Genomic DNA, 121,896 nt, shown 5'->3' with positions numbered 1-121,896 from the left:
AATTGCTGCTGGTTAGTCTGAAGGAGTTTGGGGAGGAGAGTCGCAGGGAAAGGCTGCTCTGTGAGCTGGAAGCTTGAAAACTGTTTCAACAGATAAGAGCAGCGTATTCTGGAAATTGTTTCCTAAGATGAACCAGATGATTTGAAAATGTTCGTGACGTCTGTCTGAAGCGTACCACGTTGGGATGCAGTGTGCTAACTGTTTAAAGGTGTAGTAAAGCAAGATTTTTCTCCTAAAACAAATTGCTCTTACATTAGTCTGGCATTCAGCGATTAAAAAAAAAAAATCTTGTTCATTTTAATGACTTTAAGCAGGAAAATATCAGCCTCTTTTAATGTCAGACGGTGAAGAAGCCCAGAGTTATTAATTCCCCTGACAGATTTAGGTTTAAATAATCTTTTAATTTTACCAAGAAATGTCTTCTCTGACTGGAAGTAATATGAATGTTTGACAGCTACCAGCTTTGATCTGGTAGAATCTCTAATCCAGATGACCTGAATTTGTCCACAATTTGCGCAATTTTATGGCCAATGGAAACGCAGACGGTGACAGGCAGAGTAACAATCACAGAACATGGAGGTTAAATACTGAGGCTGGGGAGGGAAAGGACAAATGAACAAGATGAGCTAATTGCAGGGAAACAGGGAGCAAATCAACACGAGAGCCGATTTACTTAAAAGGAACAACTAACCGAGGGAAAACAAACCTGAATGTTCAACGAACTGAACGCAAGAAACTAAAGACAGTGGAACAAACTAATATGGAAACACCTTACTGACAATAATAAACAAATCTAAGTATGGTAAGAGCTATCAAACCATAAATCTGAGATTAATACAAAAGCATTGTGTTGGAGCCATTTCGTCTTTATTTCTTTAACCATTTGAATTTTGTTAAGTTTATTCTTCAATGTTTCAATATTTTTGTATTAGTCACAGAGTTTATATGTAGGCCAGCAATTGTTGATTTTACTTCTTTTTTTTGTTTGATTATTTTTCGTATTTATTTGCTAAGTAAGACGGGAAGCAACATGGGTCGGTCCACCTTCTATAAGTGTAGGGGGGCCTGGTAAAGGACCAGCAGGCATTTGGGTTTGGGGGCCTAAGGTTTTTTTTTTCTTTTCTTTTTTTTTAACAGAGCAAGAGAGGCAGCAGACAGAACAAAGGAAAGTTTGAACGTTGTAATTGCTTGCTGAAATGGGAAAATAAATCATCCAGAACAAACCACAAGTTTGGACATTGGACCTTCTTTTGCCTGCGTACAGAAACTTGACCCCACGTTTCTGGGGGTCAGTGCCTCAGCTGTGGCTTGATGGAACTTTTGCAGGATGTTTGTCTTAGCAAACAAACACCAGTACACATTGTAAAATTATATGTTTAGGACTTGATGAACAACTGTTGATAAACTATACCAGACAGCAGCAGACAATGAAGAGCTAATAGTTAAGTGTTGGTTTCTGCTCAGTTTGTTCTAAGCCACATATGGTGTATCCTCACACTAAATACCATCTCAAAGTTAGGAGATAGTGTCACTTGTGTCATGTATACTTTAACGTAGCATAAGCACAGTTATTTTAGCTGGACAGGCACCACAAGTGCAGTAAAAAAAAAAATAAAAATAGCTCACTGTGAATTCAGGGAAGATGTTTTCACAGAAAACTGTGTCTGTATTACAAAAGAGAATATACAGCATGACAGAGGCCAGGCCGGATTCAGGACGGCGTGGTCTAACTTTGTATTTACAACGTGTATATGTAAGGTTGGCGTGCCGCTGCTTCACTGCAAATGTGTATACATACCTGCGTTCTTCGCGAGGTCAAAGCAGCGTCATCCATCGTCGTGTTGGTTCTCTGAGCATCTGAGACTTTTCTGTCGCTTCCCCAGACTTAAGGCTGTGTGTGTGTGTGTGTGTGTGTGTGAGGTTTTTCCAGTTCCAGCTGAATGAGAGCCAGGGATGTTCGCCGTCGCTTGAACGAAGTGTACTCTCAAAATCAAGAGCAATCTGAGGAAGAATGTAAATGATTTTGATAGCCATTGTTCTGCTGCTGGGATCTGTTACAAATGAACTCTGGTCAGGCTCACAGTTGTGCGTTAAAGCCTTGAGACTGACTGACGTGTTTTTTTATTAGCATATTTATTTTTCTTGAATTTTCATTTGTTTCCTTTTGGTTTTCAATTATTTTTGGCTTGCTAATGTCATGTCATTTCCACTTTGGGGACCGGCGAACTTACTGATGATGTGTGAAGTGTCATTTGCTCAGTCAGTTTATTAAGGTAGCCATAAGTAAACGCTTATTTATTATTATTATTATTATTATTATTATTATTAGAATATTTTAAGAATTACAGGACCAGAATTTCAGCGCTTTATCTGAGCCCATAGGTGATCAGTTTATCCATCCATCCATCCATTTTCTTACACCCTTCTTCCCTAATGGGGTCGGGAGGGTTGCTGGTGTCTATCTCCAGCTGCGTTCCGGGTGAGAGGCGGGGTACACCCTGGACAGGTCGCCAGTCTGTCGCAGTGATCAGTTTATCATGAGCAGAAATAATCAGAAAGAAACCATCAGTAAAAGTTCCAGTTTCAAGCATTAGGAATGCTGAGGTGAGTGAACCCTCATTAGTGCAGACAGCATAGTGTAACATGAAAATTGCTGTTGTTCTTGGATGTTGCGCCTCTCTTTGAGCGGAAGCAGTTTGCATGGGCAGCATTTCTGATGTGTGAGAGCTTTAGTGTTTATTATGTTTAAAAAAATCCTCTGGAGTCTGGTCTGTACGTAATCAAACTGTTACATTGTAGCTAGAGATGCTCCGATCAGAGGTTTTGCCGCCGATACCGATACCGATCACCCATGAAGCCGATCTCCGCCGATCGCCTGGATTGACTGTTCATTTTTTGCTTTAGGTAGAAATGATACTACTTGATTCTGGCTAAATTCAAAAGTTATCTGGCAATAAATTAATCTAATTTAGACATAAACATGTAAAATACTTGCAGGCACAGTACAGCAGCTACTCAATCAAAAGGAGAACTGAAAAACCTGCAATCAGTAAAATAATATTTAACAGTAAGGCTCTCAGTTCCATAACTTATTAGTCAAATAAATCTGCCTATATCAAATAATGTGAAGTAAATAAAGGAAGACATTCATTCAAAGTCAAATGCAGGTTGCATTAAAATAAACAGTCCTCTGTTACTAAATCATAACTTCCTGATAGCGCGGCTAGCTGATGAATGCTGATTCTGATTGGCTGTTTCTGACTGAGCTGAGTAATTCTGCAGAACAAAGGGAGGAGGCAGAGGAGATTGATTATTTTTCAGAGATTATCTGTCTTATGTCAGGACAGCGAAAGTTTTACTGCGTATCTATGTTGCAGCTTTAAGCAGACATTCGGTGTGAGAGTTCACTGCTGGGTGGAGGTGGAGCGGTTCTCCGTCTGTAGCGAGTAGCGGCGGTCCAAGAGCGAGATCAGAACCAGCGTCTCACACCGCCAGCTCGAAGACTTGAATTATTTTTCGGGCTATTTGTTTAGCTTTTGTGCCGATCGATCGGCACACCTATAACTGTAACATTGTTTCAGCATCACTTTGGCCTTAAAATTTTGCAAATTGGAATTACAAAAATGTAATAAATTTCCTTAAAGGAAACACTCCGATTTTTTGATTAAAAAAAAGAAAAATATTTTTAACTTTTAATGAGGTACTGCGTGAACTTAATTATTACCATGAGATTTCAACTGCATTTCTTACTTCATGGAAACACGGCAATAGCTAAACTGTGTTCTTTCGACATACTCAGAATACTGAAAAAGTTTTGCATGCACGTGTAATGCAAACACAACTAGTGTGACGGGTATGAAGGTGGTAGAAAATAAGATAATTCAGTCATCCTTAAAGCTTTTCACCACAACTGCAGTGCAAAGAGAAGTGCACTGTAAATAGTAACATTGCAACAAGCAGTCAAAGGTCAAAGGACGCAGACATTTTGTTGAGGTAAATAAAAGTTTTACCTTTCATAAAAATACTTTTGATTTGCCAGCATGATCGCAGGTTGGCCAGTTTTATATGGGCAGGTTCTCAACAGTTTTACACAACAACATGAAAAAGAAAGTAAACCTTGAGAAAATAAATGGAAAACTTTAAAAAGAAATGAATCCAACCTCAGTTAAACTGTCTCTCTGAGGTTCAGCGCTTTCTCATTGCGTATATATTTTATTGCTTAAAGCCCTGTACACATGGAAAGCCTCATCTTTTCCTGAATGTAGACAGGAGTAAGATCCTACACCCTAAACATTTTAAGTAATAAGCTGCAGACCGACATCTGAAAACAATTTTCTCTAGCCACTTTCAGACTTTAGTTATTCAATTCAAAACATGTTAGTTTATCAAATCAAAACTTCTTGCAACAGTTTTCCTCTTTGGCTCCCCCTACTGCAAAGTTACAGAACACCAATGTTGTACAACCTTTGCTCCATGTTGCATGTGAACTGCCACCTCTTAAATGGATTAAAAATAATATATAGAACAATATATAGAACAGCCATTAGCCACTGCGGGAAAATAAACCCAGAGGATTGGAGGTTAGTAAGTCTCTTCCTCCACCTCCACCTGTTTACAGCCTTTAACCTGAGGCTATGGTACAGTAATTATATCAAATAGTATAATGTCAAATGGCCAATTAAATTGCACCATTCAACCAAACATGCAGCCTCAGTATTCAAGAACTTTTTTCTCAATTGCATGACACAACAAAGTGACAAAGTCCAGGTCCTTCTGCTCTAAGGTTATTAATGTGTTGTTGTATAACTCAGGTCTTGTTTGAAGCGTTTTAATTAAATGCAAATTCAACAATATAATTTAGAACCAATAAACTTTCATTTAATTTAAGATGATTAAACGCTGGAACTGGAAGACATTTTAAACAGTCAAAATAAAACGCAATGACCAAAAACAATAAAACAGAAATAAAATTAAAAATCACACACACCCACACACAACTGAAACCATGAATAGAATGGATTATGATGACGCTGTAAACAAAATTGTCCTTCAAAAAATACTAATAACCTGAATGGAAGTGCCATGGGAGACAAAAAAGAAAAAAAATCAGCGTATTGTCTCGTGGGAACAACTTGTTTAATTTGTGGCTACAACTTAATTATAAAAACCCGTGACCACAAGCTTATCCCCCCCCCCCCCCTTTCTGTGTCACTGGGTGAGCTCTAAACATTATTTTAAGTTATTAAGCAATTAATTGATTAATATCTTATTCCAACAGGCTTAGGCAGCATTACCTGTAACATTTTGGGTTTCCTTCCACATGCTTTCACATGAAACAAATAATAACAATGAATTTCCGTGTGAAGAATCAAACTGTATCCATAAATCATCCGTGTGGAACATCAGCCGACACAACAATGAATCCTGACTTAACTGCATTTCAGCTCTCTGACACTTGAAGGCACTCCTGTTCCACGGCTGACAACACGGGGAACACGCTTACCGATGCACACAGCAGGTTGCTTTATGATGTAATGTTTCCTCCGTCCCTCCGTGCCAGATGAAATTACCTGACTCAAACTTCATCCTTGGAAGTGGAGAGGCTTCTTCTCCCTCTGTCTGCCCGGTGCTCGGACGGAGAGCTACAGCAGGCTTGGAGGGCGACAAACAGTCACAAGCGCTCATCGTCATCATCACCACCACTACCGCTAAATTTGGCAGCGAGTAATTTTATCTTTTTTTCCCTCTCCGTTCAATGCCTTTAGGGATGTAGCTATATTGCTTTAATATGAAATAAACCCGTCTGAGTGCGTTTGCTTTGACTCATACACGCAGGCACGGAGCACGCAGCAGCAGCAGCCTGACCTCATTATAAAAAAGGTTTCCCAGAGCCTTCAACCTACACACTCACTGCTTAGCTTTTTTTTTTTTCCCACCCCCTCCTAGCTGGGACTCATGAGGTCAGGCTACGTTGGTCTCCAGGGCGAGCCGCGGGATGAACAGCTCATATTGTTGATGGTGGCAAAGCCAAGAAGACTTAAGACGAGTTCTTGAAAGACTGAGGACACAATTCTGTCAAGTGAGTGTCCATAAAAGATTCTGACAGAACACTAGAAAGTGGAGGAAAGCTCTGCTGTTGCATTACATACCATGAATAAGAAATGGGGAAGAGATTTGTGCTATTCAGTTCACTTATTACGCTATTTGAATGCTTTTACGAGTTACTTTATTCATTCAGCTGAAATAATAAATCCTTTCAGTTAGTTATAAAGTAATTAAAAAAAATAATACTCTTAGTATTTTTTGGTGCGTTGTACATGAGATTAAGTTGCAAACACAAATGAAATATAAACATTTACTATAGCCATTCCACTTTTATTTTATTCTTTTTTATGCTAACATGGTCAAAACCTAAAGCCCTTTGCTCTACTCTTCACTTCGTGACTCTGGGCTGTTGAGAAAGGATTGCTTACTGGAGACGTGAACTCTGTTGAAGTTGTAAATTTTACCCTGTAGCTAACGTTTAGCTGTGACATTTGTCGCTATGAGGCTTACCAGAAATTGACTTCGCTCTAGCTGAACGAGGCTTCTGTTAATCTTAATTTAACATTTGGGAGTGTGGTCAACACGACTGATCGGCTTAGTTCTCAGACTACAATTCTTAAACAGCGCAGAAAATCAACGTCATTGTTCACAACTTCTGTTCACTGATTCTGATGAAATCGTACCAGAGGAATCCAGCTCAACAGGAAAAAGTCTAGACTGTAGGGAGATGAGAGTCGAGCGGAATACCATAGGAAGGTTTACTCTTTTATTTTTAGCCCAATTCTGATCCTCAACAACACATTTATTATTGAAATATGTACAATAATTGTGCTTTAGGGTTTGCACCTCTATTTGGTATCAATATTTTTATTTTCTATATCTGATGTTTTGAAAGCTACAAGACGACGTTTTTGAAGACAGAATCATCACAACCGCCAAATGTGATGGATGGAACAGCTTTTCTTTAGTCAGATGGCCTTGGCCTTATCCTTGCAACTAATGTTTCTGAACTAACTGATGCTTTCAAATAATTCCAGTGTCGAAGGAAGCGGCTTTGCAGCAGCATTCATTTCTTTCCATCTTCACGAAGCTAGTGGTTCTTTACTAACTTCGTCACCACAACACTTTCCCTGATACTGCGGTTGCTGTCATTCATGGGTCTTGTAAACACTGATTGTTCTTCAGCCAAACGGCAACAAAACATGGCAACGCTACTTAGCATGTAAGGCTTGTAATGCCTTTCCAGATGCTTATTCCTCACTACCACAGCTTGGCCACAAACGTCACATTGATGGCAAAGATAATAATAGCTCTTCCAGTTCTCAAATTAAGGCTTTCTGCATCTACGTTTCTTTTACACCAGTCGATGTGACTGAAACTATAACTGCGTGAGGCCTTACTAGCCATGTGGTCATAGAGAAAATATACACTGCTGTCAATAATCACAGAAACATAACCGATTGTAATCATTTTTGACATGCTAGCTAGTGGCTAGCTAATAATTTACGCAACGGTTACCTCCATTGGATAAATGTTTTTCACCAGATACATCATGTTCCAGTTTTCATTAGTCTTTTTAGCTTTTAGTCTTAACCTCCACGAAAGAAAATCTACTACTAATTTAGGAAAGTAAATATCTGGAGATATTTAAGACATTTCTATCTGCCACGCTGGCAAGGAGCTAATAGTGTATCCAACAGTTAGGACTGAAATATTTTCTTTTCCAAAGGACTTGGTGTCCAGAAGATCATTTCTTTGCATTTTATTCTCTTTTTCTAGCCTGGTTTTGAACCCCAATAATTCGTGTACTTTTAAATATGGTTGAACTAAGACATAAAATACCCTAACATCTTCTATAACATTTCTAGTTAATGCATTAGCAGGCAGCTAGCTCCTAACAAACACAACAATCAGTTATAGCACTGTAATTACTGATTACTAATGTTGTCAACCTCAAGTTAGTTGGAATCCTCAGTCTTCCTTTAAAGCAGGCTTGATCCCTAACAATAATTATATGCTTTAATTATGTTTTAAAAAAATAATTCAAATACCTGAACCTAAAAAAATATTTCTAGCTAAACTTTTAGCATTAACCCTCTTGTACGTATGCAGATAAAAGTTGAATATTATTGTCATTATCATTTGAAAAGACAATAAAAAGTAGAAACATTCTCTTTAAAGGCGTACGCTTCATTGAAACCTATTTCTCTCAAGCATCATTAGCTGCGTTTCCACCACAAATGTGCGCAAAACTTTGTCAGTATTCCGCCAATATTGAATACAATAAAAATCACTGGTGAATAAACTTGTTCACGCCATCGTCCTGCAACTGCTTCCTTTTGTCTTCTTCTTTGTGGTTTGTGCCAGTGGCGAGTGACTTGTGTGACGCGAAAAAAAAAAAGAGTGTTTCCATTGCGGTTTCAACCAATATCAATAAAGCCATAAAAATTCACCTGTTGGATAGGTGATTGACAGCATTAAGACCCGCCTCCTGGCTGTGACATGGCTACCACTGGGAGAAGGAGAAGGAGCTTTGTTTTCACAGATTTTATGCCATACAGTCATGACAATGTTTTCAATAAAAGTTACCTGCTGCAGCTTTGACATGTAAACATACAGATGATTTGCACCTTGAACCTTTGAAACACAAAAATAATTGAGTCAAATGATTTAATTTCATCCTCGACATTCTTTTACGCTCTCATTAATGAAGTATTGATTTGATTCAGGTGTGTTGGAACAGAGATTCTTCCAAAAGTTTCAGGACAGTTGCCCCTGACGACTGCGGCTGGAGACCGTTGCTCTTTTTTTATGTGTGTGTGTGTGTGTGTGTGTGTGTGTGTGTGCGTGTGTGTGTGTGTGTGTCTTCCCAACAAACCTTTGCTTTGGAGGTCGTTTCCATTTAGATCTCTGCATTTTGACAGAGTAAAAGAAGTTTCTTGGCTGCTGACAGGCTTGTGTCTTGGTGACAGTTCAAGTTTTGTGTAAAGAAAACATTTTCTTGACAAATCTAAACCAAGAGCCAGAGGGACACTGGCCCCTTCTGACATCTGAGACATCTGACTGGTCCCCGAAGTGCTGGTGTCCAGTCACTGATCCTTGTGCTGCTGCTCTGCCCACATCTCTTTGTTTCAAGCGTTATTATTTCAGGACTACCAAACCAAACCAGTTCTGGGACACTTTCACTATCACACCATCGCTCCAGTCGTCAGATTTAGAAAAAAAACAGGATTTTCATGCCAACAGGCTGTTTTTTGTTTGTTTCATGACTGAGAAACGGGGTCACACATTTCACTGAACCTGCAGAGGAATCTCAGACTACAGCAGCACATCCGACTGGAAACATGCATCAGGGTCATGAATGACGAGGAATGTTGACTTTGATCTAAAAATTTTATTTCTAGCTTAACCTATAGCAGTAAAATTTTTTAACTGGATCGTGCAATTAAACATTAAGAATATATGATGGAGGGCGTGCTGTGGTGGCGTAGGGGACAGCGTGGACCACGTTTGGAGGCCCTGAGTCCTCGGCGTGGCCGTCGAGGGTTCGATTCCCGGACCCGTCGACATTTGCCGCATGTCTTCCCCTCTCTCGTTCCCCCTTTCCTGTCAGCCTTCTTTCAAATAAGGGACACTAGACCCCACAAAAGACCCTCTGGAGGGGAGGAAAAAAATATACATGATGGATACATTAGATGTGGAAAATATTTCATTCAGAAATATCAATGGGCTAAACTAAACCCCATGTGAATCTTTTTTTTTTATTTCAATATGAGACGTCTCCGTTGACTGTATAATTGCGCAACTTGAAATTTCCAGAATAAATATACTTTAAAAATTCTGTTTTTGCTACTAGAATGAAGTGTTTTGTTTTGTTTTGTTTTTTTGTCCGTGTTAAAATCAGTTTATTTGGCAAAACTGCAATGGAAACATTTTTTCGCATCACATGATCAACAACCAGATGTTGCCACTGGCACAACAGGAGGCGACGACAGGAAGTAGTTGGAGTTTTTTTAATAACATGTTGAGTGAACAAAGTTATTCATATTGATTGTAATCTTATTAAATGGAAACACCGCAATTACAAAATTGTGTTTTTTCGATATTAGTAGAATATTGACTAAGTTTTTCGCCACAGCTACTGTTTTTTTTATTTTTTTTGTTATTAGTTTGTACTCTGCCACTCGTTGTTGTGCATTTATGCTCGTAATGCTGTATTGTTCACTGTCCAGCAGGACAATGATCCTGAACAAAGCTCAAAGATAAAAAGCAAAGCTGTGAATTAGACTGGCCTAGTCAAAGTTCAGATGCAGTTCTAAATCCAGGTGGTTCAACAGATAATTGTCCTAGGGGAACTGAATGGAAACACACACCACAGTTTTCAGATATTTTCTTGGCTCCGTCCCACCAAATAATACGGACGTTTAGCAGCGTCAATCTGTCGACACCGAGAGAAATTCACGAGCTTCGAGCGCTTTAACGAAAGACAGTTCAATGAAAAACCTCAGTCGTGCTCTCAAATGCCTCTAATAACTCTCCTCACTTCACTTCATAAGCAGGAAGTCAATCAGCTCTTGCTCTGGCTCCCTTTCCTTCGGTCTCCTGTGGGCAACATCAGGCGCTTAAGCTGTAAAACGCTCCACCTTCCTCCTAAGCTCTCACTGTGGATGTTGGCTTGTTGTCGGTGTCAACACACAGCCAGCGTACTGTGGGCTTCGGTGGAGTTTGGAAAAGCTTCGCAGTGGCTGAAAACGTGTCAAAAATAGAACCAAAAGCTTAAAAAAAAAAAAAAAAAAAAAAGGGGAAGGCTGTGGGGAAACGAGTTCAGAAATGGGCTGAAAAACGTCATCCGTGTGTTCTTGTTTATGAGACTCTTCCTTCTCACTGGAAGTTCATTCCGGTTCTTGATGCTTTATTGCGGCTTTTGATCTTATCATCAGTTGCTCAGAGTTGCAGCGAAAGAGGTCACTGGATTTCTGGTACTAATTGGGAAATGGCCTCGAGGGAGCTCGCTTTCTTCACAATAGAAGCTGAAAAGCAAGATGCTGCAGCCAGAACAGGATGAGGAGTCGCTCTCCTAAATATCTTTTTTTTTTTTTTTTTTTTTTCAGCTGGAAGAATGGGACTGGGATCCAGCAGTGCAGGAGACTCTATTTAAAAAAAATAAAAATAATCTCAATGAGAAATACGGGACACAAAAAAAACGTTCTGACATGGTTTACTGAAGCAGCGGATATCGCGATGTCACAGCCGCCGCTTACCTGAACACTTGTCAAGTGGAATACTATATGAATAGAGGCCAAAAGCCTCGGGTTTTCTAGTTGAAGGACATTAATAATAGATGTCAGAAAAGCTCTCGATATGAAATATTTCACCATCTGCATGAATAATATTCAGAAAGGCAGTAAGACTAGCAAGTCAATGACGTGAAGGAACGGCTTGGATCAAACTGGTGATTCCGCTGGGTGAGCACATCATCCCATACGTGTGTGTGTGTGTGTGTGTGTTCAGCAACATAAAGGTTCAATACATTAAAAAATGAGTTTGACAGAATCTGTGTTTAGTTGAGAACAATCCAGTGTTCAGGTGCTTCACATCTTAGTGTTTTAGATCGTTAACCAGAGATGATGACTCTCCACTTTCTTTAAAACACAAGAGCTGAAATTACACTGACCATAGAATTGCGGAAAATTGGAAGGACAAATATATATGTATAAAATAATATAAAAGCTCTCAATGTGAAATATTCACCATCTGCGTGAGACCCTAGAAATTTACTTTCACAAACGGAGCATTGCAGCCTTCACCATGATGCTCCACTCTCCACTTCATTACAAATTGCTTAGTTTTTTTTTTTTTTTTTTTTTTTTTTTTTTTTTTGCCAAATGTAATAAAGATGGGGAAAAAGGTCCAAAGGGAAAGAAGAGGAAGGAGGCGGGAGAAAAAGAAGCACAGAGAGAACATAAGTCAGCATCCTCTTTGTCTGCCTCCACACCTGCAGAAAGAGAAAAAAAGGAAACAAAACTGAGAAACCTACAGAGCCGATCTCTGACTACAATGTGCCAAAACGCCTCAACCGTAGACAAGTACAAGGAGCTTGCAGCTCCAATGAATGAACAAGCTGCCAATGTCTCCTCTGATGATGAGTGCTAGTGGCTGAAATATGAAGATATTCATGAGGGTGTTTAAATTCGCCGCTGCCACAGTTCTTAATGACTGGTAACATGAACAAACGTATTCAACTGTGATTTTAATTGCATTTTGCTATTTGTCGGAAACACTGCAATTGGGGAATTGGGATTTTATTATTTTTTTTACATTAGCAGAATATCCACAACGTTTTGTGCACATTAGTGATGGAAACGTGGACAGTGACATAGCAGTTTAGCTTAGCGCTGTGTTGGGTGCTTCAAATCAGACACCAACTTCAACTCCATCATCCAGCTGAAATTCAAAAATCGCAATTTTTATCACATCTGGCGCAACGCAGGAACCCCCCCACTCCTAACTGAGTGGAGCAGCAAATAATAAATACAAAATAACCTTTTAGTTATGTTTTAGTTAGATTTTTTTAATTTGCGGCCCTCTGGTATACACTGTAAAAAACGAATTTAGGGGGTTATCAGATTAACAATTTAAACTTTTTTTATTTTTTTTATTTATCCATAATAAATCAAATATAAAATATTTATTATGGAGTATTTTATTATTCCTATAATAAAATATTATGGATCGCATCCATAATATTGGATATTATATTATGTGATTATTTAATAAAATTAATTGATTAATAAAATTAACAATTAATTAACAATTAAGTAATCAGGTGGAAAACATTTCCATGATTTTTTTATGCTCATCCAAAGAGTTATTTTTTTCAGTGTATTTATTCTTGCACTTTGACCATAGCCATAATTTTCTGTTTTAATCTAATCAACTTTCGATTAACTCATTAATTAATAACTTGCTTCCCTACACTGTAAAAAACAAACTTAGCGGGTTATCAGATTAACAAAAGAATATCATGTACTTTTAACTAAATAATTTCATGTTTCAAACAAAATTGTGATACAATCATGTTGGATAAACAAGAAATTCAACAACTTCACGTTTATGAAATTTAATCATGTTGAGATAACATGATTCATTCTAGTCAGACTGATATAGTGCTGAAGACGAGTGAGATCACGGGAGACAATCGTTTTTGTCTCAACTTGAATAACGTATTCAAGTTGAGATCAATTTAGTCAGATTCATTTCCCTCCAAAGAGGGTCTAGAGAGATCAGGGGATCACAAGAGATTATGAGACATCACTGTTTTGTGCCTGGGAAAACTTCAAAGAGGTTTTAGTTACACATTAAACTATAGATATTTGTTTTTCTCTGCAGGGCACTATTGGCATTTAAGAACTGCACTGAAACAGTTCTTAAATTTCTTTCAGCATTTAAGAACTGTAAAAAAGGTCTTTTTTAAAAAAAAGTCTTTGAATTAATGTAATTAAATCATGGAAAGGATTTTTACACGATTAAATAGCTTTCTTTCAGCATGAAGCATGTTTGTTTTAGCACACTGCACGTTTGGACGTTGCTGTCCTGGTGACCTTTGCCATGTTCTCACCCCGTTTGCCTACTGTCTCAAAAAAATACGAGCCACTAGCTCTCTTCAGAGAAAAAAAAAATGGTCTCAACTAAATTGCCGTTAATCTTGGTCAAGTAAATTATTTGGTCCAAAGCGTTGCACATTATTTTGGCTGGTTCTTTATAAATTACATTGGGTGCAACTATAGTAAATGAGTTGATATTTGAGCCAACAAAGTTCAGCCAAAACTTAATAGAATAACCGTAATAAAATAAGTTGAGCCAACACAATTGCTTTACATTGGAATAACTTTAATATATTAAGTTGATCTAACACATTTGCTTTAAATAGGTGTAACAGAATTACATGGTGCTGAAATAAAGCAAAGTAATCAGGTGGAAAACCTTTCCATGATTTTTTTATGTTCATCCAAAGAGGTATTTTTGTCAGTGTAGGACTGGGCCCTGAGTGGCACGTTGTCTTGCTCATGTCGAAAAACTGCCACTGGCATCAACATATTTGCATTTCTTTATTAAACAAAGGGAACCTTGACAAGGTTCACTTTTTACCTGGTTCGACCGTAGACAAACCAGCTTCACAAGACGCCTCGGTTTTTACTAATGAGCTGTTAAATAAAAAAAATCAATAAAAAAAAAGTTTACATAACTGAGCAACATCTCCCAGTCTCCGTCCTTCGTTACCCGATTCGTCTCCGTCCCGTTTGATTGTGTCTCCTCTCCGTCTCGGCTCATGAAAAACAATTGTCTCTATTATTTCCTGTCGTCCCCGTCCTCTTCCTGCGGGGACTCACTCTGCTGGCGCTCAAGGCTGCTGAGGGATGCGAGAGCAGAAAATTAGCAAACACACCAAAGCTTGTAATTGTTAAATTGCAGCAAACAGAACCCATGTGGACCGGACCCAAATAAACTCAGAAATCAGCTAAAGCCATGCCCAGAACTTCCTCCTCCTCCCCCCGGTTTATCTAAATTTCAATAGTATGCTCAGTAATGGGAAAAACACTGTAGAAATGTCATTTCAAATAGACCCCAATGTAATCCCCCTCAGCCCACTGGGGTCCATTTAATCAATGCTACAGACATGAGCATGGAGGAGGAACAGTCTGCAAATGGAAGCGGAGTTCTGAGTCAGCTCACAGGAGATTAAAAAGTAGAGGTGGATGAATAATGGAAGAGGAGAATGGTGGGAAAATTGCAGAATGTGGCGAATCATCAATAACGCCTCCTGTGAATAATTCTGAAGGAAAAAAAAAAAGAAAAAAAAAGACTTCAGCTGGAAAAAAAAAGTGTCTGTGCCCGCTGAAAATGAAATTGTCTTAACTAGTTTTTGCTGTGTATTGCCTCACTTCATGGCTGAGCGCTCATTATTTCACGAGTATTTGTGCCTTCGATTACCCGCCATCCTGAACAGCTCCCCTCCACCTCCTTCCCCAACCCTCCATCCTGAGAGTCCTCCACAATAACTGACAGCTTTCCACTCATTAGCCGGGTGGTAGTCGGAGGAAGTGTGCAGGCGGCGCTCGGTGGAGCTCCGCGCCCTCACCTGGAGCTCCTCGCCGCCGGTGACAGCTTCGCGGAGTCGGTGACGCCGGGAGACAAACTCAAACCAACACCAAAATCATAATCAATCGGCGGAGCTCTGAACAGCGCGGTGACAGGCGTCTGCCAGAAGCCCGGCAGTGCCTTTGCCCTCCAGCAGTATCCAACAGGCAGCTTCTTTGTCTGAGCACAATCATGTAAGATTCCCTCTGCAATCAGCGAGGACTCTTTATTTTGGCCTTGTAGCAGCAGCAAACAGGAAACCCAGAAAGATTTTGACAGTTATGTAAATATATGTAAAATCATCCGAATAAATCCCTCTTGATTATTATTATTATTTTTTTCTCCCCTCATTATCCGTCAGTCTCACCCAGCACAAAGTTTACTTCCTGGTGTTTGTTGGCAGATCGTTTTTCTGCCGGAGAGCCTCACGGATAATTAGTTTAATTGGCTGCAGGTCAGTCACGTGACTCGGTTTGTTGAGAGAGCAGACCAAACAGGCGCCAGAAGTAACGATTAGTTTATAAATAACAGCTACGGTATGAGTTCGTCGCGGGGTTAGGTATTGTGTCGTGCAAATGTTTTCATAGCCACAAACCTTTTTCAGTATGAATCATGTTATAAACATAGACTTAAGTGTATTTTCTTAGGATTAGTACTTTGAAGTATCTTCCACCATTGGGAAATCAGGTAGTTAAGTATCATAAATAAATGGAGGAAGATGTTCTGGTCAGACATAAGTGTGTTTCCATCCAATTGTCTGCAAATTTTTTTGGGGGGGGGAAGGAAAATGCAAATAAATGTCTTTCCGTTTACTGGTTTGGAGCGAATCCCCCAGGTTACTCAAAGTAATTTTATCAGGTGTTGGCTTTAAACTTGATGTAGAGGTTGTAATCTAGCATGAACTTTGCCTGGGAGTTGCCTTCCCTTCCCAGGGACAAATTTCACACGATTCCCATCTCCTTTTAGGGATCCATCTGGATTTTCTCCCATTGAAATTAATTTCTCTGGTAGAATTTCAACCAGGATAAAAAGGCGAGTAGAAGGAGAAATTTTGAACAATGTCATTGATTTTTTTTCTTGTGCTGTTTTAGAATTGTAGTCTTCCTGTAGTTTTAGCCATGGCAGTGGAGGAAGTGAATGAATCTGTTCAGTCTGCGTTGGCCAAACTTCCAATCTTGATCAGCTCGCCACTTCCCTCTTCGCAGTGGGAGGTGCTTGTTTACGGCTCAGGCAATTTCTGGTAAGTTTCATAGCATCGGACTGTCGCATTTCAAACGTCACAGCTAAACGTTAGCTATAGGGTAAAATTTAAAACTTAAGCAAAGTCCACACCTCCTGGAAGCAACTGTTTCTCAAGAGTCAAGGGTCCAGATCCTTTGTACGAAGTGAAACGTAGAACCAGGGGGTGCTTTCGACCAGACTATCTTGGACCTCACATCTCAGAAAAAAGGGAGAGGGGATTTCAATAATGTGTTGCTATCTGCCAAGTTGTAATTATTTTGTCACATCAGCTGACACTGACGATGTTTCTTTATGAAAAAGCTAGTCAGTCATGCGACGCAGATGTTCACCACATCGTAACTTGTTCAGCAAGTTTGTTTCTATCTCTCCTTTAACGAGTAAAAAAAACACTAAAAGCTAGCATGAATTTTTTTTTTTTCCAAAATCAACTTAGTTATTTTGAATGTCATCAACCTTTTCTCATGCGATATTTCAAAATGCACCTTAAAACCATTGATGGAAACAGTAACATAACTTTATGGGCTGCGTGCAAAACCCTATATGTGGGTGGAAAGCTACCTGATCACCCTGAACACAACATGCCAGTATGAAGTATGAAGTTGGAACCATTATGCTGTGGGAATGCTGTTCTTCAGACATTGTGCTGGCGGTTCGTCTTCCAGCAGGTAAACGACGCAAACCAGACAAACAGCGGGATGGTTTAGATCAAGTCTTGGATTGGCCCAGTTAAAGTCCAGACCTAGATGCAAATAAAAATCTGTCAACCTCACATAAAATCCAGTCAAAACACATTAAAGTTTGTGGTTGAATTAAAAGTTTGGACTTAAAGCACCGGAGGCGTAATAAAGACGGAACTGGATGGTGTGAAATTCTTGAATGAGCTTTACAATCCTTCTGAAATGCATGTTGACATCTACAAGTACAGACTAAATGTTTCCAAAGCTTTTCATGGAACGAAGCCCATTTTGGGTTAAATTGGAAACTTTATGCACCAGATCCTCCAGGCTAAAGAGGATGTAAGATGGATTTTACTGTTGAACACAGATTATATTTCAGATCCATTTGTAATCCTCTTTTTAAAGGTTATTTTTAAAGACACGAAGCAACGAGAAACAAAAACAACTTATGTTGATGATATAAGAAATTATTTTATTTAGCAGAGAAACATTTTACTATAAAAATATCAGCAGCATCATCGGTCACCTATCTCTACGGTGTCTCTGTCTGTCACGTCAACCCTTGCCACATTCTGCTTCACCGCCGGATCCAACGAACTTCAGTTCTGTTCATGGCATTTCATATTCGTCTCCTCCTCCCGGTTATCCAACTCCACCATCAGTCCCTGCTGAAATAGAATAGAGATATGTTCTTCATTTGTCTTGTTTTTTATATATCCAAACTGTTTTAGTTGTGTTTGTGGATGTATCTGAACCAAAGTTCTGAAAAGAAACAACATGACACCTGTCACACCTGCAAAGCGTATCGTTTCTTGAACTGTTTTGTGCAGTGCCAGTGTACTGGGAGGAAGGGTGTAGCCTTCATAATGAAGGCTCTGACGTTACCATCTGCCAAATCCTATTGGAGTGACTCCAACTAACAGCAGCCTGACCTATTTTCTGATTGGTTCTTGACCACTTGTGGCTCTCAAAGCATGGACCCACATAACACGAGTTTTTAGAGTCTCGCAACATTGTTCGTGAAGAATAGTCAAAATATTATCATCTGATGAGGCACACGAAGAAGTGCTTTTCATGGTTTTTCAGTTTGACTCTTTCCACAAACTTATCAGGCTTTCCTAATTTTAACTGACTTAACGTTTGCAGGCCTGTCCAACGGGCAAATGGAATACAGCAAAAACAACAAAACTGAAGTTTCAGCATAATACAAGACGAGAGGCACTGAGTTGAATCTGATTCTCGACAGAGCAGCTCCACAAAAAGACCCCTGCCGACTTCCCAGGGCCGATTTAAAACATGACAGATTGTCTTTTTATGACAGCTTGACAAAATGGTGGGAGACTTTATTCTCAGCGCAACATGATATGAACTTTACCATCAGTTTCCATCAAGCGGAGGATAAAAAAAAAAAAAAAGGTCCTCAAAGCTCTGAAGAAAAATGAAATTGTGACTGCAAACTAAGTTTTACACGAGAGGAGATCAAAGGCTGCCTAACAGCTTGTACACGACGGTTTATTATCGTTCTGTGCTCAAGTTTAGCTTCGGTATTTCTTTGGATTTAAAGAGGAATAGACTCATATTAAACATGCATTCAGAGCACATTCTGTTAAGCCTGTGGCCTGAAAGAGAATCTTATAAAAAAATATTCTTTTGATTAACTTACAGAAAGCCCGACCCCCAACTGTGTTTTTCCCCAGCAGTGGCCTTTCAGTTTGTAATTATACTAAATTATGAATCTGTAGAATGAATATGGATTTTGCCCTTTAAAAAAAAATAATTCATTTTATATATGTATATATATTTAAGTGCTGCATGGGAGAAACACATAACATGCAAAGAACTTAAGCTCTCAGGATTAGGAGCTTGCTGAATTCATGTAATATTGATTTTTTTTTTAATGAAAAAAAGAAACAGCGGCATGTGTGTAGGATAAATCCGCGAGCGCTGCACGCGCCCGAGTCGAACCGGTCACACTTCAAAATACACACGCAGCTCGCTTTGTGGAGAAGTTCTGTTGTCCCCTTCTTGTCAACTTAACATTCCCTCCACCCGGGACTCCTGGGGACTTTTCTCCACGCTCCGTGAAATATGTATTTTCTTCCCCCTTCTCCCTCCGCTCGCCCCCCGCTGGAGCTTAGGAACTGGTTTCTCATCTGCTGCTGGACGGGAAGAGTCTCTGGATCGGCACTTCTTTATTCCACCTGTCAGAGCGGCAACAGAGGCGCGCGCCAGCCGGCCCGCTGGTAACGTCAGTGTAGCTTTGGGATGTACATTAGCTTACCTGTTGATCCTGTCTGAGCTGGGGAACTTTTTTTTTCCTGCTGATGTAACACCTGAACACAGAGCATGGATGAACTCTGGAATATTTCATATGCGTTTTTTTCCCCCCTTTTGCTGTCTAGACCCATTCATATGTCTTTACGTGAGTTTGGCATGCAGACCAACGTTATTATAGCTAGCCAAAACTAGCGAAATAGCAAGACCTTAAATTTCGTCAACTCAAATAAATAAAAACGGTAATTAATGGGGAAAAATAATAAGTGAGTGGAACTATACGCGGTTAAAAGACTAAACTATATTAAACTATATATGTTCCGTGTTTATTAATCTGTTTATTGGCTTATTGAACTGATGTGAAATTGATTTGTGTTTCCCTACACTAGAAAATTAAGACACTCCATAATCCTCTTTACTCTAGTCCCCAAAATGACGACAGAAAAATTTAGGAGAAAACACCAGTTAGCTGGCTGTCCAACAATAATTGAACACATTTTTTGAAAATGACATCTTCTGCTGAGTGTTCAATATCCAATCAATGTATACATAATCACAATACAATACTTGACCTTTTTGAATTCTGTTGCTACCACTAGATACTAGTAGCAACAACAAGTATCTAGCAGTAGTTACTAGTTACAGAATAACTAGTAACTACTACTAGTTAAAGTATAACTAGTGACTGTGAGTTTTATTTCATTGTGACTTTGTGTTTGTCTAATTCAGTCAATAATTTTTGAGTGTGTTTGCTAGTTTTTAAATTATGAATTAAAGGTTTGGTTTTCATTGGTTATGCTAAGTAGTACTACTAGTAGCACTAGTTACTGTAGTGCTGGTAAATAATACTAGTAGTATACTATAACTGAAAACTAAACTAAACAATATTTAATTTATAACCTTTAAAAACTTAGAAACACACTAAAATTATTAAAACCGAGTTAGACAAAGTCTCAACTAAATAAAAGTAAATTATAATGAAAAACCCAGAGACTTTATAACTCTGGTACAGATGCAAAGAAATGTATTGACACCCCTGGTGATAAAACAAACAAACAAACAAACAAAAAGCATAACTGAGCTGAAGAGGAGAGAGCAGAAGAGATGAATGATGATTATGCATCATCATTCTGTAGAGGAGGAGTTTTACAAAGTATTGACAGCAGAGGTCAGGGTTGCATTTAAAAGCCTGAGCGCCTCTGGATCAGAGACAGCTTTGGTTACTCCACTCCCACAAATTCCTTTATGCATGCCAATTACATAAGTGGTAGCTATGTACACATAAATGTTAAAGCTCTCTAGTCCTTGACCACACAAGGACACATTTTTTTCCCTTCCACTCATTAACACTGGGAGAGGCAACGTATGCGCCACTGTAGGGAAATTGTAGTCGTCTATTATAAATTCAATGCGTTCAAATGACACACAACCTTTCACGAACTGTGTGATGTTTGTGAGCCAGAAAAAAAGCAAACAAAACAAAAGCAAACCGTCACCCTCCTAACACTTCCTGTCGTCTTCGAACCCAGGACCTTCTTGCTGAAAGGCAACAGTGTTACCGACTGGGCCACCGTGCAGCCCTGATGAAAACATGATCTTCTAAATTAGAATAGAACAGACCAATAAAAAAAAACACTATTTTTCAAAACAGAAGAAGAAAAGAGTATGTTTAATAGCTGCTAAAAGGTTACTTTCTAAACAAACCTCTCGTTGTCATCCCACTGTTGCTAACTTAATGACTTTGTCACTATATTTATAAGTAAGCTGTGGGTTATTGGACAAAACAGTATTTTTTTAAAAATGGTATCGTTCCCTCACTAGACAAAGTTCTAAAGTTAAAAATTTGATCCTTTTCTAAATTTCTCCATTTGCGATTACGCTCCTGCAAATCTCCATATCTCTACCACTGCTGCACTGCTCCCCTCATCTTTACAGGAATAAATCAAATGGAAGTTTATTAAGAGTGAGAAACACGCACAACAAAAGGGGTTGAGATTGGATTTGTATCGGCTTTTTGAGCCATTAATTAGAAACATTCCACACGCCGTGTTTTTTTCCGAGATACCAGGGGGATTGAAAGATGAATTCAAAAGTAGATTTGTACAAAAAAAAAAAAAAAAAAAAATGTCCGATTCGCAGTGGGTCTCCAAGGAGCTTCTTAGAAAACACACACAAACAAGCAATCAGCAGTCAGTGGGGGATATTAAAAAAGACTAATTAGAAAGAACTGTGCAGCAGCAGACAGCGTTTAAAATCACCTGGTCATGATGACTGTACGGATGCCGGCGTGACAGCTGTTTTCTTCTTCTTCTCCACCTCTTTTTTCCCCCCCTCTTTTCTGCTGGTTAAAAAGAGCTGTCCGTCAGTGGTTTCAGTGGCGCGGGCTGACCCCGTCCTGCTGGGAGCTGAACTGCAGTTAATTAGAACACAAAGCCTGAGAGACAAAGGAAGTTAGGGAGGTGAGGACGGCGGGATGGGGAGGGGGGAACTGCTTGGAAGTGTGTATCTGAAGCTTGGGGAGTGGGAGGGGGGGCGTCATAAGCTGTTTTTTTTTTTTCCCTTTTGGGAAGAGGTTGGACTGTGTGTGTGTGTGTTCCTGTGTGGAGACCCAGTGGGAACAGAGGCTCACAGACAGATGAATTGGAAGTGTGAAGGGGAGCACTGTCCCTGGGCTGAGAGCTATACTACCAGCTCACACACACACACACACACACACACACACACACACACACACACACACACACACACACACACACACACACACTCCTCTGGAGCCCAACAAGGGACAAAAGATCACGGTTTGTGATCTGATGTAAAAGGGAGAGAATGTGAGACAGAGAACGCGAAAGGTCAAAGTATGACAAGAACTAATGAGGGAAGTGTCTGTCAGGGTTCCACCACCACTGGTAGACTGGTCAACTGGATCCTGTTTCATAAACTGCTCAAAGACAAATATGATCCTCTCCAGGCAAGAGTGTCTGTGGTGGCACAGAGTTGTAGGCAGGGGCTGGTATGAGTCTCAACTGGATGATAAGTCAGAGTAAAAATGCCAGACTGTCACTGTAGACAGTTCTTTTTTTTTTCCCCTCCAGGGGGTCTTTTGTGGGCTCTAGTGTCCCTTATATGACAGTAGGCTGACAGGAAAGGGGGAAGGTGAGAGGGGAAGACAGGCGGCAAATGTCAGTTGAGTCCGGGAATCGAACCCGCGACGGCCGCGTCGAGGACTCAAGGCCTCTAAATGTGGGTTGTGCTATCCCCTACGCCACCACAGCACGCCCAGACAGCTCTAAATACAATGTGACGTTATGTAATTTCTTTGATTTGGCACGGAAAAGCAGCGATGATGCCTCCTGCCCTTAAAAGGAATTCATAAAATCACACTGCAATATCTCAATAACAATAGCTCAGCAGCATATAAGGATCTATGGCATTTATTTAATTTTCAATAAAAACATACTAAAATGATTAGTTTGAAATAATCATGGTTAATGTGTCGAATAGCATACTACAACTCTATGTAGAGTAACACAATCCATTTGATCAAGTAACTGTTACCTTAAGTCATAAAAAAAATGCTATAAATAAAATACAACTTAATAGAAATTTGACTTCATAATTTAACGCCTTAAAATTGGGTCTCTGTTTCTTTAAGAAACTCTGTCTCTGAAACTCCACCGTCAGGAAGTCATCACAACGTGGTTCTTCTGTTAACCGTTTAACATTTTTACCAGCGTTGCACTGAGAAGTAGCTCCTATAATGAGCTCAGCAGATTCACAGGTCCACCAGGTTTTTGCTAATTGCTGCTGGCTAGTCTGAAGGAGCTGATGGGGGAGTCTCAGGAAAGGGTTGCTCTGTAAAGTCACAGCTCCGGAAGCTTGGAAACGGCAGCTCTGAGGAGGAGCTAAGTCCTCAAAGAGACGCTAGGTCCACCCAGGAGTTTTTGCACAGCTGATTGGTTGCCACTAGAGACTCAAGGATTTCTCAAACATGCATGAAAACAGTCAAGGCAACGGTCCAGGTGTGTTTCTGATGAGGGAATAACATCATAACATGACGTAAAGCTAAAAAAAAAAGTTGGATTTACATAATACTGCCCCTTTAAGAAACTGATATAGGGTGGTTATTTGTATCAGGTAGCTCTGGTAGCTTTCCTAATACAGCATTACATGAATAATGGTCCTTTTTTGCTGAGCTCTACTCAGTTATAAGAGCTTCTCCCTGATAATGGTAATGTGGTACCAGACCATTTTTCAGAACCTAAAATGCTGGAGTACTGACCTTGGAAACCCAGGTTGAACATGTGACCTTAGGTCTCCACCAAACAAACTGGACTTTCTAGGCAGATGAACTAGAGTTTGGATAAAGTGGGCTAGAGGTGGTATGAATGCACCTTAAGTGTCATCCTAACAGCCAGCTGACCTGCAGTGCACAGGTAAAGACGGACTTAAAACAGCATTATTTGAGAAAAATTGTTGGGTGAGGTTAGGTAGCCTTCTTTCAGCCAGTTGACCAACAGTGTGGAGCAACAGGTAAGAAAGGGTCATCACTGATTCACTTCATGCTTCAATGGAGAAAAGTCCAGTCATTTTCTCCGGAATCACTTTTAAATGATTTTAATCTAATAAACAGTATCATATAATTTGCAGTTTAAAACTGAAATCTTGACATGCCCTGATAGGCCTACCAGAAGCTCTTACTCAACCTTGCTAAAAGTTTACTGACTGCTGTAAAACGATTCAACCCATTCCTTCTTTATGTTATCCCTCCTAATATCCAATTACGTCCATAGCAACGGTTCATGCTGAGACTAAGTGAAATCTGCGGGTTTGCTTCTGTTAAATCCAGTGTGGCTGAGCTCAAATCAGATGGTTATTATGGAGTATCAGCCACCCTGGCCACTCAATAACCCGCGGGAAGCGCTGTCTGTTCACGGCTCTCGCTGACATTCTCCGCCGGTATGACCGCAGTCCATTTAATGCCACCATCGATCGGCGCTGCAGCGGCGCTGTGCGCAACCTTCAGGCCGGTGTTAAGCGCAGCGGCGGCCGCCTGGCAGGTACGAGTCTGCGGGCACACTAACAAGTCTCCTTCGCCGCCACCTCCTCTTCCTCCCACCTTAACACTCTTTTGTCCCGCACCCGCTTCCACGCGCGCACACGGCTGCGTCGAGCTCGGTTTAAAGAAGCTTGGACACGAACGGAAGTTTGGGGGGTTTTCGCTACAAAGTAAAAGCCTTATTTTCCAATCAGTGACGTCAGACTTTGTTAAGCCATAGCATCTTTGGTTATGATGAAGTAGCTTATATCTGATCCTGTGTGGGGAGTTTGTTTCTTCTTTTGCCTCAAAGCTAGAGTTTCACAGTAAAGAACTAGACAAACTTTGAAACCATTTTTTCCCCATAGGACATGCTAAGTAAAACAAAAATGTCATATTTCCACCATGTCATTAATACATTTATAAATGTCACATCTCTAAATTTTTAACTCGCAACCTAAATATTTAGCTTGAAATCTAGCAAGCTAACCTAGCTAGCCAACTAATCTAAATGTTTAGTTAGGTTAGCTTGCTAGCTAAATATTCAGGTCAGTGCTAAATACTTAGTTTGAAAAATAAATATATACTTAGGAAATTAAACATTTAGCTCAGACCTAAACCTTTAGCTTGGTATCTAAATACTGAATTCTCAAGTTAAATATTTAGATTGTAAACAAAATAATGAGTGTTAAATATTTAGCTTAGAATTGTAACAGTAAGAAAAATCAAGAACATGTTGACAGTATAGCACCCATTTTTTCTCTCACCACAGGCTAAATAAGTCCAAAATTTGCTGGTATTTAGAGAAAGTCCAAAGTATTTGAGGTTTTTAGTTGCTTTCTGATAGTTATGGTCTTTATAACACCATCAAATAACAGGGGCACACTGGGAGTTTGATGCCCAATTATAAATAAGCACCAATTTATCATTTGACGTTTGTATGTGCAGCACAGTCAAAGCAGTCTCTTTAAGTGATATATAGATAAAATATCATTGTAGGGAAGTTTTCACACAATATTACGTTTCTGACTGGGAAGAAAATATTTCTAAACAGCAGTTTACATTCTTTCCTTCAGCCAGCTGGCCAGCAGTATGCAGCAAAATTTGTGGGAAGGGGGACCTGCAGAGTAAGTTTGTTTCAGATAATGCATTAATTATTACTATATTTTGTTATTTGTGTGCTCTTATTTTGAAAGTCTTGGAAGGAAGCATGGGACTAAATATGTCAGGCTTGCTGCTGCTGAGTCCCCCCTCAGCCCCCCCGCCTTCCCTCCTTCCCTCCTTCACCCTCTTTCGGTCTCTGTTGCCATTCCGACGCACATCCCTCGCAGAGGAGCACCATCCTGACGGAGCTGGATAGGGTGCCGCTTCTCGGGTCCCTCTGCGCAGAACAGGACTTCACCCACCGGGATTCCGGTACCTCGCCTGCACCCCCCCTGCTCCCGCCCCCGGGCGAGCCCTCGGCGCGGAGATGCGCCCCTGGAGCGGAGCTCGCTGTCGGTAAAGTCACACAAAGAGAATGAGACTGTGAAGCGGCGCGACATTCATCACCTCGGAGGAGTAAAAACGGCACCAGCCTGCATGGTTTTATATTGAGGATTTGTGCGCCTGATCGGGGCTCTAAGACACCCCGTATCCCCTCCACTTCCCTCTCTCCTCGGCCCCCCCGATCCCAGCTGAAGACATGAGAAGAAAAAGCTCTGCTGCTGTTGCTGCTGCTGGTGCTGCGGCTCTCTGCGTTTGAGTCTCCAGTCCGTCCGAGGGGGTCCAGTCTGCACACCTTTCTTCATGTTGCAAGCGCCTGGTTTATGACAATGGATTACTTGCTTTGGGTGTGCAGCCTTGTTGTCCCTGTGGTCCTGGCTGTAGAAGGTATGATTCTTTTTTTGTTTTTTTAAATATCTGCTTTTTTTTCTTCCTGTTTGTTTGTTTGCTGCGTATAAACAATAGACTGTTTGATTTCTGGTAACATAACAGGAAAAAATTCAATAAAAAAAAAGAAAGAGAGCCACTGTAAGAACTGAACCAGAGCGGTCCACTCCATGTCTTCAGTTTGTTTATTGTCTCAGTGGGAGAAACCGGACCCGCTTTTGTTTTCCTTAATTAGACCCACTATCACAGCCCAGTTGGTGGGTTAGGGGTTATTCCGCGATGACACCCCGCCCCCGGTGTTTCCGATGCGGCTTTTGGGACTTGTCCCTGTTGCTATTGTCCTTGTTGTCACACCCGCTAGCGGAGCGAGGATGCCCCACCTGCCCCGCCTATCATCCCCACAGCTGAGGAGGTTCGGTTTCCCTCCACGGAAGGCAGCGAGGAGAGGTGGGAGTGGGGGGCAGAAGGGTGTGTGGGGGGGAGGCATCCCTCCGCCGTCACCGTGAGGACGCAGATGATGCGCTCCGGAGGAGGTTTGCGCGCGCGCTGCTCCGTAACCGACCGACCTGCGTCGGGCCGGTGGCTCCTTAAGCACGCACGCGCGCGCGCCCCGCCGGATCAATCCCGCACATGTGTAACATATTAGATGACAAGTGTGTATTAAAGGTCAATGGCTTAACAAGTGCGCTGCGGGCCCTCTCCATCAACAAGGGAGGGAGGGGAGCGTTGCCCCCCCCCCAGGGGAGAAGCCCACCCTCGCCCGCTTCTCTCCGCTTCACCTCACCTCACTCCCCTCTTCCTCTCCCCCCATCCAATCTGCCTCTGCTGGACCGTGGCCAGCTTGATCCCTCATCAGTTCTGGTGTCAGCGAGTAAATCAATGCAGCGGCGGCAGCACTGAGAGTCCCAGTGGGCTCCCCACACAGAGACGATCAGCACACTCCCCCCCCCCACTCCACACCCACTCTCTTCCCCAGGCCAGAGCCCGTTACTCAAAGCTCAGGGGTTAACTAATGTTTGTCCTCTGAGGATAAACATGAAGGGCAGATCATCAGATGGGTTTAAATGAGCTGGAAGACAGGCAGGCGGGCACAGCCATTTTTTTCCTTTTTCTCCTGCAGGTTGCTGTTGGCATGATTGTGGCATCCTGGTTTTTTTTGTTTTGTTTTATTTTTTTGCTTGAGTTTGTACAAAAGCTGGGAGTTTGAAGGGGAGGGATTATCACGGGCTCTACCAAGGAGTGAGAGACACAAAACGACAAAATAAAACACACACGCACACACTCACACACACACACACACACACAAAACAACAACAACAACAACAAAAAAAAGGCGAATGAAAAATACAATTTTACATTCTTGTAACCTTGCAGCTAAAAGCTCCAAAATATACGCAATCTATTGGATTTTGAAATATAAAGAAAGCAATTATTGATGATCTGGTTCATATGAAGCAGATTGCTTTTGGGGTATAGTTAAAGTCTATTACAAGTTGAGTCGTTTTCGTCACCTAATTTTGGTTTTGCTGATAAACCAACGGTGGGTGATATGGACTTTTTCCACAATATTTTCTTGTGCTACTGCAATAAAAGTGAAAATAAAATCCTTTTTCCCCTTTTTTTTAGGCTAAGACTGCATCACACAGCAATCACAAAGAGGTGGATTTATTTATTTAAAAAATGCCTTAGGTCACTGTGACCTATGTTTTACCCTCTTCCTTAGGTGACAGTCACCTAAGGAAGAGGGATTTGAATCATGCAGTAACTATATTTGATCATAGTTTCAAATGTATTGATTTTTGTCGAAGCGGTCATTGAACAAACAGTGGAGAAAAACAGTAAAACTAACAACATGAGCAGCTTTGTAAGGTTTTTGAGCATCAGAATTTATTGCGGCAACCATAAATCAAAATTCTTATTGCGATAAGAAATGTATCGTGATAAATGATAAACGATACGATAAATATCCACCGATGTGACGAATCTGTGGAATTTTTCTAATCTGTATGAAGTAATTTCACGTTAGTTGCTCATGAGGGCCCCCTGCAGGCGTGTTCCCGCCTAGGCAAGGCGGGAACCTGCCTTGGGCTGGTTCTGCTTCCTGTTTGCAGTGAGCTACATTGGTGCCTTACCTCCTGTTTGCACCACCAGACTGCAGTAAAGACCTCAGCGTCTTTGACATTTTTATGTTATAATTCTCTCATTTACAGTCAGCGTTTACTGTCCTCTCATTTTAAAAGCTAATAAACCAGATGGATGAGCTCTCGGAAAGAGACTTTATAAAGCAATCTGAAGGATCTACGTGTGTCTGTGTGTTTTGGCAGTTTTTTGTTTTTTTTTCTCCCTCCCCCCATATCAGCAGGAGCGATCAGATTCTTCTGCTCTCTCAGTACGTCTTCACATCGAGTCAAACCGTTATTTGCTGACCTGTAAAAGCAGATTCGAGCGGCCGCAGAGAAAGACTGAATTAGGTCAGCTCAACTTGTTCAAAGAGCTTCTCCTCAAGCATCAAGCTGAGGATCGGTATCAACTCTAACCACTGTGGTTCACTCCAGAGATACGCATTCCAGAGCAAAGCAAAGCGCGTAGGCAGGAGCCTGTGTGACGTTCTCATGTGATAATCTCGATTTAAAAAAGTACAATATTTTGACAACATCCTGGCATTTATTAAAAAAACAAAAATAATAAGTGATCTAATTTCTTTGACCTAAAACACAAATGTTCCAATTAATCCCAATTAATTGATTTATTGCGACAGGCCTGTGTAATAACATGCATTTTTTGCTCAAAATATACATTTTAGTGTTCTGCTCTTTATAGTTAAAGTCAAAAGTATAATAAGTGTATATTAGCTTATTAATTAGTTGAAGTGTCCAGTCAGTCAAACAGTGTTAGCTTAATAGCACTGATGGTTTGTACGCTCTACTTTTCACAACTGAAAGTAATTCCAAACTGGTCTTTCTTGCAAAGTGTATGGCAATCTAGAGGCGACGTCGCAACCTTTACTTTTGTTTCCTAAGAAACTTACACGACCATCCTCTGCACAATTGGTGCATGTGAAATTTCAAGTTTGTACGCGTCGAAGTTCACGCAGGCCAGTGACGCGACTCAATAAAGTTGCGTCACTGGCCTGCTATCGCGTCTGGTGTGTTGGGTTCACCCCGAGTGGCAGAAACGTTGCGTCTTTTGCTGTCGTTCGTTGCTTCTCCAAGTTTCGAGCCCATTGGGGTCGGAATGCAGTAGCGGTCCTTCAGCCATCTCAACAGCAGTGTGCAGCAAAAGCTGGATGAGGGGCAGATCTGCCCTACAGAAGCAGTTTCCTCACAGAAAATTGCAAAAAGAAAACCACTTGTACATCAATTGCACCCAGTTCAATGTGTCAGCTATAAAACTTGCTTAATCCATCTTAACTGTCACTGCTACTGGTGTATAAAAATCCCTAAGTAAAATAAATTAACAACGCTTAGCCTGTAGAGGGAGGGGAGGCAAGTAAAGTCGGAGATGGAAGTGGGCTTTCATCTCCGTGTTTAAAGCCCGCAAGGCTTCAAACACACTGAGAGAAATCCTGTATATGCTTCAAGCATTCTGCATTTAGAGGTGAGTGAAGCTTCTGGAATTAGCAACATTGATATTGAGCACTTATAGCTAACGGTATTTGTCCCAGCTGCATTGATACTAGAGCACATGTCCGGTTCACATGGCCTGTCTGGTGATCAAGATTTTCATGCTACAGTGCTAAATGTGTAGGAATGTGATGTGAGGGTTATTTTCCAACATCTCGTCTCTCAATTGATCACCAACTGTCTTCTATTGAAATTAAATGCTGTAGACGGCAGAGAGGTGATTGGGGTAGTAAATAAGAGTGATGGCTTGGAGTTTGAGCACCAAGAAATGTGTTCAAAAAGCAGAATTAGTTGTTCCTGTAAGCAAGAGAAAACATTACGGCCCTTTTTTCGAGGCATTGTGCAAAAACAGGTGGGGGTGGGGCAGATACTGTGCGACTTTATGCTCAATAGTTAGGGAAAAAAAACAAAAGTTCTTTCCCTGTCATCTCATTAAAGGACATTATAAAAAAACCTTGACCCAACACACGCCGACACCCCTACAAATGTCTAAAAGCTGGATTAATTTTTCCCCTTCATTGCCTGTTGATCATCACTGATCAATGGTGATGATGCTATTTTTTTTTTTTTTCTTCCCGTGAATATTTCATGTGTTTGCTGGCTGTCTCCAAGTGTCAGTGCGATACAAGGGATGCCTCCCCTTTCATCATACTCCCCCCCAGCCCCCTCTCTCACAAAGTGAATAAAACATCAGCATGCATGAGCTCCCCAAGCACTTGGAGAATACAGAGTTGTGTGGCATTTTGGCTCCAGCGGGCGATCAGCATAAAAAAAAAAAAAAAAAGAAAAAAAAAGCAGCATTAAATGCCACTAGTGGTGATGCTCTAAAGTTCCCACTACTGCATTGTTTTCTTACCCCAGGGGGTGAATGACTCCACCTCTGCTGCAGCTTTATGAGTGAGGTGGAGAGCAGTGAGGTGTTGGGGGGGCCAGAAATCTGGATTTGAGTTGTAGCAGTTCTGCCTCTCTCAGGGGTGTTGTAAATTTACCAGGAAGGGGGGTGGGGGGAACTGTGGAACAAATGGGATCTTTTTCAACCTTAACTGGTCTCTGGGAATTAGTGAGTCGACACGCTTTGGAGAGGAGAGTTACTGGCTGACGGAAACCCCTTTTTATGCTGCCATTTCAGTGTTTTACGGCGGCACATGAGCCGGGAGTCGGCTCTAAGCTCGAGGATAGGCATCATTATCCTCTCTCGCGTTGGCTGCGAGGTTTTAACGGCTTTTGTGACTCTGTAGGTCTGCGAAAATGGGCCACGTTGGGTACGTCTTCCTAAACGCCGTCAAATAAGTGCCGCATAAGAAGAAAGGACATTACATGGATAAATAGGGATGTGTTGAATAAATAAATGCACCTTGGAGAAAATAAGTGTGGAGAAATTATTTTGTAGCTGTAAACATTAAGAATCCCCTTTGATGTACGACAAAAATCAGGTCAACGCAAATTAGCTCAACAATAGCTGATATTTTAGAACCATAGGGCAAAGCATATTTTTAGGCACAGTACCAGATTATATTGTTCATTATAACAATAATATTAACAGTAATATTATTGACAGCTGTGGTAAAGGGGCAGTATTATGTATTCTGCAAACACGTTGGGCCAATTTATAGCACAATCAAGTAACCATGTTGTCTTCAGTTGCTTGATGTCCCTATGACTTAAAAGAAATTGTACTGTGTAGTTTATAGTTTATCGCCTTGAAATTGGGCCTCTGTCTCTTTAAGAGGCTCCTGCTCTTCCAGAAACTCCGCCTTCAGGAAGTCATCACAACATGGCTTCTCTCTTAAAACCTTAACAAAGTTTATTCCAGCGTTCAGCCGAAGCGTAATGAACTAAGGAGTTTCAACAGATGTTTGCTAATTACAGCTGGCTAGTCTGAAGGAGTTGAATGGGGGAATTGCAGTAGAGGGCTGCTCTGTGTGGCAGAAGCTTGAAAGCTGCAGCTCTGAGGAGGAGCTGCGTCTTGAAGGCGGGGCTAAGTCCAACCAGGCGTTTTGCATAGCTGAATGGTTGCCATGGAGATTAATTGATTTCCCAAACACGCACGAGTAACACTCCAGGAGTTTTTAATGAGGGAATAACATTACATGGTGTACAGCTCAAAAATATCTATTTTACATAATACTGTTTGTGGTTACACTGATGCCTATTTTGGCCTATTAGACAAAATACTGCGGAAAAGACAAAAACAGCAAACTACTAAATTACCTAAAAGTGAAAATGTCTCAGAAATAGATATGTCCTTTAGCATCTTCACTTTGAGGAAACTGAGGCTAGCTTGGAAGCTAACGCCTAGCTAATGGCTATTCAGTTTGAAACCAACAGACAATGGCAAACTGACTCGTTTTAGAAAAAGATTTATCTGGCACTGGAGGTCTTTACTAATCAGCAATTAGGGTTTGTAGGAAAAAGGGGAAAACATGAGGACTTTGAAGACTTCTTAAACCAACAGAGACTCCGAGTGCCGAGCAAACCTCTACTTTACTGTGTCATAGTAAAGTAGACACAGTAAAGTACAAAAGCATTCATGCATATGCTTATATAACTGGCTGGTACACGTGGCCAGAGTCACACGTCTTTAAAATGAACTGTCGACTACACTGTAAATAACTCTAATAGAAATGTGAGGGCGATTTACAGGTTTATAAAATAGCGTTTGCATTACTACTTGTTTTCAGGTGGAAGTGGGCTTTCATCTCCGTCCTGATTCTGACTCAGAGTTTGCTCAGAATCTAAACGACCGTTTCATTAAATTAAAGCCATTAAAATCAACTGCAGGCAGGATATTTACTGGTAAAAAACTCTTGCAGGCCACATCAGCCCTCTCTGTACCGTCTGCTGTGACTTACTCTTTTGGGGTCGTTTAGAAACTGTTTGCATTATTTTTTTCACTTTCCACTCATTTTCATATACAGGTTAATTTTTGTAGTTGATTTTTTTCATAGATGACCCGAAATGCTGGTTGAATTTATTCATGGGACAAACAATCCAAACCAACCTGATGCTATGTGGAAAAATAATTGACCCCTAAACCTAAAAAAATTGGTTGCTAAACCCTTGAAAGCAATAATTGCCATCAAGCATTTGTGATAACCAACGTTGTGTCTTTAACATTGACGAAGAGGAGTTTTGGCCCAGTCGTCTTTGCAGAATTGTTTTAGTTGAGTCACACTGAAGAGTTTTTAATCATCAATGGCCTGTTTGAGGTCAAACCTCTACGCCCTAATGGGATCTTTGATTAAACCACTCCAAAAGCTTCAATTTATTTTGCTTTTGGGCCATTCAAAAGCAAATGATCCGATTTGCTTTTGAATCCAGGTGCTTCAAATGACCATCCAGCTTAGGGCCCTGCAAAAAGTCATCCTGAAATGGCAAGCTTCAGTCCTGAACTTGAAACACTGAATGCTCTTTTACATTAGTGTCTGAATTGCCTGTTTTGAAGCAAAGACTTGTTGTCAAGATAGTTTGGTGTTTTGCCATTAGAAACAAGGAGAACCTGTGCTAAATAAGCACTAGCTAAAGTTTAGCGGTCGAATTAGTTTATTGTACAAAATCCCATATACAACTATACTGATTGAGATTTCTTAAATTTGCTGATAGATGATGAGTGTCCTTCTGAATGTATTTCATTTAACTGTTTCCGTCTGTCGCTGCCATGTTTCTGAATGACTTGTCAAGTGAACAAGCTTATTCATGTGTGACTTTAATTTCTTATTTAAGAGAAACTCCGCAATATCGGCAAAGATGTACCCCTACAGACATTTGCACACCTTGGCATCAAGTAAGTCTTTTCAGCAAGTCTAGCTCAGGCAGATTTTAACTCAGCGTCCCATTTTTCCCCGACTTCACCTAACTTTTTTTTTTTTTTTGCTAGCAGTGAAGCTTTAACCTACAACAGCCGCGTGGGCTCGATGCTGCCTCTGTTCACACGGGGTCTTTAACCCAGCTTTTACGGAGGCAGCGGCGTCGGCCTGCAGCGTGTGCGTGTTGCGAGACAGAGTCCGCTTAAAGCAGCAGCAGCAGCAGCTCAGACCTTCGGTTTGCTGAGGGTGACTGATTCTGCCTCTGTTGCCTCAGGGCACCTGGGAGAGATGAGGCAACGGGTGTGGGCCGACGCGCCATATCGCTCGCTTGAGGGGCGTGGGGGGGGGGACAAGTCGGCTCACGCGGCGTCCCCGTACGGGAGCGGCCGCTCGGCTGTTGCGCCGCAGAGGCCTGAGTGTGGCCAAGCAGAGACAACAGGCGCTGATTTCGCTGATTAGTTCCTCCTCCCTGGCTCAAGCCGTGCTAATCAGTAAAACAACCTTGTTCACAGGCATTTATTTGGGTTTAACAACTGAGGTTATTAGCTGCTGTCGTTCATTCCCTTCTGCAGACAAGCATGAAGGAACGAAAAAAAAGGCTTTTAAAGCGGAGCAACGGCACTTAATGTAAATTTAGGTTTGCTTTGTGCATAAATATTACTTATTAATCATCCTGCTGAGGAAAAAAGGGGAATTTCTATTTACAACAACAGTAGGGTTTGCTTAGTCTTTTAAAATGAGGAGGATTTTTTTTTTTTTTTTACTCTTCCAGCATATTCAAGAGCCTATTATGTTCAAAGAAAAATACAGTTCGACTTTAAATCACGCCCTTAATATATAATTCATACCCCTCAATATTATCTGCAATTACAGCTGACATAAGGTTATGTTATTATCGACTATTTTGTGTTTCATCTTTAGTGGTGGTTAGAAGCAATAATAGTAGTGTTATTCATTAAGTAGTATGTCATTTTCCTTAGCAACAAACAAAACAACAAAAAAAACAAAAATAAAGGTTTTCAGTTCCTGTCCTTATAGAAATATGAGGCAAACATCTTCATGTTGACTGCATGACCCGGCGATTATTGATGGCGGCTGAGGCATCACAAGGCATTAATTAGTCATATGAGTGACAAGAGCTGTTCAGAGTGGGGAACAGTGGGGATTCAGCGATACACAGCGCAGTAAATCATCATGAGTCATTAGAATCAGCTGAGATTTATCTCCTTCCCCGGCGCGGCGGTCCGCCGCGAGGAGCTGTTTGCCGAGGAATACCTTCACATTTTCTCAACTGTCTGTTTGCTTTTCATTTTAACACTGCCAGAGCTTTTAATCTCATTGTTTTGCCAACGTGGAATATAATATGCCGAAGGGGACGTGACTCAGAAATGGGGAACGATGCAACCTGTTTTACGTGTGCCACGGGCAGAGCTAACATGCTCGGTGTCGGTTTAACGTTAAAATCTCAAGAAAATGCGTGCAGAAGTAGAAAAAACTAAACATGGTATAATAGCACTACTATTAACCACCACTAAATGTGATACTTTGACTGTAAGTAACCTACTAAGCAAAGATGTTGGATGACGAAGCCTGACTTAAGACTCCACTTTACTTCATCCCTTTGCTGTTCTGTTTGGGTTTTTAGTAGCAACGCACAATATATTGACACTAACATCAGTATCGGCCGATATTCGTAATTTTTCAACATATCAGTATCTGTCTGATAAATAAAACTGTGCCTATATGAACAGCTGATACTTGTTTTTATCTTGCCGCAATGGTAGTGAAATATATCGCTAAATATCTGCAATATTTAGCGATATTAAAAAGCTTTTTCTGAAAAATAGATTTTTACATGCACCAGTTCCTGCATGTGTGTAAATACTTCGTCTTCCTTCTCCTTCACATATTTTTAATAAATACAAATATCTACACCACATCTTCTTTTTTTTTTTTTAATTGTATTTACGTTATCTGTTTCAGAAAAGTTTTCGCCCACACGCAGTAAACACAAATCTGCGTTGTGTTAAGCATGCCAAACCCATAGGGGGCAGTATCGCGCAAAGCTAAAATCTATGTCAATCAGATTTCTTCAAAATAATCAGGACTTCCTGTTAGGAATTAAACATGGCAGAAGGAGGCTCATTTGTGTGGACAAATATACAGATTGAACTACTTTTAACTAGAGTATTAGAATATAAAGTTGATGAAACATGACAGTATGTATTGGGAATCGTGTCAAAGCTAGTATCTGGACTATTTGGTGCATTATTTGTTGCAGACTTTAATCGGTGGGAACCTAAAACCTCTTTTCGCGTGACACTCACAAACATGGGCGTTACTCAAGTCTCCACTTTGGTATGAGCTTTATAGTGATTTGTAGTAATTTTTAGTAATATTGAACAGAGTTTCTGAGTGGAGGAAAGGCCAAAACACATAAAAATGTATTCATTTCCCCAGACACCTGGCTAGGTCTTAGTTTTGAAGCAGACACAGCTGGTTCCACTGTGCCCCCTAATGAGCAGAGGACAAAGTGGGGTGTGGGACTGATCTTATTGCCATTTGGCCATTTGGGCAGCATGTGTGTAGCTTGAGACCCGTTTCTTGGTTGTTTTGTGGGCAGCTGGTGTGCTGCAGGTGACTCAGGACTTGCCTTTTGTTTTGTTCCCATGTGGTAGGGTGAGAACACATGGGAACTTTCTACTAAAGGGTTTAAGGGTTTGTGGCTCTTCTTCTAGAGAACTGGTTGTTCATTTTGTTCCAGCTTGTGGCTGGACTGAGAAAGGACCAGTGTTCCCTTCACTAGCTAGTGCTGGTGGCTCATCTTTAGAAACCTGGGATTTTAGGATCGGATTAGTGAGGGTCTTTCCTTTGAATTCTAGATTACATTTGTTTTTTTCTTAAATAAATTTACTACATCCTAGTTTAGTCTCGTCTCTTCATTCCCTCATCATTTATTGCGATGGCCCCCCTAGACTGGCTTGGTGGAACGCAACACAACCCCACACCACCTGCTATAGCCTGCTAGCCAGTTAGCTAGCATGAGGTCTATCAAAGGGAATTGGAGGCAGAAATGCCTCTTTTCCATTGTCCTTACTTTTAGCTCCTGGCATGAATTTAAATTCAGAATCATATTGGGCCAATCCAAAATGTTAGTAACTTTGAGTCTAATGAAAACGTATATAAAAATTTGATTGGATGTAGATATGAGTAGGTACATGTAGACTTGTTAATGTGTGTACTTGTTTGGATTTATATATAACTAGTGTGGCTTAAACAGGACAACCGGTCATTTCATTGACTGCAGAACAAAATGGCAGAAACACAGTTAAATACATTCATGTTCTTCCTGTTTCTTTTTGGAAAATATATATGTATAGATACAGCCTGCAGCTACTTATATATATATATATAAACATACTGGATGTGCATTCAAAATAAAGTCTTCAATTGTATTCAATACAATTAAATTAATGAGGTCAGATTTACAGTGCTTATGTCACAATATCAGTTGAAAAACTAATTATACTCTTCCTATCTTTATATTTCAGTGCTTTTGTGTTTTTTCCTCTGGCTTTGGTGTTGTTCTTGTCAGATAATTCTCATTAGCAGATGTAAAAGTACAACAGCTTAAAATAGAAATGAGCTCACGAAGCTCTTCCCGTTGATTATTTAAAGCTTTATCTCTCCACTAAAATGTCTGATAACTGATAAAATACTAATTAAGAAAAACAAAAAAACAAATGGAGTAAATAAAATCCAAACATCAGTATTTCTGAACTTTAAACACACAGAAGAACAAGAAAACAACACACCTAATGCTGAAAGTCCACTTCCTGTTTGACCCAGAATAATCTAGTGAAAGAAAAAGTGATATATATACAATGGTAGTTTATAGCAATACGTAATGTGTGTGGGCCAAAAATCCGAGTTATGGTTTTCAGAGTATATGTTTTCATCTTTTTGATTTTTCCATTCATCGACTTGACAAACTTTATTCCAACATTATCCTCATTTCCATTGTTTTTGTATGCACATTTTGAAGTATCGCATTAGAAAAGGTTGATGGAAATGGCTAAATTTGAAATAACTTCCTCAATTTTACAAAAAAAACAAACAAAAAAAGGTTTTTAAGCTGGGTTGAGGTCGTTTTCGGCTTTTCAGAAAATAAGCCGCTACGCTAAAACGTGGAAACACGTTTTCCAAATAAGTCGTGACGTAACAAACTCTCCAATCCGCTGGTGGGTTTCTGCCTTACCAGAGGAATAAACTAAATCCACTTCTCCGTACTGGAGGGCAGGACTCCCTTTATTTTTATGAGATGTGTGGTCCATGCTACTTCCTGCTTACTGCAGCCATGCCAAGCGTCAACGCCTTGACCAAGTTATGCTTTGCGTAGTGTGGTTGATTCGCTCCAAACCAGTAGATGAAAACATGTCTATTTAGCATTTTTGGATTTTTTTCTTTTCGTTTTTTTTTTGCGTAATTTTAAAAGTTTGCTCAAATGCCACACGACAATTAGATGGAAACAAAGCTGATTCCTCCGCTGCTCTGCACAGAGCACGTTATTTATTTTAGCCCTCTCACTCCCTCCTCCCTCTTCACTGTTATCAACAACTTGTGAGCAAATGGTGCACAGCAGGCGCCGTGTCATTGAGTCTCCATGTAGAAAGTGTAATTGTTCCACTGATTACGCACCACCAACAACAGAACAATGGGAGTCGGTGACACTGCGGCTGTAAACGGGGTTAGTTCCTCCGAGGTGAGCCGAACCGACCGGACCGCCGCCCAGGCGGCCCCCGGTCACTGATTCTGATCCGGCGGTTGTCCAAGCCAGGCGAAGGAAGCGGTTTTCGCCTGATGTTTGCCTTTTTATTTACAATTTAAAATGACAATTCCACATATGTTTTTTTTTTAAACGGTTGTTGTTGTTGTTGTAGAGCTTCAACCTGAATGTGAGGCGAGTTTCAGATCCTCAAATGTAGAAACATTGTCCTCATGGAGGGGGCACCAGCATAAGCTCAGGCACGAGCTATTTAAAAGCCTAAATGCAATTTATGTTAGTAACTGTTGGCCTCCAACACCACCGACCGTTGGGGGGAAAAAAGTTTCCAAAGCTTATCAGACCTTTGTGAACCACAAAGTCAAACTCGCGCTGAAGGCATCCAGGAGGACGCTTTGTTCTGAGCTCCATAAATGAGTGAGGACAGAGGAGTGTGTGCCAGGCGTGAACACACACACACACACACACACACACACACACACACACACAGCTGCAACACAGAGGCTTAATTAGGCTGCATCACAGATCTGCTGTGATTGTCAGCGCTTTCAAAAAGTGAGCGCACGTGGGCGGAGGTTATGATGGAGAAGAGGAGCAGGCCTTACCTGCTTCCTTTGTCTTGTATGGGGAACTTGTGTGTCTTTAATGCTGTGCAGCCATTCTCCCCCCCCGCTCACACCTTTTAACTTGAGCTCCTGTTTCCTCCCTCCTGCTCTCCGTTTGCAGAAACCCTCATGGACAGTCGGTGGGCTACCACAGAGCTGGCGTGGACCACGTTTCCAGAGAGCGGGGTGAGTTAGTTAGTGTGCTTATGCATTGAATTTGCTTTGTGCATTGTGTTTCTTCTTCTTTTTTCTTTTTTTTCTTCTTTCTCCTCCAGCAGCATTTGTTCCATTTGCCTGTTAATAGAGCCCAATCTGCCTTGAACAGCGAGCCTCCCTGCTGTTTTATATCTTTGTTTTTGCAGGGAATGTTTACTTTCTTGGATGGTAAAAAGCACACGGTGACATTGTGTGAAATAAATGTGAGATTTCAGTGTGTGTACATCTTTCTGGAATCCTTAAAAAAAAGTGCAAGAGTTTGCATGTGTGGATTGTACTCGGTGCCGCGAAACGAGCAAATATCGAGGCTGGAAGCAAGTCCCCTTAATGTGAGGACTACATAGGTGGGCCGCGGCTTCCGTCTCCCACCAGGAAAGAGGGCCTGGCAACCTGGAAGCATGCGTCTTTTATAATACGGGCCCAAGAGCGCATTACAGGCAGAAATTAAGGGTTTTCAGTTGATACCCCCTGTAGGAATTGTGAGAAAATAAAACAACATGAATTTGACCCCGGGGCTAACAGCCTGACAGACCTCCCCCACACCCGGCCGGCGCAATTTGTCTTCGCTACGTGAGCGCAAAGTCAGTCAATGGAAATGCTGGGTTGCCATGGAAACCCTTTCCACCAGCTCCCTCTTTTTTTTTTCCCAATCCCTCCTTCTTTTACTCCGGCCCACTCCTGAATGTCCTGGCATCCATGAAGTCATATGTCAGGACTGGCGAGGCAGCTCCCCCCTTCCCCCCCTCCACCCTCCACCCCTGCCGCTCCCCTCAGGCCGCGGCAGGGCCCGTTCGTTCAGGGGCCGGCAATTATCATATTTGTCAGGTAGCGCGTCAACGTGTTGCCGGTGATTTACGACGTCTGAAGCCGACTCTTTGTGCTCATCGTTTGGGGATAAATTGCCCGGCAGCCCGGAGACGTGAGATGAGTTATGCATTATTTTCCCTCCAGTTGAAATAATCAATTTCTGGGGCAGTCATTTGTTATGGAAACGAAGCATTCAGTTGAACTGGGAACCGAAGGGGGAAAAAAAACTAGAAACATTGACGTCTCACAAGGTTATTTCCTAATGGACTGAATTTATTGACCAGTGGACAAAATATATTAGGGCTTCTTACATTAGTTTGCATATAAACATCGCTGTTAAATACAAATATAGTGCTTTGCTAAGGCATTCCCACACATTCAAATTAATAGCTATGAACCTATTAATTATTAAGAGTCTAAAAAATGTTGTACAGTACTTTGTAGGACCAACTTTCAGTTGCAAATCTTTATCACCCCTGCAGAACAAGATGCTTTGCCCATTCTTGTTAGCAAAGCAGCTCAAGCTCAGCTAAATTCAACAGAGAACACCTGTAAACATAAATGTTATGTGATCAGAGTTGGATTTAAGTCAGGACTTTGACTAGCCAGTAACTGGTCCAGTTCTAATTGGGCTCGTCTCCATCGACAGTGTGTTCCTCACTATGTGGACGTGCATATAGGCGGGCCGGTATCGCACTGCAGCTGCAGTCGATTGATGTCATGTGGAGCGTGTATCTTTGGGCGACCAGAAATCTCTCGCTGTAGATGTTTGCTGCCCCGTCCAGTTGATGCAAGGCAGTCAGTTAAAAAGGTTTGGACCTGAAGGTTTGACCATGGAGTTATTGATTGGTTCAACCTCACAAACTATTAAGTTTGAGTTTGAACCATCACTGAAAATGATGGTTGAGATGTTGTTGACAAAACTCTGTGGGCCAGTCAACGAATGCAGTCTGCTGCCAAACAAATCGCTTGAGTGCAATGGGCTGGTTTTTTGGGTTTAGCAGGTTTTCTTCCAACATGCTGTTGACGTCTTTTGCGTGTGTACCTCTGGGTGGCCAGTTTTTCCAAAATCTCTCTGAGTATCTGTTCATTGTGGGTTGCACCATCCAGTTGTCAATGGATTTTTCAATTAGCAGCTTCTATGGTCTCGTTGTGGATTGGTGGTTGAGATGTGGATATGGTTGACACAAATCTATGGGTCAACCAATGAATGCAGTCCAATTGCTTGAGCATCAATACCCGACTAGTTCCAGCTTGAACCACCCAAAAAACGCAGAACTGCAGTATCTGCAAACGGAGATGAATCTGGCAGGGGCTGCCTGAGGAAGAACCGGTTAAGTTACACCAATAGAGACGAGGCATGAAAAGTTTACTTCCAGTATGGTCCTCTGTTTGGATCTATCTGTGTTAGCTCTAGCCAGATCAGAAAACGCCTTCATCCACATGTTTGATCACGGCAAACTGACAAGCAAGACTTCTTATGGGTTCTTACAATACTGACTTTCTTTGTGCCATATTTCTAATAAGTTTAAGTCAAAGTGCACCAATAATGTCTCGTTGGCAGATTCTCACACCTGAGATTTGTATTTTGGCAGCTCCTCCACAGTTACCATGGGAAGCTAAGCTGTTTCTCTTGCACTGGATTGTATTCAGGGGTAACGGGGTAAAGAGAGTCAAGATTAGTCTTTTCAAAGATTTACTTCACAATGAAGCATAAACTGTGTTGGTCTGACATAAATTCCTATAAAATATATTAAGATTTGTGGCTGTAATGAGACAAAATGCAGAAGCTCAAGGGGCTTGGATACCTTTGCAAAGTGATGAGAAACTGTATTGTCATCACTGTTTATAAATGCAAACACAAAGTCAGAAGTTACTTTAATTTGATCATCTAAGATGTTAAATCAGCGTTTCCTGAGCTACAGCTCGGCTGAGCGTGGCAGCTTTATGAACTAATATATGTAAATACATGCACTCATGCTTCATGGGTATAAAGACACAGCGCGTGGCGATCACACCGCTGGACCCGATCACACCGACGGAGTTCCGTTCATTAAAGACACACGGGAACGTTTGAGTTTCAGCAGCGCCGTTTGTTTGAGAGACCCGAATCTCTGTCCTCAAGCTCAATCGACTGCTCCGGTTTACAGACAGGTCTTCCTCCACTCTAAGGTAGGACTTGATAAAGCTTTTAAATCGACACATTTAGCTGTGATCACAGCCGAAGAAGAGGGCCCGCCCCGCCCCCGTTTCTCTCCCGCAGACCTCCGGCACGCGCTCGGCATCGGAACTAGTCAAACAGATAGAATGCGTGAAATGTGTTTTAATGGGAAAATGTTATCTATTAATAGCCCATAATGATTGGAATTTTCTGAATGATTCATGCAATTAGAAGCGTTTTAGCTGCAAATTATTCCTCACAGGCCTCGTGTACACACAGCATGCTGCGGGAGTGTGTCTGCGTGTGTCTGCGTGCATGTGTGTGTGTGTGTCATTTCTTTTTTGTAATCCGTTCCAAGCGCCACAGGACTGTTTTGAACGTCTTCCATGCTTGAGCAGTTTGCATTAGGAAGCATTAGTTAACATCAACAAACAACATATTAGATCTTTTTGGGTTTTCTAAACGACTAAAGACCAGAATCTGTGTTAAACAATGACATATTAGGAGCATTGTAGTTAGAAAACCAGAAGAAGCCAAAAAATTGTTAGATTAATCTCAGAAATTTTCTAGAAAATACTTTGACATTTCTGAGAGTAAAAAGTTGAAAATTTGCTAGAAAAACTCCAAGATTTTGACATTAATGTCAGAAATTCCCAAGGGGAAAAAATGTTGTAATTTCTGAGTTTGAACAGAAGAAAACTTAGAAATGTTTTGAATGATCTCAAATGTTCTAAAAGAAAATAAAACCACTTGGAAATTTCAGAGTTTGAAAAATGAAAAAGTTTCAACTGCAAAGTTTTCTCTACAAAGTTTCTGAGATTAATCTAAACGTTTCTGCCAGTAAAATGAGTCTACTGGCAGAAATTTAATTGGCCCTTTTCTCCAATCTACAACCACAAACACTCGCTAGCTTTCCTATCAGGTTACTAGGATTTGTTTTGACCGAGTTCCTCTGCCTTTTATTTTTTTCCCCCCCGCAGTGGGAGGAAGTGAGCGGATACGATGACTCCATGAGCCCGATCAGAACCTACCAGGTGTGCAACGTCCGGCAGCCGAACCAGAACAACTGGCTGAGGACAGACTTCATCCCCCGCCGGGGAGTCCTTAGAGTCTACGTGGAACTCAAGTTCTCTGTTCGCGACTGCGCAAGCATCCCCAACATCCCAGGCTCCTGCAAGGAGACCTTCAATCTGTTTTACTACGAGTCAGAGGGGGACATGGCTACAGACAGCAGCCCCCTGTGGAGGGAGAACCCTTACGTGAAAGTGGATACTATTGCTCCGGACGAGAGCTTCTCTCTGCTGGAGGCCGGCAGGATCAACACCAAAGTGCGCAGCTTCGGCCCCCTGTCCAAGGCCGGCTTCTACCTGGCCTTCCAGGACCTGGGGGCCTGCATGTCGCTCATCTCAGTCAGGGTTTTCTTCAAGAAGTGCTCCACCACAATTGCCAATTTCGCCGTCTTCCCTGAAACCGCCACGGGTGCAGAAGCCACCTCCCTGGTGATCGCGCCGGGGGCCTGCGTGGCCAACGCCATGGAGGTGTCCGTCCCTCTCAAACTGTACTGCAACGGGGACGGAGAGTGGATGGTTCCGGTGGGCTCGTGCACCTGCGTCGCCGGTAACGAACCCTCTGCAGACAGCACACAGTGCCAGGGTAAGAGCACAGGGCTTTCACCACACACTGGCCTTTCACAGTTTAGAACTGCTTTGACTTGAAACCGACAAACAGTTGATCCTACTACCTAGAAATAGCTATAGACAAGATCAGAAGTGGGTTGACTTGGGTCAAATGTAGGTTTTCTACCACAAGCTTCTCACAACAGAGTAGAACTTTGACTCATTCCTCCTGACAGAACGGCTGGAACTGGGTCGGGTTTGTAGACCTCCTTGAACACACGCATTTTTTTTTTTTCCAGCTCTTCCCACAAACTTTTTAATGTCCAGAACTTGGACTCTGTTGTCCTTAAGTTACTTTGTAAGTAATCTAGTGTTAGCTGAGGGTCCAGAGCTTGAACTTCATGCCTGATGTCTTGAAATGTCGCTTCAATATTTCCACATAATGTTCTTGAATTATGTTGCCATTTACTTTATGAAGTGCACCAGGCCCTCCTGCAGCAAAACGCAAACACAGCATTATGCCATTCTTCACCTTTTGCAATCTTTACTCGTTTTTCCTCCAAAAGTAGCGATGGCCCTTAAAGCCAAACACTTACAGTTTAGTTGCATCAGACTGCAGCAGTTTCTTCCACCCTGGTGCTCTAGGCATGCTACCCTGCATGTTTTAGATGCTTCCCTGCTGCAGCACATTGATTTCAGTTGATGGGTCATTGACAAACTCTTGCTGTACTGCAGGGAAACATCTCCAACATGCAGGGCGGAGAGCCTTGAGAACCAAGGTTGGGGAACATCTAGACTGGAGGACGCGTCTCCAAAAATTAAGGATTTTGTTTCTGACGGCATTTGCCAACTTTACACTGGCTTTTTTTATTGTTTGTTTGTTTACCTGACTTTTGGAACGCCGTACATAATGACAGCCTCTTCTTTTGTTTTGCTCCCAAGTTAGAAAGTTCAGTGATCTTAGTGTCTTAAAGCTTCAGAGTTTCTTATTCTGGTATTTAGCAAATAGAAATAATTGTTGTGATCACAACTGATCTAAATAAAAAAATATTTATTTATTTCTGACATATGATGTGACCTTCAGGAACAAATGTAAACTTCTGATGTGTTTCTACTTCAATCCTTTTTCTTTAACGTTTTTACATAATATTTATAAATAAAATAGAATAAATGCCTACTGACTGTTATCAGTAGTGTTTAAGTGCTTATCACAAATAATACACCTTATGCTGTGTTACTATGTCAATAGCTTCATAATAGTGGTGAGTAGGTTTCTTTTAGATTAAAAATATCATTAACGATTTTTAAACCAGAAACATTTCCTTAGAGTCTCTGTTTCCCTTTCTTGCGAGGGAAAAAATTCAGTTTCCTTCTGTCTGCCTGCTGACTGGAAGTGAGCAGCAATATGTAGGGGAGGGAGCAGCGCTGCATTACACTCTGATCCATAGAGCAAATCCCACTTTCTTTGGTTGAAAGAGCTTTAGATTGAGGGAATGACGTGACGAAATACCAGTAACTTTTAGGCCCCGCTAAGAAAGAGACGATTTGCATGTGCTGTGGTGGCGCAGGGGTTAAGCACAACCCACATACGGAGGCCTTAGTCCTCGACGCCGCCGTCGCAGGTTTGATTCCCAGCCTGGCGACCTTTGCCACATGTCTTCCCCCTTCTCTCATTACCCACTTTCCTGTCAATTAACTATCAAATAAAGGCCACTAGAGCCAAAAAAAACCTTTTAAAAAAGAAAGAGACGATTTTAAGTGGGTCTGCAAATGTTCAGGCTGTTCATTCTGACGGTTCTGGAGTTTTACGAAACTAGAAACGGTCGTTTTTAAAACCAACGATAGAGTGACTACATTTCAAAATGACGCTTTCATGTTTCCATGTGGCCGTGCATTATTTATTTATTTATTTTAATCGATGATGTCGTAGCTCCATCTCCCTGGTACCATTCTCTGTGTTTCTGTCATTCTCTGCTACAGAGCTTTCTGCCGCCGCATCCCGTCCTGTGGACGCACATTTTTACAAAAAATAAATAAATACCGAGCTCCTCTCAATGAGCGCAGGACCACATACTGTCATTTTGAAAAATTGATACTTAATATCAATTTTTTAAAATAAAATACGTACATTTTAAGTACGTATGTAACGTACTTAAAATGTTTTTTTATTTTTTGCATATTTGTTGAAACTATCACTATGTTGTGACAGTTTGGTATGAGACAATCTGTAAAAAGCTGCTTTCTCCCAGCTCTAACTAGAAACAACCAATCAGAGATAGGAGGCGTGTCTTAGCGCTGTCAAACACCTTCTCGTGTGGCGCTGCTCCTCCCCCTCTACCCCTTTGCTCTCTGCTCTGCTGCGACTTCTTCCTGATCACAGAGCCTGTTGTGAATGCTCAGGCTAGAAAAAGAGAAATTTTATTTAGTTCAGTTACTTCTCTTAAATTCAAATCCCATTTTAAGCATTTTCCCTCAGCGTTTTCACTCTGCTCTTCAGTAAGTGGCGGTAATGTAAATTAAAACAGCCAGTAAAATCAAACGGGAAGAAGAGGCTAAGGCTAGTTAGCACAGCCGCAGATGAAGGCGGAGAAACGTTTTTTGTTTTTTTTAAACACGTCTCCCATTTTACACTGATAATTCAAAATCATTACGTTAATGCTACAATTACATACGGGTGAAATTGCTAATGAAGTTTAATGCATTTGTTTGGATAACATAGATAAATGATTGTTAAACCTTAAGATAGGTTTTAAAGTCATACTGTCCAGTCTGTGCCCAAAGAAAACTGTAATAATAGAGATAATCATTCAATCTACACGACTCAGCTCTATAAGAAATCTACCTGTTTGTTTTCTCTTGGTGAAAACCTCCTGATCCAATTCCTTAAGACTCTGTATGTCGATTCTCCTCCATTAGCCACGGTGTAAACATTTTTTCTAAAAGTTACATACTGCTGCTCTAAGTGGACCACGCCCTGAACAGTATTTAACTTCTATTTTCATTCGCTTTGACTTTTGTTCAACTACAGCTCCTTTGTATGCTCAATGCAAGTCACCTCAGCCTGTGCCCTCTTCTTCGCATTTATTGTGTGGCTCCTGAAAGGGGGGGGTGGTGGGGGGTGAAGGAGGAAGAGGGGAAGGAGGAGTATGAATTAATGAGGTGTTGCAGAGAAGAGCCGCATACAAATATTGTGCAAGCGGGACAGGAGGGAGAGAAAGATAGTCGGATGGCACAAAACCGAGAGCCAATACATTTTTGCGAGGCAAACGCAGATAATAGAAAGGGAAGATGAATCCCAGAGAAGAGAGATAGAGACAGGGGGGGGGGGGGGGACGGGGGCGAGGTGTGAATTGCCAAAGCGCGGACAGAAACAGCTGCTAAAAGGAGGGGAATGAAAATGGCAGCTGGCGGCAGGAAGTCGGAGACGGCGCACGCAGAACCTCCTCTCACCTGGGCGTGAGAAATGGTGTTGAACGCGCGCCGGAGAGCCTCATCCGTTGCCATTTGGCTGCTCAAGGTTAAAAGCTTGCCGCCGAAGCCTGATAAAAAGGCTCTCCAGGGCTTCAGCCAGCCGCTTGTTGATGAGGACGTGTAATTTCCTCGGCGGCCTACCCGTTAGTTAATCTACAGGCGGCCGCGCTCATTAACACCATTCAGGCCAACGCCAGCCAACGCCGCCACGCTGACATTAATCACTCAGACGTTTCATTTCTTTCCTCCGTCTGGCCGCTCCGAGCCAAACGCCGCATGAGATGGAGGGAGGAGGAGAGGGGAAAAGACAATAGAGGGAGATATGGAGGATCAAAAACAAGAAAATCACCGTGCCCTCCAAAGAGGTTAATGGATTAAAACAAGACAGAGAGAGAGAGGGGGGGGCGAGAGACTGACTCAGCAGACACTCGAAAGAAATAAGAGGAAAATAAACTAAAGGAAATAATGGTGGGCTTTGTTTCAGGCAGAAGAAAACATGGATGCTGAGCGTTTTTTGTTTTGGTCGTTTTCCAAAGTTTTGGGAACAACATGGACATTTCACGTGTCATGGATATACCAGTCCGTGTCCTTCCTCTGTCTCTTCTCTGCTGCAGCTTACGTAACCACAACATACAAGACTGGCGACGGTCACATATGAACAAAAACTGATGAACTGGTCAACGCTCAGAGAGGCGGGCAGACGGAGGAGACGAAAGCAGAACTCGCGCCACGAAACTTGCTTCACTTGATGTCACCCTAGATCCATTTGTAGGACTTGACACATTGGATTATTTTTGGCCTGTTTTATACTTAGTCAAATTTCTAACCCTAATGAAGTGCAATTACTTGACTGCTATACCTAAGTAAATTTTATTTGAGTATCCTTACTGGAGTATTTATCCTCTGGGGGAACTTATGATTCATTCCTTTAAGCTCAGCATAAACTTTTAGTCGGTTGTTGCTGTTTCTCTTCACTGGAACGCTGGTAAAAATGTTGTTAGGTTAAATAGAGGAGCCATGTTGGGATGACTTCCTGAAGGTAGGTTCAGAAAGAACAGAAGCTTCTTAAAGAGACAGAGACCCAATTTCCAGGTGTTAAATTACAAAGTCCATTTTCTGTTAAGTCATATTTAATGTAGCTACTTGACTGCTATAAAATGCCACTAGCTGCCTGGAAAATATATAACACTGCCCCTTAAAGCGGCGTTGACGTTTTGTAGCGGAGTGGTTCTACATGTCAACACGTTGTTTTGGCAACTTACAAGGTTTTGTAAAAGCACTCAGGAGAACGATACAGCAATGTACTGATAATTTGTACAAAACTAAGTACTTCAGTGCTTTACCTTGAGTGAACTTTTACTTGGATACTATAGTTGAGTACTTTGTCCACCACACTGCCTGGGCTCCTCTCAGGTGTTTCCTGGTAACTCTGAGGGGTTCTAGCTACAGTCTCCGTCATAGCGACCTGGGCGAGGCTGTGGTGAGGCTGCGTGCCGTGTGGATCCGTGTAGCCCTCTCTTTTGTTCCTGCCTCTGTGCCCAGGGCCGCTTGGCCGGGGCTGGTGGTGTGCAGAAGCCATTGGCGGTGTCACTGGCTGGCCTTTTGCTCTGTGGGGGGCGTCGGGCCAGCAGTGGGCTGTGAGGATTGCGCTGTGCTGTGCTGGGAGCCGCTCTTCCTCTTGGCCTCCCCTGGGCTGTCTCACCAGACGGGATGGCACTCTGCCCTTCCTCCCATGGCGCTTTAGCGCTCCAGCCGCTGCGGCGGGTTAATGGTTGGGGGCAGTTTCTCCTTGTCAGGGCTGACCGGTCTGACTGCTGTGTGGCTGCTGGGATGACCAGGTTGCAGTTTACTTTTACATATTTAACCAAGATGGTCAACCTATTGTGTTTGTCAGTTTCTTTATTATGTATTTTAAATTGGCTGTTCCACTAATTGTACTACCTGGACTAATTAAAGTTGTTTTTACATGTGAAGCTGTTGGTGTATTTAAGTGAGCTGTTCTGGTGCAGAGCTACAAAATTATTTTGTAATTCAGTACATTTATGTCTGTGGTTTTTTTTTTAAAAAAAAAAGAAACATTTGAAGTCAGTTCAGCAGCTTTTCTTTTTCACATCGATGTCAATCGATCCTAAACCTCAGATATTGGTATTGGATCGGTTCATCTCTGTCCAAAAACACAGCTGATAGCTTAACTCCTCTCTCTAAGCTGTGTGTGTGTGTGTGTGTGTGTGTGTGTGTGTGTGTGTTCGGTTGTCCTGTGTCTCTGTGTTGCCCTGCGATGGACTGGTGACCTGTCCAGGGTGAACCCAGTAACTGCCCCAATAACCGGTGGGGTCAGGCACCAGGTCCCCTCTGACCCAACAAGGAGGATTGAGTGAAAACAGGCAGATGGATAAAAACAGAAACCGAATCCTTTAGAATTGACTCTCAACTCTATTGGAGTTTTGTGCTTTCGGGGATCATAAATATTTCCAAACTTGGGAATTTGCTTGTGCTTCAAGTGAGAAAAAACAAGTGAAGTGGGAATTTTTTTAGCTAACTGATTTTCCGTGTGCAGCAACAGGTGGGGGCAACAAGGTGTTGCACAAAATTTAATCAAGTAATTTTGCCAATTGATTGTAAACTACATGCTTTTTTTTTTGTTTTACACCATTATCTATAGAAATATAATGTTCCACTGAAGAAAATATTCAGCTAAAAACATTTTTTTGTTCTTTAATTTAATTTGTGGTACTAATTTAAAAATATTTACAAGGAACTTTGCTATTTTTGCGCTTACATATGACATATGAAAAGTTATGGGGAGGGACCAGATTTGGCCCCCAGGTCTTGAGTTTGACACAAACCTTAGAGCCTGATATAAATAATAATAATTGTCTGATTCGAAAAAATTTAATTAGCAGTTTATTGAATGTTGATATTTCATCTGATTTTCTCCGATCAGATGAGAAAATACATCGCCATCATACTCGATGTATTCAGCTTTGCAGTCATGTAGTTTTCATAGCCAATTAAATTAGATATTATTTTACTTTTGCAGGTTCTGCAGTGGCTTAACTACAGAAAAACATCAACTGTTAATTAATAGTTACAATGAATCCTTTCTGGTAGAAAGGGACAAAATTGTAAGATGAACTAAACTGGAGCTGGAAGTGTTGGGATTGAAGTTGGCCTGTAGTTTCTTGACTAACTATAAAATTTCTCAAATTGGAATTACGAAAAAAAATTTGCTCAATGGAAACATGGCAATTTGGAAAAACCAAGTTTTTAGTGAAAATGTGTTTGCACTGGTATAAGGTGTTTTTTCAAAATTAATGTATTTCAGAACGCTGCAGTGGAAACCCTTTTTTTTTTTTTGAGTCACATGATCGACAGCCAGATGTTACTGCTGGAAGAAACGAAGAAGAAGACGACAGGAAGTGGCAGGAGGATGACGGTTTTTAACATCTTCTCGTGTGAACAAACTACTTCACATCTGATTTCAATCACGTTTTGTTATTTGACGGGAACGCCGCGATTGCAAACTTGCGTTTTATTTTTCAGCATTAGTTTTGCGCACATTCGCAGTGGAAGGGCGGTTACTGTTGCAAGTTTTATTGCGTAACGCCGCTGCGGGGCTGTTAGCTGTTGGCTTCTCTAATCACGCCGTTGTTTTGACTTTGGGTGGAGCTGAAACTGAAAGCCCACTTAGCCTAACTACTTAATCGCCCTCTCCTCTCTCTCTGGGTTTTATGAGCCGTCATGCTGACAGGACAGATGTTTGCCAGACTCCCCCACTTTTACACTACCGGTTAGGAATGTGGCGAACAGTAAAACCAGCGGCTCCCGAGGCAGATCTATCCAGACCTTTCGCTGCTAATCCCCTTTATCAAAATCCTTCTTTAGTCTGGGCTTACGCCGGTTTATCCTTAAGACTCCATATCAGCCAACTTTCAGCCCGACACTTAGGAATTTAAATTAATCTCTTGGACACATCGCCTCAGATTACCGCACTTTGTATACTCTCCTCATAACTCGGCTGAGCTAATTCATGTCTGTTCTGATGTCCCTTCATTTGGATTGATTTATGGGCTTATTATGGAGCGTCTTCTGCATGCACGCCAAGGCCCTCGTTTGTATTCAGCGGCGCGGTTTTGAGGATCCGGGAGACACTGATTGATGGCTCTGGGGTGGATCCCTTTTTCTTTTTTTTTCACACAAGCATTCTCCATCCTTGTTTTGTCTGACAACAGCAATCTCCTGTCAGTAGTCGGTCTTCATCTTTATCCCCCTTCTCCTCATCTTCAACATGAAACTTTGCTGTCATCGCGACTCCATGTTTGCGGAGATTAATGTCACCGAGCACAGAGGATGAAAATGAAAAAGCAAATGCAAGAAAAATCTTAAAAAAAAAAAAAAAAAAGCAAAGATAAGTCCCTCTGCTTAAGCGCACGCCGATGCGGATGCTTCTTTTGTAAATGTTGAGTTGTTGTTTTTTTGCAGGTGGATGCGTCTTGATGTGACAGCTGCTGGGCTTCCAGATAAGCGACGGCGGCGTTTTGTTTTCCCCGGTTCTTATCGTCCTTTCCCGATTTTCTCTCTCTCTCGTCCACCCAGCTTGCATCCCCGGGACTTTCAAATCCAAATTCGGCGAGGGGACGTGCGCTCCCTGCCCGGCCAACAGCCGCACCAGTTCGCGAGGAGCCAACGTGTGTCCCTGCCTGAACGGCTTCTACCGCGCCGACAGCGACCCGCCGGACTCCTCCTGCACCAGTGAGTAAACGCTCCGCGGCGCGGAAACGGGCCGCAGTCGATTCTGCGACAAAAGCCTCAGGAAGCAGCAGAACGAGATTGGATCGGAAACTTAAACGTTCACAACCTTCAGTTGATTTTCCTTCATACGGAGCTGCTTGTGTCTTTAGTAAAGGCGATGATGATGATGTAGGTTGTCATAGCTAACTTCAAGTATTCACCATATTGAGAAATAATAATAATAAAAAAAAAAATACAATAGTAGGGACGCACCGATTCACTTCTTTCACTCTTGATACCGATATCTGAAGCTAAGCATCGATCCAAAACCAAAAGACTTTTCTACTTCTGGCAGGATATTAACTGTTTACAACCGTTCAACAGAAAATCACCCATTAAGGTTTTCTCTGAAACTTTGCAGTAAAAGTAACCCCCCCTTACAAAAGGCCATTATACATTCAGCTCCTACAGCAGCAGCATAATATCAGGAGAATCCAACGTTTTCCTGACCGTATTGTCAGGCTCTATTGCCGCCCTTCACTCTTCTGTCTCTCTTCTTTCCTTTCCTTCATCACTCGCTCCCAGCGAGCTTCAGAATCTCAGCCTCTGAAATTATTAAACAAGTGTTGGCATCGACGGCAGAGCAGATCCAGCAGACAGGCCAAACATATTATTGGCATGCAGAATTTGCATACATGCCACTTGAGATATAATTTCCTACCAAACGTTGCGTCCAAGCAGTCCTTTGGAATGGGGATTTTGTACAAGTGGATAATGAGACAATCACCGTTTCGCATATAGTGCAGATCCAGTTTCAGACCCATAAAATATAAGCATTTTTTTTTTATTTTTTTTTAAATGTGCATTTTGCCCAGTTAATTCTCCTGAAGTATTAACTTGAAATCCGTGTTGTGACTTGGTTGTTGGGTCGTGTTAGCCAGTAGAGTAACGGTGCAGATAAATCACAGTTTGGTAACTTCGCTGGTTTTGAGGTCACTGGTCTGCGTGAGCGTTGCAGAGCAGCAAAAAGAAGCAAAAGCCAAATTTATTCATTGCATTTAAAAAAAGGGAAAAAAAAGCAGAAACCTTATGAAAATAAATAAAAACCAAGAAAGATAAAGAGTAGGAGGGAGATGGGACGCTTGTGAGCAGAGCAAGGCCGGATATTTTTCTTTTTATAAGTTTAATCGAAACTGAGCCCCACAGGCCTCGTATCGAATGAAAACATCTGCTAAGCCCTAGATTCAATCTTATAAAATAAGTTTTTCTTCAGTGAATTTGGCCTCATCTACTAAGTTTACCGACCAGGATAACTAATTAAATCAGTTAAGACCTAGTGATGTATTTATTAGATATCGGCCGCTGGTGCAAAGCAGACAAATCATGATCCTTGTTGCTTTCCGTATTTCTACCAAATGCGTGCCACAGCTGCCTTCGCTTCCTTGGAAACCAAAATGTTTTTTTTTTTTTTTTAAAAACCCATCTGAACAAGAAGCTCCAGCAAAACATCATATCTGCCTTTGTCACATTGCTTTGGTGTAAAAATGTTCTACTTATTGTTAGTTTCTTACATTTTATTTTTCTCAAAAAGTGTTTTTTTGTTTTTTTTAAAGACCCCCACCCCACCACGCCGCCTCAACATTTTCTGAATAGCAGTGATCACCAGTTACTGTGTGTATTGTTGATTGTACGTATTAATGTCTGTTTTTGTCCTCTACAAGCTAGCACAAATAAATCCATTGACTTTGTTAAACAAAAACAGGAAATCTCACCAAGTGTTTTTGGTCTAGTTTCTACTGCACACTGGAAATAAGAGAAAACTAACTTGGTTAGTTTTAGCCAGTAGAAGAGTGTAATGGTGTCTTTTCATGAAGACGTAGCAGCTTGTTTTAGTCAATATATCCCTAATATTCATGAAAGGTGCTGCTTCCACTGGCAGATTATTTCACTTAGAATGAATTTTCCATTTCCACTGGTGAAATAATCTGCCAGTGGAACTAGCACTTTTCATATAAAGGAATTTTTAACTTAAAGCAATCTGCTACATTGTGCTGAAAGGCTGATTGTATGTTAGCTTTGTTTATTTCAGAATCAAACAATAATGTTGTGTGTTTGCAGTTCCTTCTGAAACAATCCACTTTGGCTCCTGTGGTTTTTTGTTTTTGTTTTTTTTTCCTGAAATTTGAATTATTTATGAGTAGACAGATGTGTTACTTCATCTCATGTTTTGTTTATGCCATTTTTGTATTTGTCACATTTTTGCTGGAAGAAAAGAACCAACCAAAAAAAAACATTTGAAAACAACACGTGATATGTAGAACTCTGACACAAGAAGATACAGTAAATTCTCCAAAATGAATATTTTACACACAAACGTCTGCATTTTCAGCAAACTATTTGCATTTTTCAAGCTAAATGTGGTTTGTTACAGGCAAGATGATGACGGCTCATAATTGCGTAGTACACATATGTAGTAAAAAACAAAGGAGAGCAGAGCAGCTGCTCACCTGATGGTTTGAGGTGAGGTAGTCTGGAGGCAGCTGTAAGTACATTGGTTAAAAACAATGTGACTCACATAAAAGGTGAGAAAATATTGTCATCATTATTAACAATAATGTTAGAGTGGACCCTTTCAAAACAGTCCATACTTTAAATTCAGTTTGGCGACACAATGCTAAATCCAAACTGACTCCTTACTTCTAACTTGCTTCTAAATCAGGGAGTGTGTGCATCCTTAAAAAGTCTTAAATGGATGCATTTTAAAATTAAGGCCATAAAATGTCGTAAATTCAATGGAAAAAATGGAAGTTGGCCTTAAATATGTTTATCTCAGGTCTATGATTTTGTGGTGGCAGGACTATTTCATCATGGATGCTATGCAGTGCTTTTCCGTCAGGCAAACTTTTGAGTCATGTGCGGAGGTCTTCATTCTTGAGGCAGTCGATGCGGCTGCTAAGTAGCTTCTAACAAACATTGCTAGCTATCTTAGCATGAGCTAGCTAGTTATTCTAAGCTAAGTAGCTTAGAATAGCTAGCTACTAGAATAGCTAACTATTCTAAGCTATCCTTAGCTTAGAATAGTTAGCTAGCTAGCAAGGTTAAATTAATTTGTCTAAAGTTAAAATGCATTAGCTATTTATCTTAATTTTAGACACATTAGCTAGCTAACTTAATTTGAGCTAACTGACTGGCTCAAAGTAATGTATCTAGTATTAAAATACGTTAGCTTTTGAAGTCAATTTTAGATGCATCAGTTTTTGCCTTTATCATGGAAGTGTGAAATTGTCTGGAAGACGTTCGTCTTCACCACTGGCCCACTTCTGCTGCCCACCTAGAACGATGCTACATTCAGTCTGTGCAAATAAGCCTGGCACTACCACTACATCAAACATGCCATTTTCATTTGTACCTTTCTGTGGCGATACAGGTCTTAAATGTCACTCTTAATGGTCTTAAAAAGGTCTTAAATTTGAGTTGTTGAAATCTGCAGAAAGCCTGTAAATGTCAGCATTTGAATGTGAAGGACTTGTTTAGCGGTAAGCAGGCGGCTGCGCTGCTGGCAGCGGCGCAGCCTGCTTGTTCCACCAGTCCCTCCCTGGCCGAGCTGATTTAGAGAGACATGAGCTGCTAAAGTCGAGCCCCAGGGGCCTTTCGCCACGTTAAATGACACACACACACGGCCCGCAACTGTCTCCCCCAGATCCTCGTCACAGGAACACTGTGGACTGTGACACTGACCAGAGCACGCTGACAGGCGGGCAGGGACACAGCCACCACCTTCCACTAGACACACACACACAAGCCTCTGCGCTCTGTCAGAGCCGGTGCCAGGGCCGCCTGCGTTTTGTGTTTTTGAAGCTGCGCATTGCACAAGAGAAGGCAGTGGATGGCAGCTTGGACTCAGCGTGTGTTTTAGACGGGTGTCCAATTAGAGGAGCTTCCACTCTGAACTCCGTCTGCCTAATTAGAAAGGATGGGGCGAGAGAAATGGCCGCTCAGGGCATGGCAGCTGAGGAGGTGGACTCTGTGGAGAGAGCCGTTCGCTCTCTGGCAGACTGGACTCTCTGCTGCCGGGAGCCGAGAGGCAGAGCACCTTAATAAGATGAAAAGCCTGTTTGCACAAGTGATCTTTGTTGCTTTCCTGGGCGCTTATCGCACTTTATCCTGATTTCAAGCACTCTCGCTGAAAACGCTGCGCTGCTTATAGAAACACGATGGCCCTGGGTCACACTGACTCACAAACAGGAACTCTCTGTCATGAGCAGATTAGCTATTTCAAACTGACGGCTGGGTCAGACAAGCTATGCTTGAGCATGACAGCTTATATGCATCGCATCAAAAAAACAAGAGAAAAAAGTTGAACGCTGCTTTGTTTTCAAGCCATTTTTCTTATTGTAGGAGCCTGTTTAAAGCAGAGATGCACCAATCCCATTTGAACTCAGGGTTTTAAGGATTTCAGGTATTTAACACCCTAAACTGCCTAAACTGCAGACAACAACAACAAAAACAACAAGGACTTCGTGTAGATGAACCTAAATAATCATACTACCGGTAGTAGTTTTTTTTTTGCAAATATAATGTAAAATAAATAATAAAGCCTGATGTCGTTCAGAGCAAAACGCATAGAATTAGACTGCATAGATCTGCCCTCATGGATCAGGTTCATTGTCACAGATACCTGCTCTAGAATTTTTTTCAATATTGGGACCGATACAGATATTAATATCGGATCGGTGCATCTCTGGTTTGAAACTACCTGTAAGCGTGTTTGCGTAGTCTCCTCTGTGTTGGCATCTGTTGTAGGAAGTCTGCTCTGGTCATCGTCTCTGACTGGTGGCTCACTGCAGCCTCTGGGGCCAAATAGTCTGGATTTATGCTAAATAAAGATGCTGAAGGAAGTGGAATATGATCCCTTTTACCCTTTTTAAGACATTTCCGTACATGCTATGTGTGTGTTCTCACTAAAGAATGTCAATATTACACTCCACCTCTCTTATACTCCATTTTCTGCTCACATCCTACCTATTGTTCCCTTTTTATAAAGCTGTTAAAACAGTTTCTTTAACCACCAGGGAGGATAATGTCAGTGCTGCACCGGGAGGATGACTAAACCCTCACTTATGTGTTTTAGCACAGCCTGCCCACCATCTCCAGTGCCCACACGCGTGTGTTTGTGTGTGTGTTTCTGTGCAGCCATCCCCTCGGCCCCTCGTAACGTCATATCCAGCGTGAACGAGACATCCCTGTCCCTGGAGTGGGACGAACCCAAGGACACGGGCGGGCGGGGGGACCTCGTCTACAACGTGGTGTGCAAGAAGTGCCTGCGCGACCTCAGCCCGTGCACGCGCTGCGACGACAACGTGGACATCGCTCCGCGCCGCCTGGGCATGAGGCAGAGGAAGGTGGTGGTGAGGAACCTGCAGGCCCACACCCGCTACAGCTTCGAGGTCCAGGCCGTCAACGGCGTGTCCGGGAAGACCCCGTCCTCGCCCAACTACTCCACGGTCAACATCACCACCAACCAGGCCGGTTAGTAATAACCCCCGTCGCTGGCCCGATTCACGGCGGAGCGCCGATCAATACCACTTAGCATCGCTGTACTACAGGCTGGTTAAAGGATCCTGCTTTCAGTCAATGTCAATGAGCTTCCTAATGAGTGTTGGGTATCAACAGAGGTTCTAACACGGAGAGTAAACAGTGTGGAGGAAAGCTCATTGGGAGTGACAGCTGGACAAATGCCGGGCTGCAGCTCGGCGTTTCTGGGACAGTTCTCAGGACGAGGCAGATAAATTCTGCTTTATATCCCCACTGTCAGCACTCGGCAGACTAAGCAGGTTTCTTATCATACGTCTTGACAAATGTCACCTTCCAACATCGCCACTTAAATATATGCAACCATCATCATCAACCAAACTGTTTAGGGGGCCTCTCCCAGACGGCAATTACTCTCCCAGTTAACCTGCACTTAATCGCCTCACTGCAGCATATATGAATCCAGCTCAGTGACTATCAACTGAGTCAGGCGTCACAAATCAATAGGCTGCAGAACAGTAGAGGTGAATCATCTACTTCCTCTCCTCAGCTGTTCAGGACTCAGATGGAGAAAGTTTGAACATTCATCATCTTTCCGTTTCGGTTCGCTCCAAGTGCTTCGGGTACCAGGCGTTCCCGCTGAACAATAAACACGATTTCAACAGCCAAGGTTCACTTAGAATGTATTTAGTCGTGACTCAAAGTTATACCTACATACAAGCCTGATTTAGGCCTAATAGTCCACATGTGGCCGGATATCTGGGAAAAAAAATACCTTTTTAAGTGTTTCGGCCCTCTGTTTATTATCACTGAAAACAATTGTTTGTAAAATAGTGAAAATTTGAGAGAACTCTGTATTTGTGTGCATGTGTACATGGGAGAACATTTTAATAACTTTATATTCTAATAGACTATTTAAAAGTAGTTCAACATATATACATATATATATACATATATATATGTATATATATATGTATATATATGTATATATATATATATATATATATATATATATATATATATATATATATATATATATATATACATATATATATATATATATATATATACATATATATATATATATATATATAACTTAAAGCTTTTTGCTTAAGCATATCTTCTCTTGTGGCTTTTGTTGTAGCTAATACAGAAGTTATGCTAGAATTGACGTTACGTTACAATGTAATTTATGTTAAAATGTAAATTATGCTAAAGCAGAACTTTCGCTGTAATGGCAGCAGGGCTGGACCCAAGCCTCCATGGGGCCCTAGGTGAAATTTGCTTTTGGGGCCCTCTAGTTCTGCTAAACAATGTGGACTGGCTGCAATCAGCAGTCCGATCATTAGATCATCCACACACCTGCTATAAACTTATTGCATCTCTGGCAGTGTTGTTTGCATCATGTATGTGTATATAATGTATCAGCCAGTTGATTTCTGGGCACCAATTTCTTTAATTTTGGGGGATCGTGATCTGTTGTTACTGACATGTGAAGCCCATCTTATTCCCCTGATCTTATCTTTGTCAGCAAAGGTTTAAAAATCAGCCTCTGTCTTCTTCTGCTCTGCAGTGAGAGGTTTAACTGACAGACAGACCCACCAGGTCAGGTCTGAACGTTTAGAGTTAACAATATTCACCCCACTGTTGCCAACTCAGCAACTTTCTTGCTATATTTAGCAACATTTCAGACAAAAAAAATTCATATCAACCAAAATCAAAATGTGCTGGTCAGATTTTTTACAGATCGGTAACCAGGGATCGGCCAGAAAACTGCAATCGGTGCAGCTCTACACACATATTCATGACATTCGTTGATTAAATAAATTTCTCTTAAGCGTCACTCTAATAGCCAAAAATGTAATCAATAGCCCAAGAGCAATTTTTTTTTTCTTTTTACCCATAAAGTAATGATTTCTACATACATTATCAAATATATGTTATTGTAAAAACAAATGACTTCATAGTGAAATTGTGTGCTTTTGATATTATAATGAAATAGAAATTATTACAAAAAAAAAAAATCAGCTCCACTGAGGGGGCCCCTTAGTGGCCCTGGGGCCCTAAGCTACTGTTTAGTTTGCTTATGCCTTAGGCCGGCCCTGAATGGCAGTTATATTAAAACGTAAATTATGCTAAAACTGAAGTTATGCTAAAGCAGAAGGTAAAATGTTAAATATTTTTGCTAATATGCAAGTTAGCTTGGCAAAAAAGGAAATGTCAAAATAAAAGCTGGCTTTTATTTTTGAAAACAGGACGTGCGGAAACGGCCAAGATGGCGGAGTGAGTAGACGCCGTCTTCCGAGGTTTGCACAAAAAGGTCATGAAACGCAGTAAAACTTTGACTATACTATCACCGACACTGTTAAAAGGTAACAGTTTATGCTAAAACGAAAGCTATGCTGTCGTGTTGACCCTTTTGGGCCACCGTAGATTCCAGACCATGGCACCACTTCTAAGTTATTGCCCACTGGGCGTAATGCAGATGTCTAAAACTATTCATTTTCTTAACTATCATTTCAGAGGGAACATCGTTGAGACATCCGAGAACAAATTAGTGTGTTGTTTAAGAATAATCACTCTGGGTTTTATCACAACCACGACTTTATTCCAAACGGTTTTTAATGTGGCTTCAAATGTCTTTGCTGCTGTGACCCAATAACAATGACCTATAATGTTTCCTCATAGGTGTGCACTCATTAACGGGGCAGCATTCCCTGGAGAACCCCCTTAAAGAGAGTGCTAAAATAATGAGATGACTGGAAGTGTTGAAAAACCCGGCAAGAGCAGGAGCGACTTGACATTATGGATTTATTGGATTGTCTCAAGAATTTTCTGCATTTTTGTTTTTCTTTATTTTTTGTTGTCGTTTACGTTTCTGTTCTTCTCCGTTGATTTTGCGCTCGGCTTCCACGACATCAACTTCCCGTTTCCTAATTGCAGCTATGAATTCTCCACTCATTATCCTCTGCTGCGTATGTTTCCTTCAGCAGATTTTCAGTTGTCAGATGCCCATCCATCTTCTGCTGGGTGTTCCTAAGTCGATTAGTATTCCTCCTGGATTCCCAGCTATAAGTTCTTGCGCTACACTCTCACTGCACCAAGTCAAGTTTCAATCCCGTTCCATTTTAATCAGATAGAAACATTTTCTCTGCAGGGATTGTATTAATGAAACATGAAACATGGACATTGTGCTACAATTATGACCCAAAATGTTTTAAATGCTTCAAACCTGATTCACCAGAACACAGTTGTGACATTTTATTATCCCAATATGATAGATGTTCAGTCCAGAACAAGTTTCACTGAATGCAACAGGAAGAGAAATGAGTTTCGGTCCATGAAACTAGTAAAGATGAAACCCCAACCCTCTTTCTCATTCATTATTCTCCCTCACAGCTTGACCTGTAGTATTTACTTCATTTGAGGAAATACCGCTTTATTATATTGTGCCCATCAGAATTTCTGATTTCTGGTTCACATAAAGCTTTTATCCTCTGATTCAAATGTATTTTTTATTTTAAATTTTTTTTTTACACATTTGTTAAAACTGTCGCCACGTTGTAACAGCAGAATGAGGCAGATGATCTGTGAAAACATTGACCTCCTCCTCTTTGAGCTACTATTGCCGCCTGCAGAAAAGGCGCCGCTCCTAGTCGAAAACAACCAACCAATCAGAGCAGAGAGGAGGGTCTTGGCGCTGCCAATCACACTTGTGTACCTGCTACTACTAGTTTTCCGGGAAAACTGCGACCACCGTCGGTCGCCATGCTAACGGGCCTGAGCTGTATCGTAGCAGAGAGCAAGAGGGGGTGCGAGCAGCGCCACACGAGAATGTGATTGACAGCGCTAAGACCCTCTTCTTGGCTCTGGTTGTGCGTAGTTAGCAATGGTAGAAAACAGAAGAGATTGACTTTTTTATTTTTATGTTTTTTCCACAGATTTTCTGTCCCATACTGTGACAAAACAGTGACAGCTTCAAGCAAATACGGAAAAAAATATGTTTTATAAACATTGCAGCTTTTCATATTATGAGAAACATAAGGACATCATTTAAAAAATTTTTTGGTAACTTTCATGCCTTTAGTGATTATTTATTATTACTTGTAGTAACACCATGTAAAAAAAAAAAAAAGAAGAAGAAGAAGAAGTCTGGAACCGTTTAGGGTTGATTAAGCTGAAAATCGTCAGATTTCAGTCCACAGCCATTTTCTCACTGCATCTGTGTTCACAACTTTGAAAGAAGCTCTCAGCAGCTTTTAAGTTGCATCACAGTGATATACTGTCTGTCTCGGTGACTCCCTGCAGCGCCTTCAGCCGTGCCAACAGTCCATCTGATGCGCTCCACTGCAGACACCCTCAGCCTGTCATGGCTGCCGCCCGAGAAGCCCAACGGGGTCATCCTCGACTACGAGATCAAATACCAGGAGAGGGTAAAAGCCCCGACATTACCACATTACCACGTGTCACATTAAATGTTTGAATAAAATGTACTACAACCTAATTGTTTCGAACACTAACTGAGCATCGGAACGTGTTGCTAGGGGCCTGGGGACGAGGGCGCACGTTTTAATTGCAGCAGAATCAAAGTCAGCAGCTGGTAATGTGTGCCTGCTGCATCATTAGCATTAATCAATTCCCTAAGAACAGCCTGCAGGCATAATGCAGCCAATTTGTAACCTTTGATGGTCAAACCTTGGGCTTAGCGACTCCGTTGCTGCACTGAGACAAGCTAACGGTCAACTTTAGCCACGTTAGCAGCTCCTGTTCGATGATTTGCTCGGCCTTAAGGCCACAGAGCTACCGCTAACCCGGCAACAGAGAACATCACTGATAATACGACATCGATTTGACATAATCTCTTCATCTTTTAAACCTCTATTTCAGGAGCTGTGATGTAAATAGTAAAATGGCTCTTATCGTGTTCACAGGGTAATTTGCATTAGATTAGCTTCACCGGAGGATTTCACACAGCAGAGTGGCAGGTCCAGGCAGAGCGGCATTTTGAAATTAATTATGCTTCACATTTTTAAAAGACAAAACGAATGCGAGTATGAATAATTCACTTATGATGTCGGGAGGGAAGGGGGTCGGTGGTAATTGAATTTTCTCATCAGAAACTATTAATGAAAAACAGAGGTTATTGGGTTTCTGCTTTAAATACAAAAAACATACAATTTAATCAGAAATCGCTTTTCTTTTATTGTGGTCAATAACATGAGCAGAAATGTACATTTGTGATGAATTTATGATGAAACCATATAATATCTGATCAGTGATCATTTTGCACTTACAAAGTGGGTTATGCTTCATCCAATAGACTATATATATATATATATATATATATATATATATATATGTGTGTGTGTGTGTGTGTGTGTGTGTGTGTATACATATGTTATGAGATGAAATAATGTGAGATATTAGGTTCATGTGAACAAGATAAGATCACATTTTATCAATGTTTTCAAGGGAACCAAATAGAAAATCCCCTTTTATAAGCGAATAGAGGAAAGTAGGAGTGGGCGTTTATCGTATTGTTTATTTATTGTGAAAAACTTTTCATCATCCATTTTCTGTTCACTCTTGTCCCTGTGGGGTCAGGAGGGTTGCTGGTTCCTCTCCAGCTAACGTTCCGGGCGAGAGGCGGGTTCACCCTGGACAGGTCGCCAGTCTGTCGCAGGGCAACACAAAAACATACAACCATTCACACACTCACTCACACCCAGGGAGAATTTAGAGAAACCAATTAACCTGACAGTCATGTTTTTGGACTGTGGGAGGAAGCCGGAGAACCCGGAGAGAACCCACCATGCACAGAGAAAGACCCCTGGGCTGGGAATCAAACCCAGAACCTTTTTGCTGCAAGGCAACAGTGCTACCAACTGCGCCACTGTGCAGCCCAACTTTTTATCATGTGAAAAATTTTGATTTATCTTGGTCCCGAATTAATGATAAACCCAAAAAACAAAAACAATATCAGAAATGTTATTTTTACATTGTGGGACACTTCATGAGGGTGTCAATAAATAACAGCAGATTAGAAAATATGATAGAATGTGATTACTGTGTGCAGTTCAGTGACATAAACCTAACTTTTTGTGGCGCTACGATGACCGTACAGTTACCCAAAAAAGAACCAATAAATGATTTTTGTTTTAATTAGACATGTGCTGAGCCATTTTCTTCTGATACAAATACGATCCAATAAAGAAAATTAATTTATCTGCTGCCAATGGTAGTCATTAGCATTTATGACAGACTCTGTAAGACTCTGTAAGCTTCTGCGTAGCGGAAAGCGAGGGGAGTTTGAGGCAGAGTGGCATGAGCATGGCCATGATTGACTGCACCAAGCCCCGCCTCCTGGCTGTGATTGGTTGCGTCCAGGTAGCTCTGGGGGAAGGTAGAGGAGCTCAAGTTTTCTTCATACCATACAGTCACGACACAGTGACAGTTTCGACAAAAATGTAAAAAAAGCGTTTGACGTTCCTTTGTTGTTTTCCGTCAGGGCCAGGCGATGGCTCACACCGTCACGTCCCAGCACAGCTCGGCCAAGGTGGAGGGCCTGCGGGCGGCCACGCCCTACGTGGTGCAGGTCAGGGCCCGCACCGTGGCCGGGTACGGTCGCTACAGCAACCCCATGGACTTCAGCACCAACCTGCACAGTACGAACGCTTTCCTTCCTCCCTGTGCTGTCTGTCCTTGATGGTCTGCTGCCATAGCTTTTCCTAATGACGGTTCAGGCTTAATAGCTTTTATGACCGACTTAATTGGTATCCATTACACATCCAGCTCAAGCTGCTCTTTAATCCGTCTGCTGGTATTTATTCGTGTGCGTTTTACAATCCAGGTGACCCCCAGAAGTCGGTGCAGGACCAGCTGCCGCTCATCATCGGCTCGGCCTCGGCCGGTCTGGTGGTCGTCGTTGCCTTGGTGGTTATCGCTGTTGTCTGCCTTAAGTAAGCGTTTGATTTTTCTTTTTTTTTTTCCTTTTTCCATCCCCGACAACGCGAACTACATGTTTCGCCGTGTTAATTAGACTTTGAACAAAGAGGCTCATTAAATTTTCAGATGAATTCAAAGGGTGTGCGCTTCCATGCAACTCTTGCCTCTTAAGCTCCAAGGAAAAGAAAGCAGCGGCGCTCTTCCTCGGCCTGGCTCTCCCGGCTGATATCGGAGCGGCTTATTAGCTCGATTTCGCCGTACCCGGGAAAGAGCCGCGGCTGATTGTGTGAATGTGACTCTGCTCATGTGCTTGTTGTTTACAGGAAGCAGCGCAGCGGGTCGGAGCTGGAGTACACCGAGAAACTGCAGCAGTACAGTGAGTTTCTGTGTCCTGCTCCTCTCTGCTCCTGCAGTCATGCCAGTACAGTTAACCAACTGATTTGGTCAATTATCCAATCACCTGTTTGAGTCAAAGAAGACATGTTCCCGTTAGCTCGGAGGAAGTCAGACCTCGCAGATGACGCAGAGAGTTAGATGCATGTGCTGCCGCAGGGTTATTGATCATTGGGAGAATAAGAAATAAGCCAAAGAGTGAAATAATGGTTTTTATTGATCTGCATTATTTCTGAGGAGATTTTAGCATGCACACAGCCTCTGCATTTTCATTGTTGCCGTTTTTTGGTTTTGTTTTTTTTTTCCTTTTTTTGCCTTTATTGTTTGTCTGATTTTTCCTCAACTGTGACACATTGAACAAACTACCCCCTATTTGAGTTTTTATCAACTAAACACTATGATTTGTCCAGATTAATGTTCACAACCAAAACAAAAGATTCAAAATATGAGAATGACCAATACACTGCTAATTGTGATTTGAAAATTATGGAGTGCCGACTGTAAAGTTGTACAGTCGATAATGAACAGCAATAATTTGGCTTATTTAGCTGTCATAAGTGAAAAAAAATGGGGGTACAGAGTTATATTTTCACAATTTTATTCAAGCATTTTTTTTAATGTCACAGTTTTAAATATTTGATCCACAAGCTAAAGAGTTATTTAGCTTGTGGATCAAACTAAATAACTCTTTTGCTAACTGTTTTGTTCTTAGCTAGCTAAGATCAAAACAGTTAGCCTGCACACTAAATATTTATGAAGCTAAATATTAATAGAGTTAATATTTACACATTTAGCATGCTAACTGTATATTTAGTTTGACGTTGGGATGGTAACTGTATACTCAGTTTGAAGCTAGCATGCTAACTGAATATTTAGTTTGACGTTCGCATGCTAACTGAATATTTAGTTTGAAGCTAGCATGCTAACTGTATATTTAGTTTGACGTTGGCATGCTAACTGAATATTTAGTTTGAAGCTAGCATGCTAACTGAATATTTAGTTTGATGTTGGCATGCTAACTGAATATTTAGTTTGAAGCTAGCATGCTAACTGAATATTTAGTTTGATGTTGGCATGCTAACTGAATATTTAGTTTAATGTTGGCATGCTAACTGAATATTTAGTTTGAAGCTAGCATCCTAACTGAATATTTAGTTTGATGTTGGCATGCTAACTGTATATTTAGTTTGACGTTGGCATGCTAACTGAATATTTAGTTTGAAGCTAGCCTGCAAACTGTATATTTAGTTTGAAGTTAGCATGCTAACTGTATACTTAGTTTTAAGCTAGCATGCTAACTGAATAGTTAGTTTGACGTTCGCATGCTAACTGAATATTTAGTTTGAAGCTAGCATGCTAACTGAATATTTAGTTTGATGTTGGCATGCTAACTGAATATTTAGTTTGATGTTGGCATGCTAACTGAATATTTAGTTTGATATTGGCATGCTAACTGAATATTTAGTTTGAAGCTAGCATGCTAACTGAATATTTAGTTTGAAGCTAGCATGCTAACTGAATATTTAGTTTGAAGCTAGCATGCTAACTGAATATTTAGTTTGAAACTGACAATTATAAATGAATGACATGGCAAATTAGTGACTTTGAAAAATGAAACCCCCTTCATTTGCTGTTAATTTTTGACTGTGCAGTTTTACATTGAAACCCATAAAAATGACCTATTTCTACTAGGTAGCTCTGGTGGTGCATTCAGTGACCACATTGAGAAGTTGTCACTAGTGATCTTGGCCTCTTAATGTGAGGCAGGTTTATTTAAATAGCACCATTCATACCCAAGGCAGCCCAAAGCAACAATGCATGCAGCAGCCCACTGTTGGTCCAGGAGGCGTGAACACTGCACGTCAGTGACTAGATGCAATCTGAGTTTCCTTAGGTAGAAACTTTTAACCATTTAGATTAATGAACTAATCTTGATAACATTGAAGTATTTGAAATACACGCAACTGACTTGGCATCTGTATCAGTGGATTGGATGGAATTTATTCCCAAATTTTCTAGATGACATTGTTGTGAATTTGTGCTACATAAACTGAATTGAATGACGGTTTTTAAAACCATGAAGCAATTCTGAAAAAGTCTGTGACCAATGTGTCAATACTTATATTTTTAGATTTTTCAGCACATATTCTGTGATGTAAACCACTGAAATATTTCATGAGCTTTAAAGGTTTTGAAACTCATGTATGTCAGAAAAGGGATTTTCTTTGAACTTGCACAGTTCATACAGAGAGGCTGGAAATCAACTTGTAGGTGAAATCCAGACTGATGGTGACCCTTTCTTGACTTGGAGGGTTTGGAGTTGATCAGTTTGCTGGCCTCAGCTTCTCTCGGATCTGGATAATTTCTTGGTCCTTACCGCAACATTTTAACAATCTGATCTTTTGTTTTCACTTATGCTTCTTAACACGGTGCTCTCCCACATGCTGGCAAATCAACAGATCACCGTGTTCAAGTTGTTCCTGGATTGTAGGAAGACGACGTTCTTGGAGGATGTTTTCGTCCCACTTGTTGTTTGTGGCTTTGTTCTTAGGCTGACGTAAAACCACATGATGAGAAGCAACCGCACACATGGACCGTATCAAGATGCTTCACTGTTATCACAACACGGGGCTAAAGGAAACGCTCATCTTTTCTGCTTTGAGCATTTGATTTTGTCAATGTTCCAACAGTCGCAAGGATCAATCAGGGAAATAAATTTTGACTGCTCGTCCTTGTACTACTTGTTCCCTTGTTGTCAAAGGCCGCTGTTCAAAAATTGTTGCTTTGCCCACTGCTGTCTGGAAACTGCTGGTATTTTCATGTGTTCATTGGGGAAAAGTGCCACATATAGACAGTACCGCCAAAGAAGCACCTTGACGCCACTGTAGTTGTTATGCCAGGCCACCAGATGGCACTGTGATTTTGGCATGTCGTCAAAACACATATGTGCTCTCGAACATTGGCTTCCACCTCACTTAGAAAAACAGTAACTAGTCTCTGACAAAACAAGTGCTCACGTGACACAGATTTCTTATTGGAAGTTGTGCTAAACAGAACAGATTAAATGGCACATTCAGCAAAATGCTGTCCGCCATTATTATTTATCTGTCCATGCAACAAATCCTGCAGCAGCACAGGCATATGTGCCTTCACACCTTTGTAGAACTTCCATATCTTAGGGTGTTCCCCAAAAAGACCTGGTTTCAGAAAGTGTCAAATGCTGCATTTCCATTACGAATATGTGCAAAAGTTTATATACCATTAAGGTAAAAAAAAAAAAAACCTTAGGAGTATACAATTGTGCAATTGCTGTGCTGCCATAAAAAAAAAAAAAAACTTATGTCAAGTCATTAAAAAATGTGCGGGACCATTATCCAACTATTTCCCATCTTTGAGGCAATTTTAGTGTAATGTTTTAACACAGGCACTGTTCCTTGGGGAGGTAACTCAAGAACAAAAGTGACTCTATTGAACATGTGATTTCACCTGGATTCTCCACCTATGCTGATAATATGATGGTACCGAAATCCTATTGGCTGATAGTTTTATTGCTGGACAAAAATTCAAAAAAAATGTTTGTTTTTTTTCACTTTTAAACTTTTAAGCCAAAAAAAAAAAAGTTTTATCTTTCACTTGTCAATAAGAAACCTTGTAGGGTTTCAGAAAAAGTAGCAGACTATAAAAAGGAGAAGCTGGTATAAAAATTCACAAAGTACATTAGACTACTCACTCCAAAATGCTAACATGGAAGTCGACTTTATTTATTTATTTAACTTGAAATCTGACCACAGTTGTGTTTTCAGCGATCACTCTCAACGTTCCGCCTCCAATTATCCGGTTCACATGCAAGGCCCTGATCTTTCCTTCTTGTTTTTCCTCCTAGTTTCTCCAGGGGTCAAGGTGTACATTGACCCCTTCACGTACGAGGACCCCAACGATGCGGTTCACGAGTTTGCCAAGGAGATAGACATCTCTTGTGTGAAAATCGAAGAAGTAATTGGTGCAGGTAAGCGCAGCAGCTGCTTTTGTTCGGGAGGAGAGAGAGAGAGAGAGACGGCTTTAGTTTGTTATTCCTCAGAGCCTCGGGGTGCGCCCTGCTAGAGTCCTCTCTGGGAGAAAAAGGGATAGCATTCACAGTGCCCTTGAAAGCTGGGTAGTACTGACATGACTGTTGCTTTTCCCCCTTCTAGATCGTTTTCTTTTCTTTTTTTATTTCTCTCCAGCAGCATGTTTTGTCCTGATGAGTCTGGTCCTGCTCGCCCGACTTTCATGCATCCCTATGTCTTCTTTCTTTCTCTCTCTTACTTCCCTGTAAACATATTTGCTCCTAGGCACCAGATGCCAAACCCTCAAGTACTTTGCCCATCCTCTGTCTCCCTGCAACACACCCAGGTTGCACCCTCGACCGATACCAGTCACCCCCCTCCCTCCCCAACGTCTTTGATCCTTGAATCCCCCCTCCACAACCCTAGGATTTCCTCTTCGTTTTTTCTAAACGTGTCCCACAGTTGAAGCCGACCCTCAACTCTTTCAAAGTCAGCTCCTTCACACCCAAATCCGACCAGTAACTCTCCCTCTCCCTGCATTTCCCCCCCAATGCCCTTTTTCCCCGACACCTTCCCTCTGCTCACTCAACCCCTTCCCCACATCACCCTCCCTCCCTCCCGCCACCTTGTTCTCTTGCTGCAGGGGAATTTGGCGAAGTGTGCCGCGGCCGCCTCAAGCAGGCCGGCCGCCGGGAGATGGTGGTGGCGATCAAGACTCTCAAGGCGGGCTACACCGAGCGCCAGAGGCGGGACTTCCTCGCCGAGGCCTCCATCATGGGTCAGTTCGACCACCCCAACGTAATTCGGCTGGAGGGTGTCCTGACACGGAGCTGCCCCGTCCTCATCATCACTGAATTTATGGAAAACGGCGCGCTGGATTCCTTCCTGAGGGTGAGCATGCTGGGAGTTGCCAATTGCGGCACCTCTGACGGGGAAGATTACTTTCTGCTCGCATCAAAGCCGAGAGGAACACACACGCAGACAGTCAGCCACAGCACCTTTGGGTTATTGGAATGTTTTACTGCGTGTAAAACAGCCTGAGGCGCTCGCTTGCTGAGTGATAGACATTAAACGTGTAATAGAAAGCTTGAAGACAGGCATTGTGTCTTTGCTTGACGCGGCTGAGTGATGCTGACAGCCTCTTCGCGGCACAAGCTCCTGCTGGATAACTTGTCACACGCAGACTTTTGGATAAGTTTGCTTTGGTGAGTTAGAGTCCCCGTACAACCACTGAATACATTACGGATCAGAGTTCTCTGTACACACTATGCAAAATGTTGAACAAAGGCAGGATGAGAAATGAGATGTCACAAGGTACATTTCCTGCTGCGTGGGGGCTATTACATGTCATTTACATTCAGTAACGCTCGTTTTCCTGCATGGCTGAACTTTGAACATGTCTACTCCGTGAAACTGGGGGGAAAATGAGGCTGCTTCATGCTAGTTTTGTCTCGTGTTGCTTGGAGTGATAACTGCTTTGGCTATCAGTGGCTTGGGCCAGGGGTGTTCTGGAGAATCAGGAGCCTTGGCATTTACCAGCTTGTTTTGATTTCTTTCCATTTCACTGGGTTCCATTCCATTTGCTCACAAATAAAAGCATGTTTCCACCATAGAAACTTTGTCCAGGGATTTTATGTCCGCTGCCTAATTGAGTAAATCATTTTGAAATCCTTTAATCACATGAATATTTTAGGGTTTTAAACCTTTTATGGTGTGAAGTGGAAATAAGGACATTTGTATTCCCTCTGAATCAATAACAGATCCAGGAGGCCAGCCAAGACGCCTGTTCATACATATTGGACACATACAGGAAGTGTAATGTAGGCAGGTTACCTCCATCTAGTGGTCATTTATTTAATTACTCATGCTCTCCGTATATATTCTATGCATATGCTTTATTGAAATTAGCAATCTGTTCTTAACTCTGAACCTGCCTGGAGGTAAAAACACATATGAAAAAAGATATGTCAAATTCAGGAAGTAAGGGTGGAAAAAACAAACAAGGCAGTGCCTGCGCTGTGGTGCCACTGCACACATCCCTCAGGCTTTGTTTATTACATATCCGTGAATGTTACAAACATCATCTGACTTTTGGGTGATTACGTTCTCGTTTCTCAGTGTAAATGCTGTGAAGTGATTCACACTTCAAGGCCAAACTGCAGTATTTTCAATCCCAACGAGAGCCGTCTCTCCTCTCCTTTAAGACCAACCAGGAATACTGCGTCAGCAAAATCTCTTTTTCATTTTCTACAGTTCCAGCTTTCTCCATACTTCGTAGGGACTAAGTTATAAAGTCAATCAATCAAGTTTATTTGCATGGCATATTTCAGCAGTAAAGCACTTTAAAGTGCTTCACATCATAAAATTGCAAAAATAAAGACATAAAAACATCAAACAGGCACCAATTGAGAACCCAGTAGCAAATATTACATTTTGTCAAGTACCATCATCAAAATCATCAAATATGTTGGTCCATGTTCCAGTGATTATGGGTTGAAAGCAACTAACTCAACTCAGTGCTTCAACAGACCTGTGAAGACACTGTTGCAGTAATCAATGCGACTAAAGATAAATGATCAGATCAGTTCTCTAATTTTGGAAATGTTCTTCAGGCGATAGAAGGCCGACTTTGTAACTGTCTTTATGTGGCTCTTAAACCGTCGTCTGTCTGACAGAATTGCTAGTCACAGCTCTGTTGCTGAAAATCAAAGCTCTTATTTTTGCGCACAAATTGCTTAGCGAGAACTTGGTTGACGTTGCTGCGTTGGGAGGATTATTTTTTATTATTTCACAGGGGAAAAAAACAAGAATTTGAGATGAATGTCTTGACTGATTTTTTTGTGTTGACACTGCACAATAGGTGCATAACAAGTTCTTGCAATATTGAAATCTAATAATATTTATCATCAAAGTAAATTGTATCTTTTGAAGCTTTAAATTTGACACCCTGACTGTATTTAAAGTAAAAAGGGACGCAGCTCTTGAGATGCACACAGTCACAGAGTCGACTGATAAAAAGCTTGCTGAGGGGCGTGATGACATTATTAAGTTGTCTTTGTGTCAACATTCTGGGTACACAGTGAAAAGAGACTGTGACAGAGAATATGAGTGTTTTCTTAGCAATGTAACCGCTAATGATGCTAAAGCTATCATAGAAGGCTTATTAACCGTTTTTGAGGAATTTAGACGACATTTGACAATCATTATTTTGATGGATTAGTGCATTATTTATTATTTTGTGATAAGCTCATAAATGTTAAGATTTTTGTTAGCATAGCCAGACATTTACGATCAAAAAGTTCTTTAGAATTGTTCTATTTTTAAAACTGTTTTTATTTATGTAAAATATTCCATAAATGCATGCATCTTTTTATGTAATTGCATAATTCCCCCTGTGGCGGGTTCTCCGGGAGTATGGGGTACCGGGCTCCTTGATATGGCCTGTCAGGTCCCTTGTAGGACTGAGTCTGGTCCGCATTGCCGGCAGTAAGTCAGGCTCGTTTCCGGTGAGAGTTGAACTCTGCCAGGGCTGCCCTTTGTCACCGATTCTGTTCATGACTTTCATGGACAGAATTTCTAGGCGCAGCCAGGGTGTTGAGGGGATCCGTTTTGGTGGCCTTAGGATTGCATCTCTGCTTTTTGCGGATGATGTGGTCCTTTTGGCTTCATCGGGACGTGACCTGCAGCTCTCGCTGGAGCGGTTCTCAGCCGAGTGTGAAGCGGCTGGGATGGCGATCAGTGCCTCCAAATCCGAGGCCATGGTCTTGAGCCGGAAAAGGGTAGAGTGCCTTCTCCGGGTGTCCTGCCCCAAGTGGAGGAGTTCAAGTATCTCGGGATCTTGTTCACGAATGGGGGAAGAAGGGAGCGGGAGATCGACAGGCGGATTGGTGCAGCGTCTGCCGTCAAGTGGGCGCTGTACCGGTCCGTCATGGTGAAGAGAGAGCAGAGCCAAAAAGCAAAGCTCTCGATTTACCGGTCGATCTACAATCCCACCCTCATCTATGGTCATGAGCTTTGGGTCATGACCGAAAGAACGAGATCGCGGATACAAGCGGCCGAAATTGGTTTTCTCCATCGGGTGGCTGGGCTCTCCCTTAGAGATAGGGTGAGAAGCTCAGTCATCCTGGAGGGACTCAGAGTAGAGCCGCTGCTCCTTCACGTTGAGAGGGGCCAGTTGAGGTGGCTCCCCCGCGACCCGACCCCGGATAAGCGGAAGAAGATGGATGGATGGATGGATGGATAGATAGAACCAATTACTGGTTTTTGTAACCATCTTTATTGTAAAAAAAAACAACAAAAAAAAACCAAGCAAACTTTTAAATCGTCATGGGGTTGGAGGCTCATTTCATGCAGTAGGAATAGTGCAGTTTAATGGTTGGAGTTGGTGGGTGAAGCAACCTGATTGATCTCTTCCCTACATCCTCTGGTTTCCCTCTGTGCGCTGAGGTTCAGCTTCTCTAAGTAACTACCAAACCATCCTACCCAGCAGTACTGTAACAATGTATTAAACTGTATCCTGCTGACTGCGTTGGGGCCACTGTTTGTGGCCCCAAACACAACTTCCTGAGATAATTAGGCTACTTTGTAAGTTTTATTTGGACTGTCAATGCCCCCGTCGTTGGACTGAAATAGGTTTTAGGCTGAATGAGAAAGTAAAACTCGCCTCCATCTCTCCGAGCTGCTGCTCTGTTGCATGTCCTCGGTTTGAAATTGTGCCATTGGTCTTTTTTCCGTAAGACGAAAAAGAACTGTGCCCAAGCACAGCACGCTCTGTGGAAATTAGTGTGACATGACTGTTCCTGTCAGTAATAACTGGAGCTACATCCACTGAACAACATAAATGCCAGTTAAACATTTTTTCATTGTTCCTTGAATTTTAGCACACGGGATTTTTTTTTTCCATTACAGTATAATTAACACAAAACAGTTTTATCTGATTTCAATAATCTACTTCCGGTTAGCTGTAGTTGAAACTTGCATAGTCGAATTTTTCCATTTGCTGGTTATTTTATTTTATTTTTTACACTTAAAATTAAAATAAGAAAATTATATGAAATAAGGCGTGACAGTGACTCGGTGGGTGGAGAAGTTGTAGGTTTGATTTCAGCCTCATCCTGTCACATGCTGATGTTCCCATAAGCAAGGCATTTAACCTCTAGCTGCGCACCGACCTGAAGATCAGCATGTATGTGTCCATTGGATGAATGTGGCTTAAAGCCCTTTGATTGGTCAATATGAGTAGAAAAGGCCTACATAAATTCAGTCCATTTACCAAATATATTTTTATTGCTCAATAAGTAATGATGATGAATTAAGAATATTCTAACATACTGTGTATGGCCAAAATATTTATTTTATTACCATTTGCATCCAAGCAAACCTTGAAGTACTGAAGGAAAAAGGAATTAATTTGTGTAAAGAAGCCAGAGATAAAAAAAAAAAAAGGTTTAAGTAACAGATGTTCATCCTAAGCAACAGGCATCATGAGACCAACAGGAATCCAGAACAAATCAAATGTAGAGTTAGAGAGAAAAACTCTAGTGATAGTGGATCTATTGGACAGAGGATGTCAAGTTTTCACGACATTATGGTATTTAAAGAAATCTAAAATAACTTTTGACGTGATCCAGTTCACCCCTGCTGTTGCTGCTAAATTAACTTTGCATATTGATTCTTATGGTTCCAATTTGGATTTAAGTTCATCGGATTACACTTACAGATCCGGTGAGGTGCAGAGGTGAGCAACCTGTGGCTCTTACATGCTTATGAAGACAATAGGAAAGTTAGGTTGTGGCTGCATGATGTCTACAAAGAGGTGAAACGCTTTCAAAAGTAATTTAGTTTTATTTATTTTACCATTATATTTTAACCCAGCTTTGTTTTTGTTGGTTTTTTTAGCTTATTCAGCTTATTCAACAAAAAAAACTAAATTTCCATGTAAAAGTTAGATTATTCTTGTTGTTAAATGTGAAAGTACAAATAACCAACACACACCAGAAATTCAACTATTAAAACACCGTTTCCATTGACCATACGGTTTGAATTACAAAGTTAAATGTGCTTAAAGGAATTTGGGGGGAAAAAAACACTTCATGTTTTTCAATTAAAAAATGTGCTCGGGTGAGGTGGTTTTTCTTCTGTATTGAAATAAATGTATTTCACAAAACGCCAATGGAAATACTTCTTTCACATCACGAGTCATGTGAACGACACCCAGATGTTGCTTCAGGCGGAAATGATGAAGAAAACGACAAAAAGTGGTAGGAGGAAGATGGAGCAGTATGTTTTGTAATGACCTCAGGTGAACAAACGTATTCATCATTTTTAAAATCGCATTTCTTATTAGAAATGGCACAATTGTAAAATTCTGGTTGTGTTTTTTTCGACAAGAGGAATATTGACAAAGTTTTGAGCGCATTTGTAATAATAAACTATTGTTACTCTAAAGACACAGTTCATAATTTTCAAAGTGTGTTTCTGTTAAAAGCAGTTCATATTCTACCTGCAGCCGATAACACCTGTTGTCATTAGTTGGTCCCACAGGCTGAAGCCAACAGCTTGCCGTAGAGGACAGGTGTCAGACTCCAGGCCTCCATGCCTGACCTCCTGCAGCTTTTAGATGCACCTCTCTGTCAACACACCCGAATCACATAATTACCTTAAGCAGGACTCCATAGAACTGCAGTGCAAGAGGAGATTATTTGGTTCTTTGATTTAGGTGTGTTGGGAATTGGGACGCATCAAAAAGTTGCGGGACAGCAGCCCTCGAGGACTGGAGTTTGAAGTCTCTTAAAACAACTCCAGTCTCATAAATGTGATGTTTATGTAAGGTCTGTATTGGCCTTAGATGCAGTATTAGGTCTCCTCCAGACACATACTGCCATTCATTATAGCAAAATTAAATGTGTCCTTCAATGGCTTTAAAAACTCTATACATCTCAAATGTGACAAAAGCAATTTTACTTTGTAATTTAACTTCCTGAAATTGAGCCAGTCTCTTTAAAACCTCTTACTCTTTCTAAAACTCCACCTTCAGGAAGTCCTCACAACATAACTCCTCTATTAACATTTTAACAACATCTTTAGCAGCGTTTCACTGCGACGTAGCTCCTACAATGAGCTCAGTAACACCAGGTGTTTGCTAATTGCTGCTAGCTAGTCTGAAGGAGCTGAGTGGGGGAGTCCTAGGGGAGGAAAGGTCCTTGAAGCGGAAGCTCAAAAGCTTGAAACCTAAAACTGAGGAGGAACTGCGTCTGGAAGGCGGAGCTAGGTCCACCCAGGCGTTTTGCACAGCTGAATGGTTGCCAGGGGAGATTAAAAGATTTCACAGAAATGTATGAAGGAATCAAAGCAACATTCAAGGTATGATGTTGATGAAGGAAAAACGTAAAATGATATGAAGCTCAAAAATGGCCAGTGGGGAGAGAGTTTCAACGTTTGGGCGCCTAAACAAGACTGTCCAATGATTGTCTTAGATTTTGAAGCAATACAATCCCCACTACCAGGGGCTACAGGGTCAAAGGTCAAAGAGAGCTTCGAAATGCTAAAAATTCATAAAAGTTTCATAGGGGAAAAAGTTTGTATTTGCTGATGATGCCATTTTGTATGACCAGACAATATTTATTTGTCTGATCATACAATGTGATAATAGACTTCAAAGCAGAAGAGGGGAGCTGTGATCATGACGTAATACACATATAAAAATGTATGATAAAGCAGCTGATAAAACAGATTTGTTTTGACCCTGACATACACCCCGGATGTGACGGCAAAACGTCATGTTTCTATCAAAAATGATTCCAGCGTATTCATTTCCTTTGACGACTTGAACATGTTCATTCAAGACTGGTTGTGGTTCTGGACGGTGCAGAGTAGACCAAAACCAGGAGACCCAAGTTGATACAACAACAGGTTTTTGATGTATTTTGGTGCTGAGCCCTTCAGTGATTTATAAACTAGCAGAAGTATTTTAAAGTCTTTTCTCTGAGCTACAGTGGAAGGACAAATAAACATGCTTACAAGAGATTCTGTCCTATAAGAAGGACTTTAAACCACAGGAACAGCATGTTGGGAGGAGTTCAGGTGTTGTAAATCTGGACCCGTTTCAAACCATACCTCCAATCCACAGAAGGTTCATGGATAAAGTGATGGATTAGTGCAGATGCTTTGTATGACAGCAGATTAGGGTGATCTGCTGTGATGCTAGCAAAAGAGAATAGCTAAGGGAAGAAGAAAAGCTAACCTGAAACTGTTGGACGATGTAAATATCTTATTCAAATGGGTCTCATTCTGCTCATTACCACGTCTTTATTTGAAAACCTGTTCTTAGTAATTACACTCAGTAGTTGTAGCTCCATGTTTAAACACTTTTTTTTTTTTGCATCACAAGTCATTTCATCAACCAAACGGATGTTACTACTGTTGAAAACGAAGAAGACGGCAGGAAGTGGTAGACGAACGATGGCCATGACTTATATGAACAAACATTCACACGGTTTTAACTGCATTTCTTATTTAATGGAAGCAGTGAAATTGTGAAGTTGTTAATTTTTCTACAGTAGCGGAATATTGACAGTTTTCCTCACATTCATAATGGAAACGCAGCTTCAGTCAGCTATCACATAGATAACAGAGAAAAACCTCCCGCCTGCTCCCTGCTCTCCTCTCTCCTGCCAGTGTCACTCAGCTGGTGACTCAGGGGAACTTGGAGTTCTACTCTAATGAGGAAACTACTGCGTTAACAACCACACACACACATACATACACACGCACACACACACGCTTATTTACTGTCCGATTCAGTCACTCACGGGAAATTCTCAACTCTGGCTTCCCAGAAGACCTACTTTCTGAGCTTTCAGGACATGTGCAAATGCAGAACTTTCACAGACGCCCTGAAATAACACACATGCGCACACAGGACCTTCTGAAGGCCTGCAGTGAATCATGGCTGTTTATACATCCATCCATCCCGGCCCGTTCGCCTGTCGAACTCCACCAGAGTGTGCAGACTACAAAGCGAGCGTGTTTACCGTTTCTGCCACGTCACATCTGTGCCTGTGTTCCTGCTTTTCTCACAGCCGAGTCAAAGAAGGCAACGATTATGCGCCATAGTATTCTCTCCAGTTTCTCTTCCCAGTTTTATTAGATATTCAGGTCATGAGAGAAGAAACTTCTCCCCGGTTTTTTTTTTTTTTTAATTGTCTATCGACGTTCCATCGACTCTCTCCGGCTCTCGCATCGTCAGGGGGTCACGAGTCTTCACAGGTCGGACCGATCATTTATTATAATCTCCACTTTGTGACATGCTTCACTAATGTGGAGAATTGTGAAATGAACCCTGAAAGCCCCACAATCTTAAGATTTGTTTCATGCTTCTTTAGTGGTAAAAAGGGGGGAAGGGGCAAATAAAGAAATAAAGAAGCTGCGAATCAAGGACTTTTTGGTGCAAGATGCAATTGGAAGGCGGTTTCGCTTTAATGTGGTGTTGTTTTGATGTCGATGAGAAATCCGCCTCGGTAGCGTGTCTGCGACAGACGAGCGCGTGCCTGTGAGTCAGTTTGTTTTATGTTGTTTTTGTCAAAGCGGTATTCAGACACAAGCGGCTTCGGTGCAGCAATAAAGTGTGTAATTAATCTACTAATTGGGCAGCGTGTGTGAAAAGGTCAGCTGTCAGTGAGCGTCAGCAGCAGCTGCGGTGCATCATGACAGATGTCATGTTTGTGTGGCTTCAGTGACTGATCGGCTCCCCTCCGGTGTTGTCCGTATCTCTCATACTCCTCCTATATTTCCATAATCATCACATCCTCTCTCCTCCTCGCCGCCCGTCCTGAATCTCTCTGGCTCTTATCTGCAGCTCAACGACGGGCGCTTCACCATGACGCAGCTGGTCGGGATGCTGCGCGGCATCGCCGCCGGGATGAAGTACCTGTCAGACATGAACTACGTGCACCGAGACCTCGCCGCACGGAACATCCTGGTCAACAGCAACCTGGTCTGCAAGGTCTCCGACTTCGGTCTCTCACGCTTCCTGGATGACACATCCGCTGACCCCACGTACACGAGCTCCCTGGTCAGTTAGATTAATGTTCTCTTTAGTTTAACTCTTACTGTTTTTTGCTAGAGCCGCAAACTTGTTTGTTTTAGATTTTATGTCACATACCTAGGCAAAGTAGCTCATAGTGGTGAAGCAGAAGGAAACTGGTTATTATGGGGTTTTTTACCACTTTGACTAGAGGTAAACCAATCTGATATCAATATCGGTATTGGTTCTGATATAAAAAAAAAAAATCTAGATTCTAGTATTGTGGCATTTTAATCAAACTCCAGTTCGTTTGCCTTGGAAGTCTGGTTCTCTTGGGGAGCTGTGAATGCAAAGTCGAACTCTGGTTCTTTGGTACAGCGCCACCGCAGGCGAGGAGGGGAACAGGTTTTTCAAATGGTTTGATTGTTTGGCGCACTGAAAGAGAAACGCGGCAGTAGAAATGTGACAAATATTGCAATTTTGGTCGCCAACTAAAGGACTATCAGGAGTGATAACATCCTGTTAGTTGTTGGCAGATCGGTCCAGCTGAGCTGTGGATCTCTGCAGCTCCTCTATAACTACCATGAACCTGTTGGCTGCTTCTCTAATTAATGCCTGGTTTGCCAGTTCAGGTGGTCGGCCATGTCTTGTTTGGCCGATGTGCCACACTCGCTCTGCTTTAAGCTTCCTCACAGTTTGATCCCCGACTCGTCTGCTGTGTTACTTGGTCTCGGTGATTGGTTCACCAATGTATAAACGTATTTGTACGTAGAAGAAATTACACACAGAGAGTCTTGATTTACTGTTAGGGTGACTTCTGAAAGGAAACTTGTGTTGTGGATTTTATTTGAGCAATAAGTCATGTACACACGTAGCCAGCTCTTCTACAAAAACACTCCAGAGAAGTTTTGATCCACATGAACTCGCACAAATACGTCCATGGACGTTGTTTTAACATGCCAAAACCGTAGGGGGCAGTGTAGCACACAGCTAAAACCTATGCCAGCCAATCAGATTGCTTCAATAGAACCAATATTTCCTGCTACAAATTAAACACGGTGCCAGGACGTTTATTTTTGTGAACAGATATGTAGGTTGAACTACTTTTAAATAGAGTATTAGAATATAAAGTTAATAAAACACAAGATGATGTTGATTGGGAATCAGAGAGTAAATATGTGGACATATTGGCGGATTATTTGTTGCCGACTGTAATCTCTGCTCTGTTTACACATGTACACTCGCAAACACAAATACGGAGTTTTTCCAAATCTCATCAAATATGTAATCGTGTTTAGTGATACCAGTCGAAGTGTTTGTGCGGATGAATGCAAAAAACACATAAAATATATCCATTTCCCCAGATATACAGTGCAGACCAAAAGTTTGGACACAACTGTGTTTCCAAACGTTTGGTCTGTACTGTACAGTTAGATGTGGACCAAGCCTTAGAGTATAGGGCAGAATATAAATTGGTAAAAAAAGAAGAAAAAAATTTTGAAACGTAAATAATTTTTCCCTCTTTTCATAGTTATTTACTACTGTGAGGTTTTTGGTTGTGTCCTCTAATTAAAATGTAAAAACACTGAATTAGTCAAACAGAGAAACGCGCATTTGTCTTCAGGATTTTTCCTTCAAGGATCAACAAAGTTTAAACCGTTGAGAGTCTCGGAGAAGACGAGACTGAAGAAACAAGTACATAAGTTGCTTTTTATAGTCACTTACACAAAATCACACTCCCCTTACAGAACTTACCATCTCAAACATCAGCGTACAAAAAAAAGAAGATACAGTCTGGATCATTTCGCATCCGTGACCTTTCAACACAACAGCTCAACCAAAGGTCAAGATGATAAAAACGCGTCTCAAAAAAACCCTTCCATAAGTTCCTTTTCCCAGTAAATACAAAGAAGTTAGTGGTGTGGGAAAACTTGCGGGGCACTGTGTTTCTGTACTTCTCTGTTGATTTTGGATTGCCGTGCATTTTATAGTAGCGATCTGTGTGTGTGTGTGTGCGTGTGTGTGTGTGTGTGTGTGTGTGTGTGTGTGTGTGAGCAGGGAGGAAAGATTCCCATTCGGTGGACGGCGCCAGAAGCCATCGCCTTCAGGAAGTTCACCTCGGCCAGCGACGTGTGGAGCTACGGCATCGTCATGTGGGAGGTGGTGTCCTACGGAGAGAGGCCTTACTGGGACATGAGCAACCAGGACGTGAGTTGGCCACGCCGCCTCCCCGAAGCACACACACCTGCGCCGCAAATTCCTTTGCAAAGAGTTTTGCGACTAAAGTTTAGCGGGGGGCCGGCTGGGAGTTCCTCTGAGCGGCTGTGGCTTTGATTTCCAGAGTGACACGTTGGACCCCGGCTCTGTTCTGGAGTCTTTATCTCCTCTCTGCAGATGCCGGTGCAGCTGTGTGCCTGTTTTTTTTTTTACTACCTTATTTACAGCTCAAGCCCGGCACACACCCTACAAATCCATACTGCAAAGCCTCTCCTCCTCACACTCACAAAGGCATCCTCAGGAAAGGCTGTGTTTTTATTTTTTTTTTTTACGGGCCTTGTTACCTGTCGGCTATCTGCTCTGCACAGACACCGGAGCTGCAGCACCGAGCTTTGTAGGAAAGAAAACAGAAATCTCTGGGTTCCTCCTCGCTGAGCAAAGTGTCGAAGCGGTGCGTACTGTACACCTCCACGCAACTCTCCCAGGACTACCGGCTCTGTATCGCGCTTCAAAAAGGAGACGTGTAACACTGATACCAATAAAGCTGGGGGGGGGGGAAGGCAACCAAAATGAAAAATGGCATTAATGTATGTATAACTTTCACAACAAAACCCTAACGCAGTAATGAAAAGCATCAAAGCAGAGGCTCTCCATTGTTCCCCGTAGCCTTTGTGCCACGGCCGTTGCTCAATAAGCAACAGAGTCAACAAATACGAGATATAAACAGAGGTACTCGCCGGCTGGAGGCACGACACAAAATCAAAGGACAAGCAGCGGGAGGAGAGGAGCGCTGCAGAACTGCTTTATTGTTCCCAAATGCCAGTTTTTTTATTGTTGCGGGGAGCTGGAAGCCCATACAGAGCTTATGGAGGTAAATGCAGTTGCTAGGCAAAATCTAATCAATGAGCCAACGTGCTCTTCCTTCACTTATTGTTTTCCGCGTCAGTCACAGCAGTTCTGAAGTGACAACATTTGGGATTAGGCTTTTTTTTTTTTTTTTTTAAGAGTTTGGCGGAAACGCTGAAAGGAAGGATGGAATATTTGACAGGACAAACTGAGCAGCTGTCAAACGCAGGACATAATACAGAAAGTGGCGATTATCTTACTAGAACGCCAACAGACACTAAACAAAGAGTCTTTATGTGGTTAGTCAGAACTACATGGCTGAACATGATGGGGTTTATTTTAGCTGGTAGCCAAGGAATGGGGAGTTTGTCTTTTTTAAGTTGAAATGCTTTGTTTGACACCACTAAAACTGTAAAAGAAATGATAGGTTATGGATTGGTGGTTCTCAGACTTTAAAATAAATGCCTCCTCACTTATTACTTAGATTTCAAAGGACCGCAATGCTGTCGAGGACGGTGGCCCAGAAGGGTTAGCAAAACACAAGAGCCACAACGTAACGTCAAAGGCCACAACAGAAGTCATGCTTTAAAGTTGTTCATAAATTCACATATATAAATAAATTTACATTAAATTTGAATGTTGCTAGCAAGTTTAGCATATCTTCAGTTTTAGCATTATTTGTATTGTAGCTTTTTGTTGTGTTGCGGCTACTTGTTGTGTCTTTTTGTTGTCTTTTTTTTTGTGTGGCTTTTCTCGTGTTGTGGCTTCTTCTCCATGTGTTCAGTCTCACCTGTGAAACTTGCACGCATTTAGTCAGCAGAAAATTCCCCTTCAAAGGTTGATGCCAAATGCACAGTAAATAGAAAAACCCCTGAATCAGATCACAGGCTGAAGAAGATAAACAAAGATGCTTATGTTTAAGGTAGATCTGCTGTTCTCCTGCTTTGAATTATTGATGTTCTCGGGGAGGAAAGAGGCACAGAAACTGCACTGATATCCTGGTGAGACTTGGCTTTACGTTTCTTTTCAGTTCAGTTTATTTCCCCCTTCTTTTCTCAGTTGATAGTTGTCAAACGAGTGCACTATCGGTCTCTGTGTGAAATGCTGAGATCCGACGGACACAAGTGTCAGCGCGGTCCAGGCGGAACACGTCTGCATCTCATCCGGACAAACCGCTTCCCTCCATCTCTGGAGGCGGCTATATTTCACAAGAGGTTTTACTCACAAAAAAATAACCTTTTGTTGGACTCACAAAATTTAAAAAAAATCTGCCTCATCCAGACCAATCAGAATTTACCTTGCAAGCACTTTTTATTTGACTATACAGCCACTTTCTAGATGATCCTGTATTTACAGGCATTATAAATTCAACTTAAAGACGATTCTTTCAATGTCTAAAATGGGTTGATTATAAGTTCAAGCAGACGTTTTTTTTTTTTTTTTAAGTTAAGATTGACAAGCATAAAACAAAAACGTAGACTGAGCTCAGAATCACCAATTACTAACAACAGCTGTACTGGATGAGCAACGCATCATCACACTTTCCCTTCACAGCTGATGCATAGACTCAGTCCAGGACTTTTCACTGTTTTGTTGCCGTTGGAATCAATTGCCTTTTGAAAATAATAATACAGATTTATCGTCTGCCTTGGAGACGTCATGCCAGCGCTGCGTCATCCGTATCCTAAGAGCAAGTCGATGATCCAGGCAGGTGATGCCACTTCATCAAAAATGAAGTTCTGACTCAAAAATTACAATTTGTGCAGAAGAACAGGGATTTTCCTCTAATCAAAAATAAACTGAACTTTGTGCTCTGGTGTTCATTTTAAATGTTCTTGTCTGTCAATATTTAATTGTGGGGAGGACGATGCTCAGAGTAACAAACAAATAAACACTTAACCAGTTTCTACGTTCTGCAGCCACATTGAACATGCAGTGTTTACGTCATTTTGCTTAAAACTATTGTGCTTATGAGGGATTTTCCTTCTGTCAGGTAATGACGGCAGTAGAGCAGGACTATCGGCTGCCCCCGCCCATGGACTGTCCCATGGTGCTGCACCAGCTGATGCTGGAGTGCTGGATGAAGGAGAGGAACCTGAGGCCTAAGTTCTCGCGCATCGTCAGCACCCTGGACAAGCTGCTCCGCAACGCCGCCAGCCTCAAGGTGGTGACCAGCAGCTACTCAGGGTGAGTCCGACACGAAGGTTTGATTGGACAAGAGCTGCTCAGATTGACGCCCAACACCGTTGGTGACCAGAGCAACTCGACGATCGGCTAGCTGCGTTTCCATTGGCCCTAAAATTGCGCAAATTGGAATTCCGAAAATCAATTTGCTTCGTGGAAATAAAGTAATTTCGTAAAAAAAAGGCTCTAGTTTTTCAACAAAATAAAAAGTTTGTGCGCTAGGATGAGTTATTTATTTATTTATTCTTTTTTTTTTGGCAGTACCAAAATGGATGTATTTCGCAAAACTGCAATGTAAAAACTTTTCGCATCACACGAATCACGAGGTCAACAGCTGGATGTTGGTAGTAGTGGAAGCGATGAAGGAGATGACAGGAAGTGGTAGAAGGATGATGGAGCACAGCAGGTTTTTTTTTATTTACTTGTTGCATGAACAAACTTATTCACGTGTGATTTTAATTGCGTTTCTTATTTAGTCGCAACAGTGATTGTGAAATTGTGTTTTTTCAATATTAGTGGAATATCGACAAACCTCTACGCACATTTTGCAATGGGAACGCAGCTACTGTTGTCGGAGTGAAGGTCTGGGATGAAGCAAGTTATGTTGATGTAGGAAAAAAAAAAAAACATTTGTAGATACGGAAAAAATTTGGTTGTCTTGGGTTAAGACATGTAAAAAGTCTTAAATCAATCTTTAATTTCTGCAACTTAATTTAAAAAATCTGACCTTTAATCTGAGCAGATGAGCGTGGAAACACATTCTGTGTCTATTGGTACTCTTGAAATCCACATATCCAGAAGCTTCCATGTCAAACTATCTTTTAGTCGTTGGCTATTAGACTGGAGAAGAAGCCATATTCATGTTCCCATCGACGCACTGAGCAGGATTTAAAGGAAGGTAATAAAAATGTCCAACGCTCACCAGTAGAGGGATCAAGTTGGGAAACCATTAGATTCCGATTTTGGCCAATCCTGATTTTTTGTTTTTTTCCAAAAAGTTGCAAAATATAGCAACCTATTTTATACCAAGGTCTTGACGGTGGGTTTACTGATAACGGTGCTGGTACTGATGTGACCTGGTTGGCGGGTCTGTAGGTCAGCCCTCACTCACAGCAGAGCTAAAAGTGGTTCATTTTCAGACCTTTGCGGATTCTTATGCAATATTAATCGATCAACAATCTCCTACTTACCTGGGATAGATGTCAAGAATGTTTTTCTATCTTTTTTTTGTTCTACCTTCACAAATATGAACACTGAGCTAGCTAAACTCCACTATGGCTTTAACTGGAAGCATGTGCTTTGATCAAATGAAACTTGGATTTTACAACAACAAAAAAATACTTCCTGTCTCTTATCTACGGTAGAAGATCTGTAATGCTGTGGGCCTGTTTCTCCAGCAAAAACCCGGGGATCATTATTAGAATGCAGAGCATCATAAACTCTTACAAGAGGAGATTAAAAAAATAACAAATAAAAATCTAATGAACTCTGCCAGTAAACTGAAAATAAATTATTGTTGAAAACTGCAGTGACGACATCGATCGTGAAGAACTCGCACTTTTCTCTCTATGCCCTTGTTCCCCCATCGTCGTGACGTCTGAACTTCTCCTCTTCATCTTTGCTGAAATCCATACCAGTTGAGGACAGAAAAGTCTAACTGCCAAGATGTATTATTGATACAGAGTTTGAATAAATGATACTGGAGATATTATTCAGCCCTTTGTGCCTGTATTGGAAGCGGTGATGTCTATTGTGATTCAACATACTGCGAAGCTCGATCTGGTCCAATACAGAACACCGAGCGCTCCTTCAGACACAAAATCAATCTTCCTCCAAGGTCATCCAAGTTCCCATGATTCTGGACCACAGATCTGTGAATTGCCTGAGGACCAGTAGAATGATCTCCTACTGCCAGAAGCAAATCATTTAAAGCAGCGATACCAGCCATAGATTTCACTGTTTTCTCCACTATATAATTGTACTGAACTAAAGTTTGGATTTTTCTAATTTTTTTTTTTTTTTGCCTTGATATTATACTATTGTGATATTATACTACATTTAAAGCTGCTTTATGTAAATTTTGCAAACTTTTATTTTTTATTTTTTTACAAATTTGTTGAAAATGTCTCTATGTCGTTACAGTATAATCGGTAAAAAAAAACAAAAAAAAACAGTTCCTTTGTTTTCTCCCAGTGCCAACTAGAAACAAGCAATCACAGATAGGAGGCGGGTCTTAGCGCTGTCAGTCACCTCTATGTGTGGCGCTGCTCATCCTCCCTTCTCCTCGTCTTGCTCCCTGCCACACTGCAGCTAGCATAGCATGTTGTGAATGCGAAGGCTAGTTAGCATAGCCACCAAACGACGGCAGATAAACGATTTTCCTGTAACGGTGAGATGTGTTCTCTGCTGTCAACACATTTAGCAGCAAGTACATGAGAATGACTGACAGCGCTATGACCCACTTCTTGGCTCTGATTGGTTGTTTTTCTCCAGACGGTAACAGCAGCTCAGGTAGGAGGTGAAGGAGTTTGATCTTTTCACAGATTATCTTTCACAACATGGTGACAGTTTAAACAAGTAAAAAACTATTTTTTATGCAACTTAAATCCTGCCGCTTTAATTTAATGCTTCCAACATCTGTACTACCAACCTTTGTACATTGAATGAAGGTGTTTAATTCAATTCAATTTTAGTCCTGCATTTGTTTTAAAATGCTTTTTAAAACCGGACATTTCCCCAAACGGATGTGCATCTGGAGGTTACCCCGCCGCCATTCTTAATCATCTGTCCGTTCTGACGGTTGTCACTTTAAAATAAAAGGCAACGTGTTTGTAAGTGGAGCCAACTTTGCTACTATGGGCAAAGTCTGACACACACACACACAAAAAAAACAAACAATCACTGTCCTCTTTCTTTTTTTCCCCCTCCATCAGCACTCAGAATGGTCTGGAGGTTATTCCATGACGGAAGCAGAAAATAAAGCAGTAATGCATTTTCCTTCTTCCTTGTGTGAAATTGTCTTCGGTATTGTATATGACTGGCGCTCAGCGCAAGATAAAGATTGCTGCTCCGGAGACGGGCAGCGCTGCGCCTCTGGGTTGCTGGAATAAGATGTCACAGAAAAAAATAAAATAAAAAAAATAATGTCTGGCCTGAAGAGAAGCACAACAAGGTGCGTGCTTGTTGGCTTTGCTTTGTTTTATACTGCGGGTCGACTCGATAGGATGCCTCTTTGCGCTGAAGGGCCTTTTTGCTGCCAGACGGATGTCTGCCTCTGAGTCTCTGACACTTCTCAGTGGAAGTGGAGATGTGATGTCGTAGGTAGCTGTACTCGCCCCCAGGTGTTGTGATGTTTTTTGTTGTTTTGTTTTGGGGTTGTTGTTTTTTTTTTCAGTTTTCTCCTTCTGAGTTTTTGCCGACTTGGAACGCTCCGGCATGCCGACGTGTTTGTTCTGAATTTTGTTAGCCCGGAAATCAAGTCAACAACATTAGCGATGTTCTTAGCGGGTGCTCAGAACACCGGATCGGCTGGTGATGTATAATGAATCAAACGCGGATCTTCAGCACTGTCTTCGCCGCCGGGCTGGCTGGCTGACAGACAGACGCATACAGCAGAATTCACACGTTCGGTTTCCAGGTGCGGGTACCGGCTCCTTGGCTCACAGTTTTCACTCTAACACGGAGTCCCCCGAGGGCATTTCCTGTGCCAGGATTTGGGCTCAGCGAAGCTAATTGTGTGTGGAAATGTAATGGCTGACCTCGCTTTAATTCCCCTTCCACTTGGCTGGATGCTGGAATGTAGGTGATAGGACAGAAAGCGGCACACGGGGTGCTGATGTGGAAAAGCAGGAGGTGATGAAGTGTGAGTAATAAGGGAGATTGAGGAGAAGCTAAAAGAGAGGAATGTGTTTAATTAGGTTGCTAATGAGCTTTTTAATGCATCAGGGGAGGACGCGCCCGTCGCGTTCGACGGGCGCGCGCGCTCCTGTTCGCGTTGTGTTGCTCGTGCGTCTGCATGTTCCGTTGTGGCTGTGTGCCGATGACATGCCGATGATTAATTTATGGCCTCATCTGTATGCGGCGGCGGCGAGTGATAGATGGGGAGAGGAGAAGAATCATGTTGTCAGAGCGATGATTTAGAGAGCGTCTGCGTCGCCATTGGCTGCTGGACGATGCAGCGGCCAGATAAAGGGGATGCAGGGAGGGGATATGAGATGCGGGGCTATCTGCTTCAGCATCTCCAGCCACACGGGCCTTAAAAACGAGGACACTGGCCGGGGAACAAAGGACACTCGGGCGCTGGTGTCCCAAAGATAGCCAAGAAATATGTTGAAGTTTTATTAAAAACTGAAAACGTGATGAATAGATTCTGGCCCGGCTCTGGAGCTGTTTACAACAGTCGAGGCTTCGTAGGATCTAAGAGTGAGGAACTGTGCAGAATCCAGCTCCTCTGACACAAAGATGGGTTAAACCAGGGGAGCCCAAAGTGGGTCCTCGAGAGCCGGTATCTTGCATGTTTCAGTTCTCTCTCTGGTGGTAGCAACAACCTTCTCAGCATGTCAGTGTTCTCCTAAGGCCTCTAATGAGCCATCATTGGATCCAGGTGCGTTAAACCAGGGAGAGAACTAAAACACGCAGGATGCCGGCCCTCGAGGGCCCACTTTGGACACCCCTGGGTTAGACCTTAATCCGGCTTCACCAGAAAGACTCGGGACTCGCGGCGGCTTTGCCGTCTCAGAACTCGATGCTGACCTGTGTGCCGTTTGTCTTGGCAGGGATCTGCTGCGGCTGGGAGGAACGCTGCCGGGACACAACAGGAAGAGTCCGGAAGACAGTCAGGAAATCATCCGGCAACAGATGAGCCAGACTCTTCCCATCAGAGTGTGAACTGCTACAGAAGGAGATAAAAAAAAAAAAAAAATACATTTAAAAAAAACTACCTATGAACTCTGAGGAGGAGAATCCGATGTACAAAGTCTAAAAATACAACAAAACAAAAAAAGAGGGCGGGGAATCAAAGATGACGGCAATGAGAGCGGACCGGTTCGAAGACTTCCTTCCCAGTGGAGACTTAACGTCTGTATAAAGACAACTTCCCATTGCGGTGTGTTTGTTCATTACTTGACACTTGTGGATTTGTGACTGTTGACATGAAGCCAAACTTCTTAATGGACCCTCTCAGGTTGTGTTTGCATGCCTGCATGTGTTTTCTTTTTTTTTTCCCCCCGTTTCTTTCCGCTGGTTGGGAATCAGCATTTTCTTCTCGCCGCCTCACCGAGGAAAGGCAAACGTCTACATGACGCAACAGTGCCAAGATGAAGCAAACCCAACCTTCAGTACAGCTTGACCAGTGTATCAATCTGCTCGACCGTTTTTCTTTTTCTTGTTTTTTTTTTCTTTTGTGGTTTGTTTAATCCCAACCAAATACGTTCCTTAAAGTTATTTTTGCCGATGAGAGAAAAAAAAAAAAAAAGAAGGAACTTTTCATCCTCTTCCTCTTAAATACCGTCTTCCACAGAAACGTACTGGGAGATCCGTGTTTTACGAATCTGTACAAAGCGTCCAAGTCTTCACCCTCTCCCGAACCCCCCACGTCTCTCCGCGTTGGAGGCGAGACGCAGCTGACACTGTGCGGGACACATCATGTGCATGCCAAAGTGGAAACTCCGTCATGAGAAACGTACTTACCAAGTTCCACATTCGCTGTTGCTTCGGTGGCATTTTGCTGTTTCGGGCTTTAACGTCCGCGTTTTCTTAACCTCCCTCGACTCATAAAACGCATTGTTTTGAATGCTAAGTTATTACCTGATACTGCTATTTTATTTTGTTGTTTGTTTTTTTACTTGGGCTTAACTTTTTTATTACAAAGCTTGTTTTTTTTTTGTTTTTTTTCCTTCCCACATAGTGAGAAACCAGACAGACGTGAATGAGTGAATTAAGGAGACGTTTGACTCAGACAGGCTAATTATCTTTAAAATCACTGAGCAGACTGTGTCAGGATCGATGTTAGGCTTCTTCCTGCCCCGAGCAGAGCTGCAGATTTTACTCAGACAAAAAATTGGAGATTAGCAGGAATTTAAAACTGACTCAGACGTAGAAAAAAAAAAGAAAAAAGAAATCACAGCAGAACAAATCAGCCATTGTTTTGTTAATTTCTAATCAGTGTTTTCCTCGGACGCCAGCTGTCAGAGCAGTTTCTATCTAAACCAACTGCCTGTATATAACACCATGTTTGTATTAGGCCAAACCACTGAGCAGTTACAGCTATCCGACCTGACTTTGGCCCTCACTTATCTGCTTGTTGTTATGTTTTCATAAAGCAAACGGATGAGGGAGTTTGACGGTCACTACCAGGGATGTCCCGAAACCGATCCGAGTCGATTCGGAAAACGCCTAAACTGAATGATTCCTCATTATTGTTTTATAAAGTTTTGCACTCGGGATCGTTTTCAGAAAAGTTTTCATCCGCATGAACCCACACAAATCCTCCCTTGAGCGTTTTTTTTAAACATGCCAAACCCATAGGGGGCAGTGTAGCACAAAGCTGGAACCTATGCCAGCCAATCAGATTGCTTCAAAACAGACACGACTTCCTGTCAGGAATTAAACTTTCATTTGTGTCGACAGATAGTAAGGTTTAACTGCTTTTAAACAATGCGTTAGAATATAAAGTTAACAAAACACAAGACGATGTGGATTGGGAATCTTGTCAAAGCGGATATATCGGCACATTACTTCTCCTCGACTAATTTGTGAGACCCCAAGTCTCTGTCTTCCTTTGTACACACATGCAAACACAGTTTTCTCAAATCTGCACTTTGATCAGAGTTTTAATAAATAAATGTTCTTAGTGATTAAACTGAGTTTTTGTGTGGTTGAAAGGCTAAAACAAAAATGTACTTTTTCCCCCAAATATCTGGCTACATGTGGACTAGACCTAAATTTAGTCAATTTTAATCCATTTTTGCATTAAGTCCATATACACTGAAATTAAAATTATAAATGCTATAGCTAACATTGTTGTAACTGTGTATTCCGACAGAACTAGCTGTTTTGAATACGGTCATTGTACATTTCTGCATCAATTTTTAGACTTCATACAGTTAAACTGCTTTTTATACTGAAGTTTATCAAACTGAAAATGTCGTCAGATCCTGTCTGGTGGAAACCTGTGCAGCTTCACTGTTTCTATGATCTGACTCGAAATATGGAGTTACTGACTAGCATACTAGCTTAGCGTTAGCATGCTTACTCTGGTTTTTTTTTTTTAAAAGGGTTTTGCTGATAATTTGGCTTGTAATATATTTTATTGCATTTCTAGTTAACTGGTTGCAGATAAAACTTAAAAGAAGTTGTTCTGCTTTTGGGACAGTTGGGCACATCCAAGTCATATGACTAACAAAATATGACTGACAGGCCAGGAGCTGCAGCAGCCAATACAGTCTCTATCACTGTGAACTTCAGTAGTTGAGGTAAAAAAATTAAAATAAAAAGACATTCAGCAAGGGTGGATTTGTGACACGTCTACTAGATTTCCATGGAGGAAATGTTTACAAAGGAAACAACTGCACAGCTAGCTGGAGCTAAAAATCACAGTAAAGAGGCCTGAAATGCCAATAGCAACAACTGAAAAAAAGCCCAAACCAATACCTGGGATCGGATCGGGACATCCTTAGTCTGTCCGTGTCTGAAGCTAAAGAGAATCTCGCCGTGAAAGAAGAAAATGTGCCTGTTAGGGCAGAGATTTCCTGTGCAGTTAAAGGTGTACTAGATTGTAAAAAAAAAAAAAAAAAAAAAAGAGAAAAAAAAAGAAAATGTGAGAAAACCAGAACAAAAATAAGCATTTCTCTTTCAGTATTTTTACGATAATCATATGCAAATAAATTATTAAACACATCTCTGGTATTCTCTTTGATTCCTCGGCGGGTTCACTGGGCCGAAAGTTCCAGGTCTCCTCTGATGCAACCGCGGGGATGAAACGAAGGGAATCGCGAGTGTGTTTTACCTCCTCAGTCGGAATATCACAGCAGCTCTGAGTGAACTCATTAAGATTTAAGATTAATCAAAGCCTGGACCGGCGTTGCTCGCCAATTAGCGAGGCTGCAGGACTGTTGTGGGGATTTCAGTCTCTGCTGCTGCTGGAGAGGCTTCAAGGAGGCAAAGTTAATCTGGCCTTTCACCAAGCGTCGGTGTTGTTTGGCTTTAATCTGCCGAGCGGGACGCGGAGCGGAGCGGTCCGGCTGAGCGGCGCCGTCACCCTGTGTCTGCATTGACTGAGCAGGATTGGCCACTGAGAGGCTCCCGGCGCTGTCGTGAGTCGAGGAGCAGACTCCCACACAATCGGACGAACGAATCCAACATCCAACCTCATATTTTAAACTTTGATTGTATCTTATTAAAGGTATTAATTATGCTTTAATCAATTCAGCAATATAACTGAAAAAAAATAATATTTAATATATGGTCATCGTTTTTGGCTTACCTCTCTTTTCTGGTTAAAATTTGTGCATGACCTTACCTTCATGCACCTACTGTACTCCACAAATATCCCTGTGACTCTGTTGTGAAACATAAAACAACATTTCCTTTCATTTTTAAAATCTGCCTCCCAAACCAGTGGCCTTGAACGGCTCTGCTCCATCAGTGTTTTGTAGATTTGCGCACATTCGTAATGGGAACATGAGCTGCGTTTCCATTGCAAATGTGCGGCTTTTTTGGGGTCACTTTTGATTTTACAGAAGGGCTCTGGATTCAACATCTTCAAATGACAACTTTTTATGCTGTGAGCTCTGGGAAAGCTACAAGAAAACAAACACAGTCCATCTTCCTACCACTTCCTGTTGTCGTCTTTGTCGTTTCCACCAGTAGTAACATCCGACTGTTGGTTACTTGACTCATGTGGCGTGAAAAGAAGTGTCACCATTGCAGATTTGTAAAATACACTAAGTTCACTAAGGCTGAAAAAAATCACCTCATCGTCGCGCAAAGGCTGTTTTATCCAATAACGTGAGATTTTTCCTAAATGGCATGTTTCTATTAAGCTAATTTATTTTTGTGATTTCAATTTGTGCAGTTTTAAGGAAAGGTTTAAGCCATGACACTAGCGCGTCTTTTTTAGGCGTGGGAGCGAGAAGCCGCTTGTACTTGGGGAAACTGTCCTCTGTGATTTGCGATTTTCCAGAAGAGCTATGGACTCACCATGTGCAAATGACGACTTTTTTCCCAAACGGATTTCTGTTAAGCAAATCTATTTTTGTACTTTCAATTTGCGGGATTCTTTAGTAAAAGGAAACGCAGCTGCTGATCCCTAAACCCCCTCTGTCTTCGCCGGTCCCGCAGCGGATCGGGCGCCGGGGGTCACCATCATGTTCTCTAATCATCTGTGGTGCTCTCACAGGATGAGACGGCGGCCGGTCAGCGGCTAGGCCGCTGGCATTTATCACACGTGCCAGCGCTTACCTGCTGCTAGGAGAGCAGATAGACGCTCTGTGTTGGCGCATCTGCTCCGTCTACAGAGAAATCCTGAAGCTTGGAATTGACACGAGCTGGCCCGGCGTTTTAATCACCAACGTCTTTGTATTTACCATTTCCTATGAGACCCAACACAATGTCAGGAAGTGAGAATTTGCATCCTGTTTAGCATTAAACATCTAAAGTGTTTACAGCTCCTCACCAAGAGACAACATTCACAGCACCTCCATCTCACAGAGGCTTTTCTTTCTATTTTTTTTTCCCCCTCCACTGCTGCATCTTTGAAGATGATGCAAAATGGCAGCAAACCTGAAGGAAAATCTCTCACCACTGTATTACAGGCCATTAGTGGGGAGAAATCAGCTGCGACGCGTTCTCACAGAGGTTTTAATGAGCGAGCTTGGCAGAGTGGGAAAGTCGAGAAAGCATCCCCAGCGCCAAGCGCTGTTATTTGGTTGCCGCCGGGTCACTCGGCTTCGAGGCAGACTCAGACGTCACTGCGCCGACCCCGACGATTACTGCCAGATTAGCCGCAGCGCTGCCTCTAAACCGGACCAGACTTGGACTTCCGCAGGAGGGAGAGAAGCGCGCGCAAATCTGCCGGATTGGAGGCGATCCTTCAGATTTAAACTGGCGGCCCCCGTCTTTTTGAACGCTCTCGTCACTTCTCTCCCGGGCTCAAAGGGCTCATTTGCCATCCTGTCCAAAGCAAGTTTAATGCCTCCAATTACAGAGGGAGGCAGGATGGGGTGAGAGCAGGCAGATTTGGAGCGAGGAGGGCTTGGCAGGAGAGTTTTGCTACGCATCAGGGCCTTTTAACAGAGTAGTGATTTGCTGCTGCTGGTGCTGAGGCTGCTTGTGCGGGCTCATCAATGGAAAACTACCCTCTTTACGGGCAAGGCAGGCAGCACTAAGCCTAAACTGTGAGGAGAGACACTGAAGTCTCAGGCTCTTTAACGACCTGCTATAGTTGCTCTGCGTTGGAAGGAATTTCTGCGCCTGCACCGAGAGCACAAGCGGAAATCAAAGCCCTTTCAGAAGTTTTTTTATGCAATATAGTTTTCTGTTTTAATTGAATATTCTGAAATATCCAGAAGAGGGGGTGGGAAGGGGAGTCGAGGCTGTGAAGGGAAGCAAAGGATGGAGAGGGAATGAGCTAAACAAGCTACAGCTGCACTGATTATGTCTGACCTGAAACCGTCCGACTGCATTTCTAAACTTTTTACTAAAAGGTTACCTTTACATCATCGGTTAAGCGTGTTGGGCTGTGAATCAGAAATGTTTGTATTGCACCGCAGGAAGAAAGACATTCACAATCTGACTCAACCTTGACATCACTTTCATTAATCTGCATTTACAAAAAAAAAAAAAAAAGCACTGCTGCATCATTAATTAAACTAATTAATCCATTTATGTTCAGATGAATTATTTAAACCACGTGAAAAAGTAGGGCTGTAAGATTTATGGAGTCAGCAGGAGGAGGCAAAACAATATTGTGTTTATGGAATGTGGTGAGATTTTCATTAGACTTTCTGGAAAACTAAGAAACTCTGGGGTTTGTCCTCAGAGAGTAAATATAAAAAACTACTTCTGAGGCAGTGTTAAGAGCTTTGAAAGAAATGCTCATTTAAGCATCATCAGTGGCTGATAGCAAGCTAATATCACTGAGAACTGAAGAGCTGAAGGCTTCTACAACGCTATTCTAACCGAGTGCTGTTGACTAGTCAGACGAGCTCTTCAGCGGCGTGACTATATATCATGTTTCAAAAGATAATTCACTTTACTCTGTTCGCAAGAATACGTCATGAATTCAGCAATTTTGTATTATAAATTTAAAGGTAAATCTAGCAAGCCAGCGCTAAGATAAGCAAGTAGCCTGCCACTGACAGCATGTGAACGTATGAATGGCTGAACGTGTGAAGCGCCTTGAGGTGCTTTGCACTTGATAAATGCTACACAGGTACAGGCTCATTTACAATTTAAGGGGAAGCTTTGACGCACATGCTAATTTAGCTTCATCGCAAGCTAACAGTTAGCCAGCGGTGACATTCGGCGCTTACAAACTATTAGTCTTATCTGCCGTTCTTTCTTCTTTCCCACTTAAATAGATTCTGAAAGCATTATCTGTGCAATCATGGTGGCTTCTCCGTCACTTTTACCAAATATTATCAGGAATTTATATGAGTTAGCTTAAACGCAGGACATTGGGTTCATGTGAAAAATGGCAGAAATTTTGGAATAAGTTCTTGGGAGAACCAGTACTACCTCATTTTTGCACAGACAGCAATCAGACCAGAATGTTCAGGTTTTAAGCTCATCCAATTCTAAGGTGTTCCTAAGGACAGAAACACTTTGAAATTGTCGGGTGTTTTTTTTTTATTTTTTTTTATGTGTTCACATATGGAAAATCTCTAAATGATGAAAAAATGCGAAAGAATCTCTCGAGTGTGGGTCAGGTTTGATCTGTTTGACGTTTTAGATTTTGAATTTGCGTCGGTAAGATGCATTCTCCTAAATGGAGAATAGTGTCTTATTTAGGGGAATAAAAAAGGACAAAACCTTAAAGGCATCAGAGCAAACATGATTTGAAAACACAGAGGAAGCAATCAGAGAAGCACAGGAGAACAGGACCACTTGAACTAAATGGTCAATAGAGAGAAAAGAGTTATTAAGATGCCTAAAGTGACAAAGTACTCATGACTAAAACAGTTTAAACTTCAGTCACCATCAGATGAATGAATTTGACTGAACTCACAATAGTCAGCCTTCTAACAATGTTCAGCAGATCTGTACTAAGAATCAAATATTAGGTTAGCATGTATCTTCTGTCTATCACTTTGTTTTCAGCCCAAAATGCTTCCTAATATTTGATGTCAAAAAGGTGGCGGTCTCTTTAGGACTTTCGCAAGCATATTTTGGCAGCCATTTTGAGAAGAAGTCAAGTCAAGAGCTAGATTTATTTTTCTTGTTTTTATGAAGAGCTTCAAACATCAGCTGAAAACTTTGTCTATATCCAGCTGATGTAAAAAAAAAAACTGTTTCACAGTGGAGGTGGTTTCATTAAATAAGAAACGCAACTAAAAACACGTGAATAAGTTTGTGCGCAAGACAAGTTGTTTTTAAAAATGCCACGCCTTCACCCTCCAACTGCTTCCTGTCGCCGTCTTCTTCGAGGTTTGTGCCAGTAGCGACATCCAGTTGTTGATTGTGTAACTCGTGTCGTGAAAAAAGTAGTTCTGTTGCAGTTTTGCTAAATAAACCAATTTCAATACAGCTAAAAAAAAACAAACAAAAAAAAACATCTCATCTTGGTGCCAAAACTTTTTAATCAAGGTTTTCGAAATTGCCGCGTTTCCATTTAGCGTTTTTTTTATTTTCAAAAAGTCAAATTATGCAATTATATGGTCAATGGAAACGCAGCTAGTGGGACCTTAAAACACACACCTTCAAATCAAGAGTCCAATTATTCTGGTTCACTCTTACTTCACCAGGCAAAACCAGAACCGGACAGCAGATTGTGACTTTACTTCAAGAGGAAATATTCAGCCACTTTAATATGGAGACATCTCCTGGTGTGGGATCTTGTTACACCCCTAACACACAGTAATTAACCCCTACCAACCTGTAATAAATGTAAAATTTCTCAATCTGCCTCCATCAAAATGTTGTTCAACATGAAAATCAGAAAGTCAGTAAAGAAAATCTTCCTTCTTTGAATCCTAATAGATTATACCAAGCATTTCTCGTAACCAGATTACAGTAATCTCGTTAATGATAATCCGTTACTCCCTCTCACCCCGCTCTAACTACAACATGGGAACATTTTTAGCCAAACAGCTGGCACTGCGTGCAGCTATCATCTTTACTGGAGCTTTCACATGTAAAAAAAAAAAATAAATACAGACATGTGGAGCGGTGGAAAAAGCAGCATTTCTTTTCCTTTTTTTTTTATTTTTGCCATGAAATGATTTCTTCACATTTAATTAAAAGGGCCTGCAACGCCGGAGTCCCTGCTCTCTTTGCACACATGCCTTCCGCACACACTCCTGTGATGGTAAATGATGTTTTCCAATTTTGCCTTTACCTTTCAGCACTGTTGTCATAAAAAAAAAAGCCTGGGGGATGAGTGATTAGCATAACAGTGGCTTTTTGTGTGTGTGCTTCTCCAGCTCTGTCAGCCTGCAGCTGGAGCTGCGAGTGGGATCCATTAAAGTGGCCTGTGCAGCCACTGCCTTTGACTAACCGGTGTCAGTGCCCTGTCGACTCTGAAGGGCGGGAAACTGTGCAGCAGAAAATCTGCTAAAGCCACCGTTCCCCTCCCCTGCCTATCATCAGCAGCCCTGATGCGCTGCTGCTGCTGCTGCTGCTGAGCCAGGGCTGCTGATCTGGAGGCCACAGCCAAAACAGGAGGGGAGAATCAACAGAGGACAGAGCAGCGAATGAGGTCAGGCAAAAGGAGGACGGGAGGCGAGAATTAAGAGGCAAAGGTATACAAGGAGGTGAAAAGATTGGACTGGCAAGTCAGCTAGTATTTTTCAGATCGTGCTTGTTATTTTTATGGCATAAGGTAGAAATGCTGTGAGAAAGTATTTACTCCCGTGCAGGGTTCTGCTGCAGTTCAGGAAGCACGCCTGAAAAGTCTAATTGACTCCGTTTGACCAAGATTGATTCAGCTGCTGCAGTTCACTCTCACGCCACACTGTCTCAAGCGAACCAAAGCATTTGAGAAACCTGTCCTCCCCGTCCCCTGTGGCGGCGCTGCAACAAGAACCGCTGAGGAAAATGAAATAAAGACCACTGAAGAAGACACTGAGCGCTACCTTCATGAAATGTAAACAAAAATGGAGTGGCATCAGATTTTAGTGACTGTAGGATATGACATATCTCCTAGACGTTTGTTCTGGTTATATCTACACAGAACGCACTGCACTGTTGTCCACTTAGAGCGGTCTCTGGTCCACTTGCCATTCACATATGCTTTCAAACTGCACCAAAATTCACTTCAACCAAAGCGAGGCATAGGTTTGCAGGCGGACCAGAGTTTGCTTTTTTGGCCCACATCAGAGATCGATTACACATTCATACCTCCCCAAACGAACCAGACTTAGTAGTTTGATTAAAGCAAACAGGTGTGAATGTTTCCTTAGTCGCACTTAAAATTTTCAGGTCATTAAACAGAAGCCAAAGATAACCAGCCTAAATACAAAGAACTGTTTTGAAATTAACCTACAGGAAAATACCTTTGCCAAGATGTTTTACAGCAACTGAACTATGACTTGCCACAACCCGACTACACAACAGGAAGTAGACTAAAAGATCTCAAAGTGATTCGTGTATCAATGTAGCCTGGTAAACACCAGCTATTTGTTCTACGCTGGAGGTTATAATGAATCTGGTTATCATATTCTATGTCACGTACATGGAAAAAGTTATATCCAAAACAGTTATCCAAATCTCACTTTTTTAACAAAAAAAAACCCAAAAACAGCTGCATTATCGGTGACGGAAGAAAAATAAGCAATAATATGCATTTCAAAAGAGGGGGGTGGAGTTTTGAGACGCCGCTGTGGTCAGGAAACCAGGAGTAAACTTACAATTTGAGAGCAACAAGGAACTTAAAGAACATTCAGTTCTATAATATAAAAGACAGCGTGGCCATGCTGAGCTTTTCATGAGAGAAAGAAAACATAAATCTCCAGGGGGGAGGACAGTGAAGAGAAGCTAAAATCAAAATATGATCTCTTTACTCTCACAGGAACTCGAGCTGCTGCAATTTGAGTCAGCTGGAAGGCTTTTAGAGAACTTCTTTCAAAATCCTGATAATAAAGAATTACCTCCACTCACCGTAGGAGTGGAAATGTAAGGACTGTTATTTCTGCGTGACTTTTAAAAGCCCACATTCACGTAAACAGTCAAAGGGAAGGAGGCGAACGGATGAATTGGATGACACAAGCGGTCGAGTTTACAGTCTCACAGCCGGAGACGGGAATGAAGAAAATCCTGACAGTAGCTGTCTCTGGGTTCGTTGGGCTCCATGGTTCATTGGCTTCAGACGGGAGGAAAAGAGCAAGCTAAGCAAAAAGTGGAAGAGGAAGGCAGCAAAACGTTGCTAAAGCATTTCTCTCTTTTTCCCCCCCCTCTTCTCTCGCAATGAAGAGAGCATCAAATATGAATCACATTATAAATAACCCTCAGGTTCTCTAGAAAGCTATTTAAAAAATTTAATTAGCGGCAACGCAGAGTTTCACTCGCCATGGTAGCCGTGACGCTCGTGTCCGGGTCAAGCAGGCCAGAGGAAGTTCGGGCTGAGCGACAGGCCAGAACTGGCACGCTAACCTGGCATGGGACGACGCGCGGAGGCGGGCCAAGCCTTTATCTTTGCCCTTTTTAGGTCACCACACATGATCCAGCGCTGGCCTAAATCCACACACAAAAATTGGACAAGCCTTATCGGACCAGAGCTTGTTCTGTCAGCGTGAGCTCCGACAGCAGAACAGCAACGTCAGCTGTCGTCCCGGTAACGGCAGCTTCCAAAAGTATTCACACTCCCTCTGTATGTAAACTCTGTCATGTTTTATCACATCACATCCTAAAACCTTTAATGAATTTTGTTGGGATTTTACTTGTTTTTGCAGGATTAGTTTATATTCTCCATTATTGAGTCAATGCCTTGTAGAATTATTGACTAAATCCAAACCTAGAGACTAAAAATGCTTCCAAACTTTTGCGAAACGGTTCCAGATCAAGCAGATCGGACAGAAAGTGTTGCTAAACAATATCTTTGATGTCTTGCCACAAATTTTCAATCGAACTTGAAGCTGCAGCATGTAACAGTTTCCAACCTTCTGAGCTTCTCTCTCCGGTGACTCCCCCATTCTGCTCCTTCAGACTAGCCAGCAGCAATTAGCAACACCTGGTGGAACTAAGCTCATTGTACGAGCTACTTCTCAATGCAACTCTGGAAAGGACGTTACACGGTTAGAGGAGTGATGATGTGATGATTCCTGAAGGTGGAGTTTCATTTTTAAAGAGGCAGAGGTCCAATTTCAAGAAGTTGTCAATTAAAAACTGACTTCTGTTCAGCTTTACTCTGAACAGAAGTCATTGCTCTGTAAGTAAATGTCATGTTTAGCGGTGGTGGAGGTGAGGCAGAAACGCAGCTGGACTGAATTGAATGTAAAATAATGAATTTAATGACAAAAAACCAGATCTCAGGGAGCAGGACGACGGAGTAACGAGACGTAGACGTGACGTGACGAGGATCCGACAAACACACGGAGACACAGGTGACATTAAATACACATGAGGTAATCAGGGAACGAGACACACCTGGGAACTAATCACGGGGAGACAGGACAACACAGAGACTCAGACACACAAGAAAACTAGAAATAAATACACAGAGAAACATGGATCCTGACAGTACCCCCCCCTTAACGGGCGGCTCCCAGACGCCCAAAACAGAAAATACAACGTGGGTGGGCGGTGGGGAGCTGGACGGGGGGCACAGAGTCTATAAACAACGAAAAACAACCCAAAAAATAATTGGGCGGAGACACAAGGGTCCAGAGTCCAAAAAACCAAAACAAAACAAACCCAAATGGGTGGGCGGAGCACAGAAAGGCTGGAACCACGGAGGAGGTCAGGGGGCCGACCTCGGCGCCGGAAGCGGGAACCACGGAGGCTGTCCGGCGGCCGTCCGCGGCGCAGGAGGCGGGAACCACGGAGGCGGTCCGGCGGCCGTCCGCGGCGACGAGGAGGAGTCTCTGGGGCCCCACGGGGGCGGCGACGAGGAGCATAGAGGGGCTCTGGACTGGCACCAACAGGGGGCTCTGGACTGGCACCAACAGGGGGCTCTGGACTGGCACCAACAGGGGGCTCTGGACTGGCACCAACAGGGGGCTCTGGACTGGCACCAACAGGGGGCTCTGGACTGGCACCAACAGGGGGCTCTGGACTGGCACCAACAGGGGGCTCTGGACTGGCACCAACAGGGGGCTCGGGACAGGCACCAACAGGGGGCTCGGGACAGGCACCAACAGGGGGCTCGGGACAGGCACCAACAGGGGGCTCGGGACAGGCACCAACAGGGGGCTCGGGACAGGCACCAACAGGGGGCTCGTGACAGGCACCAACAGGGGGCTCGGGACAGGCACCAACAGGGGCCTGGGACAGGCACCAACAGGGGGCTCGGACAGGCACCAACAGGGGCCTGGGACAGGCACCAACAGGGGCTCGGGACAGGCACCAACAGGGGCTCTGGACAGGCACCAACAGGGGGCTCGGACAGGCACCAACAGGGGCTCGGGACAGGCACCAACAGGGGGCCTGGACAGGCACCAACAGGGGCTCGGACAGGCACCAACAGGGGGCCTGGACAGGCACTGGGAAGCCTGGACAGGCACTGGGAAGCTCGGGACAGGCACTGGGAAGCTCGGGACAGGCACTGGGAAGCTCGGGACAGGCACTGGGACTTACTGGGGACAGGAGCGGAGGTAGTCCGGCGAAGCGCCTCGGGGCCGGCGGCGGAGGAAGTCCGGCGAAGCGCCTCGGGGCCGGCAGCGGAGGAAGTCCGGCGGCGCCGGGCCGGTAGCGGAGGAAGTCCGCGAAGCGCTGGGCCGGCAGCGGAGGAAGTCCGCGAAGCGCTGGGCCGGGTAGCGGAGGAAGTCCGGCGGCGCCGGGCCGGGTAGCGGAGGAAGTCCGGCGAGCGCCGGGGCCGGTAGCGGAGGAGTGCCGCGAAGCGCTGGGCCGGTAGCGGAGGAGTGCCGCGGCGCCGGGCCGGGTAGCGGAGGAAGTCCGCGGCGCCTCGGGCCGGGTAGCGGAGGAAGTCCGCGGCGCCTCGGGCCGGGTAGCGGAGGAAGTCGGCGAAGCGCTGGGCCGGTAGCGGAGGAGTGCGGCGCCGGGCCGGTAGCGGAGGAGTGCCGGGCGAGCGCTGGGCCGGCAGCGGAGGAGTGCCGCGAAGCGCCGGGCCGCAGCGGAGGTGGCGTTTCCCGGAGGGCGACGAGGGGCCGGTTCCACCGGCGGCTCACGTCGTTGTCTCCGGGTGGCCTGCGGAGGTGGTTGATCCGGGAAGCGACGAGGGGCCGAAGTTCATCGGCGGCTCACGCCGCCCGGACTGACTGCAGCGGTGGTGGTTCCGGGAAGCGACGAGGGGCCGAGTGCATCGGCGGCTCACGCCGCTGCGTCCAGCCTGACTGCGGCGGTGGTGCTGGAAGCGACCAGGCCGGGTCCACCGCGGCTCAGGTCGCCTACTTCTGGCGGAGGTAACGGAGGGACCGATCCGGGGTGCCAAGACCAGTCTAGTCCCCCGAAAAACCTCCCGGTCCAACTGAGCCAAAAAGGTAGCTACCTCACCTCGTTTGTGGTCGGATCCTTCTGTCATGTTTAGCGGTGGTGGAGGTGAGGCAGAAACGCAGCTGGACTGAATTGAATGTAAAATAATGAATTTAATGACAAAAAACCAGATCTCAGGGAGCAGGACGACGGAGTAACGAGACGTAGACGTGACGTGACGAGGATCCGACAAACACACGGAGACACAGGTGACATTAAATACACATGAGGTAATCAGGGAACGAGACACACCTGGGAACTAATCACGGGGAGACAGGACAACACAGAGACTCAGACACACAAGAAAACTAGAAATAAATACACAGAGAAACATGGATCCTGACAGTAAATGTGCATTTAAGAAACTTTTTATTTGCTTGAGGATTTTGAGAATGTTCAATTTTGGTTTTATCTTAATGGAGGTCTTTTCTCCCCATGTTTGTCTCATGACTGTCATTCACCAGAACCAGAACTATGTTGATACTTAAGGGTATCAGAGTAGAGGGGACTATTATGAATGCTTTCTTAATACTATTAAGAAGTATTGTGCATTCTATTAAGAATGCATAATACTTAACTAATGTAAAACATTAGTTAAGTATTAACTTATTTCAAAATGTTGATGTTTCCATTAAAGTGAATACGATTGTTTATGCAATAAGTCATTACAAATCAGTGCAGTGACGGATGTAAACGGTTACATGAGATTATAATCACAAGTCAGTCATGGTGCTCGTGCTCATGATCTATTAGAGGAGACGTCGGTGCCAAACCCTGCCTACTTTTGAGCAGCTATGTCTGCAGCATTTTGGGGAAATTGTACTGAGTGATTTTACAGAAGAGCTATGGATTCAACATGTTAGAATGACAAACTTTTTATGAAGTGTGCAAAGATGTGAGTCAGCTGCACATTGTCCAAAAAACAAAACAAAAAGAAACCATCATCCTCCTACTACTTCCTGTTGACTTCTTCAGCATTTCTGCCAGTAGCGACATCTTGGTTGTTGATCATGTGCGAAAAATGTGTTTCCGTTGCAGTTTTGCAAAATACATTGATTTTGATATGGCTGATCCATCCATCCATCCATCCATCCATTTTCTGTTCACCCTTGTCCCTAATGGGGTCAGGAGGGTTGCTGGTTCCTCTCCAGCTACGTTCCGGTCGAGAGGCGGGGTCACCCTGGACAGGTCACCAGCTGGGCCGGATTTTAGCAGGGGCTTACCGGGGCTGCAGCCCGGGGCCCCGGCATTTCGGGGGCCCCGAAGGATGTTTTATATTTTTGTGAATGGATAGTGTCAGAATTTAATCAATGACTACCATGATTTTGACAGCACCGATGAAAAATGTTCCAATTTGTTCTGGCAAACGTCCATCTTGAATGCTTGCTTGTTATTGGTCCACTTTTGACGCATCTTACGCATTGGGGAGGAGGAGCGTCAAGGGAATATTATTTTACAATGGCGGACAACAGGAAATATGACAGCGGAGCGCAGAAAAGAAGGAAGAGAAAAGAAAAAGAGCATCGCGCCAAAGAGGCGACAAACAAAATGCCTAAACTGACAGGCTTTTTTAAACCTGTTAGCGGAGATGGAGCAGAAACATCATTATCCCCGCTCCTCAAACCCTTAGCTATGCTAACACCGGCACTAAGATCCCGCCAGAACCTATAACCGTGACTGAGTCGGTGGCTGGACTGGCGTGGAGTCAGAGTTGGTGGAAGCGGATCTTCTTCCGCAGATGGAAAGACGACTGTGGATCCATACAGTACCGATCCGGCGCATTTGGGGGAAATTGACGAGTCCGCGAGCTTACTGGGCTGAGCGAGGACCGGAGAGCTGTCAAAATATGAATGTTGGCTTTCAAGCATCAGAACGGGTGTACAAGCATCAAAAGCGTCACTTCTCCAAATCTCACTTTAAACGCAAGATGTTAAATGGTGAGTACATCGAAAGACCGTGGCTGCTCTACTCTCCATCCACCGGAGCTGCATTTTGTTTTGCATGCCGCATTTTCAGCAATGCTAATACTCAGTCAAACTTTGAAACTGGTTTCAGTGACTGGAAGCACGCAACTGAACGCAAATGCCTAAACTTTAAAAATCCTTCAGATGGCAGCACTTTGGACTTACCTGGGTCAGGATATTTTCTGAAAACTACAGTATGCCTGATCTCTTTTTTCCAGAAGATATTGTTTATATCCATGTTCTGTCTGACTGGCAGAGAAGCACTTTTTTGACATTTATTTCCTCCACTATTTACCAAGAACTTTAAAACCAAAGAAAAAGTTTGAGTTTTGATATATTCCACTTGTACTTATATGGACTTGTAAATGCTGGGGATATTTGTATAAATATTGTTTTACTCGCTTTGCTTTGTAAAAGTATATTTGAGCATTGCATTTCTTGCACTCAATCTGTTTTATAGTTTGTGTTGAAGTCCAGGCAACAATAACTATTCAGTGATTTTATTTTGTGATGCAAGCATCATATTCTAGTTTCAACCCCAACATGTGGTTTAGTCTTTCTAGAAAAGAGTTCAGAGTTGTTTGTAGTTTGTGACAACTGGCTTATTAAAGTTGTAAGTTGTCAAAACTTACTGTTCGGTCATTTTCTGTTCATCCTCTAAAACAAAACAAACACATACAAATATATATATATATATATTGACTCTAGCCCAGGGGCCCCCATCCTGACTCCAGCCCAGGGGCCCCCATCCTCCTAAATCCGGCCCTGGTCACCAGTCTGTCACAGGGCAACACAGGACACACAACCATTCACACACACACACACACACACACACACACACTCACACCTAGGGAGAATTTAGAGACAGTCCTGTTGACCTGACAGTCATGTTTTTGGACTGTGGGAGGAAGCCGGAGAACCCGGAGAGAACCCACCATGCACAGGGAGATCATGCAAACTCCATGCAGAAAGACCCCGGGCCGGGAATCGAACCCAGGACCTTCTTGCTGCAAGGCAACAGCTCTACCAACTGCGCCACTGTGCAGCCTGGCTGATGCAGCTTTTATCAAAAAACAGGAGTTTTATCAAAACTGCTGCGTTTCTTTAGGCGAAAATATTTCTGTAGTGTAATTTGTACAATTCTATGGTTAATGGAAATGCAACGTCAGACGCCCTTCTTTGGACAAACACAAAAAATCCCCTAAAATTTCATTGTGAGGAAGGTGTTGAATGTAAAAAAAACAACCCTATCCTATCTTGAAACTGAGGATCTCTCTAATCAGTCTCATAAACACTTCAGAGCTCCACAGTGTTTTCTTTGTTTGGGTGACACAGATGTATCTGCCGCGGTATTTACCGAGCTTCAGAGGCTTCGCTAGCTTCATTCAACACAGCCCGGCTGTTTTTAGTTTCCATGCAGTGACAGGACACTTTAGTTGCCACCTCGATTTTCCCAGAGCGTCCTTCTGATAATGGCCGGGCTTTGACAAGGTGAAGCCGGGAGATTTCACAGCTGCGTTGTGCGTGCTTGACGAGGGGGCCGTGACGACACCGCCGATCTGCCAGGAGGTGAAACATCAGAGGGAACACTGTCCTTTGTACACTAGAATGGATGAAAATGTAGCGTGATGCGGCTTGTGAAAGACCACATCTGACTGCCAGGGTGGGTTTCAAAGCTCCGGCGCCGTGTGAAAAGAGGGGCCAACGGAGATCATTAGCATGCATGAGAATGGAGCGGAAAGAAAGAGCAGATTATGCGTTTGTATGTTTGCCGATGAGATAGAGGGGTTTAGGTCCCTCAACCCGGTTTGAATCGCAAATCCTTCCCGATGGAGGGGGGGAAAGGGCATGGTTGGAGAGAGGCAGGAAGAGAAAGACTTTTCAGTAAACCTTGTGGGGGTGTGCTGTGGTTTTGAAGCAGATGTCCCAAATTGGTGAAGAAAAGACAAGGAGAAACGACCATAGGGATCGGTGGATCCGACGTGGAAAACTCTTATCTTAACGAAAAAACTCCATAGAGCGAGCATCGGCGCACATCGCTCCACCGAGCTGCCAGTCAAAGTTCGGGGAGGTTGCTTTTGGCGGCACTTTTGTTATGGCCTGTGGGACGCATCGGCAACAAGGCCGTGACTGAGAAGGCCGACTGGCTCCACTTCAGAGGGGGATGGGGCTGCTGCTATGCTTTCGACGAGAAAATGAGGATAGACACGGAAAACAAAACCGAACAAAACAATAAAAAGCTTCCTCGCCATTTTAGCCAAGATCTGTCTGGTCCTTTTTACCGGAGTTCTACGGAAGCTGATGGCAACGCCGATGTGTGTCACCGCTGCCTTGTAATTAAATGTGAAACGGCTGTTTGACAGAAATTTGCCGTGATTTTCTTTTGTCTATGTTGCACCGACTCACACACTCTTACAAAGGCTGATTCTTATCGCCCGAAACTACCTGTATATTCAAAATAAATGGCCTGCCAAGCATTTGATGGCTTGGCCAGAAATCCCAAATGCTTATACTGCCTTGGCTGCTTTCAAGTAATCATCCCCATGGTAACACCTGACACTAGCTATTCATCATGCAGCCCATATAAACTCCCGCACACTCACAGCGAGGAGACTTCTTGCATCCACGCCTGACAAGTAGCCACACAAAGCATGTCAAAGCATGATGAAGCATTCAAAAGCAAATCTTATTAAAAGCTTTGCTGCATGTCTGCCGTCTGTGTCCAGGTACATCGTGGCCCTCAATGTTAACTGTCAGTCATTATGGTTAATGCGACAGGTAGAAGGGAATTTGTTAAAATGGATCTGGCTCTAATGCATTGCTGTTATTTAGATCAGTCAGTCGAATGTGCTTGCCTCGTCAGTTCAGGGGGGGAAAAAAAGAAAAAAAGATGCTCTGATGGCAGCAAAAACTGGAATGTTTTGGCTTTAGATGCAATTACAGTTCTGTGAGGAAGTGTTTTCCACTCAGAGTTCAGGTGATCAAACTCCACCAGCAAAGAAATATGAAAAGTTTTGAAATTGTGATTTCATTTCTTAAGAGGAAAATAACCTCCCAACCGAACCTGGTTGAGTGAAAAAGTTATTTCTCCCTTTTGAAATATACAAAATATTTCCAAAGGGTATCAAAACTCTTCCTGTCGCCGTAGCTACGATTCCATTGACCTTAAAATTGCGCTCATCGAAATTGCAAAAAAGAAAAAGAAAAAAAGTTGATCTCAATGGAAACTCTTTTTCTTTTTGCATCGTACGAGTCCTGATCATAAACTGGATGTTACTACTGGCGAAAACGATGGAGAAGAAGACAGGAAGTGGCTGGAGGATGATGGCCTGGCATGTTTTTAAACAACCTACAAATATGTTCATGTGGTTTTAACTGTATTTTATGTTTAATGTAAACACGGCAATTGCAAAATTTTATTTTTTGACATTAGCAGGATATCAACAAAATTTGTGACTGAAACGCAGCTACTGAGTCCTTAATGTGCAATCTCTAGACTCAAGAAATCACTTCAATAGAACTCTACTGACAACATGACGTAGGTTAAAAACTCTAAATACTTGGCCTGATCAGCAAAAATCTAACAATAAGTGGGAACAAAATTACTGATTTCTATCGGTCTGGTAAGATTACAAAGATATTCCTAAGGTTTTCAGTTTTTCTGAGAAAGAGTTGACATGCTTAAGAGGGAATGGAAACACATTTGCTGTGGCATGGCAAACATTTACCTTGCATGACTGATCAGCTGTTTCTGCCGTTGGCGTGCATTTGAGTTGCATTTCTTTCTCTAGGTCTCTGGACGGCCTGTAACATCATCAATACTAGCGGACATGACAGAACAATCGAACATCTCCCCTGAAAAATCTCTGTTTTCTGAGCTTGCAAATTTCTGTTTCTGTTGATAGCAGCCATACGCACCGTCAACATCTGACGAAACGCCTTGGTGGACCGAGCCCCGCCTTCAAGGTGCAGCTCCTCTCTGGCGCTACAGTTTCCAAGCTTCTGCGTCACAGAGTAGCCCTCCCCTGCAACTGCCCTAATCTGCTCCTTCAGACTAGCCAGCTACAATTAGCGGAACTGAGTAGCTGTCGAGTTCATTATAGGAGCTACTTCTCAGTGCAGTAAAAATGTTTTTAAAGGGTTAATAGAGGAGCCATGTTTTGATGACTTCCTGAAGGCGAAGTTTCTTACAGAGAAAGATACCCAATTTCAAGGTGTTAAACTATGAAGTAAAATTTTATATTTGATATATAGAGCATTTTCATAACAACTGAAGTCAACATAGTTGCTTGACTCCTATAAAATGTCATGGAAAATACATAATACTGCTCCTGTGCAATGTGTTTGATGATCTAAAGCATCCAAATGTGACAACAAAGTCAAACCACCAGAAATCTCCAAGAGGGCAAATACTTTTTTACAGCCATCCATCAGTTTTATTGATGCGTCTCAAACAGGCCTACAGGGCATAAGGGTGAAAGAAAGGAGTGAAAGTGAGGAAATATTTATGGTGTGCAGACACACACTTCCTCTCATCACTTCCTCACCCCGTCTCAGAGGAGACACGTAAAGACCTGAATGTTTATCTTGACACTGCCACCGCAGTGTTTCGGAGGCCGGAGGCAGGAAGGTAGGGACCCAAAAATAAACTTTCACTACCCGAACAGAAAACAAAGCCACTTCCAAGACGAGATTTTACTCGTAGAAAGTTCTGAAGTTCAAATAAGGTAAAGAGCACAAGATGAACTAAAAAAACAAAACAAAACAAACAAGCCGACGGGATCAGCAGGAACAATCTGGCAGTGAGCAAAGAGAGCATAGGATCCTACATCCTGGTTTCTAATCTGTTTGGTCAATCAGGAAGCTGAAAAGTCAGAACATAAGCAGATTCATAGAGAAATTCAGTAAAATAACAGGAAATGAGTCTGAAATGAGAAGTGGATAATAACCTTCTACCAGACTCTAAACAGACTGAAGAGAACCTCGCAACACGCTTCACACCTTTTCACCTTTTTCACATTCAGTTTATTGAAATTTTATGTAACAGACCAGCAGTAATGCATCACAGTCAGAAAACCTGCTAACCCTGGTGGACCGCCATCCAGCAGCATGCTGTGCTTTTGAGTTAAAACAGTGTTTAAAATTGACAGGAGATTTGAAAAAGACATTATTTACAATACCTAAACACCAAATATAGTCTTAAAGGGCAAACATAAAAAATAAACACAAGTACATTTGAAATCTACCTTTTTTTTTAACTTTCATTCTCATTAAAGTGTACAAAATCTTTGATCCTTTATCCAGGACTTGTTACTTCATTCACTGAAGTTGTCAGCATGTTGACAGGAAGTGGTTTAAGAGTTCTGGTCAATAAAATAAAGACACCTGACATCATCCTCCCTATGTGTTCATATACTGACTATGTTACCAATGTGCTTCCAACCATTCCACCAGACACCAACGTGTCTCTGCTTTCTGTTACTGGTGAATAAACAGCATTTAGTCTGGTGGGCGGCAGCTTTATAATAAATACATTGGGGGAAACTCTGCCTGAAATAGAATTTATTTTATTTTTATTTTTTTACATTTTTAAAATGTATTTAGCTTTTATTTAACCAGGTACATTGGTTGAGAATAAATTCTTATTTTCAACAACGACTTGTTCAGAAAACATTAACACATTGTGCAAACAGAGAAAAGAAATGAATAAAAATAAAAATGGAACCATTTTCATACTGACTAAACATCCTATAATACACGATAGGTGAACAGTTTTAAAAGCAGGCACGTTGATCTTCAACTAGGACGTTTTACTAAGTTGATGCAGGTCGATGCCAAAGTTAGTGCGCTGAGTTTTCGTAATTTTTGAAAGTTGTAACAATTCAATTTCAGACTCCAAAGGTTTGGTTTAGTCTGCACTAGAAAAATCTTGACTTTTCCATACAAGAGGTTATAACCCAGGTTACCACCACTAACAATGGGAAGACTATTGCTTGGAGATCATATTAATACTTAATACTTTAAATTTGATACAATCTGCTTTATTTCAAAAAGCTGCTATTTCCCCTCAACATTTAAAGTCAACAGCATCAACATATATCATATATTTTTTATGGCACATAGGGAAAAGCATTTCTCTGAGTTTTATGTATGTGAAAAAAAAATTGAAGTAAAGTGCCAGCAGCAGGGGACGTACAGAACAACTTTCAGGTGTTTCACTGGTTTAAACCCCAGCAGGGTTAAAACCAGTGACCTACTGATGGCTGGCAGCTCCTTCACCATGGCGACCCCAAAGTAAATCTTTCAAGCGATGACAAGCAAGAGTGAGTCAAAAGTTCACAATGAGGGGAACAAAATGAAAAATAGTGAAGCGCTGTACATAAAAAAAGAAAGTGTTTTTTTTCTGCACTCCTGCTGCTTTAATCAGCTTGTTTGTGTTTATGAATGAAGAAAGAATTTTTTTTATTTTTTTTTTCCCCACCAGGGGGTCTTTTTGTGGGCTCTAGTGTCCCTTATTCAACAGTAGGCTGACAGGAAAGGGGGAAGGAAAGGGGAGAAGACATGCGGCAAATGTTGTCGGGTCCGGGAATCGAACCCGCGACGGCCGCGTCGAGGACTGAAGGCCTCCAAACGTGGGGAGCCCTAACCTCTGCGCCACCGTAGCACGCCCCATGAAGAAAGATTTTTAAGGTGCATATTGCGCATGACGGAGCCAGTTTGTTCAGCCAGCGAGGGGCGGGAAACTCCTCTGAGTGTGGCAAAAAAAAAGGGAAAATGTTTTCGACTCTCTTGTCGCTGTTTTGTTTGAGCCTCGCCGTTGGTGTTCGCTTACTTGCGAGCAAATCCCTCAGCAGCAGGAAGGCAGTGTGACACTCAGGCCTGGCAGCAGGCTGTCCAATAAATTTTTTATTGTGTACATTTCGACTCACCAACGCGGGAAATCCCCAGGTGTATTAATGATGGCTTTCCCTCCAGGGAAGAGCTCTGTAGTAGGTTCCCCGTCAAGATTTGCAGGGCCACCGAAAACCCAACTCTGGCACACGTGATGCTATTCAGCGTTAGCGACGCCAACGGTGTCCCAGTCAACCTCCCAGCATGTTTTAGCCTTGTTATTACTTTTCCAAGTTAATTGAGATCAACAAAATTTGGCTTTTTTGACATAAAAAAAAAAAAACTAACCCTAACCCAAAGTGATTTCTACAAAATAACAACAATTACACTAATATAGTAAACATAAAATAACTGACTACATAAATACTCATCCACTTCCAGTTGTCTCCATTTCCCTCAGCAGCTGCTTTCCATTACAAATGTGTGTAAATCTTGTGTATTGATATGCCACTAATGTTGGAAAAAGCACAATTTCGCAATTGTGATTCCATTACGTAAGAAACACAATTGAGGTCATGCGTGGGATAAGTTTGTTCACGTGATAAGTTATTAAAATAACATGAGGTGCCATGGTCCTCCTGCTGCGTCCTGTCGTCTTTTTCTGTAAGTAACAGCTGGTTGTTGATCATGTGACTCGTGGACGTATCGTACTGTACATGCAAAGATATGTGTCAAAAACAGCTTTTGGTCATTTTAGTGCTTGTTTTATTTAAAAGCAGAGCTTTCTGAGCCATCTTACTCACAGTCCAGTTGGATGTGCTGGTCATTCCCAGATGACTTCACCGTACAGGTGGAATGTGTCGTCTGGTCAGCCTGTTTTACTTTAGGGAAGTTTCTGCTTTCACCGATGCATTTGGCCTACTCTTATTTTTCCAAAGGTGTCTTTTCCCTTGTTTTCTGCTTTTATTGTTAAGTTCTGATTGCGAATAACCATAAATGTTTAATACGAAAAAAGGAAAGTCTAAAATAACAAAATAGGAGAATCTGAGAATGTGAAATATCAAAATAGCCAAGATCAACATTTGTACCAAGACAACTGGGATGCATGAAAAATAAAATAACTGCAATATATTTATTCTTTGAAACAGAAAAAAAAGCTACATTTTGTTGCATCTTTACAGCACAATTAACAAAATCCAGGAACTATTTAAACAGTCGTCAACAGAACACGTTAGCTTAGCCGACTGCTGCTGATGTTGTAACTTTTCTTCAAGCACAGATTCTTCCAAGCATCCATAAACAGATATTTTTCCCTCTCCTGACTTAACTCCTGTGACTAACCATTTCTGAGCTGCATTAAACATTTGATCTTTTTTAAAAAAAATTAGCTGATAGAAACTCAGCTGTTGCCATCTGCTGTTTAGTGATTTCTTCCTGTATGAGATTGTGGGTAGTTTCTAAAAGAAGCTGCGCTTTGCGGCGGCTCTCCTGGGCTGGATTTGGCCCAGGGGAGGATAACTGCTTTATGTTGTCTCCAATAATGGGAACATATTGATCGATTGCATAATGAATGGGAGTCGCCAAGCCAGCTAACAGTTTTGTTGAGGCTTAAACTGTGTTTGAGATTGATGTCTTCACTTGAGATGAATGCAGCAGTGAGAGACTTACCAGAGATTTACGAAGCTTTAAGCCTAAGCTGTTTTCACAATATATGTGTCTATCGTTTGCACTTTACGTTATCCCAAACATTCAAAGTCTTTTAAGGTAATTTTACAGACCCATCGATCTACTGAGACCACTTTTAACTCATAACCTCTGAAGAAAACCCAACTTTGACATTTCCAGCTCGTGGATTTGTAGGGTATTTGTCAGACTTTGTGTCACGGTGAGTAAGAGTGGAAGACCCTAGACACGACCAAAGACTCTTTAATGAGGTAAGTAAATGAAAAAAGACTTACAGCAGGACAAAGACCAGGAGACAAGCAGAGAAAACAACAAAAGGGCAAAAAGGGAAATGTTGGGAATATAATGGAGGAACCTGCTAGAATCTGAAAGGCTTGAATACTGAGGGAGTGATGGGAGTGGAAAAAGGAACCAGGAGAGCTAATTACAGGTAAGTGGATGCAGCAGAGGAAAGGAGCAGGTAGGGCAAACAGGGAAACGATTAATAGCTGGGAAGGGGAGCAGAAAGACAGAGGTGAAAAATAAAGCAAAAGAGAATGAAAAAAGGAGAAATGAAACCTGAAGCTAGTATAAAGTGTAAAGAGAAAGAAAGAAATCCAAAACACAAACTGTTGCTCCATTCACTATACAATTGAGCAAACTGAAATTGAAACAACAATTTACTTAATGGAAACATGCCAATTTAAAAAAAATAACATTAAAAAGTAAGACGAGATGTTTTTTTCAGCCGTATCAAAAATAGTATACTTTGCAAAACTGCAATGGAAACACTTTTTGCATCCCGAGTCATGTGATCAACAACCGGATGTTACTACTGGAGGAAACTACAAAGAAGACGACAGGAAGAAGTAGGAGAACGACGCCGCAGCATGTTTTGAATGACTGGATTTCATTGTGTTTCTTATTTAACGGGAACACAACACAGTTATGTTTGGTTTTGTTTTGGACATAAGCGCAAATAGGCAAAATATATTAATGTTTGTTGTTGAAACGTGAGAAATTTGATAAACCTTAAAATGTTACAAGCACTTTTCTGAAAACTTGAGTCCTCCTAAGGCTGTACCTACACCAGGGATTGGTACCAGCTGCAGTTTGGTAAAATGTAAACATAAAGGATAAAAAAAAATGTTTTCTTTCGAAAATTTTTATTGTTACTTTGTACATTTTAAAAACACAACCTTATAAAAGATAAAATTACCACTAAAATGTTTATTTTTATCTTTTTTGTTGCTGCTGTTTACGCAAGCCCTTGTGCTTAAACACTCAGTAATGTCTCCTCTGCTTCATGGTTTTACGAAGTGTAATGTGTGTAAATGTCTGTTTGCTTGCTAACTTGTCGCTATAGGAAGAAAACAACACTACGGCTACCAGAGGACATCCCACAGACTTCATTAAAACTCAGAATATTTGTGCCTGCTTTGTGAAAAAGGGCAAAACATTCAGCGTGAACGAGTCTTCCAGGCTTGCATGGTCAGTGTGAATGCCCTATATACACTTTAAATATCGTGTGAAAGAGGCTCTGAGTTAAATGTCTCCGCAGCGGAAATCGGTGACCCTGTGATTCTTACAGCAGGTTTTTCCATTGTTCTCCCTCCACAAATGTCAAGCGACTACAGGAGCAGTTTGATCAGGATCAACTTTAAATGTCTGGCGGTTTGGTTCATGACCTCAAAAATGTAAAACTATTCCCTCCCAGGAACGCACAGTTCTTTATATTTGCACTAATTAGCAGTAGTAGTGGAGAATGTACAGAAATTTCACCATTTGAAGCTAATTCGCATTTGCGGTCCCTTGGCGGATTACAAAATTAGATAGACAATAAAACAGTAAAATAAAACAGAGCATATAAAACTGCTGGTGGATTTCTAATCACTGACACACACAGTCATGCAGTTCATGTTTACATATATGAACAGTTTTTAACGATATTCCTCAAGTTAGATTTGAAAACTCTCAGAGCTGCAGCGCCTCATATTATCAGCAATGTTAGCCAAACTGTTCGCCTTCAGAGACCTGAAGTTTTTCTGAGGCAACTTCAACTACAGACCTTTTTTTTTTTTTTTTTTCTCCAAATCTAGCATTTATTTTGCAAAGCTTTCATTTTCTTCCGTCTTAATTTGGCATGAAACGCGCCTGTTTTTCGCAGGGTTTGTGAATTTCTTTGTGTCTTTCTCCCCTTTCGGAGCTTCAAAGCCTGGAGTAGAAGAAAGCCGCGCTTCCTGACTGCTAGAGATTCCCTATCTGTGGACTGCAGATAATGAGGTTGCTATCTGTTAGCTCGAAGAGCGCAGCCGAGCCGGACCGGAGCATCTGTCCGCAGAGAATCGCCGCCTCGGCCGGTCAAACGGCCCCGCATGCGGGCTTTTTTTGTGTGTGTGGGTGTGTGAGGTACATGCTGACATCCTTCAAGTTTAATGTCTCCATCAAAAGAAGATCAAAAAGAGAAGGATTAGAGCCGCGTAACAAAGGTAAGTGTGGAGAGGAGTCTTCTCTAAAACTCCAGAACGAGTTTTTTTATTCTTTTTCTTTTTTTTTTTGATACTGCTCATCCCTGCCAAACCGTAGCCATGGCAACAGTGGAGAGAGGGGAAGTGTGCGGCATTGATAAGAGTGCGACACGGGATGAAGGGGTTGACAGATCATTTTGGAGAAGTCTGACCCCTACCGCGGTTACGTCTCGGAAATTAATGCCGTCGTACGCAGATGGAGTGCGGAGATTGGCAGCGTCGGAGCCGATTCTCTCTGGGAGAGCAATTTAACACGTATCATACTACAAAGTGTTAACTTCAGACACCAGTGGAGGGTATTTTCACACTGTAAATGTCTGTGACTGCGGGTCTCTTCTTCAAATACTTAAGGATTTATCTGCTCCGCCGAGCTTTCCTCCGCCGCACATTGTTAGGGAAATATGCACGAAAACTCCTCCGCCGTGCCTTTAGCCGCACTTTAGCACGCCGCCACGGTAACGAGTGTCACACACAGGATCAAAGGTCCGGCTGAAAGGGAGCAGGCTCACGTAAGAGGGGACGGAGGGGGACTAATATCGACACGCGCACCGGCTCCTCATTTGTTAAAGGCGCCCTCTTTGGAAGCGGGGTTTAGTATAAACAGGACTGGGGAGAGAAAATATTCGCTCGCAACAGAAGAACCAGAGGGAATTCTTTATTTCCTCTCTTCATCTCTGAACACATCAAGGAGAAGAGAGGATGAGGTGGTTGGGGGGGAGAAAGGGAAGGAAGATGGGGAGCGCTGTAGTGTAGAAAGGGCCTCCAGCCTGCCTCAGGGGCAGCAAGCCGGATACAGCGTATGATTTGACAAACAACGAGAGTCTTTGCACCACTGATTCAGACAGAGTGTACTTAATTAGCAAAAATGGACACTAATTGAGCCCCAGCTGTATGTCGGGGAAAAAAAACAACAAAAAAAGCGAATCTCTGAACACACACCAACCCAAGAGCTTGGAGTCTCTCTGATCCTCCCCCCTCCCTGAGCTCCGTCTGTTCACTTACCGAGCGGAGCGGCTTGTTAGCACGCCGGGAGATTTGTAAGGATAATGAAAAGTCGAGAGAAAGAGAGAGAGAGAGCCATAAAGGAGAGGGACTTCAGTCAGCAACACCATGTCCTGCAATGTTACAGAAGTTCTGAAAAAAAAAAAAAATTAAATCTATATTCTAGCACTTATATATGCCCATATTTAGATATTAAAAAAATTAGCAGATTAAACACACTCTTGTTCTGTGATTAAATATGAATCACTATGCCTCACTTTTAAAGCTTGAGTGTAGTTATTCATACAGGAATGGTGGTGTGGATAAGCCCCTCCTTCTCCTGAAATCCAACCAATTAAAATGCAAGAATTGATCTGATTCGGGGTTTTTTTTATTTTTTTGGTGCTGGTATTCTCCCAGTACTCAACAGCATCTGAGGGAAACGTCCTCCAAGCAGCAAGCTTGTCCAGGGATCAACTGATGGATAAGATAAATTTTACTTTCTACTTCTTGGCCAACCCTTTCTGATGCTGCCCTGGGCAATTGCCCATAAAGTCCATATCAAAAACTGCCACTGTATGCATGGTTTTCAAAGTATGTTTTATCGTCTCAAACCCAACATGGTTTAAGATTCTCGCTTTTCCAGGTTTTTATATTCAACAAAGTTTTAAAGCAAGTCGTTTTGTGTTAAACGTTCATTTAGAAACGTTCCTCTCCAGTCATTTCCTGTGAAACTTCGATTAATCTGCGTTATGTAATATTGACGTGTTAAAATTTTCAGATTAATCGCATGCATTAAACGTTGACAGCCCTAATAATAATAATAATAATAATAATAATAATAATAATAATAATAATAAACAATTTCACAACTTGTGTGTTACTCCCAGCCGGCCGCTCCCGTTTCGCCGGGCCGTGTTATTTATTATTTTTCCATGCTGCTTGCTGAACAGGAAACAAACTGTAAATGTGATTTCAGGAGCTCTTCCAGCCTGATTAAGCTGCTGCAGCTAAATGAACAAATTCTGCAAACTTGAGCGCTGACTTTACTAAAACATGCAAATAAGCTTTTTAGTATGCTAATGAAAATGTAAATATCCTCCCCCCCACCCCCTTCCAAACAAAACAAAACAAAAAATAAATAAAAATCTAAATAAAAGCGAGCAGCCGGGAGGAAGAGCAATAAATAGTAAAATACACGTTGTGTGGTTGTGCTTTTAAGCCGTCAGAGGTTGAGGAATTCTGTCTGCTCCGCAGGTTTCAGCCGCTGTGTGATTATAGTCATGTAGTGACTGGGCTTAATCGTGCTGCGGCTAGCTGACTGACTGACAGATCGGTTTGTGTTCAAGTAGATGCTGTCACACAAAGCCTGGCAATAGTATTCACACCCTTCTTCAAGTTTAGTCACGCTACAGCGACACATTCCGGTTTATTTCACTGGGATTTTATCTGAGAGAGCAGGAATATCACAGATCAAAACCTGAAAAGTGTCCAATCTGTGAGGATTTTTGAAACTGTATGTTTTCAACTATTTTACTAAAAAAAATGACTGGGCATAAATTTCAGTGTCTAGTTGTCAAAAGTATTAAGTCAGATAGGCTGAATACAAATGCGCGCCGCACTTTTCAGATGTTTCACTTGTAAAAGATGCGCCATTTTCCTTCCGCTTTGCTGTTTCACACAATTCCTTGCTGCAACTTGACAAAATGTGAAAGAAAATTTCCTAGGGGTGTGAATATTTGTGCAAGAAAAAAAAAAAAAAAGATCAGGAATACCCTGGTTTTATCTTCCATCCATCTGTCTGGCCGGATCAGGCTTCATGTAGCTAGCCCAACACTTCCAGACACTCAGAGAGGTTTATCAGTTTTAATAAAAAACCGACAAACAAAAGCATTATTGCACAACAGACTGCGGGTCAAGAAAAAGTTAATAATATGGTCTCCATAGGATTTCTCAAGTCTCCAAAGACACATCTTTTAATCTTCCTCTTCATTTCGCACAGACACACACACACACACACACACACCCTCACACACACACGCCACATTGGAAGAAAATGACTAATGCGATCAGGCTTCTGAAACCGCATAATAAGTTAGAAAACATTATGATGCATAACATGCTCATGGTTAATAATCTATTTCCCTCTCGGTGGAGGGCGCTCCCATTAATAATGTGCCATCAAACCTGTCTTGTTTAAACTAAATCAGCTGTTTAGGAGGAATTATTTATGGGGACTTTTATAATCAGCTTGTAAAACAGATTGAATAATGGCTAAATTCAGCATCATCTTAACGTGCGTTTTATTTGCTAGACAATAAACAAAACCACGTGCTAATACCTGCTAGCGTCTGGCCTTGGTCTGGAGTCTGACGTCAGCAGAAGTCATCAGAACTATCTGGGTCCAGTTAAAGGCTGAACTGAAGCCAATTGTGGGTTTTGTTTTGTTTTTTCATTAAATAAGAAATACAGTTAAATTCACACTATGTCGTCGTCCGCCTACCAATTCCTGCCTTCTTTTTCACCAGCGGTAACATCCGGTTGTTGATCACATGACTCGTGTGATGCAAAAAAGAAATGAAATAAATTGTTTATTATAGATTTTTTTTTAAGAGTATCACCATGTTGTGACAGTATAAGACACCTCCTCTTTGAGCTGCAATTGTTTATTTTTAATTTCTTTTTTTATTTTTATTTAACCAGATAAACCCCGTTGAGATCTAGAGCTCATTTTCAAGAGGGAACTGGGCAGAAGTCTGCAATACACAGCAACCTGGTTACAAAATAAAATAAAACGGGCTAATTAATGCACAAGTGTAAAATTGCGTCGTTCCCGGTCAAAAAACAACCAATCAAAGCCAGGAGGAGGGTCATAGCACTGTCAATCAACTTCCTGTATGCTGCTCAATGTGCTAAAAGTGTAAAAACAACTTGCCGTTACAGAAAAACTATTTATCAGTGGCTATGCTAACCAGCCTAAGTATTCATAGTAGGCTACGTTGAGGTGGAGCGGTTGTTGCTTACCGAAGAGCAAGCAGGAGAAAAAGACAGAAGAGCTAAATCAGATGTTTTTGTTTTTGTTTTTATTGACGTCAGGGAAATCCTAAACGCAAATCCTTTCCAGAGAAAGACAGTGAGACTTAGGCTCCGCCCCTTTGGTCCCACAATCCCAGCTGCATGTACTGCAAGTGCATACTACCTGTGATCTCAGTTATCAACTTGAAAGACAAATAAAACAGTGATCCATATAGCAGCTGCTATTCTGTTACAAATGTGCACAAAACTCTGTTGACATTCTGGTAAGGTTAAAAAAAATGTATATATATATATATATATATATATATATATCAGTGACGTGCGGTCAGGGGAGGCAGGTGAGGCAGTGCCTCACCTGCCATCATGGAAAGAAAGAAAATATATAATCATAAAGTAATTTAAATTGTTATATTCATCCGGTGGTTTGTACTAAAAAATATTTATTTTTCATGTAGCTTCACCAATTTCGATTTTTATTTGTTCAAAATCGCAGAATTTTCTTATTTTCCCATTCAAATGCTTGGAAGCGATGCCGGTGAGGCAGCAGCGAGCTCTGCCTCACCTTGGATTGCGCAACCCCTGGCTCTGCGCTGGCTGCTAAGCGGAGAGAGCATGTTGCTGTACGGCGTCAATAAAATGGTTTAAACAAATTTAATATGTGAACTTATTTCCAATAATTTAGCTTATGTATATAATGTACAGTGCTTTTGTCACCAACTGTGTTTGTGTAACGTGTTTCGTGTAATGAGCGATTATAAACGGCAGAGAACAGGTTCGAGGTGAGGCAGGCAGTTCTCTTGCCTCATGGCAGGGGGCGCTCAAGATCCCAGACGTTCGTCTTGTTCACTCCTCAACTGCCGAGTAAGTGACAGCGAGCTAGGCTAAACGATTCGGGAAGCGAGTCAAGTGCAGCGATAGATTATAATAGAGATAGTGATTTTTTAGGTAAGGTAAGACAGTAATAACATTTATTTTGTTTTGTTTTTTAAGGAAATGTGTGTTTTGTGAGCTACAGTTTGTATGTGTAAGGATGCAGAAGTGAAACATAACCTGTAAACTGCTGTCAATCTATGCATCTATTTGCAAATCTGATTCTGATGACGTCAGTGCCTCACCAGCTATGAACCTCACCGCACGTCACTGATATATATATATATGCAGTGTTTCCATTAAACATTAAAGGTGAAAAAAGTGAAATGCACTATTGTCAATACAGCTGTAAAAAGGAGATTAAGGGTGACTAGCAAGCACTAAAGGAGAACAGTCGCCCCCTGAGGTGAGCTGTGTTGCCACTAGTGTCTGATTAACTTGGTGGATGTTTGAACATTTGCATGCAGAGTCAGGTTAAGATTTTTAATAAAGAGCCGTGTAACCATAAAAGCAGGAGGGGAAAAAAAGCAATGTCTATCCAAGATAAATCTTCAAAGAATGACTGCAGTCCTCCAGGAAGTACAAAGATGATCAGAAGACTGGGCAAGAAACATTTGTTGGTGAGAGCCGCCAGGAGTCCCGTGGCGTTCCCACCATAAATCCACCTAATATGACGTACTGAATGTGAGGGTCTGCTTCTCATTCAAGGGAGCTGCTCAATGCTGCCCCAGAAGGCAGCGCTAAATAAAAACTGGGACCAAAACGTCCTCCGAGAGGAACCCCTTCCAACATTCCAGGTCCAATCTGGAGACGGGCTGAGTGACTTCCAGCAGCATGGAGCACCGTGTTACCAGAACAAAGTGAAAACAAAGAGGCTTAGACATCAGAAGACTGACATTGTACAGCTAAGACAAGAAAACGTCCCGCATCT

The 121,896-nt window shown here is 42.2% G+C and overlaps 1 protein-coding gene and 1 long non-coding RNA gene across 2 annotated transcripts; one reads left to right on the top strand and one right to left on the bottom strand.

The window, feature by feature from the left end:
• Positions 1–14,166: 14,166 nt before the first annotated feature.
• Positions 14,167–15,450, bottom strand: LOC122841363. Its single transcript, XR_006372379.1, has 3 exons — positions 15,185–15,450; positions 14,326–14,452; positions 14,167–14,249 (listed from the first exon to the last, which is right to left on the bottom strand). It is a non-coding gene; the product is annotated as an uncharacterized LOC122841363 (long non-coding RNA).
• Positions 15,451–25,693: 10,243 nt separating this feature from the next.
• Positions 25,694–92,185, top strand: ephb3a (eph receptor B3a). Its single transcript, XM_044133939.1, has 15 exons — positions 25,694–26,283; positions 39,222–39,286; positions 43,265–43,937; positions 51,968–52,123; positions 57,296–57,631; positions 61,943–62,067; positions 64,143–64,299; positions 64,485–64,593; positions 64,903–64,955; positions 68,856–68,978; positions 69,662–69,909; positions 78,875–79,090; positions 81,101–81,250; positions 84,099–84,292; positions 89,065–92,185. The coding sequence occupies exons 1-15, from the start codon at positions 26,220–26,222 to the stop codon at positions 89,174–89,176; spliced, it is 2,781 nt and encodes a 926-aa protein (XP_043989874.1). The 5' UTR covers positions 25,694–26,219; the 3' UTR covers positions 89,177–92,185.
• The last annotated feature ends 29,711 nt before the right edge of the window (positions 92,186–121,896 follow it).

The sequence above is a fragment of the Gambusia affinis genome, linkage group LG12 (assembly GCF_019740435.1).
Source record: "Gambusia affinis linkage group LG12, SWU_Gaff_1.0, whole genome shotgun sequence".
Lineage (NCBI taxonomy): Eukaryota > Metazoa > Chordata > Actinopteri > Cyprinodontiformes > Poeciliidae > Gambusia > Gambusia affinis.
The sequence above is the reverse complement of the archived record's forward strand: the minus strand, read 5'-3'. Positions and strand labels throughout refer to the sequence as shown.

What these genes read in the sequence shown, in the direction of transcription:
- ephb3a (XM_044133939.1), top strand. Translation starts at nt 26,220, where the DNA reads ATGACAATGGATTACTTGCTTTGGGTGTGCAGCCTTGTTGTCCCTGTG. An exon ending in CGAGAAACTGCAGCAGTACA is followed by an intron (nt 64,956 to 68,855) that starts GTGAGTTTCTGT and finishes TTTTCCTCCTAG; the next exon opens with TTTCTCCAGGGGTCAAGGTG. An exon ending in GGGACATGAGCAACCAGGAC is followed by an intron (nt 81,251 to 84,098) that starts GTGAGTTGGCCA and finishes TCCTTCTGTCAG; the next exon opens with GTAATGACGGCAGTAGAGCA.